A 142,953-nucleotide genomic window follows, 5' to 3' on the forward strand; every position below is an offset into this window, starting at 1 on the left:
GTCAGGTGTTGGCCACTGCACTACTAGTACATTGGTTGTTTTTTCTATATAAATGGAGAATAACCCAGTAGGTGGTCCATCTATTTCTTTCCTGGAACATGATGATCAGACAGTCATCACCAAAGACCCCAGTAAGTCAACACTTGAGTTCTGGGATATCCTTGCTGCCTTTCACAGGAACTCTCGCATCTGCCCTTTGGCTATTAAGAAAAAGCATTCAGCCTCTGCTGATACAAGGCCCTGTCCTTCCCATGAAATCAGGAAGCCCATACAGACAAGGACATGCTAGGGTATTACTGGACCACAAAGGTGAACACTCACAGCATTTCACACAGTGTGGTGGTTTGAAAGAAAATGGCCCCCAAAGAAAGTAGCACTATTAGGAAGTATGACCTTGTTGGAGTAGGTGTCATCTTGTTGGAGGAAGTGTGTCACTGTGGAGGTGGGCTTTGAGGTCTCGTATGTGCTCAAGATACCATCCAGAATCTCAGACCACTTCCTGTTGCCTTCTGATCAAGATGTAGCCAGCACTACGTCTGCCTGAACACTGCCATGCTTCCTGCCATGATGATAATAGACTAAACCTCTGAAACTGTAAGCCTCCACCTCAGTTAAATGTTTTCTTTATAAGAGTAGCTGTGGTCATGGTGTCTCTTCACAGCAATAGAAACCCTAACTAAGATACACAAGTTCTCCCCTCCTTTATATATTCCCCCAGTGCCTCAATTATGTGTCTATCTTCTGGGAATTTTTATGTGCTTTAGTTTGGGGGGTTTATGCATGTCAAACCTATTAAATGTCCCTCCAGTACCTGCCTCCTTGAGTGTTTGAAACTCCTCCTTGAGCTTTTGGAATCCTTCCTCCACATTATGTCATGGGGCACTATAGCATCTCAACTAATGAAATCCAAGCCACCTCCAAGGCCAAGTTTCTGCCAAGCAAACAAGTAGGCTGTCAGAGCCAACTCCGGCCATACAATTAGCACGTTAAATCCCTGACCCACCTCCATGGGTTCAGAATGGCAATGTAACCTCTTCCATCCTTCAGATCACCTCCCACATACGTGCCATACGCAGGGATTATGCCAAGTCTCACCATTAACAAACCTTTGCATCACTGTTGCTGTGTAAACTGTCTGCTCTCCCATCCCAGGGTACACCTGACTCACTGAAGCACATTGAGATTTGGCTTTGTTTATGGATATAATGGTCATCAAGTGCCTTTGTGACTTCTCTTTAAAAGATCTGCCATCCCCTTTCAAGACATCTGCCCCATGTAAAGTCATTACAGAGTTTTCAAACAAAGGAAAATCAGATACACAAAATACACCAAAAAGTCATTTTTGTTGGCAAGGGAGGCTCGTCTGGGTGACTCCAAGACCCAAGAGTCTCCATTCCACTGAATCAAATCAAATGCCCCTATTCCAAGCATGAGGACTGAAGTCTTCCATGAGTCATCCCCAAGTTTCCCCATAAGGCACTTGCCAATGTTGTAAATCTTAATGATGCAACCCACACAATCAAATTTTATGATTCATTTTTCAGCAGTCACATCCCGGTGGCTACATAAAATCAAAGATTCCTTTGCAGAAGACACAGAAACACCATGGCTCTCCAACTATCATCTAAGCTGAGAATTAAAGTGACCTGGCCTTGTCACTTGCTTTCTAGGGAGTGTGCTCCAGTAATTCAAGGATCCATCCCCCACCACATACGTGCCCCACAGTCACCATGACTGAGGTAAGGGCCAAGTGCAGAAGTTACCAGGGCACCCAAGACATGTGCTTCAGTTGGTGTTGAATCAAAGTCCCTCATAGGTGACGGCATAATTACAGTGTCACCATGCTGTAGATTATGAGTCTCCGGTTTCCTGTTGGCAAGGAGCTCAACACTTTGCTCAAGGCCAAGGGCACAATGAAATCAATCAGCCTGTCTCCTGGGACCACCTGCGCCCCAGTCAGTATCAATTAGGACCCAATCAAGAAACAGAGCTCATGTCCATAATAATATAAACATGAACTTGAGGATTTTAATATCAAGAATAATAATCCAGCAAGTGACAATTAATCACTAAAGCAGCCAAAGAATGCTCTAAAGACCCAGAGGCAGCAAATGAGAAAAGCAGTTAAGTCTCTGCAGGGGCAAAGTAAATAAGAAACAGACAGAAGGGCTGATGAGATGGCTTAGCAGATAAAGGTGATTGCTGCCAAGCCTAACAATCTTGGTTCGATCCCTGAGACCCATATGGTAGAAGGAGAGAACTGACTATTGCCAATTGTCCACACACATGCCATGGCAACACACACACAGATAGATAGATAGATAGATAGATAGATAGATAGATAGATAGATAGACAGATAGACAGATAGATAGATGATAGATAGATAAATGAAAATGAACAAATAATAAATGTTTAAAGAATATTATTAATCTATCTATTTATTTATTTATTTGTTTTTAGAGATAGGGTTTCTCTGTTTAAAAGCCCTGACTGTCCTGGAACTCACTCTGTAGACCAGGCTGACCTGGAACTCAGAGATCCTCTGCCTCCCAAGCGCTGTGATTAAAGGTGTGCGCCACCACCGCCTGGCAATGTTTACAGAATTTTAAAGGATGGAGGCTTCAGGAGATTATTTTCCCTCATTCAGCCAATTCAGACTTATACTATGAGGGAGACATGACCACAAGAACATGCAGCCTACAGTGGCTGAGAAATTGGCCAGGTCATGTGGGCTAGCCTGGCTTATACTAACGGCCCTTGGAGTGGGATCCAAGCATATATATTCAGTCTATAAAAGTGACTTCCAAGTACGGACAGGTTAGCCTGGGGGACATCTGGGCTGCCACATGGGTCTCAGAGGAGATGTCTATAAAAATGACTTCCGGGCTGGAGAGATGGCTCAGAGGTTAAGAGCACAGGCTGCTCTTCCAGAGGTCCAGAGTTCAATTCCCAGCAACCACATGATGGCTCACAACCATCTATAATGAGATCTGGTGCCCTCTTCTGGCATGCAGGCATACATGCAAGCAGAACACTCTATATATAATAAATAAATCTTTAAAAAAAAAAATGACTTCCAAGTGCAGACAGGTGAGCCTGGGGGGACATCTGGGCTATCCCTCATGGGTCACAGAGGAGATGGGAACTGGGTCTTTGCCTTTGTGGTAGGAAAACAAAAAGGAAGGAAAGAGAGCCCCACCCTGGAAGGGAAGGACTTTCCCACTGCGAATCACCCTGGTATTGGTCTAGCGCCTCTACTGACTGATTCTAGCATTGCTCCCTCTCACAAAACTGTCAAGGAACCAGCTCCAATATCAAAACAAGGCAAAGAAGGGTGTATTCAGAGCTCAGGGGTGATAAATTAGTAAATGGCACAGGGAGAGAAGCAGATGGGGTTGGTGAGGTGTGGAAGAGGTGGGGAGGGGCAGGGCATGCAGGGTGGGGGAACAGTTATCAAGGAAGAGGCACAGAAATGAGTTCCTAAGCCTTCAGGCAAAGAGGCTTGCCTGGGCTGGGGCCCTAAGGAACCAACACCTTCTCCATCTCGCTTAAAAAAGAAAATGCAGTCACATACCAAACACTGCTCAAGAAAGCCACATTGTTCCACTTTCAAATGAACAGAAAATAAAATTCCTGGACAGATTCCTTCTTCCCACCCCTAGGGATAAGTGGGAAGTGAGTTGAGACGCATTTTATTTTCTTGAAAAGACTCTCCCAGTTCCTTGGCTCCTGCTGAGTCAGGCTGCCCCGCCATCTGCAGATTCTGAGGCCTTCAATCATTCATTCAGCAACATTTTCTACAGGTCCACAGGGAACCAAACACTGAGCCCAGCGCATCTTTGGTTGTGAGCCTCGGTTAAACCTGTTCCCAGCATCTGTGACTTCCACTGAGTATCAAGAAGGCAGGTCCTGCATGAGAGAAATGCCCAGCAACGGATGTGGTTTGGGTCCAAATCCCCAGGAATTTCTGGAACGATTACAAAAGCCATGACCTTGAAGTCATATGACATGGGTTCTAATCCTCCTTAATTCTTTTTATATGTGACCTGAAGCATTCATGTGCATGCACACTCACACACACACACACACACACACACACACACACACACACACACACATATCCTCACACAGGTTTTTTTCAAAAGAAAGTAGTAGTCACTGTTTTATTCACCAGGGCCTCGGCTCCAGACCTCCTGATTTCCACTGTGTTAGACCCCATCATAAATTGAAACTCTCCTAAGTCAAAAGTGCCTTTAACACACCTAACCTACCTAGCATCATAGCAACGCAGTACCCAGAGGTGGCTTGTCCTCTGGTCACATGACCACCATCCAGCACACTAATACATTAAAGGCTGGTGAGATAGCTCATCAGATGAGGATGTTTGCTTCCAAGCCTGACCACTGGAGATTCATTCCTAGGATCCATGTGGTAGAAGAACTGACTCCTGCAAATTGTCCTCTGACCACCACACACATTCTGGGACACACACACACACACACACACACACACACACACACACACACACAAAATCGTTAAGCTGAACTACTATAAACCATTAAGTTGAGCTATTGTAAATCAGGAGCTGCCTATATTGTGATATGAAAGGTCCTTTATCAAAAGACAATTGTGTCAATAGAGAGTGAAGTATACTCAGTCTTTTTTAATATTTTGCCTCATAGCCAATCATGCAAAAGGATACCATTGTACTCATTGTGGGGTGTTTAGGGGACCATGCATGGTCACATCCTGGTGGACTGTGGGGTCAAGAGGCCCATCCTTGGCTTGTTGGTTCTGGAGCAGGCACTCCTCTCAATACCTAGCTGGGCCCCAACTCCTCTGAAAGGCTTGTGAACTCAGGCGAGCAGACCCACACTTCCTCACTTCCTTCCCTCCAAATGCCAGAAATTCTGGAACACCAGCTTCAAGACAAGTCCTTTGCTAGACAATAAATACAGCAAGGTAAACACAGAAGCATTCCCTGTCAAGGAGTTCAACAGTGTGGGGCAAAGAAAAAAAGCAATGTCTACACATACAACGTGCATGCATCAGTAAGCCTTTGGTGCGTAACAAAAGATCCCCATACTTCCTATAAAGAAAGACGTGTTATAATCACTCCAGGTACTAGAGATTAGTCAGGCAGCCTCTTCTAATTAATCATATTTATCCATCAGATCAGCTGGATAAATGATGGCTTCATTAGCAGGCCTGGCAGCTAGTAACTGACTGTTGGGGAGATGCACTGTGTCCCCTCCAGATGCTCTCAATCATCCAGTAGGCGACACAGGCTTCCTTACAGGGCAGAGTTCCAGGACAATGCAAAAATGAGTGCCTAGGTCTGGGATCTGAACTCCACACTTGGCCACTTCCACCACATTCTATTGGTCCAAGCAAGTCAGGGACCAGTCTTGACCAGTCTCTCTGATGCACATTTGAGTCCAGCAGGTAAGGCTTACAGGTCAGTTCAGAATGAGGAAGTGGGGGTCAGTCTATGGGCAAGCCAGGGTGACCCTAACTGCCCAATTTTTTTTTGTTTATGTGTATGCATGTATGTCTGTGCACATGAGTGCAGCTGCCCTCAGAGACAAGAGGTATTGGATCTCCTGAGCTGGAGTGACAGGTTCTCTGCGAGAGCAGTGTATGCCCTTAACTGCTGAGCTATCTCTCCACCACCCCCTAATGAATTTTTAGCTCAGACTAGAGGAAACTGAATTGGGAGTCATTAGAAGAGGCCCTATGTTGACTCACGGCAGGTCAGGCAGTGTGAGAATAGAACCCATGTATCATAAAACCAGTTTTCATGTGAAGGGAGAGATGCAGAGCAGGAAGTGTCTTGTCCAAGGCACACACACAGCAAACTTGTGACAGAGCCTGGGGTGACCTGGGTCCCCATGAAGGAGCCTGAGGCTGGGAGTAGGCTGGCCCAGGGCAGCTGAGCAATCATGTTCATCAGGGCTGTCTCTCCCTGCCCCGTATCTACCATACATTTAGCAAATGAGCCCTTTCAGTCCTTTGAGAAGGCCTCCATCACCATCTCATCACATCCTAACAAGACTGTTCTCATTGACAGATGAGAAACTGTAGCCCGGAGAGGGCAGCTGACCCACATCGGGCCCCCAGATGACTCACCTGAGATCTGTCTGCCCGGTGCCGAAGGCTGAAACTCTCTTATTGTACAACAGAGCTGACCTTGACCTAGGCCCCCCACCCCCACTCCCACCTCCCAGGGATAACAAGCAGCTTGAGACCTCAAGATGAAGCCCATTGCCTGAGGAACAGCTTGAGAAGTCTGGTGGTTAATATGGTCAAGCCTCTAGGCACACCTCCACTGCGGGAGGTACTATTCCGAGAACTGGAGTCATGGGCCAAGCCAAAGGCAGAAAGGGAACTGAGGGCCGGTATCCATCGCTGTCTGCTCCTTTATTTTGTGGCTGGCACGTGCAGAGGCCAGAGGAGGACATCTGGCGACTTCCTCTGTCGCTGACCACATTATTCTCCCCCACTGACCCGCGGCTCGCCATTTTGGCTGGCTGACCAGTGAACTCCCAGGTTCATTTGTCCTCACCCTCCAGTGCTGGGGTTAGAGACATGGGCAGCCATGCCCAACTTCTGTACGGGTGCTGAGCACTCTCACCGTTCAGTCATTTCCTCAGCCCACGTCCTCCGCTTCTTGACTGCAAATGCAACGTAACCAGCTGCGTGGAGCCCCTTCCCCACCGTGACACCTAATCCTGGTCATCAACTTGACACACCTGGGAAAAGGCAGCATCAACTGAAGAATCGCCTCCATCACATGGGCCTGTGGCCACGTGTCTGTGAGGAACTGTTTTTGCTTAATGGTTGATGTGGGAGAGCCCAGCCCACTGTGGGCAGTACCATCCCTAGGCAGGTGGATCTGAGCTATGTAAGAAAGACAGCTAAACACGAGTCTGGAAGCAAGCCAATAAACAGTGTCCCTCCTTGGTTTCTGCCTCAAGTTCCTTCCCTGAGTTCCTGCCTTGGCTTATTTCAATGATAGACAGCGACCCATAAGATGAAATAAACGCTTTTGGCCATGATGTTTATCATAGTAACAGAAGCCAAACTAGAGCACTCACTATGGTGGACTGTAGCCTTGAACTGTAACCCAGAACGACCCCTTCCTCCCTTGAGCTGCTTTGGACAGAAACTGTGTTGCAGAAATGAGGTAAGTACCCAACACTGGGTGAAGGCAACAAGACCAATGTTCCCTGGAACTACCTCTGTGGAGGGACTCTGAGTGATGCCCTGGTCCATATCTCTGTTGTCTGGTGGACAGAAAAACCAAACCAAGCCTAGAATCTAGGCCTCCGACCCATGCTGCACCAGGAGGCTGGGAAGGGAGCAAGTCACACACAGAGCCACTGACTGGCATTCAGAGAGCACGTTTATTTACAAAGCGCTTTACAAACATTACCTTACACCTCCCCACAGCCCCCTGTGAGGTAGGTCAGTAGTCATATCTACAGTTTACAGATGGGGAAATTGAGGCACGAAATGGGGGTGTGGCCTACCCCATTATAAAGAGAACTTCCCACCCTCCCATCAAAAAAGAACGAAATAACAACGAAAAGGTACTGGTCCTCCATCCCACAGCACCCTTCTTCCTCTGAACTCTAGGAACTGTCACCAGCCCTTCTCTACCCTGCCTCAGCCCAGTGACAGCCTCGCCAAGAGCCACAGGGACCTCAACCCCGGGGGCTGTGATTCAGCCTTGTGGATTGTCACAGGCCCAAGCTGACCAGGACTGAGCCATGGAGGCCCGAAGGCTAGGGAAGAGGGAGCCGAGGTGATATTCTGCATATACTGGGCCAGGCAGGGATGGAGCCCAGGAGGGAGGCACAGGTCCTGTTGCAGGAATCTCAGAAGCAGAAGTAGGGAGCACGGTGAGCAGAGCACCCCTGAGTCTGCAGGGGCGGCAGGATGGAGAACAGAGCTGCAGGAAGGTCAACGTGTCCCACTGGCAAGCCAGGGGAGAGTCCCAGCTTCAGGACTCTCGGGGGCTAAGCCAAGTGGGACTCAGCCCCTGCCCAGCCCCAGTGAGCCTCCACTATGGGTAGCAGGGGCCACACTGGGTGCAAACCTTGGACACTCTCTCTGCAGGCCCCCATTCATTTCTTGCCAAGGACTGGAATGGAGTGGAGGGGCCTGGCCTGAGGTCCCACGGTACTGGTTGTTCTGGCCAGTGTCACTGTCCCAGGCTTCTCTGCACAGGCCTGCAGGGCCCTCCAGAGGTGAGGCTGACTACAATCTTGCAAAGCTCCTCTTTGGCCAGCAGCCTGCCCATGGGGGCCACCAAGATAGAGCAGCGTCCACTCCAGTGTTCTCCCTGTGGAATTATGGCTGAGCAAAGTTGGGGGCACAGGCCCTCCTCACCAGTCTGGGATGATGGGCCACGCCCTGGGTGCTCAGTGGGTGCCCCAGCCAGGCGCCTGCTATCTCAACTCGAGAGCCTCCAGGTACTCCAGGGCCACGTCGTAGCAGAAGTGGTATTGATCCTGGGAAAAGAGGGTACCTTGAGCTCTGACCACCCTCTGGAGAAGGGACATGAGGGCGATAGTCTAACAACCCAGGACTAGAACAGAGGTCAAAGTTAGGGGCCAGACGGGAGTGCGTAGGTGCTAAGGAACCTGCTGGGGCTTGGACGGGGAGCCGAAGTGGCTGTGCCTGGGACATGGCTCCTCACCATGGTCTCCACCATATTGGGCTTGTAGTTCCGAAGCGTTTTGGCAGCAAAGAAAACGTCCACCAGGCTGTGACAGCGGATCATCTCCAAGACCGTGGCACAGGCACAGAAGGTGCCACTGCGGCCACCCCCATTTCTAAAGGAAACACAGGAAAGGTTTGGGGCAAGACCTGGGAACCCAAGAGTGAGGTGGAGGAGCGAGGCAATCAAAAGGCAGGGGCAAGGTCAGAGAGGTCAAAGGTAAAGGAAACACTCAAGAGCCACGGAGGGTGGGCTAAGGAGCTGAGGGATGAGAAGTGGGACCCAGAAGGGAGCCCTAGGACCAGAAGGTAAAAGACAGTTCAGGGTTGAGAATGATATCCAAAGCCACGTATCACATCAGAAGATATCCTCAAAAAGGACTGGCCTGTAGACTAGAGAAAAGATCCAGCCACACTTCAAGAGAAAGTGACTGAAAAGGGAAGCCACGGAGGCAAGCAAGCCCCAGAGCAAGATGGGAAGACCACCCAGACCAACAATGCGGGTACCCAAGCCAACACAGGCACCGAGCCCAGCCTGCGGCCACCAGGGATCCTCTCCTCCTCTTGCCCCGTTCCCATGACCCAACATGAGCCTCCTGGGAAATGGGAGACTATCCACCCCCTGGCCTCCAGCTGCAGGACTCTCACTAGAACTAAAGGTAAGTCCTCAGAGGACAGGGCCCGAGCTGGCGCTGGGAGGCTCCCGGAGTGAGAGAAGCCTGAAAAAGAGGTGACCATGCCCAGACATGAGAGAAAACATGCATTTCTGAACAGAGGTGCATATAAAAGAATGAACGAGTGGGATATAAACTACAGAAAGAGAGTGCTGCAGGTGTGCATGCAGAAACACAGACAAGAATCCCACATGCTGGAGAGACCAGGCCACAGCCCCTGGAGGCTGGGCTCCTCTGTGCTCGCCCTGAAGGACTCACCCACCCTCCTACCAGGGAGCACTCACAGACAGTGCACCACGGTGCGCCCGTCCCCACTCTCCGACTGCCACTTGTCCACCTCAGCCAACAGGTGCAGGAAGGCCTTCCTGGAGTCAGGCGTGTCCCGGTAAGCAGACCAGCGCAGGAACTGAAAGTGCCGCACCAGCAGGTGGCCCTCCTGCAGCTGGGGACACAGCAGCCAGGCAGAGAGACGTGAGCGTGAACGAGCCCTTGATGACCTTGAGAGGGTCACCCAAGGCAGCCCTGGCCACCACCCAGATTCTCACCCTTGGGTTCTTCGGGACACTCACCCGAGAAGTGTTCTGCACCCGGAACACTCGGGCCACCAAATCCTCATTTGCTGTGCCAGACACAAACTCCACCTCCATGAGGCCATACTGCTGCCGGCCAGGCTCTGGCCAGTACTGCAGGCAGGGCTGGAGCACAGAGAGAAAGCTGAGTAGAGCAAAGCCAGTCCCCACGGCTGTGGGATGTTCTGTATGTTATAAATGTGTTGCTCTGATTGGTTAATAAATAAAACACTGATTGGCCAGTAGCCAGGCAGGAAGTATAGGCGGGACAAGGAGAGAGGAGAATTCTGGGAAGTGGAAGGCTGAGGCAGAGAGATGCTGCCAGCCGCCGCCATGAGTACCAACATGTAAGATACTGGTAAGCCACGAGCCATGTGGCAAGGTATAGATTTATAGAAATGGGTTAATTTAAGATGTAAGAACTAGATAGATGCCTGAGCCATTAGGCCAAACAGTTTAAATAATACAAAGTGTGCTTATTTTATAAGTGGGCTGTGGGACCGCTGGGGCTTGGCGGGACCTGCAGAGAAACTCTCCAGCTACACCCCACCCCAATGCCAGATCTGGGGATTCCACCATGGCTCAGGACCTGGCTCCAGATTCCCCTGCAGCACACCTATCTCTCCACCACTCACCGATCAGAACACAAGGAAACTGCCCAGTACATCGGCACATTCAGAGTGGTCACAGCAAACTTCACAAAGAGTGCCATGATCCCCACATCTATGTGGATGGAAACCTCCACTCTAACATGCAAACTACATCCCACACACATAGACTCCTGCATCACGTCGCCTTTCTTCCTCTGAGAAGAAGCAGAGATAACCCCACCCACCCCAAACCTTGGAGAAAGCACCTCCTCTCTGGGGGTCTTAATTCTTTTCCCCCTCTGAAGGCTCTCTCTATCCAGAGGCCACTGTCAACTGTAAATGAGACCATTTACAGTGTGCACAACAGTCCTTAGCTTACAGCAGATGCTCACAAAAAAAGGAGCGAGTTGGTTCCGTCTGAAAGGCTTGTTTATAGATTAGGAAACCAAGGTCGTGGGAGGTGGGGAATGTGACTCTTCTAACACCACAGGACAAACTGACAGCAGAGCTGGACTCCTGCTCTTGACTTTGGGGACAATGGCTGTAAGTGCCCAGGCCCCGGCCAGGCTCACCCAGGCAGAGTTGGACTGGTTGAGCTGATTGAGCATGACAATGGAGGTACACCCATAGTCGTAGACCAGCCGCCAGAAGTCCGGTGTGGTACTCTGCAGGGGGTGCAGGGTCACGATGAAGGCTGCGCTCCGTGTGTAGCTCTGCAGGGGGAAACGGCACTCAGTGGGTCCCTCTGATGGCTCTGACCAGAACCGCCAAAAAGCTAACACTTAGACGTAGGTGACCAGAGGCTTTCCTGCAAACTGGACCACCCCAAACAGACTCCAGCCGACCCCTTCCCACAGACGAACCCACTGGCATCTAAGAATCAGTCCTCAGGCTGGGCGGTGGTGGCGCACGCCTTTAATCCCAGCACCCAGGAGGCAGAGGCAGATGGATCTTTGTGAGTTCGAGGCCAGCCTGGGCTACAGCATGAGTTCCAGGAAAGGCTCAAAGCTACACAGAGAAACCCTGCCTCGAAAAAACAAAAACAAAAAAACAAAACAAAACAAAAAAAGAATCAGTCCTCTTGGATGCCAGGCCCACGACACACGGCTGGAATCAGGTATCCGAGGCCTGAGGGGCCAAGGCTGCTCTGCGGCTTCTTCCCCCAGCAGCCCATTCCCACCCATGACCTTCCCTAACTAGACACTCCAGAGCCACCTCTCCAGCCCCCAGGATACAGGTAGCACACCGAGGTGAAGTCGGGGATAGAAGGGAGGTCATGAAACCCTAAGCTTCCCTTCTAAACTATGATGCTCCCTAGGGTCCTTCAGCAGACCTCACATAAGTGAGCTAGTGGGCGCGTGTACATGCACACACATGGATGGGCTAAGTGATGGTGACTGTCAGCCTCTCCCATGTGTCTCACTGCAGGGACAGGGTTTCAGCTCACACCAAGAAGCCCACACGCACCACCAGGAGTCCCCCTCACTGGAGAACATCCACCGCACCTTGTGCTGTCCTGCTGTGGAGGTTCGGAGCCATGAACTAGGCCACAAAAAGCCTACCTCCTTCAGAACGACTTGGGGGGCCTCTCTCCACCCTAGGTGGAGGTCTTCAGTTGTGCTGTGCCTGGCCTGGTTCCTCTCACTTCTTCCTCCCCTGTCATTCACTGTGTTTGACTCTTTATCAATATCTGTTTTCAGTGCCTTGCTCCTCATCCCCCATGACAGTCTGTCCCTGATGTGTCTAGGAGGGTAAGTCAGCCTGGCGGGAGGCCCAAGACACACACAGCTTATGTGGCTATGTAGGTAAAAGCCACATTCTCCCCCTTTTCTAAAACATTTGTTCTCTGCCTGTCGGTCTTCTGTACTTCTCTCTCAACTGGCTTTAAGAGGGGAGAGATACAGAAGTGATACTCATAGACTCTTCCATCTCAGAGGGTATCATCCTCAGTCCCACAAGCCACAGCATCCATGTCCTGTTCTGTTTGTAATGCCCAGTAAAGAGGGTGAAGTCCCTTGGACCAGGGACAAGGGGTAGGTCTGCTAAATGGTTCCTGTACCCTCAGATCACAATTAGATAAGGACCAGGGGTCAAATCACTACCCCAGGACAGGTCCTGGAGCTGGGTACAGACCTATCGCCTCAGAACAGACTCCTCTAGCTCTAAATATCAGGTTATCAAGTCCTGACCTCAAATCCTCAGGGATCCCCAGTCAAAGTCACCCTACCCCAGGCTTTGCTGGGGCTGATCCTGGAGACGACCCTGTCTGAACTCCACCACACAGATCTGCACTAAAGATGACTATACTACCAGAAGGGGGCACTGAATGGCCACAGGAGAAGACTGATGGGGCAACAGGGTCTCCCATGGGCCTGCCTCGTGGAATGGGCATTGAAGGGGGATGTCCCTCTAGGCTCTGCTCCATTGACTCCTGGCCCTCCCAGGACGGGGAGTTCCAGAGCCACTGCAGCCTCAAGCTCTCACGTCGGTCAGGGCCGCGTTGATGTAGTTGTTGGGGTCTCCGTCAGTGGAGATAAGGAAGGGCAGGCAGCGGTCCGGGGGCAGCACATCCATGCTGCGGTTCTTGTCTCTGTTCCTGGGCAGCAGAGCGATGCTGCACTCCTCCACGTCCAGCGGCGGCGTGACCGAGTTCAGCGTCTGCAGAGAGGGAAGTGAGGATAGAGCATAGCCAGGGCTCTCAAGGCCTCCTCACAACTCCACCAAGGTCTTTAGGGTAGATAATTAACTCTGTGTTGTGAATGGAGAAACTGAGGCCCAGAGAGAAAGAAGTTAAGAAGCCAAGCTGCCTATCACCAGGCCACGGAGGGCCTAGACTGAGCTTTGGGACGACTGTCTGTCACCCTGAGCCAGTGTGGCCTTGGATAAGTGACTTATTTTTCTCACTTGTAAAATGGGAATGTGATACACCTTTTTCGCAGAGCATCTAGAGATCTCAAAAATGAGATCATGCCAGGCACTGAGTAGAGCCTGATGGACCCAGGGCTCGGTGTGTAGCAGGCCCGGAAGGATCAGCATTAGCTTGTCAAGCCTGAACCCCACCTCTTCCCTAGAGCTGACCCCAGACATGAGACAGAAGCCGTGGTCACAGCTCTGTCTAGACAGAATGTAATCCTGAGCACCTGGCACAGGTCCTAGCCAGGGCTATGACATCTCTACACCTTCAGGCTTCATGTACCCGAGTCTCAGTTTCTGTCTTATTCTTGGGGATTCCTCCCAGGATCCCAAGTCTGTCATGATCCCCAAAGCTGATACCCCTCTCCAGGAATCACCAGCAACATTTCCCAGGTTACCCTACGCTGGCTCCAGAACACCCCAACTGGCAGGTGCCACATGGCTAAGGGAACATAGTAACGCTGAGTGGAGGGAACCCCTGGGTCTCTGGCACCCAGACATCAGCAGATTCCTCTAGAGAGCAGCCTGCAGCATGGTGAACCTCACCCCACCCAAAACAGACCACCAGAGCCTGGGTCTAGCATGAGGATCCCAGTTCAATCCCAGACCCACATTTAAAAATAATAATAAAAAGAAAGCTAAACATGGTGGCACAAACTTGTCATTCCAGTAAGGGAAGGAAGAGACAGGCAGACCCCCAGACCCCCCAGGACACACTAGCTGGCCAGCCTGGGTTACTTGGCAAGTTACAGACTCTTGAAAGACCTTGTCACAAAAAAAAAAAAAAAAAAAAAAAAAAAAAAAAAAAAAAAAAAAAAAAAAAAAAGGCAGACACTACCTGAGGAACAGCACTTGTCCTCAGCCACCACCCCCTCGGGGCACACCTATAATAATTACAGCACCAGGGAGGTAAAGGCAGAAGAAGTATCAGGAACTCAAGGTCATCCCTGTCTACACCACAAGTTCAGGACCAGGCTGGGCTACATAAGACACTATCTCAGAAACAAAACAAACCAACCAACACAAACAGCTGAACTGAGAGGGGCAGAGACCAAGTGTGGCATCATCATTTGCGTCCCTGGATCCAGCTGTAACTGATGGCGCCTTCACACCTGGCAGTGGCTGCAGCCCCTGAGCTGGTTTCCTCAGGACACCAGGAGATTCCTGACGGCTACACACCTGCAGGGCAATTTCCTTCCTAGGTGCCAAAACGAGAGCTTGGAGAGGTGAGTGGACTTGTCCAGGCTCCTCACAGCTCCTCAAGGCAAGCCAGGATCTGAACCCACATTTATCTGACCCCAAAAGCCTGGGGTCACAACTGCTCTGACTGTGCTTCACTGTCTCAAAGTCCTTTCCAGTCACCCGACTCTGTCCCTTCAGCTGGGTCTCAGGTCAGTCCTTCCTGACTGGCCCTTGATAGCTGTAGAACTGAGGACCTCCCAGTGCACACTCACACACATCACACTACACACACATACCCCACTCCTATATACACACTCACATACCCCACACCTATGTACACCCCACTTCTATGCACACACATCCAACTCCTACACACACATACCCCACTCCTATATACACACTCATACACCCCACACCTATACACAAACACACATACATACTCACATATCACACATCTATACATATATACATTCACACACCCTGCACTTACCCACACACACACCCAAACCCCACTCCTCTACACACGCATACCTAACTCTTCTTCTATACACATTCTCTCCACTCATTCACATGTATATGTATATGTATGTATATATGTATCCATGCCCTGTACACACATACCCAACTTTACACATACACCCTACACCCCACATGTATGCATACACTCACACACCCCACATCTATACACACATTCCCCTACCTGGAATTCTTCCCGAAGCTGGGAAGAATTACTCTGAGGGTCAATTCGGATCATCTCCCTGTAGGTGGCCTTGAACTCATTGACAGGGATGGTGGTCTCCCCACACAGGCAGGCCTCCAGGATTGCATCATGGATGAAGATGTATTGTTCCTGGAACAAGAGATGAGAATGTAAGAATGAGGAGGGGACTGGAAGCTGACCTCTATGGAGAATGAAGAAGAACCAAGGCCATGGCTGAAGCAGGGGTGCTCAGCTGGGTCTAGCTATCACATCAGCTCAACTCTACTGCATCCCAGCAGATCACCTGAGTGATGAGGGACAATCCCAGATCCCAGTGAGGACACAAACCCTGGTACATGTGACTCTGGAGCTCACTGCCATCTGACTCACCTGACACCACACCATGAAGTGAGGTCTGGAAAGAACTATGAGCCCCCTCCCTACCCTCACTCCTCACCCCCACTCCCCACCCCCACTCCCCACTGCCATGTTTGAGATGGTCCTGGGGAAGGAAGGGCCTAGGATGCCCTGAAGACATGTTACTCCAGTTCTAAGCTCCATGATAGAGACCCTGAGACCTAGATGGAGGGGAGAGGTCGGGGACAGGGCTGGTCCTAACCTCAGTCTGGATCATGTTGACCCGCCGGGAACAGAGGGTTTTCACGCAGTTGTAAATGTCCACGACGCCCTCACACTCTGCCATGTCCAGCATCACGTCCAGGACGATGTAGCAGCCTGTGCGGCCAGTGCCTGCACTGAGGGTAAGAGAAACCCAGCGCCACATCAGGGGCCGGGACTGGAGATCAGGGAGAAGGAAGTGGGAGACCAGGGTATCGGCCATAGCTATATAACTTAGGGGCCGGGACTGGAGATCAGGGAGAAGGAAGGAAGTGGGAGACCAGGGTATCGGCCATAGATATATATATATAACTTAGGGGTTGGGACTGGAGATCAGGGAGAAGGAAGGAAGTGGGAGACCAGGGTATCGGCCATAGCTATATAACTTAGGGGCCGGGACTGGAGATCAGGGAGAAGGAAGGAAGTGGGAGACCAGGGTATCGGCCATAGCTATAGATATAACTTAGGGGTTGGGACTCGAGATCAGGGAGAAGGAAGGAAGTGGGAGACCAGGGTATCGGCCATAGATATATATATAACTTAGGGGTTGGGACTCGAGATCAGGGAGAAGGAAGGAAGTGGGAGACCAGGGTATCGGCCATAGCTATAGATATAACTTAGGGGTTGGGACCACTCCAACAAGGAGGGTGGAGCTGGAGTTCCATGTAATGTAGCAGAGGACACAATTGGGAGCATAGAGCAAGGCCTGGGGAAGGAAGGGACAGAAAGAGGGATGAGAGAACATGGAAGTGAGGCTGGCTCAACTTAGCAGCCAAGACTCAGGGAGAGGGATGGAGGTGAAGCTCGAGGTTTAATCCAAGAACACACGTTCCCCTTGGATATCGGAGGCTCCTGCATATCCTTCAAAACCCCACACACTCATACCCATCCACATCCCCAGTGCAGCTTCTAACACTTCCAGACACATGGCTCTCTTCCAAACTCTCAAAGCAATATGGCTAGCTTCTGTTACAACACTTGCTACACAGTCCCTATTTATGTGGCCAGCTGCCTAACTCTACCCGGGGCCCAGTGAGAGCAGGAAAGGATGCCCCAAGATTCCAGCTTTGAGGACGGCATCATCGAAGCATTACCGAGGACTGTACAGCTCAAATCACACAAGCACTTTGGAAGGTCTGGGCAGCATCAACTAGGGCTGAATGTTCACAGACGGTGCTCCACACATGGCCCACAGCAATGTGTGTGCATTTCCTATGAAGAAGCCACGCCTTCTTCAGATATTTATATTACATTCATAAGAGCAGCAAAATTACAGTTATGAAGTAACAATGAAATAATTTGATGGTCAGGGGTCCCCACAACATGAGGAAGTGTATTACAGGGTCGCAGCATTAGGAAGGCTGAGAACCACTGTGTTAGAACGTCCTCCGTGCCGCCATTTTATTTTAGCACCGCTATTGCTGGTGAAAACCAGTGAAATCTAGCAACAGGAGGTGGACAGATACACCGGAGTTTGTTCACCCTGGAGTGTGACGCTGTGTGGACCGACCTCACACACTGAGGTGAGGGAAGAAAACCACACAGCAGGGAGCTCACACTGGGGGACTTAATTCACACAAAGTTCAAACCCACGGAAGGCTTCCCACAGGGGAGAAGTCGGATCGCAATTTCTCTGGGAACAGGGGACATTGCAGAACTTAGCTGTGTGTGTGTGTGTGTGTGTGTGTGTGTGTGTGTGTGTGTGTACAGTGGGAGCCCCACTGGGACCTGGGGCTTGCTGGTTAGGCTGGCTGGCCAGTGAGGGACAGGGGTTTTCCTATCTGTCTCCCAAGGCTGGGATTACAAGCACATGACCCCACATCCAGCTTTTTACGTAGGAGCTGGGGATCAAACTTGGGTCCTCGGGCTTGCATACGTAGCAAACACTTCAGTCAGTCATCTCTCACCCCCACACTCTGTTCCTCAATCTGAGAAGATAGCACTCATGGCTCAGTTAGTGAACCGTCAGTAAACCGTCTGTTAGTAAACCATCAATTAGTGAACCGTCCGTTAGTGAACCACCAGTTAGTAAACCGTCAGTCAGTTAGTAAACCGTCAATTAGTGAACCGTCCGTTAGTGAACCGTCCATTAGTGAACCGTTGGTTAGTAAACCGTCAGTTAGTGAACCGTCAGTAAACTGTCCGTTAGTGAACCATCAGTTAGTAAACCGTCAGTTAGTAAACTGTCAGTTAGTAAACCGTCAGTAAACTGTCGGTTAGTAAACCGTCCATTAGTGAACCATCCGTTAGTGAACCGTCAGATAGTAAACCGTCAGTCAGTTAGTAAACCGTCAATTAGTGAACCGTCCGTTAGTGAACCGTCAGTTGTGGGCACAATCACTGTTCGTGGGCCCACTCACTGTTCGTGATATAAATTATACTTGACAGACTTTCTCTATCAGTTGTAATTCATTTTTGAAGGTGCTATCTTAATGACCTCTGAAGAGAGAGGAAGAGAAAGAGACAGACAGAAAGAAAAAGACAAACAGAGACGAGCCAGGGGGCTGTAGGGCAAGGGACATCAGCCATGTGGCATTTGGTGAGTTGGTAAGAGTTCCGGTAGAGGAGCCAGGATGAACCACAGGGGCTGTAGGCTTGAAGGCTCCAGGACTCCTCCGCTCTGGTGAAGGGGCTCCGTGGGGTGCTCGGGGAGTCATCCTCTCCTATCCTCTGTCTCCAAGCAGGCTGACCTTGAACCTGCCCCACTCCAGCCCAGCTCCCCCAGGCTTGGCCCCTCTCCCTGGGACTCCAGTGCTCCCACCTGCAGTGGATGACAATGGGCCCAGCATCCGGTGGAGTGGAAGCCTTCACACGCCGGATGAAGGCCAGCAGCCCCGTGGCATGGTAAGGGACGCCATGCTCTGGCCACGCTGTGAAGTGGAACTGGCGGACCTCGTGCCGGGTTGAGTAGCCTCTCTGTGGAAACCACAGGGGTGACAGTCAGTTGCCGGCAGCACCTACTGGACACCTGCTGTGTGCCAAGCTCTGCTTACTCCTCATGGGCAAGGTAAGTATCCACATCCACTGTACAGGTGGGGAAATAAGGCCCGGTGCAGACAATCCCCTCTGCCAAGGTTCAACAGGCACACACTCTGTGTTTGGACTGAGTCCACCAGATGCTTAAAGCTCTGCTGTCCCACACCCACCTTGTCCCTGGGCTGTCGTGTAAACAGAAGAGCACTGTGACTCAGGAGTCGTCACACTTGCCTGGCAAGCTCTTTTACCTGACATCTTGCCAGCCCTCTTCCGAGGATTTTACAGAAAAACTAAGTGGGAACCTAGACCCTGATGCATGAGGAAACCCTCTGACCCTCATTTTTCTCATCTGCAAAGCAGGGCTAATGGCAAACATGTCCTCCTAGGGCTAAGGCAATGCGTGTAAGAGTCTCAGCAGCACAGGTTTCCATGAAGCAAGGAACAACACAGAACGGTCATCACATCCTCTTCATATCAGAGGCCTGCTGGAGTCTAGCGGGAACAGCCACCATCCCATCCCTCGGCCACGCTCCCAGCAAGTTAGAAGGGCTTCCTTGCTTCTTCCCCCAGGCTTCCTAGGCTCGGGCATTGTAGGCTCTACATGGAAGAGCTGTAAGGGCGACTCACCCGCTCCAAGGCAAAGGTGCGCACCACATACTCAGCCAGAGTCTCTGTCTTTACCAGCGTGATCTTGATGTCCCCGTACATGTCTGAGTCTTCAGGCCAGTAGCGAGAGCACTTTACCTGCGCCCCCCATAGCACAGGCTTCAGCATGCTCTTAGCACCCATGGGGCCCGCCCTGCCCCCAGCCCATCCCCCAGTCCCGCTTACCCTGCCCACCTCTACCAGCTTGGTGATCATGACGATGCTTGCACACTGTTCCTGCCACACCATGCGCCAGAAATCGTAGATCATCTCAGGCTTCGGCCCTGGGGGCACAGAGGATGCCTGTCCCTGAGCAAGTCCCCCCCCCCACGACCAACACACCATGATGCCCAGTGACACCATCCCTTGCTGGGAGGCTCCCAGGACCCAACCCCAATGGGGACTTTTCACTCACCCCAATATACCCCACCAACCACGGCTCCATGCCTGCAGGGCCCCGGTATGGGCATTAGCAAGGCAGAGCCAGGCTGGAGAGCCTGGTGTGCTGAGCAAGACCTACTGAGCCATGTGGATGGTAGACCCTTGGTCCATGGGGCAAACCTCCAAGAAAGGTGGACAGAGAGGTGGCGGCAGAAAAGAAAGAAGACTAGAGGGGACCCAGGTGGCCAGTTGGACCAAGATGCATGCTCCGTGACAGTGAGTACACCCCCAGCCCTTGCACATGCATCACCAGAGACACACAGCCAGGTTACTGGGCAGGGACCGAGCCTATCAGGAGGCACAGACAGACAGATAAGGACTGAGGTTAGATGCGAGAGATCCCCAGGCAGGTCGTGGGGGCAGGGAGACAGACAGACAGGGAGGCAGACAGGGGGCTGAGCAGATCAGCAGGGAAGGTAGGCAGGCAGCAGACATTCCAGATCACAGGAGGGCACTGCAAGCTGAGGGACCAGGTACCTTGAGTGGCTATGAAGTGATTTGACCTGTGGTATCCCTGGAACAGAAGAGGCTGAGATGAATGCCAAGGGAGCGACCTCTGTTCCCTCACACTGCCCCCCATCACCCTCCTTCCAGGAGCAGCACCCTCCAGAAACTCCCAACTTCATGTTTCTGGATGAGGGTGACCTTGTCCTCCCAGTCCCAAAGCAGAGACAAGGGAAGCTAAGCCACCAAGGTCTTGCTGTGGAACCCTAAGGAGGGTGCTCCTCTCTGAGCCCAGCAAGTCCTCCCCGTCCTCAAAGCAGAAGAGTGATCTCTTAATAACATGGCTGCAGTTTGGAGACAAAGGAAGCCCAGGATGATGCTGCCCTGTTCCCAGAGTCCCAGAAACATAATCCACCCTGGACTCCAGATGTGGAGAACCCGTGGTTGACAGAATCCCCAGTTTCGGCCACAGCATTCAGAATGGAGAATACCCTTCCCAAGGACCTCAGCTACCCAGAGCTTGGGGGGAAAATCTTAAAGAGGGCTTCAAATTGAAAGCAAAGGACCCTTAGATACAATTTTAAAATCTGTTTTTACTGATGATGTGGAACTTTCCAGAGTCATGGTGATGGTCCCCACACTGTCTAAACACTACCATCTATCTTCCATGAAAGAGAAGCCAAGAGCTCCCTCGTCCTCCATCCCTAGAGACCTCAGGCCACGTAGCAAAGAGCTGAGTTTCAAAAGCCGCAGTGGCCCCAAGGTCCCTCACAAGGCTGCATCTTTGTGGGACAAGAGCCAGCCAGGAAGTCTGTGCAGGCACTGTGTAAAATTTCCGAAGCAAAATAGTGGCAGGAGCGAGAGAAAGCCACCAAGCTCTGCCCCTGGCCCTCGCCAAGGCTCCTTGCAATTCCTCTGGACCCCCAGACTTCAGGAACCCAAAGGGCTCTAGTGGCCTGCTGCCAGGGTCAATGCCAGCTGCCTTCAGGCAAACATCCTTTCCCTCTCTAGGCCTCTGTCTTCACGTCTATAAAGTAGATCATGACAAGACTTCCCTCCCAGGGATGTGGGGAACACAAACAATAGTGTAGGTTAAGGGTTTGTCACTGGGCCAAGCACAAAGCAGGGCCAACAACAGCTGTTATTATTAGCCCTGTCTCAAAGGTCTCCAAAGGTCCAAACCGTGTTGATTTCAAGAGCTGCTCAGCTGGGTGTGGTAGCACATGCCTTTAATCCCAGCACTCAGGAGGCAAAAGCAGAGGGGGAAAAAAGTACAGCTGGGATGGGAGGTGACCTCCAGAGCATTGGGGTCTAACAGACCTGGGTCCCTGTTGGCAGGTGCCAGTAAGTGCCAGCACTTATTAGTCAGTATAAATAATGCAGTAATGGAACTCAATTAAAACTGATCAACTGGGCTGAGGATGAGGCTCAGGGGTAGAGCATATGCCTAGCATGTGGGAGACTCTGGATTCTATCCCAGCACACACACACACACACACACACACACACACACACACACACATACACACAACCACAATGATCCCAATGATTGGATGTTATAAAATTCATCTCTGCCACCTCACCAAGAGGACAGAAGTTTGGCATTTTGGGTGCACAGAGACCCTGGGATATCGTCAAAGGCAAACTTGGGCTTAGAGGATGGGGGTGGATCTGGAAATACGTATTTCCAGCCAGTTCCTTGGCCATGCCCACACTGCAGAGTCTCAGACAGTGGAGTAGCCAGCAAGGCTGGACCTTTCCAAGCCTCTGTTGCCCTCTGCAACTGGAAGATGACCGCCAGCCTACAGTTTCCCTGGGAAAAGCCGACCCCCCTTCAAAGTGACTATGAAAAACCTCCTGAGTACGCTGCCCTCGCTACAGCAGTCTCCCCACGCCTTTGGCTCTGCAGCAGGTCAGCGGGACAGCGGAGGTGGAGGATGGGGAGGGCCGTTCCTAGCTGACTCTGCCTAGCAAGTAGTCAAGCTTGGAACAGGCTACCCTGATCGGCTTGTGCTTCTGTACCCGAAAAACCAGTTTGCCTAAGCTCCACCCCAACACAGGTTCATCATCAGATTCAGTCAACTCTACCCCTCCACTCCAGGGCCCAGCTCCATACCAGCATTCAAGCGTTAGTCAGTAAATAACAGAGGGCCTGAACTCAACTAAACAGATTGATTGGGCTTGAGGATACAACTGAATGCTTGCCTGGCATGGGAGAGACCCTGGGATCCAGCCCCAGCATAAAAAGGAAGGAAACCTGATTGATTGTCCAGTGATTAGATGACCTAAAATTCAGTCCTGTTGCCACTGTTTCCAGCCCTTTCCAGGATCCTATTCTTTCATTGTTGGAAAATGACATTTTGGAGAAAGTGTGGCCCAGGGCCATCCAACCTACCTTGTCATGCAGGCCTATTAGTTTTAGTTTAATATTTATTTATAATTTATGCATATGTGCCTGCATGAATTTATGTGCACCATGTGCGTGCAGGAACAGCAGAGGCCAGGGGGCATCAGATTCCCTGGAATTGGAATTACAATTGGTTGTGAGCCGCCTGTGGGTTGTTGGGGGTTGAACTCAGATCCTCTGGGAGAGCAGCCAGTGCTCTTAACCACTGAGCATCTCTCCAAGCTCCGTGCAGCCGTATTTGAAGCAAGTGTACAGGCACACAACTCAAAAGTTCTACATGTTCATTTTTTTAAAAACACTGTGACATTTTTATTTACTTTGTGATTGTAGGGGAGAGTGTACATGGGCAAGTGCCACAGCAGATGTGTGGAGGTCAGACAACAAGCTACAGGAGTCAGTTCTCTCCTTCTCCCACACGGGATCCCAGGGCTCAAACTCTGGTCATCAGGCTGAGCGGCAGGCTTTTACCTGCTGAGCCATTTCACAGGCCTCATTTCTTAAATAAGACATGTTACATATTGTATTATATTATGTTACATATATCATATTATACAAAGAACACAAAGAGGTTTTGCTATGCCTATGTGTGTATGTATGCATATTCATATGTGTGGGTGTACACATGTGCAGGGAGGGGGTGGCACATGAAAGGAGGGTAGGTGTGTGCATGTGTGTAGAAGCTAGGCAACAACAACCTCAAGCACCCTTCTCAGAAGAGCTGTCCACCTCCCTGGAGACAGGGTCTCTCTTTGGCCTGATACCTTGCAATTAGGCTAAGCTGGCCGGCCAGCCCAAAAGATCCACCTGGCTCTCTTTCCCCAGGGCTGGATCACAAACGTGAATCCCCACCTGGGTTCTGGGAATTGAACTGGGGTCCTCACACTCGCAAGGGAAGCATTTACCAACTCGGCCATGCCCAAACCCCCACAAACACAAGTTTTAAATGGTCATATCTTGAAGTAAGGTGAGCAGATCACCTTGCACACTTTCACTTTAGGGAATGGTACTGGAGAGGTCTGGACCTCAGGCCCCAAGCCGGTGCTGAGATCACACATCTGCACCTAGCTGGAGTCTGTATGGATGGTGCCGGGGGACAGTGGGATGATAACGCTGGCTTCTGGCCTTACACAAGTCATTTCATCTTTCTCAGATTCAACATTCTCACCTGTCCAATGATCCTTTGCGTTCTAGGTCTGGTACCTGGCAGGTGCCGTCAGCAACATGATTGTTCACTGGCATTTGAGGTGGCATTAAGCCTAGTGAGACTTCTAAGGGTATTTCTTAAGAGTCTTGACAAGAGGGAACCAAATGGGTGAGATTCAAAGGCAAGTGGGTCACGCACAGGGAACCAGCAAGTCTAAGGCCAGTAAGGACCAATATTCATCACAACCCACAGGGGGCGCTAGGACTCAGCACATCTGCTGTCTTTTGAGAGCCTAATGCGCCTTTTATATTTGAGAATTTTACAAACCAACTGTGTGACTGCTCTCAAAGTAAGGGGCACGGCTGGGATAATTGGCTGTCTCTGCCAAATGTGACTGGGGGAACCTCTCACGTCTTATGTTAGTCTCGCTGTGTTGTCCGGAAGCTGATAATGAACAGAATCCTAGCCACGATAATAAAAAAATGAAATATCTTTTTTTAAGAAGATAAAATGGAAAATGTACCACAAAATAGCAAAGGATACCAGTCATTAAATAGTATGAAATACAATCCTCGCGTTCAGGAGGCTGAGGCAAAAGACTCCTGTGAATTTGAGTCTGGCCTCAGCTACATAGTAAGTTCCAAACCAGCCTAGCTACAGAGTGAGACCCCCCATCTCGAAAAGCCAAAATAAATAATAATAATGATTATAAATACTATGAAAATAACATGCTTTAAAAATCAAATGAAAGGATGGCTACATTAGTTTGGGTTTGTTTTTGGTTTTTGTTTTTCCTCTTTCTTTCTTTCTTTCTTTCTTTCTTTCTTTCTTTCTTTCTTTCTTTCACTTATTTTGAGACAAGTTAGCCTCCAACTTACTATGTAGCTGAGGAGGACCTTGAATTTCTTGGTTTTTTTGTCTTGTCTGTTTTTGAGACAAGGTCTTTCTTCACAACCCTGGCTGTCCTGGAACGCACTCTGTAGCCCAGGCTGGCCTCCAACTCAGAGATCCACCTGCCTCTGCCTCCTGAGTGCTGGGATTAAAGGCGAGTGCCACCACACCCAGTTTTCATTATACTTTTTTTTTTTTTTTTTTTTTTTTTTTTTTTTTTTTTTAAGATTTATTTATTTAGTATGTATACAGTGTTCTGTCTGCATGCATCCCTGCAGGCCAGAAGAGGGCACCAGATCTCATTACAGATGGTTGTGAGCCACCATGTGGTTGCTGGGAATTGAACTCAGAACCTCTGGAAGAACAGTCAGTGCTCTTAACCTCTGAGCCATCTCTCCAGCCCCCAGTTTTCATATGATGCTGGGTCTCCAACCCAGGGCTTCTTGCATGCTTGGCCAGTATTCCACTAACTGAGCTGTCCTCAGCCCCTGTTTTAATTCTCAAAAGAGCAAAAGATACTATAATTTTTAAACTGATATTCAAACTGATTTTTAAAAAAAAAGCACATTTGAATTGAGGCTAAATGGGGGGGGGGGCAAGCTGATGGGAGTTGAGCTTTAAGCAAACTGACCACAGTGGGATTTGAACGCCAAGGAGATGAGTTAAGGAGGACTGGCCCAGGCCTGTGAGGCCTTGGCCTCTCGGTGGTGGAGACAAGGCCTCTCAGGGCAACTCCCCCGCTACACACACCAGAAGCTCTGCAGAAGGGCAGAGCTGGTGAAGCTCACAGGAAATGGCTAGACAGGGGGACGGAGGTGCCAGCAGTGACCAGCACCCCAGCATAGCTGTCCTTGTGGAGAGAGCAGAAGGTGGGAAGGAATGTCTCCCAGTGGGGAGACAGAGTCTTCAGCCGTGGCAGCCCCTGGCAGGCTGCTGGAATGGGTGGCTGGTGTTCAGTGCCAGGAGAGGGGAAGGAGGGAGAGAGAGAAAGAGAGAGACAGACAGCCAGAGCCTGTGAGAGAGCCCAGGACACAGCCAGTCCACCAGACAGGAGGAAGAGGAGGAGGAGAAGGAGGAGGAGGAGGAGAGGGAAGAGATACTTACTTGCCGGTTTATCCGAATCTTAATGATTCCAGTGAGGGAACAGAACAAAGCAAAAGAGACAGATGTTAGGCCAGAGGTGGATGAAGGTGGACGGGGCACAGGAGAGACCAGAAAGGGTGACGTGAGCTGGCAGGCAGAACAGAGACAGGAGTCCAGGGCTTGGGTGGAGAGAGGGATGGGCATGTCCCTGTCAGAGCCCAAGAGAAACCAACCAGGTGGAACCCAGTGAGAAAGGTCCACTGTCTCCAAGCTGCCCAAGCCTGTGAGGCCAGGCTTGGCTCTTACCCAAGGCAAGGAAGAGGATGGGAGGCAGGGAGAAGGAAAGGGTTCTGGGAAACAAGGGTGGTACATTCAGCTCCAGGAGGAAGACGGAAGAGGGAGCGGGGAGTCATCTGTGGAGGTCCTGATGACCTCAGCCCAGGCACACTGTGGCTTCCTCCTGGGCCTTTGCCCCTCCCCTTCCTCCGCGGCCACACTGCTTCCTCCACACGGTCTACACAGCCAGCCCTGGCTCTGCCACTAACTGGCTCTGTGACACCTTTCTTCCCGCCTATGCTTTCCCAGCTAATCTGAAATGAATTTCCTTCGATGTTAATCTCTTTTCCCCCCACTAGAATCTCTGTATCATAAAAACTCTGGTTTCAGGTGCTCAAAATACATTTCCTACACAATTAGAGGCTGCTCTTTCAATCTCAGCTTGCTGCACGGAGTGCAGTCAAGTCCCTGGGCCTTGCCCAGGTCCCATCACCACCCCCCATCCACACCTGGGAAGTCTACCCTCTCTTGGTCCCTCCCTTCCTCCCTCCGTCCAGCCAGATCCAATAGTTGTTAGGACAGTTGAATGGTCAGCATCAGAGGCTGCAGAGACAGCCTCGCTCACTGAGTTCTTTCTTTCCCACTCTAGCTGTGTGTCCTAGAACCAGTGGCTTCACCTCTCTGAGCCCCAGCCTCCTCCCCTGTCACACAGTGTGGGCTCAGTAAACCCGCCTCCCTACATGTGAAGCACGGTAACCAAAGTCAAAACACTTGAACAACTTCCTGATGGTCCTGGGAGATGGCCCAAGGCCTTAGCCTGCCACGCAAGGCCTTAGCCTGCCACGCAAGGCCTTAGCCTGCCACGCAAGGCCTTAGCCTGCCACGCAAGGCCTTAGCCTGCCACGCAAGGCTTTAGCCTGCCACACAAGGCCTTTACCATCTAGCCCTGCATAACTTCTTCAGCTTCACTATGGAAATTGTGAGACTCCCACCTCCAAGCTCTTGGCTCCTTGCTGAGACAGCTCCTTCCTTCCTTCCTTCAGCCTCCCTGTCTGCCCCCCACACCTTGTTCTACCTCCCCATGGGCCAGCACAGCCCTCAGGATGCTTTCCTGAAGGCCTCCACCTATTCTCAGCTCCCCATCTCGGAGTTCCCGGGGAACCAAACACAACCCAACCATTCAGACCCCCATTTATTCTCTGGTAGGTTTCTGCCCTGCATGGACAGCGAGCCTGGACGGGACAGGGCCAGGTAAGCAGAAAGAGCCGGGCCAGGCACTCACGTCTATGTAGTTGGCAGAGATGTAGTCGGCATCCGGGTCTCCCAACATTGGGTGCAGTTTCACTCGGTGACGGTCATCTGCAAACAGAGTGGCAGAGCAGGGCTGTGTCAGGGAGCCTGGGGCTTGGGAGGTGGGGAAGGTCTCCTGGAGGCTAGGGGAAGTGTCCAGGCATGGCTGCCAGGTGACCTTAATAAGGGCTCAGAGCTGACCAGGAAGCTTTGGCACCACGAGGCTGGGCCAAGGGTCTGAGTCTGGGTACGGAGTTAAGGAAGATGAGCGGCAATTAGCTGTGCAACCTTGAGGCAAGGTCTCAACTCCGCAAACCTCTGTTTCCTCATCTTTAAGATAGGATTATCCTGCCTCCACTGTCACAAGGCAGTGACAGAGGCAATGGTGGGACACTGTGCCCTCATATCCAGAGGCCAGAGCCCTTATGTGTCTGAGGACAAGACTCCCCAGAGCATGCTCTGCTCACTCTCCTCCTTCCTCGCTTCCTCCTGTCCTTGTGAGCCCCAACCCCTTCCCTGGACTCACAGGCAGACACTGTCTCCTGCCGGCTGCCCTTGAACTTGTCTCTCTTTTTGGTGGCATCCCAGCCTTCAAAGAAACTCTGCCAATGGGAAAACAGAAGTCAGTGGGGGAGAGAGACCCCAAGACTCTCAGGACCCCTCCCCACATGGGGAATGACAAAGGCCGGGTGGGGGCTGGGCAGGTAAGGGACAGGTTCAAAACACGTGAGTGTGTCTGGAAGGGAAAGCTGAGCCAAAGGGAGGTCAGAGTTCACAGAACCCTGAGTTCGACCCGGGAAGAGAGGAGAGGTTAAATGATAAAGATTAAGAGTAAGGTGGGGCTGGAGAGATGGCTCAGCAGTTAAGAGCACTGACTGCTCTTCCAGAGGGCCCGGGTTCAATTCCCAGCACCCACATGGGAGCTCACGACTGTCTGTAACTCCAAGATCCGACACCCTCACACAGACATACATGCAGGCAAAACACCAATGCACATAAAATAAATTTTAAAAACTTTTTTTAAAAAGAGTGAGATTAAGTATAAATGGGGGTAGTACTGGTGTCCAGATAAGGGTGGCTGGAATCCAATCAGAAGAAGCTTAAGATGAGGGTCAGGGGTCAATATCAGACTAGAGTTAGGTCAAGGTCAGCAATGATGTGGCTCCAACCAGAGACAGGATAAGACTCAGGATCAGGGTGGAGATGAGACGGGACAGCGAGAAACCAGATAGTCTGAGCTTGAAGGAATGCTCGGAGGCAAGGTCAAAGTGTGAGGTTGAGTCGGGGACTGTCGGAGGAAGGGTCCAACAGGGCTGGACGGAGAGCCAAGCGAGGCTCCACGGTGAGGAGACGGGCCGGGCCCACCTCATACTCCTGCTTGAAGCCATAGCCCTCTGCGGTCTTCATCTGGTTGATGTGCTGCAGGAGGTCGGCCACCCGTACTGCGGGGTGCAGCTGTCCTGTGTGATACGGGGATCCCTTCCGGCCACACGGGCGCCGAGGGGAGCCCCCCAGGAGGCTGCTGGCCTCGGTGACCCCACTGCTTCGCTGGTCTCCTGTAGCCAGAGGAAGGGGAAAGGGCTCTCATATATATGCACGCCCAGCCTGGAATCCCCTAGATGGACCCAGGCAGAGTGGAGGCAGAGAGCACAGCCCACACGGAGTCAAGCCTAGCAAGGTTACCCCGCACGAGCTCCTGCAAGCCCTTTCTGTATCTCTGGTTTCCCATCTATAAAATAAGCAGGTCACCTGAAGTGACCCCTTAGGGTCCTCACGGCTGTATCACCCTGTGATCCCGTGACACCTTCACACCACCCTGCCAGGTTTCACTGCTCAACCTGCACAGGCAGCATTAGCAGAGCCCTGGACATGCCCTCCTCTTCCAGGGAACAGTCTGGAACATTGGCAACTCCCAGCAATTACCCCCATTCAAAGACGAGCCGAGCAAAATTAGCTTGCACAGCCGCCCCCTCCACTGACAACGCCAGGCACCTGAATAGAGTGTTTCTCCTGTGCCAGCATTTCCATTGTCAGCCAGTCCAGTGGCCCAGACAAGGGGGCCCCATGGACCCCAGACCCTGCCAGACAGACACACCCCCTCTCCAGCTCTTAGAATCAGCATCCCCTGGACATCCCACCCTGGTTCCAGGGATCAGGTCTGAGACTGGGGAAAGCAGCCATAGTTTTGCCTACCCAGAGCCCTCACTCACTGTCTCCTATCTCCTTTCAGGAAAGGCTGCATGACTGACTGGAGATCTGTTCCTCACATTTCCACTGGTCTGATCTGGCCGGGACTGTGAAGGGATCGCTGGTGGGTGCCTGTTCTTCCCTTCCCTGGGCCTCCCACATACTGTTCCCCCTGCCCCAATACCCTTCCTCCCCATCCTTTATGCCTGGAGAACTCATACCTAGCCTCCAGGTCTCAGGCAAAATGATCCCCTAGAGGCCTTCTCCAGGGCTGGCCTGTGTTCCTCCTTAGTGACTCACAGAGAAGATGAATGCAAGATACCCAGGCCACCTCCCCAGACTCCAGGCAGATCAGAGAGACTGCCCCTTCAGCTTCCCATGCCAAGGTTTGGAAGCTGCCTCTGGGTAGGAACTCAAGGCCACAGCATAGCTTCCTACTTAGCCATTCTCCTCTCAGCAGCCCCAGTCCTCAAGAGTGTCCAGATTAACAGAGAACTGCCTCCTGTGTTTGATTCTGAGTTCTGGTCACTCACAGCTGGAGAACTGGTCAGTTACTAGGTTATCATGTGGTCAGATGCCCCATGCCCTTAACCTTACAGGTGGAGAACTGGTCAGTTACTAGGTTAACATGTGGTCAGATGCCCCATGCCCTTAACCTCACAGCTAGAGAAACTAAGATTCAAAGAGGCAAAAGAGGACTCTGTCATCGTGGTAAGTACAGTAATTGTTCAAGATGGCTGAGTAGGCAAAGTGCTCCCTGTGCAAGCATGAGGCCCTGAGTTCAGATCCCCAGCACCCAAGTAAAAAGCTGGGCACAGTGGCAGACACCTTTAACCCCAATGACATGGAAAGCAGAAGCAGATGTGTCCTGGGGGCTTGCTGGCCAGCCAGTCTAGCTGAATCTGAGGGCTCTGAGTTCAGAGAAACCCTGTCTCACAAGATAAGATGGAGAAGCCACTGAGGAAGACATCCCAAAAACCTCTGGACTCCACATGAGCCTGCAAATATGTGGATATTCGTGTGCATGTACTTGCATATATGAACACTTACACACATGTGTATGCACATATGAGTGATTACACGCGTGTGCATGTACATGTGAACACTTATATATACACGTGCAGGCGCCCATAAACACACACACACAAATTAGATAAAGAGAGGAGGAGATCTGTGTTTAAAGGAGTCTGTGCAATTCTGATGTAAACAAAAATAAGAAGCCAGACTAGTAGAAACACATGAACTGTGGACCAATAGCTGAGAAGCCTTCATGGTACTGGACTAGGCCCTCTGGATAAGCGAGACAGTTGTTTAGCTTGAACTATTTAGGAGGCCTCCAGGCACTGGGATCGGGACCGTCCCTAATGCATGAGCCAGCTTTTTGGAGCCTAGTGCCTATGGTGAGACACTCTGCATGCAGCCTTGGTGCAGGGGGAGGGGCTTGGACCTGCCTCAACTGAATGTATCAGGCTCTGCTGACTCCCCATGGGAGACCTGACCTTGGAGAGGTGGGAATGGAGGGGGGGGGGCTGGGAAGGACAGGGTGGGAGGAGGGAGGATAGGGGAATCTGTGGTTGGTATGTAAAATGAATAGAAAATCTCTTAATTAAAAAAAAAAAAGGAGTCTGTACAATTCTGATGTAAACAAAAATAAGTAGGTTTATTCCCAGTAAGACCTCTCGGGGCTTCCAGCATGTTGGTGTACATCTGAAATATCCAAGAGACAAATGGAAGGAGGGGCTTCACAACGCACCATGAAGGGCTCTTTGTGTTTTATAAAAACATCCTCAGGGGCTGCAGTGCAGTGGAGTGGAGACTGACGTGAGCCTCTGGAGTCAGGCAGATCTGAGATTGAAGCCCAGCTCTGCACATGACCTTGGGATGCTGCTGAGTCCATCTAAACTTCTACTTTTACAGGTCAAATGAAGTAAAAACTGACGCCGCTCAACAGGCAGCTATCAATGTGAAATAATGAGACCAGATTCACCCAGAGAGCCCAGCACCGGGTAGCACCACCCAGGCACTCCCTGGCACTGTGTCCAGGAGAGGGAGTCCCTGAATGCCAGGGCAGCTAACTCACTGAATGCGTGGTCCTTCCATTGTAAGACACTGGTCCAGCCTGAAAAGCCAGTTCCAAGAAGCAGCAAGGACTACACAAGGTGAGGAAATGCAAGACTTTAAGAAGAGTTTCTGGGGCTGGGGAGATGGCTCAGAGGACAGAGCACTTGTTACACAAACCATCTGGACCTGAGTTCAATCCCCAGCGCTCATGTAAAAAGATCCAGGCATGGTGGCTTGGGCTGGTAACCCCAGTGCTGGGAAGGCAGAGACAATAAACAACAACAAAAAAAATCCCTGACAGCTCACTGACTAAACAGTCTAGCCTAGTGTGAACTACAGGGTCAGTGAGAGACCCTGTCTCAGGTGGTGAGGAACTGAAGACACCTGATGTCAACTTCTGGCATCCAAATGCATACATACACACACACACACACACACACACACACACACACACACACACACACACACACGAATACACACATACATGTATACACACAAACACATACAGACACACACGTACATACACACATGCATACACAAAGGATTTCTGCTGGTTCAAAGAACTCAGCTCAGGGGTTTGCTGTGAACACAGAGCCAATGGCTCACAAAGTGAACACCAGGTAGAAAGAGAACCAAACAAGGGTGACAGAAAATTGACCACTTATCCCACAGATCCCGATCAGCCCACGTGACCAGCAGACACAGAGGTACAGTCAGTCTCTGACGAGCAAGAACCAGATTGAAACCAGATGTGAAGCCAAAGCTGAATCCAGGCAGTTTACAGCTGAGCCAAAGAACAAGGCAAGATACTCTACAGATGAGACCACTGGGAAAGGGTGGGGTCATATGCCATGACCTGGTTTCCTGGGCTCAGAGAAGCCAGGCCTCCATTCCCTTAGCTATGGGATCTAAGAAGCACTTTCCACCCCATCCCAAGTTCTGCCCCAAGGACCAACTGTTCACCCACTAGCAGGGTGATTGTTCCCAGGGGCTGGGCAGATGGCTCCATGGGTAAGAGCTTGTCATGAAGGCATGATCCACAGTTGCCCACATAAAAAATCAGGCACAGCAGCATATGCCTGTAACCCCAATGCTGGGAGTGGGACAGGATGAAGACAGGATGGGACCCTGGTGGGTAGGGAAGAGGGAGGAAGCCAGGACAGGCAGTCAACACCTCTGCTTCCTGGTGGCCTGGTGTCAGCAGTTCTACTCTGCTGCCCCCTTCTCACACTAAAACCATTGAAACAGTGAGCCAGAATAATAATAAATAATAGCTTTAGTAATAATAAAATAATAATAAAAATAGCTTCCTTCCTGAAGCTACATTTATCAGGGCACTGAAAAGATCGAATGAATGCAACATGGTTTTCTGTTGTAAACCCAAACTGGGTCCCTGGTATTTGGAAAAGACAAGAAAGGGGAGGTTGAGCCAAGCGGTCATGAGTAGACAAAGCATGAGAGAGATCTAAGACTCAGCTCTAGTCTCCTAGACACATGGTTTTCCAGATACTGTAACCTGGCCTTCACTGTGTCCACCCTCCCCATCCCACCACCAACCAAATCCCCCCTTTTCCAATGGCACCCAGCTGGAAGGCCTATGCCCTCCTTTGGTGGCTTGAATGAAAATGGCCCCCATAGGCCCACAGGGAGTAGCACTATTCAATGTGGCCTTGTTGGAGTAGGTGTGGCCTTGTTGGAGGAAGTGTGTCACTCCCAGTGAGCTTTGAGGATTCAGAAGCTCAAGCCAGGCCCAGAGGCTCACTCGCTCTTCCTGCTGCCTGCCAATCCAGATGTAGAACTCTCAGCTACCTCTCCAGCACCATGTCTGCCTGCATGGCTGCCATGCTCCCCTTCCGTAACAATAGACTAACCTCTGAACTGTAAGCCAGCCCCAACTAAATGTTTTCCTGCTGTGGTCATAGTGTCTCTTCCCAGCCATAGAAACCCTAACTAAGACACCACCCTACCTCAACCCCCACTCTCCCAGTGCCCCCCACGTGTGTCCAGCCCAGTGGGAACGGCCCTGGTCCCTCCTATGCTCACCTCCATGCACTTGCATCTGTTGCTCCTCATCCTACATGTCTGTCCTCCCCACCTCCGACTCCTAAATCCTTCTTGCCCTCAGAGCCAGCCCCATGCAGCACACACAAGCGTTGGCCATTCAGAAAGACGTGTGCCAAATCGCAGCTCTGCCACCTCCGACTATGTGACCTGGACAAGTGATTTCCCCTCTCTGAGCCTCTTTTTCCTCTTTTCTTTTTGCTTAATTGTTTGCTCGTTTATTTGCTTTTGAGATAGGGCTCAGGTAGCCCAGGCTGGCTTCAACATCCTTATGTAACCAAGGATAACTCCCGCCTTCACCACCCAAATGCTGGGGTTATAGGCATGAGTCACCACGCCCTATGAATGTAATGCTTGTGATCTAACCCAGGGCTTCCTTCACATCAAGCAATCATGCCATCCCATGAGGCACATCCCAGCCCTCCTTTTTCCTGTTTGGTTTTTTTGTTTGGGTTTTTTTTTTTTTTGTTTTTTTTTGTTTGTTTTTTTTTTGGTAAAATGAAAGTTGATGACTACCACTAAGTAATGTAAAACTGTGAGAATTCAAGAAGGAAAACTGCAAAAAAGAAGTAAGTGCACATTGAACTTGAAAACGTACATGAAACAGACAAATTCCCTGACAAACGTAATACCCATTGCATCGTTTTCTGATATATGTGTGATATTTTTATAGACATATCAAAAAATCCAAAGTGACTCAAAAACAGAAAGTCTGAAAGCCTGGCTCATTTAAAGACAGTGAGGATAAATTTAAATCTTGGGCTGGGGAAATGGCTCAGTGGGTCGAGGTGCCTGTCACTGACTCTGCCAACCTGAGTTCAATCCTCAAGACCCGCACAGTAAAAGGAGAGAAACAACTCTTATTAGCTGTCCGCTGACCACCCACATACACACACACACAGTGGCACTCATGTACCTATGGACGTACACATATATGCACAGAAAATATGTAAAAAAAAAAATATGTAAATAGCACTAATTGTCTCCAACGCTTACATGGTGGTGGCCCTGGTCTCCTTTTCCCAGGATCACTCTGGACTCCTCAATTAGTCCTTGAGTTCCCTAGGAGAGGAACTACAGTTCATTCATCTCTCATTCTTCCTCCATCCCCCACCCCCATTCCGCCTTTTCCAAGAGCATTCAGCAGCAAGGCCTGTGCCAATCCCAACTCAACACCTTTCTTTAAAGAGCCTTAAGGGTTCTTATTTGTTTACTTTGGGTTTGTTTTTTGTTTTGTTGTTGTTTTTTGAGACAAGGTTTCTTTGTGCAGCCTTGGCTGTCCTGAACTCACTCTATAGACCAGGTTGGCCTCGAACTCAGAGATCTGCCTGCCTCTGCCTCCCAAGTGCTGGGATTAAAGGCGTGCAACACTAGCACCTGGCTATTTTGGTATTTTTTGAGACAGGGTCTCACTACATAGCCCTGGCTATCCTGGAACTCACTATGTAGAGCAGCAGGCTGGCCTCAAATTCATAGAGATCTGCCTGCCTCTGCCTCTGGACTACAGGAATTAAAGGCATGTATCACCATGCCCAGAAAAATGTAATGTTTTTTAAAAGAAATTTTAAATCTTTCCATAAAGAAAACAACAACTGAAAAGATGGTTTTTTGGTGAATCCCACCCAACTTTCCAGAAGTGAATCAGTCTAACCATCCATGATAAAGGAAAAAGAGCAGAAACCCAGTGCATTTTTAAAATTCTGACACCAAAACCAGACAGGAGAAGTACAAAGCAGAACCTTGTCGGAGAAGAGCCTACCCAGAAAGACCTCTTGAAGATCTTGAACAATGGCTATGGTAAGTTTGAAGATGTGTAAGTGTCACTCACTTCATTAACAAATGAAAGGGAAACCGTGGCTATTGCAGTAAATACAGGCGAGAGCGGCTGGTAAGTTTAATGACTGTTTAGTCTAAAACCTACTTAGCAAACTGAAAACTGAAGGGAATTATTAACCCCCAAACCCTCAGCAAACCAGTCTCCATGTTTAAACATTGGAAGTATCTTCTTAAAGCCAATAACTCAAGACAAAGATGCCTACCTGCTATGACACCTCTACTCACTATAATACTACAGGTATGTAGTTAGAGCTTCAATTGCTGAGACCAAACACCAAGACCACAGCAACTCTTACAAAGGAAAACAATTAATGGGGCGGCTTACAGTTCAGAGGTCAGTCCATTACCATCATGGTGGGACATGGTGGCATACTGGTGGACATGGTGCTGGAGAAGGAGCTGAGAGCTTTACATCTTGATCCGTAGGCAACAGGAAGTTAACTGAGACACTGGGCGTGGTTTGAGCATATATGAGACTTCAAAGCCTGCCTCCACAGTGACATACTTCCTCCAACAAAGCCACACCTCCTAATAGTGCCACTACTCTTTGGGGACCATTTTCTTTCAAACCCCCACAAGGCACCCAACAGTGAAGTTCAGAAAACCACGGAAAGAAAAGCCTAGAACAGTGTTTCTCAGCAATGTGGGTCGAGACCCCCTTGGAGGGGGTTCACATATCAGATATCCTGCATATCAGATATTTACGTTATGACTCATAACAGTAGCAAAATTACAGTTATGAAGTAGCAACAAAATAATTTGATGGTTGGGGGTCACCACAACATGAGGAACTGTATTAAAGGGTCGAGGCGTTAGGAAGGTTGAGAACCACTGTCCTAGAAGAAACGGAAGTGCTGGTGTCTGCAGATCCTCTGTGACACTGGAAACCTGAAAGATTCTGCAGATACATTAGATCTAAGAACGTCTATGGAGGAGTATGAACTTAAGGCCAAGCCATGTATCAAAAATCAACTACAAGCTGGGTGTGGTAGCACACACCATTAATCCCATCACTCTGGAGGCAGAGGCAGGAGAATCTCTGTGAGTTTCAGGCCAGCCTGGTCTACAGAGTAAGTTCCTGGACAACCAGAGCTACAGTGAGATCCTGTCTCCAAAAGAGAAAGAGAAAAAAAGAAATGATGGAGAGAGCAAGGGAAGGAGCTGTTTTTAAGTGCACGGCTTGCAATCGAAGTAAAAAATAAGAACCAGTAAAATGGCTCAGCAGGAAAGGGGGCTTGCCACTAAACCTGATGATCTGAGTTCAAATCCTGGGGGACCCACAAAGTAGAAGAAAAGAACTGACTCCTAAAAATTGTCCTCTGACCTACACACACACACACACACACACACACACACACACACACACACACCATAATTTTAAGTTTCTGAGTAGGCAACCTGGAGAAGGTGCAGCTTCATGTAAGACACTGCCCTTAGCGTGCACCAAGCCTGGGTTCAGTCCTCAGCACCAAAGAGTAAAGAGCCTGACGTAGCTCCCAAAGGATGTACAAGAGTTTATGGAGAAAAATGTAGATGTAAGTTAGCAAGGCACCATGTGTCATGTTCATGCACAGCGTCCATGAGAGGAAAGATGTCTTGTAAGACCTTAGTTCTCTTAAAATTGATCCATAGATCTGATATGAAGCCACTTGAAAATAGTTCTAAAATTTGTTGGCAAAGAGATTGAAGACACAAAACACATGAAGAGCAAAGGGGGTGGGTACATCTCAGATACCAAGACAGCTAAGAGCACCCCATGACTTCAGCCCAGGGGCCACAAAACTGGCCCGATAGAAAAGAACCAGAACTCAGTCCACACACCACGGCACTGTGGCAAAATGATGGGGACAGTGAGAGGGCTTAGCAGGTAAAGGTGCCTGCCGCACAAGCCTGGCGACCTGAGTTTGATTCCCTAAACCCACCTAAATGCAGAGGAAGAAGACAGACTCACAAAGTTGTCCTCCAGCCTCTGCATGTCCGCAGTGGCACGAGCCTCCCCAACCCAGGTCAGATACACAGAAAATAAATCAAAGCAGGCTTTTAGGAAAGAAAACGATACAGAAGTTGCTCATTATTCCTGCGGATTAAAGAAAATCCTTAATTCATGCCACTCACAAAAATAGATTCCAGAGAAAGATTTAAATATGAATTGCAAAATATGAAGTTTGAGGGAACTAAGGGTTAAAAATGCTTAATGACGTGTGTGTATGTATGTGTGTATGCATGTGTATGTGTGTGTGCATGTGTGTGCATGTGTATATGTGTGTATGTGTGTGGTATGTGTGTATGGTATGTATGTGTGTGTGTATGCATGTGTATATGTGGGGCGGGGACGTGTGTGTATGGGTGCATGTGCACACTCCTGTGGATGTAGCTGTGGGTGGGTGCCCATGCGTGTGGAAGTCAGAGGCTGACACTTGGGTGCCCTCTACACCTCATTTTTCAGGACAGGTCTCTCCCTGGACCTGGAGCTCACCACTTCGGCTCCACTAGCTGACCAGTAAGCTCCAGGGACCTCGTGTGCCTTGCCCTTAAAGGCTGAACCACCTCTCCAGCCCTTGCTTGGCCTTTGAAAGGTTAGTTCTGGGGCTTGAACTCAGGTCCTCACGCTTGTACGGCAAGTGCTTTACCCACAGAGTCATCTTCCCGGCCCCTGAGAAGAAGTCAAAGAACAACAGAAAGAGGAAGTCACAGAGAAAATAACTGACAAATGTAAGGACATTAAAATAAAGACTTTTCTATTCCTCCAAAGACGCTATAAATAACCTGGAAAGACGAGCTACAAACTGGGGAAAGATATTTGCAATTCATAGGCAGCAAATGATTATTATCCTGAATATATAAAGAACGCCCAAAAACCACTAAGAAAGCAACCAAAAAAACCTAACAGAAAATGAGGTGAAAGATGTGAGCAGGCGTTTCACGCACGGAAGAAGAGACCTGAATGCCAATCATGCCTGGAAAATGTGTTCAACCTCATTAGCGCTCAGAGAAATGCAAATGAAGCCTATAGAAAATCACCCTTCCATACAAACCAGCTCCGCAGAGGGAAGGAGGCTGGCGAATCCTAATCCTGGTGTACAGCAACAAAGTCTTTCACACGAGAAGGGGCGAAGCGAAACTGCTTTGGGAAACATCCTCATCCCGTCTCACGAGGTGGAAGGCGCATGTACTTCATCATCCAGGGAATCGACGTCTAGGATCTCACAGGCAGGAGTGTCTAAAGACCTGTGTAAAGGTTCTCAGAAGCCCCGCCATGCCAACAGGAAACCAGAAGTGATAAATAGTCGCAAAGAGCACAACTGCGACATAACCATACAATAGAAAATGATACACCAGGGAACAGTTCATGAATGACAGCAAAGCCGAATGTCTACATGGGTAAGTATGAGAACATGGCATTGGCTTGAACAACAGCGTGTGGGTTCCTTCTTACAAAGCTAGAACATGAGTAAAATTAGAGTGCTCTTTAGGGAATATGTACGCATGGTATAACTGACCTTAAAAGGCCAGATAATTGGGCAGACAGACTGGAGAGATGGCACAGATGTTAAGGGCTCGTTGCTCTTATGTTGTTTGCTTTCTGTTGTCTTTTTGTGAGGGGTGCTGAGGTTAGAATCCAGGGCCTCCTATGTGCTACATAAGCACTCTGCCACTGTACCACCTCCCAGAACATGCTGCTTTTGCAGGGGACCGGGGTTCAGTCCCCAGTACCCACACCACCTCCAGGGAAACCCAATGCCCTCTACTGTCCTCCTTTGGTACTGCAAGCACATGGTGTACATATAGACATACAGGCAGACACACATAAAAATTAAAAAAAAATCTTTTAAGACAAAGGCAAGATAATTGTGAATAAAAGTTCAGGGAGTATTTATCTGAGAGGGCAGCAGGGGTAGCTGGGAAGCAGTACTCTGCTACAGTTCTGAGCAGCCAGTGGTTCACTGGTATTCAGTATGATTATGGCTTTAGGTACAAACAGTGTCTCAGTGGTGTTCCCTATTTTCTTTTGTATAAATCAACACTAGCCAGGTAGTGATGGTGCAGGCCTTTAATCTCAGCCCTCGGGAGGCAGAGGCAGGTGGATCCCTGTTAGTTCAAGGCTATCCTGGTCTATGGAGTGTGTTCCAGGACAGCCAGGGCTACACAGAGAAACCCTGCCTCAAAATACTAAAACAACAACAAAGTTAAAACATGGAGAACAAAAGAAGTCAGGGCCCAGCACCTAGCAGGTGACTCACTCTGCTCTGGCAACTGGGACACAACACCAAGTAATTCACATATGCTATCTCATTTGGACATCACAGCAGCCCTGTGGAGAACTGGTCTACCAGCAGAGGTGACCTTCTTCCCACTTTATATGTGAAGAAACAGACGTCTAGAGAGTTTAATTAAGCAACTTGCCCTAGGTCACTCAGCCTTATAAAGAAGAGATCTCACAGGCCAGTCCAGGGCTGTGTGACTGCAGACTGGTTGTCTCCACACCCCTAGCTACTGGACCCCAGTGTGGCGAGCAGTAGATGCCCAATAAGAGGTTAAGGTGTGCTCATCACCTCACTGCTGTGCTGGCAGAATTCCTCTAAGCCCCTCCCAGCACAGTGTCAACATACCCCATGTATTCTTTGCATTTCTGGGCTAATATTAGCACACAGAAGGCAGGACTGTGTCCTGTGACCTGTGAGCCTGGGGGTTGGGATGGCCAGTACTTACCCCGAGGACTGTAGCCAGGAGCATCCATGAAGGACAGGCCCAGTCGCTCATCCTCCTGCAGGGTGCTCTGGTCTGTGAAGCTGCGGTCCACAGCACTCATCATGTGAGTCTTCTCCTGGCGGTAGTTGACTGTGGCCTTAGTCATGTTCACTGGCTTCCTGCAGAAGGGGACAGTTGGAGACACTGGAACTGTGAGTGGAGCCAACAGCACCCAGAGATGGGAGGGAAGGCCCAGCTCTCAGAGCCTTGGGATCAGGAGTCAGCAGCATGGCGAATGTATCTCCAGATACAGAAGCCGCATGGCCTATCCTCTTCACTCACCAGCCAATAGCAGCCATGATAGCTGGGACCTTGTTTCCTATGCCTTCTGGCCCCAAGGTCTCAGGAGACAGAGTGCCAGCTCACTCTAGACCTAATTAGGTGTTACTGCAGAGCCACCATCCCACAAACGGGAAGGAGATTAACCCAGATAGCCCCTAACACCCACCTCCCGCAAGCCCCTGCCTGGGAGCTCCCTCCATCCTGCAGGAGAACTAGGGCCTTCTGAGGGCGGGCCAGGGTCTGCTCTGCCAGCTCAAGGGTCTCCCAGGGAGCACCAGCTCCACAGAATCCTATCACCCCCCTGCCTAGCCAGCAAATGAATGTGGCAGGGGGAGGAGAGACTTGGGACACTTGGGTGCTTGGGACACTTCATGGGTGGAGACCTCAGTCTGTGACTCCCATGATATGAAGCAGAAGCACAGCTCTGCGGCTGAAAGGCCAGACACAGAAACGACCTGGGGCCATGTGGAGGCTGAGAAGACCCTGCCAAGCTGGCTGAACAGTGAGACCCAACAGAACCCTTCGGTGAGTGGATACTGGCCTAGAAGGCAGTCTACAGTGATAAACCACAGGCTCTGTTCCCAGCCAGGGGACCTCAGCCTCCTTGGAAAAACCACAAAAACAAACCCATCAGGTCCACAGGAGACAGAGCATGGGGGCTGACGGAGGACACCTGACTCCACCGGCCTCCGGCTGATCCCAGCATGAAGAGGAGGTGGATGGAATTTAATGTACACACTCAAAAGTTCCGAATTTAGGTTCAAAAATTATCTACATGAATTCATGGGGAGGAAAAGCAGCCATGTCAGCAATTCCTTGGAGTGAGGGGAGGAAAAGTGGGGGCTGGTGCTGGGAACCAGCAGGGTGAGGGACAGGTTCAGGAAGCATGGGGGCAGGGGAGGCGGTGAACCTCAGTGGAGAGAGGTCACTGAGCCCCAGGAAGGTGATGTGAGCTGCAGGGTGGCTGGAACGAGTACAGAGCCAGCTGACTGTAGAAGCATTGCTGTGGCAAAGGGTAAAGATGCCGTGAGGGAGGGAGGCCGTGGAAAGGAGCCGGCATTGACAGCCGGAGAGGGAGAGAGAGAGAACGATCAGGAGGGCAGGCCCTGGGGGCCTGGGGTGGTCAGAATTACTCACGGGTAGTAGGAGTAGGCATAGCGATCTCTCCTGGCAGCGTGCGAAGAGAAACAGCAATGTGACCAGGCTTCCCTCCCAGAAGGGAGGGACCACACAGGCCAAGGGGCCATCCTTAGTCTAAAGACTGGCCAGACTCAGTCACTGTGAGCTCAGACTGAAAGCCCTTCCAGAATCTTCCCTCAGTGTGCAGCTGAGGGAGGCAAAGAGTCTGAGGGCTGCCCAGTTTTTGCAGTCACACATACGTGTGCAGAGACAAATGCACGCACACACATGCACACTCACACATAACAGATTCACATGTGCATACACTCATACACAGAAATACACACTGGCATACACATCCACATGTATTCAAACACTCGAAGGCGCCTTCCCCCCTCCACGCCTGCTCTGGTCTTTGCAGATAGCCCCCCACCCTCAGGCTCTCCTCTGCAGCCTCCACAGCCCCCGAGCAGCAGCCCTGCACGTACACCTCAGCCTAGGAAGGAGAGTAGCTAGGGTCAAGGAGAGGCAGGGTGGAGAATCCCCAGCAGGGTGGAGAAGCCCCAGCAGGGTGGAGAGGCCCCAGTAGGGTGGAGAATCCCCAGCAGGGTAGAGAGGCCCCAGCGGAATGCCTAGGCAAACCTAGGGCCCACTCTTCCTGCCTTGACTGACTCTGACTACAGGGCTCATTAAAAAACCAGGCCACCCTCTCGCTGGATACCCAAAGCTTGTGTGAAAAGCCTCACATTGAACTAAGACTGCTAATGATTGGTAGAACACTTGCATGCTCGAGGCTCAGGGCTCAATCTTCAGCGCTGAAAAAAAAAATCCCATTTCACAGATGAGGAAACTAAGTCACAAGTTGTCATGGCAAAGGCCAGAGTCCCCCAGGTCTCAGCATACTTGTCTTTGGACTCGGGCCCAGGAACTCCGGTGCTCCCTCCCAAGGCTCCATCAGGCCCAGGGGTGGATGCTGTACCCCCTACTCAGTCCATTATATTTGCAACACAGGCTGATCTGATACCTGTTCAGACCCCACAATGCAAACTGGGGGAGCCCTGAGGCGTGTACTGGCTCCCCAAGGCCAGGACCAGGGGCACAGTGATGGCCACAGTGGAAATGAATGACTTTTAGAGGAAGTAGCAACATGCAGTGCTGGGAAAGAGAATGGTCTTAGAGGCCTCCAAGATAGCCTGGACAGGTACTGAGATGAGTTAGCGACTGTTTAATGAGGACGGTCTCCAAGTGACACCCTGACTATACACTTATGACCCACCCTGTCCTAGCCAAAGCTCTATTTGCAGGGTATGGGGATGATATTCCACATGGCTGACTCTCTCCCCTCAGGGGAGATTTCTAGGAACTCAAATATACCCCAGCGGTTCCACTTACAGCCTCCTACACCACACTCTACTTAGAGGCCCCTCTCGGGCACAAGCGCAGAGACCCGCCATTGGCAGGGAACCCTACCATGAGGCCTTCACAGCTGCAGTGAAGTTCAGAAGCCTGAGTTCAGAGCAAGCCCCACCACTTTACCTAGAGACGTGGGCAACTCACTTTAATTACAGCTTCTCCGTCAGAGAAAAGGGAGCCAGGCCTGCTATTTGTCAGGATCCAAGAAGGAAATGTTCTCGGATAGACCCCAAGTGCCAGAACCTCGCCTGGCACATTCTGGGTACTCAGTAGCTAACGCTCCTGGCACACAGTCATTCCTCATTAAGTGATCATTAAAAATAGTGTGTCTCGAGACACTGTTCTTCGACTTCAAAAGAAAAAAAAAATCTGAGCCTGAGTCCAGGATAGGCCATCCCCCACACAACCTCCATTCCACTGGCACACCCTATCTCTATTGCTGATGGCCCTAGCCAGCTCTTTGTCCCCTCCCTGGATCCCACTTATCTGCTCCTGGCAGCCCAGAGAGCCAGTGCCAACCAGCCTGTGTGTGCCCAGCCTGGCAGCAAGCAGGGGCTACGGAAGCCAGAGTCCAGATGGGGAAGGAAGAGGCTGGCTCCGCCTCTGGCTCCTAGGGTGACCTTGGGCAGGTCCACTGCCCTCTCTAGGGCTCAATTATGGTACTTGAGCCACCATGTTCTGGAAACGCCTGGTGAGAAGGAGTTAGCGTGTGGCTGCAGGCAGAGGGGTCTGAAGAGGTCCCATCCTGCCTCCAACTCAGCTTCAATCACTGGGCTGCAGGCGGGGAGGTTGTTTTTGTTTTAGCGCTTTGAGCTTTTGTTTTGTTTTTGAAATGGGATCTCATGTAGCCCAGGCAAGTCTTGAACTCAGTACACAGCAGAGATGACAAAGATGGGCCTTTCACTTTTGGTCTCCTGTGTCCATCTCTGGAATGTTAGGATCACACGTGTGTGCCATCATTTCTGGCTTATGCCGGGCTGGGGACCAAACCTAGGGCTCCGTGTATGCAAAGTGAGGGGATCATCAGCTTTGACAGGCTCCGTGGCTTTGGAACCATTCTAAACACTAGACCAAATGTCCTTCAACTCCCTGGCAGCTCTCTCGCACTCTGGGGCTCTGAGCTTGCACAATCCGTCATGGCAGATACCCTGGCTAGAGGGCCGAGTCACCATCAGGTCGCCACTGTGCCGTCCTATTGGGACAGCCCCTGTAGGGCAAAGGAGGGCAGTGCCTGCTTCCAGCGCAGCTCCTTGGCACCAGGCAGAGTACCCATTCCTGGAGAGTGGCTCCTGGCACCAGCCAGACCTGTGCTCCAGCCACAACAGTGCCCTTTGCTGAGTCTGACTCCCGCTGCCCAGCGTGTGTTAATCCACAGGCCCAACGCCCAGGCTGGCAACCCTCCACACACTTTACCACGGAGGGGGGGCGGTGCATGACGGGGTCTGCTCTACCAACCCCAGCCATGGCTCCTCCGTGCCCAGCAGGCCTTCCAGCGGCAGGAAGCCCCTACTCACCCTTTGCGAATGATGACAATGATGGCCCCCAGGAGGAGAATGAGAACGGCGAGGCCACCTGCACAGATGCCCAGGATGAGCCCCATCTCCTCGGATCTCTGGGACACTTCGAGGGGTCGCTTGCTCTCCTTGCAAGCAGCTGGGAAGAAGAAACGAGACAGAGAATCAGAGACCACCTGGCCCTACAGGCCAGGATCCGAGCACCGAGACGCTGAACACGCTGCCCAAACACGCACACACCAAGACCCAGCACTGCACCTAGGCACTGCCCCCCCTTTCAGTCAGAGATCTGTCTCCTCACCCCACCTCTCAGCCAAGAGCCTGCCTTCCATATTCCAGGTCAGTCTCCCTCAGCCTGCTCGCCTCCTCTCAGCCCCCCTAGAGCGCCCCCCCCAGGAACTTCAGACAGAGAACTGGGGACACCTGGGGCCTTCAGGCCTACCCTCTTGCTCTCCTTGGAAGGGGAAAGGTACCTGTGCCACAGATGAGACATCCCAGGATGTAACCAACCACATTCCATGTCTAGAAGAGGGATGGTCCTCACACCACAGCCTCCCTGCCTGGCCCCACCTATCTCTCCCACCATAGGAAAAGGAACATACACAGAACCCAGAACCAGGGACCAGTTACCACCACCCTCAAGACACAAGCACGTTGGCTTTCTCTCTGTAGGCTGGTCCCTATCTCTGTCAGGGGCCCTTCTGTCACTATGGGGAGTGTGAAGGGAGAGGCTGCCTGTTGTCCAGCTTGAAAGAAGGCCCTGAAGTGGGCACCAGGGGGTTGAGACCTTCCTGACCGGGGCCTGCCAACCACAGGCCTAGGCTCTCATAGCCCCGTCTGTCCCAGGTCCCCTGGAGATGTACAGATGAGAGGCCGTGCCTGGGCAGGGCTGAAGACACCCATCCAACTCACCTTTCCTGGCAATTCGGATGCAGTTCAGCCGGGTTTCCTGGAAGTACAGATGAAGGGGCTCAGAGACACAAAAGCCAAACGCACACTCTTACACCTCAGAAACCCTTGTCGGGATCGCTTGTACTTGGCCAAGGCTCACATGCCAGACACAAACTGTTAACTAAGGACACTCCATAGAGCTGTGCCTTGAGACCAATGAGACCAAAGAACACAAAAACAGCATGAGAAAGTGGGATGGGGCCTCAGACATGAGGGCAGGAACTAGATCCAGGGGTCTGCTAAAAAAAAAAAAAAGGAAGAGGCCAGGGCTGGAGTACTGAGGTCCCAGAAGCCCAGAGAAGAGGGAGGAAGGAAAGTCTGGGGTGGAGATGGGGCCTGGGACTCTAGTGGTGGACGTCTTGGGAAGAGGTGTCTGAGAGAAGGCAGGGCCTCAGGAAGTAAGGGAGCCTGGTCAACAGGAGTGTTGGGTCATCTGTGGGAAGAAGCCTGGGATCGGCAGGGTGAGGCTCAAGGAGAGGTTAGGGTATGGGGGAGTCTAGGACCAGGTCTCAGGCCCCAGTGGTAGGTTCCCCCAAAGGCTCCCCACCCTACGGCCCACTACCCCAGTTTACACCACCAGGACCCAACTGGCCCCTCACCCCTTTCAGGTGGCTTGCTGCCTGGAAGTAGATGAGGTAGGCCTTCCTGGGTTCAAGCGGTGGGTTCCAGAAGCCACGATAGGTCTGGTTGTCACCCACAGTGAAGGGCATGGCCTCAAGCAGGCTGCTGGCAGCCAGTTCAGCCCCAAAGTAGTGCACCAGGCCGCGAGCCAGTGCTGTCTCGAAGGTCAGAGGTACGGAGAAGCAGTCCTGACCTCCCGGCTCCCGCCGCGCCCGCCGTGGCCGCTCTTCCTCCACAACCACCTGGTACACGCTGGACGGGGGGGGGAGATGGTGCAAGTGACCCCAGAGGGCCCAGAGAGCCTTCAGGTGGTGAAGGTCAGGGGCCTTAGTTCTGTCTCTTTCTAGCCCAGCAAGTCACAGAAACTCCTAAGCCTCAGTTTCCTGAGAATGCCTCTGCCTTCCCTCCAGTTTCCAAGGCAGAGAGTCAGTTCACGGCCTGTCACAAAACCACTGCAAACACCGGCCCAGATCCCTCTCAACAGCCCCCCACGCTAGGGTCAAGCCTCCCCCAGCTCCAAATGCTCCCAGGAGGTGACAATAATTCACATTAGCCCAAAGCTGAAATGGTGTCTAAGGAAACAGAGCCTCAGAGAGATGAGGGTCTCCCTGTCCACCATGTCCCATCTCCTTATTCCCATCTAGCTTGACCAGTCCCGCTCACAGGATCCCTCAAGAGGACACTGAGGGAGAAGTTTCCCAAGTCCTCCCTGGTGATGCCACACAAGGACCTGGAGACATCAGCAAAGAACATAATACCTACAGGGCCTGAGGGTCAGCCCAAGGCAGGCGGTGGTGGCAAATATGGGGGAGACCCAGCAGGTGAGGAAGAGAAGGTCAAGGACAGGATGAGAAGGTGGAGGGTTACCTAGGACATGTGACCAATCTAACCACCTTCGTGGGACAGCCCCCAGCCCCACTAAAGGAGGAGACCCAAGTGGCAGAGAGGCTCTGTGACTTCCAAAAGTCACACCCACCCTCACATCTCCATGCCAGACACACCACAAGGGCAACCCCGAGCTGACCCTACTCACACACTCCCCATCTTTGCTCCAGCACACACACACACACACACACACACACACACACACACACACACCCCAGAGGTTTTGCAGATCAAGACGGCTGACATAACTGGTAATTTGATTGGATTGAGAAACACCTAGGAGATTGGTAAAGCACACTTCCAGGCGTGTGTGCAAGGACGTGTCTGGAGAGGGTCACCTAAGAGTGGAAGACCTGTCATGACTGTGGGGGTACCATCCATGGGCTGAGGGTACAGATGGAATAAAGTAGGGAAAGGAGAAAGCCAGCCAGCTAGAACCTCTGATTCCCAGTTAACTCAGTTAAATCACCGCCCCCACTAACCCCCCCACATTCTCGCCATCCTGGTGTTCTGCTAAGTGGACAGTGCCACGCAACCATGGACTGAGGTCTCTGAAGCCATGAGCCAAAGCCCTTCCTTCCTCCCGTTGTTCTGCTAGTACATTTAATCATGTGCTCTGCACAGGGTTCCATGAGCTTAAAATGACTTTGTGCACATGAAGTCCCAGGGCACTGCCAGGCTGGCCATGAGTCACACCTGCATGAACACCTGCATGCTCTCAAACACATGCAGACTCATATTGACACCCCCACCACCACCACATGCCTCTCACCCACTCTCACATCTCCACGCCAAACACATCACAAAGGCAAACCTGAGATGACCCCATTCACACACACTCCCCATCTGTACTCCAGCACACACACACACACACACACACACACACACACACACACACACAGCCAGCAGAAGCAGCCATTCTGACATCAGTAATTAATCCCAGAGTCCTCTAGAGAGTAGGGAGCAGAAAAGCTACATGCTAGGCTATCCCCCATGGAGATGGCCTTAACTGGCTGGTTCTCTATCCTTCTAGAAGGCCCATCCCTGTATCTCCAGGAACAGAACTAGTTAGAAAATACAAGGCCCCAAGAGTTTCACTTCTCCTAAGCATCTAATGAACCACCCTGGGGAGGCCTAGTTCCTTCTCCAAACTGGACATTGTCCAGGAAACCCATGACAGTTACCAGCAGAGACCTATGGTCTTGGCTGGAAATGAGTAGCTTTAAGCTTTCCACTGCCCAGAATCATGATGTACCCTCCTCAACCCTGAGCCCAGGCAGGAAATAGGATAACCAGAGAGCTGGCCATATCAGAGGAGAGGCCTGTTGCCTACCCTCTCCGTGCTGGTTTTCCCACCTGATGGGTGCTCCGCGACCCTGGGCCGGCCTCAGCAGCACTGTGATGGTGTTCTCAGACTCACCCAGGGGTGACGGCATGTCAGCATAATCAAAGCTGGGAGCTGAAAAGAGACAGGGACACAAGCATGGTGCCTGGCCACCTCCAACCCCCTTATCATCATGTTCCCCTGATCTAAGCTTCCATGGACCCCGATCTTAAGCACTAACCTCTGACCTCAAGCCTCTGATTCTATCCACCATAGTCTCCTGACCACTCTGATTTAGTCCTGACTCCTGACTTGAAGCCTTTAAATGATTCGTTTATCTCAGCTAGGCCCTCTGTACCCACACTAGGCTGCTCCACCCTTCAATATCCTTGGAACCCTGGAACCCTAAGTCTCCCTCCCAAGGAAGCTCACCTGAGATGTTGGTAGTAATCTCAGTGAGAGCTGCCTGGCCGAAGCCCTTGCTGGTACGGGCACGCACAGAGAAGAGGTAGGTGGTGCCGGGGTGCAGGTTGGAGAAGACGTGGTAAGTCTCATTTCGGAGTTTGGAGATGGTGCGTCGTGGGCCGGGCACGTTCACTGCTGGGTCCGAGGACTCGATGCTTTGGTAGCTGATCTGGGGGCAGAAGAAGCAGGTAGGTGGAACAGGACAAGGATGGCTGCCCTATCCCAGGAACCCCACCCACCATCCACTATAATCCACGGAAACTAGAGATGTACTGGGCTGCCCCGCCCCCAACACTCAGAACTCACAGGGCACAGACTCTGGCCATCACGGAAGTAGCTTTAAGGCCCGTTTCTGTCCTCCCCCAGGTCTCCCTCTGTGCCACAGCACAGGAAGGAACTTTGACCTCCCACCTGGGCCCCTGTTCACCTCATACTGAGTGATGAGGCCATTGGGCTCCTGGGGCTCCTCCCACTTGAGAAAGATCATGTCCTCCAGTGGAGTGAAGGTTAGGGACTCCGCTGCAATCCCACCAGGCACTGGGAGGGAAGGGTGGAGGCAGAGGAAAGTGGGCTTTGGCTCCAAATATCAGAGTTCATGTGTCAGCCTTGCCTCTTCCTAGCTGTTCTGCTTGGGCCATTCTCCCTGAGCCTCAGTTTCTGCATCTATGAAATGGGTATGACGAAGACCCTCTCTCACCAAAAGTAAATAATGTGAGGTATGCAAAGTTCAAAGCTTATGTGGCCCATTCCATAGGGGCCAAGACATTCCTTCCACTTTCAGCAGGTTCCACTCAGGCTCCTGTTTATCTCCAGCTGTAGCGTTCATGAAATACAGATATTTACCAGAGCAAGAAAAACAATTGCAACAGGGGGTCGGGATCATGGGTGGAGATGTTTTCCTGTCTAAAAAGATCATAATTACATAAATGGTCTCAATGAGACTGAAGATAATTAACTGACAATTGATATAACTGACAATTATATCATACACACGTGCTATGAAAATTTCCACATGTGCACTATGAGGTAGGTCAGTTTAGTTTGTGCTGCATTGTACACTCTTAACAAGCATGAAGCGGGCAGCTTCTGAATGGGAAAACACTTTGATCAACTTTTGTGAGGAAGCAGAGGCCATCAGGCAGGGACAGTGGAAGGAAGGGTAAGAACCAGTGAGAGCTGGGCTGAAGAGTCAGCTCGGGTCAAGCATGAGGACCTGAGTCTGGATCCCCAACATCCATGCAAAAGTCAGGACTCTGGTGTGCATCTGCAACCCAGCCCTGGGGGTTGGGGACAGAGGCAGGTGGTTGCTTGGGGCTCACTGGCCATAACTGGCCAGCTGAGCTGAACTAAGGAGATCCAGGCTCGGTGAGACCTTGTCTCGAAAAATAAGTTGGAAAGCAATAAAGGAAAACATCAACCTCTGGCCTACACACACACACACACACACACACACACACACACACACACACACACACAAATAATACAATGAAAGCTAAGCATTCAGTTAAAGCAAGAATTCCCAAGATCATTCTCCACCCACCTAAACAGAAAAAAAAAAAAAAACAGCCCACGGCAATCAACAATTCCAAGTGACATTAAGATCACAGAACCAAGTTTTCATTCACTGCTTAGTGGAGCATAAATTGGCACAATCACCACCAATGGAAAACTGGTTAAATCTACTAAAGATGAACACACACTAGGATGCAACCTAGCCATCCTCTCCTACACACAGCCACATGACATGTGAATATCTACCAAAAATAATCTACACAGACTCTCTTCAAAGCATTGTTCAAAGTAACCAAAATCAGAATCTGCCCAGATACTCACCAACAGTTAACAGAAAGTAAATGTGGCACATTCATTCCTGGAGTGAACCACACAGCAGTGAGAATACATTCATTCACTAGGACCATGCACACCACAGTCTGGTCTCTGGCATAATATTCACCGAAACAAGCGGCACAAAGCAAGCATCTACTGTATGATTCTGCTTACACATAGCCCAGAACTAAGCAAAAATTAATACACAGTGTTATCTGGAGGGATAATGGCTACCCTTGGGAGGCAGTGGACACAGGGAGCATTAGTGGCCTCCTGGGGTGTTGGTGATGTGATTTCCTCATTTGGATGTGAGTTCCCTAAAGTGTTCAGTCTATGGGAATTTATTGGACTGACCACTTAGGATGAGAGGCCTGGACAGAATGAGGTAGCCTGACCATATGACCAAATGACATGCATAGATCATGAGAGTGGAGTAGTCTGGTATTCAGCTACAGACTGTGCAAAGCTTTGGGGCAATCCCAGCCATTGCTTGTTCCTGCTCTGAGACACTCTTCAGTGCAGCCTTTGCACATGCTCAAGGTGATTGGTGTCTGGGGAGAAAGCAATATGGTGGACTGACTTTTATATGGGCTACCACTATTAGGAATAGAAACTGTGCACGGGACAGCAAGAAAACCCACCAGCCAGTCCACTGACAGGTTCTTGGGAGTCTGCGGGAATTGAGGGAAGGCAACGGGCATGTGTTCGCATTAGAGAGCAGCTGTAGACGCGGCAGGTCTGCCAGGTGTGGTGTTGTGGACCTGTAAGCCCAACATGTGGGAAATGGAAGCAGGAGAACTGCCATGCCATACATCCAAGGACAGCCTGCACTCCTGGTGAGGCTGCCACACAAAATCAAAAACAAAAGTAAGTAACTCAGGGCTGGAGTGAGCACGGTGCTGAAGTGTGGCTCAGCATGTGCAAGGTGGTGGGCTCAGTCTCCAGCCTGAAACCAAACAACAACACCAGCATTAGGGCCAGCTTTATAGAGCCCTGCTCTGCCAATCACAGACTTGCTATATGAGGTCATCTGTCATTTCAGGACGAGAGACAGCAGCCTGCCACACAGGGTAGTCATGCGGGCTGAGTGCATGGATACATAGAATCCATCCATACTGGTGTCTAATGTGGAGCATGTGCCTAAGTGCAGACAGTGTGGCCCATATAGAACGCTGCACACAACAGTGGCGGGATGCGATACAGGGGACAGCTACCAAAATTTAACCACTTGCTGGACCACGAAGCAAGGGTCAAGTTTCAAAAGACTAAATTTAGAATTCCTACTCTGACCACAGTGGCTTAGAGGCCAGAAATCAATAATAACAAGAAGATAATTAATTAGAAGTCCTCGTTGGTGGACTAGGGCTGTGTCTCAGTGGTAGAGTACTTGCACAAGGCCCAGGCATCAATATCAATGTCCAGTATGTACATGTACACACACACACACACACACACACACACACACACACACACACACACACAGAGTGTGTTCTAAGTGCTTAAAAATTAAGCAAGTGCCCAGGCAATGGTAGCACACCCCTTTAATCCCAGCACTTGGGAGGCAGAGGCAGGCAGATCTCTGTGAGTTCAAGGCCAACCTGGTCCCAGGACCGTCAGGGCCACACAGAGAAACCCTGTCTCGAAAAAAAGAAGAAGAAGAAGAAGAAGAAGAAGAAGAAGAAGAAGAAGAAGAAGAAGAAGAAGAAGAAGAAAAGAAAAGAAAAGAAAAATAAAGGAAGGAAGGAAAAGAAGGAGGGAAGAAATTCAGCAAGTTCTTCTAAATAACTTTTGAGTTAAAGAGGAAATTATTACAGCAATTAGAAAATATTTTAAACTGAATAGTAATGAAACAGAACATATGAAAACTTATGGGTGGGCTGAAGACAGAGCTCAGTGATGCACAACACCTGTCCATCATGCAAGTCTGAGGTAACGTCTCAGCACTGGACGACAACAGCAAATACTATGGGATGCAGCTAAGGAGAGCATAAAGAAAAGCATGCAGCTCTAAATGCACGCATTAGAAATTAAGCTCAAGAGAGCACGGTGGCACACACCTACAATCCCAGCTCTGGGGAGGCTGAGCAAGAGGTTACAAGTCGAGGCCAGCCTCCGCTACACAGCAAGACCATATCAGAAAAAGGGAGAGGGGGCGGAATAAAGGCTCAAACAGCTGAAACCGGGACGGGAGAGATGGCTCTGTTGGTTAAACACTTGCTATGCGAACAGGGGGGGGTCTAAGTTTGGACCCCTAGTGTCCAAGGAAAAGCGAGGCATGGTAGCGCACATGTGTAACCCCAGTGTTCAGGGAAGCGGGAGACAGAGATGGGTGGAAACCTGGAGCCTGCTGACCAGCCAGTCTGCCTGCGGGTGAGGCCCTGGTTCAGTGAGAGGCCGTCTCAAAAAAATAAGGCGGAAAGTGACTGAATACATTGAAATCTATTTCACAAGTGAAAACTGTTATTAAAAACCTTGCCATGAGGAAAATTCCTGGTCCAAATTCACCACTGAATTCTTCTAAACCCTTAAGGAAGAAATTACACTAACCTAACAACCCACAGTCTCCCCAGGAATGAGTAATGGCCACCACTGCCTTGCCAGAGTTCCCTACATGAATCTGAGCATAGGCCCTGGGTATGGGAGGCAATCAGGGCTCCAGGGATCTGGCCTGCACACTTACCATCTTCATCTGTCTGAAAGGTGACCTCCTTGCCCTCCTTGCGCCCCTCTGGGTTTGTGAGGATCAATCGCACGTGGACATTCCTGAACGGCAGCAGGTTCTTGATGGTGTAGCGGCTGGCACCCCGCTCCATCTTCACGCACTCCCGGATGGTCTGATTGTGGCTGCCTCCCAGGGTGTAGTGATAGCAGAGGGTCACAGCATAGGTGTGGCAACGTGTCACGTTGTAGCCCAGGGGCTCCCACTGCAGGGTCAGCTGACGAGCCTGGATCTCAGCAAACGCCAGGCCTTTGGGGGCTCTCATGGGCTCTGGAGACATAGGAAGCCGGGAGAAGTTTGAGGAAATGGGAAGAGAAAAAGAAGAGGAGGAAGAGAGAATCGATCAACTGCTAGAAACCAGTCTTCCTCTGCCTCTCTGAACTCCGAGCATCCTCAGAACTGAACCGGTTGTAACACTGTATGCTCTGGAGTAAGACAAGACACATCGAATCCTGGTTCTACTACCTGCAGCCGGTAATCATGGCCTGAGTGACTCCACCTCTCTCAGCCTTAGTTTCCTGAACTGCAAAAGGAAATTTGGATCCCCAGCACCCACAGAGAAGCAAAGCTTCCTCGGAGGGTTGCTAGGCTACACTGTGACTGTTACGGTAATACACACGAAACAGGCATGACAAAAGCTAACACACCATAACCCTTCAGAAATATTAACTACGGGGCCAGTGAGATGGCTCAATGGGTAAAGACACTTGGCTGAGCCTATGACCTGAGTTCAATTTCTGAGACCCACGGGATAGAAGAGAAGAACTACCTCCCTGGGGTTACCCTTTCACCTCCACATTCACAGTGTGGCCAGTACGCACACACACACTACAAATAAGTAATGGTAAAACAAGAACCATTAGCTCTTGCCAGCATAGTGGCCCATGCCTATAATCCCAGCACTCAGGGCAGCCTGGGCTACATAGTGAGACCCTGTCTCAAAATAGAAAGGTGTGCTATATAATTAGCTCGATATACTCCCTAGTTCTGAACAATACTGGGCCCCTCAGAATCAACCTGTTGCTATATTTTCTTCGTTTACTAATTCTAAACTTATTGCAAAACCATTTATATCAATATATATATAGAATCACATGATGTATGTGAATCAGGACGATGGGAGCTATGACAGCAAATAGTACACTATGACAGAGCGTGTTTGAAAAGCAGAGACAGAACTCCACACCATTACATCCGAGGTAGGACTCTACGGGTAAGGTGCAGATTCAATGGTGAGTTCCCTGACAGCCAAAGCCACAGGAAATGGCCATTTGTTGTCTAGTGACAATACTGGCGGTTAATATTTAGGGGATTCCGGAAGTGTCCAACATCTTTCTGGAGGCTTTAGAATGTTTTATCTTGTTTAATCTTGGTTGAAACCCAACGAGACAGGGGCTGTCATTGACCTTGTCGTACAAATGAGAAAGCAGAGAACCAGAGGTTAGGTGAGGAGTCCAAAGTCACATGAAGCTAGAATCTAAACTCCATCAGGCTGGCACCAGAACCCACTGCCCTGGTCCCCCGGAGGAATTCACCTTCACAAGCATTCATGCCTTGGAGAGACCCTGCTGCTCCAGCAGGAGGAAGAGGCAGGCTGTGCTGCACCGTCTCTTAATGACTCCATTGGCCCCGTTTTGTAACTAGAGAAACTGGGGCCTGGAGAGATAGCTGGTAGGTAAAAACGCTTGCTTTGCAAGGGTGAGGAACCTGAGTTCAGCCCCGGAGTCCACATAAAAATGAATGTGGCAATGGGAGCTTGTAATCCCAGCACCTAGGAGGCAGAAGTGGACAGATCCCAGGACCCAAGCTTGTCTAGTAAGTTTTAGGCCAGGGCAAGATCCTGTCTCAAAAACTCAAGGTGGGCCTAATGACCTGAGTATGGTCCCCGGGATGCAGACCTCCACACATGTACTATAGTATGTACACACACACACACACACACACACACACACACACACACACACACACAGACAAAATTTCCAGAGAGAGGGTTTAGCCCACGTCTCCATGTCTGCCTTGACCAATCTGTGATTTAATCAAGCCTCCAAGAGGGAGCCACAATACTTCCAAGGATCCTTTATCCCTCACACCTTGATTCTGGGGCATCAAATCCACACCTTGAAAGTTCTGGGAGTGCCTTCCTGAAAAGTGTCCTATCCCTTTTGTTAGGGGCTGAGAAAACACTGCTATTTAGCCCCTTAATGAGATTAAGGAGGACCCTGTGGTCATTGTCCATGACAAATTTACTCAGCAGCCCCCTTATTAAAAAAAAAAAAAAAAAAAAAAAAAAAAAAAAAAAAAGATACATCTGGAAACATCAGTTCACACTCTCCCAACACAGGAGTGAAGGCATGACAATTGTCAGCCTAGTGCTGATCGCAGCAACTTCCTGTTCCCACCCAGCTTTTGTTTCTTTCCTAGCCCAGGCAAGAGGCAAGTCTTCAGTCCCGTATGGGGCCCTCAGAGAGAGATTTCAGATTTCAGCACCTACTAACAAGGTCTATCTCTTGCCCTCTCCCTTCTCCCCAAGTCCCACCTCACATGGGACGTGACAGACTGTGCTGCTGCCACTCACTGCCACCCAAGAAAGGACGCCTGCTGCTGGGCCAGTTGCCACACATGGAACTTCTCACCATTATAGGCCACAGAGAAGCCCCCAGGCGTTCATGAGGGCTTGGTTTGACCCATCATTCTTGTGTGCGTGGGCTGTAACACTGCTCACATGCCATCTTGCTCAGAAGCCTGATTTAATCTCTGTTCCCCAGCTCTGGCCTGTTCTGTGTGCACTGAGCCAGGGTGTCTACAGGAGCCAGTACAACATGGCTTTCTTTTCCCTTGTGAAAGTGGGTCTCAGACCAGCTGTGCCCACACACCACCCTGTGCCTGGAATACCAGCCCACCTTCCTCCCATTCTTCAGGCACTTGCTTTCTTGCCCTCCCGAGAGATTTGGACAAGGGCAGGGCAAGTTCAAGGTATATTGGCTAGATGGAAACTTCAGACTTGAGTGAACAAGCCTGCAGAGGTCCCACTGCCAACAGCAGCATAAGCCTGGCTCCTGGTGAGCAGTCTTCCCATGGAGGACTCCAGGCTCAGAATTTCCAGACCCTCCTAGTTTTCAAAAGAGCTAGAAATTCAGAATTTTTATATGAACTCTCCAGATTCCTAAGCACCAGCAACCTACCCAGGCTACTCAAAAGCACCTCTCAGGACTCAAGACAGCAGCCTCGGCCATGGAGAGTAAACGCCAGCTTGGGTGGGCATCTCCCTCTCGAGCAGCTGGGTGACCCGGGTCCACCTCCACCGGCTGAGGGGCCATGAAAGGAAGACTCAGTTCCCTCTTCTCTTCTTTCCTGGGCAGATCCAGGGGCTCAAACACCATGTTGACTAAGACCAACACACTGGTTGAAGGGTGTGAATCTACAAGTCTCTCTGCCTCCAAAAGCCATCCACCACCAAGGTGCTCCCTTCAGCTGCCAAAGCACACTGGCAAGACAGAGCTCAGGGACCATGAAACTCAGGACGCTCAGAGACCAGAGGGCAGGGGGCACAGGAAAGCAGGAGGCACATGTAACTTCTATTAAATTAACCCAGAATGGGCTGATTTTAAGAGTGCCAACAAGCACTATAATGCCAACTGCCTCTACCTCATGGAAGGAGCTTTAGACAAAGTGCATCTAAGTTCACACCCTGCACCCACTCCTCGCTAGCTCTGCCACTCCAAGAAATTTCCTTAACCCTTCTGAATTACTGATGTCAATGGAGGAAATGATCCCTACTAAAACTGTGAATTATCCCAGCATTGGATGGGTAGGGATCAGAAGTTCTAGGTCATCCTCAACTACCAAGCTAGTTCAAGGCCAGCCTGAGGTACATGAGGTTCTGTCCTAAAAACAAATAAACAACAACAAAACCACCTCCTTTAAAGATCAAATATAAACCAGGCACAGGCCTGTGATCCCGGCACTTAGGAGGTAGAAGCTAGAGGATCAAGACTTCAAGGTTATCCTCGGCTACATAGTGAGTTGAGGGTTAGCTAGGGCTATATGAGATCATGCCTCAAAACAAACAACAAGAAAAGGAAACATAACATCACACGGGACGTGGTAAACCAGAGTGCCCAGCCAATAGGAATCAATAAAGAAATGTGTGCACCAAAGTGAGACTTTCTGTAGCGATTAGTGCGAGCATGCCGCAAAGCAATAACATGTCAGATTCCCTCCCTCTGATCACTCCTGACTGTTTCACTCTAAAGAACACAGCTCAAGAGAATGAAAAGAACTGCAAGCATTTAATTTTTCGATGTAGCATTATAATAATAAGGATATAGAAACAAACAGCCCAGAAATCCAGGGTAGATGTCTGCAGGCAATAACATAATTATAAACAGTGTCGCACACGGACCGGCACCAAGCAAATGAAGCAGGATCCTGAGCATCAGCCCCATCCCAATGACAAGCCTGTGAAAATGTGCGCTGAAGACATATGGGCAGACACTGGAACAAGACAGAAAAATTAAGGCAGCTGTTGAGCTAGAATGGTGTGATTCAGAGGCTTTGGGGTTTGGGTTTTTTTTAAGCCTTTTACTGGTGCAATATTATTGTTTTTACAGTAAATAATAGAGTGGAGAGAATTGTGGGCCTGCAGAGCCTGACAACACAGCTGCCCAAGGGCTAAACAACCCCAGGCCAGGCTATAGGGCTGTGGTATCAACAAAGAGGAGCCTGTGATTAGGAGGGCGGGAGGAGGTCTTGGTGTGGAGTCTACCCACCTGGCCCTTGCCGCATCCCCACCCTGGCTAGCCTAAGGAAAATTGTTTATCTATATCTGACACTAGTGGGCACTGGGCCTGAGGCGGGGACCATGACAGCTGCTGCTGCCATCATCAGTCACTGGAAATCAAGACGTGTCAGCTGCGGTGGTTAATGCTGATGCGCAATCTGACAGGTTCTAGGATCACCTGGGACGTGAGTCTCTGGGCGTGCCTGTGAGGGATTTTCCTGATGAGGTTCATTGAGGTGGGAAGAACCACCTTAACATGCCTGGGTGGCACTATCCCGCGAGTTGGATCCCAGACTGAAGAAAAAAGGAGCGGAGAGGGACCCGCATCCGGGATTCTGTTCTCCTTGACTGTGCCCACAATGTGACCAGCTGCTTCAAGCTCCCGTGGTCTTCACTTCTACACCATGATGGACTGTACACTCAGACTCTGAGCCAAAGTAAACCCATCTTCAAGTTGTCTGTCTCGGGGTATTTTATCACAGAGACAGGAAAGTAACTAAGAAACCAGCTCTGCCTCTGGCTCTGCTGTGACTCACAGTGCAGATTTGGTCAAGTGGCTGAATCTCTAAGCCTTAGTTTATTCACCTGTAAAATGGGAATGATCAAAAGTTATGACTGTTAGGTAATAGCCTCACATCATGAGGATGTGAGGCTATACGGGACAATAGCTCCTAGCCATAAAGAATGGCTTAACCCCAGCCTGACCATTCAGGTCCACCTGCAGAAACTATATGCCCAAGTATCAAAAACAACCCACTCTGCTCCCAGTCAAACCACAAAAAAATAGTTGTAACTTCCTGGTAGCTAGCTATGTGTATGTATATGTATATGTATATGTATATGTATATGTATATGTATATGTATACACACACACACACACACACACACACACACACACACACACACAGAGTCCCCTCCCCAGCTCCTCTAAATGACTCAACCTTCATCCCACAGAAAAGTTGAGGCCCTTTGCCGATCCAATAAAGCAGTCTCAGTCTGTTGAGCCCAAGTCTGTCTGCCTCGCTACATCATTATTCTTACAATGGCCATGCAAACTCTGTGTGTGTGTGTGTGTGTGTGTGTGTGTGTGTGTGTGTGTACATGCCTGAATCTTCTGCCTCCACACACTCCCACACCACACACCTTCTTTGGTTTTTTGAGACAGGGTTTCTCTGTGTAGCCCAGGCTGTCCTGGAACTCTATCTGTAGACCAGACTGGCCTCGAACTCATAGATCCACCTGTCTCTGCCTCCTGAGTGCCGGGGTTAAAGGCGTGCGCCAGTCATCCTTTTTCTGTAGTTAACAGCACGCACTTTATTGACTGGACCGTTTCCCCAGCCCCACAACCTGGGTTCTTGACCCACTGTCTGACTCCAAGCGCGTCCCTTCCCTGTCTGGGTTTCACTATCCCCATCTGCACACTCCGGAGAGTACAGCAGAGATTTCCCTGTGCCTCACGCTCTGATTTCTTCTCTTCTAAGTGGCAAATCAAAAATGCCTTGAAGAACACCATAATGATGACAGCTGTCACTTATGGAGTGCCTGTGGTGTGCCAGGCACAGTACGTCACATGCGTGGAATGCTCTCCCTACAATTGCCCGGATTAACCCCAAATACTGCAGGACCCCAAGGATCAGCTTCACATGTCCATCTCCTCATTTACATTCCCCAAAAACCTAAACGGGGTTTTCAACCTCGACACTATTGACATTTTGGGCGAGATAATTACTTGTCATTCATTGGACACTGTCCCTGCACTGCAAGGAGTTTCGCTGTCCCTGGCTTCTATCTCTTAATGCCAGTAGCACCCACCAGAAGCAGCCAGTATGACAGCAATATGTCTCCAGACACTAGCAAATGTCTCCTAGGAAAGGAAATCACCCCTGTTGAGAACACTAACATGAGAGATGTGATCCCGCCACACCGCTTCAAATGCCACCGACACCATCTCCATAAGGACAACTTTCAGATTCATACCAGCAGCCTGTACCCTTCCCTCGGTCCTTTGCTCATCCATCTGGCTTCCTGGTGGTGAGTGCCACCGGCACGTTTAATGGCGTCTCAAAGTCATTGTGTCTAATGCACAGCTCCTGATCAATGCCACCCCCCAGGTCAGCTCCCCCCACCAACTCTGCTGCTGTGGGCTCCTTTGCAGCAAGTGACAGCTCCATCCGTCCAGTTGCTCGAGCAAAACACCTAGGAGCATCCTGGTGTTTCTCTATTTCTTTCTTCCTCACCCCCCTAGCAGATCTATCAGCAGATGCTATCGACTCCAGAATCAACCACACTGAGCAACTTGTCATCACCGCCATCGTGGTCCCTTCCACTCAGCTTCCGGCTACCACCTCTGGCTGCAATAGCTTCGAGAGCCTCCCCGTGGGTCTCCTTCAGGAGCCTTTGCCCTCTGTCAGAGTTTGGTTCTCTGTTGCTGTGATAAACACCAAGACCAAAAGCAGCTTGGGGAAGAAAACATTTATTTGGCTTACACTTCCACATCATGGTCCATCATTCAGGGAAGCCAGGGCGGGAGCTCAAGGCAGGAACTGAAGCAGAGACCATGGAGGAACACTGCTTGCTGGTGCTCTCTCTCATGGCTTGCTCAGTCTGCTTTCTAATAAAACCTAAGACCACCTGCCTAAGGGTAATGCCACCCACAGTGGGCTGGGCCCTCCCATATCAATCATTAATCAAGAAGATGCCACACGGTCATGCTCACAGGACAATCTGATATAGGCATTCCCTCCACTGAGGACCCCTCTTCCTCAATGTTTGTGTCCAGTTGATAAAAACTAGCCAGCGTCCCCTCCTACAGTCAACTCTCCACGAAATATCCAGAGCAGACCTTCTGGACACCAGTTGCCCGTGTTCACTCCTGCTCCCCAAGCCCTGCCACCACTCCCCCAGCCCTCAGCTCACTCGCCTCTGAATCTGACAGTCTGAGCTCTGCTTAGACATCCTCTCGCAGGTCTCCTCCCTGCTCCTGCCTCCAGGCCTTTGCACTCAGTAGTCTGCCTGACTGGACTGCTCCTTCCCTTGCTGCCTCCCTACAGCACACCACCTAGCTTCCCCTCACCTCCTGCATGACTCTGCTCAAATGCCACCATCTCAGTAAGACAGTCCTTCAGCTTTTTATAAATAACAACCCTCCGCCCCTCCCCATCCCCCGCCCTGATTTATTCCTCCTCACACACTTATCACCATCTGACAGACTATATATTCCACTTGTTTACTTATTTATCATCTGCCTCCTTCTGCCAGGACATGAGCTCCCTGCAGAGTCTTAAGAAGATTCAAACACTGATGGCCTCTGTCTGGGGTGCAGCCATGTATCCCTAGCAACTGTGGCATTACCTGGCACATAATAGACACTCAATAAACATCCATTGCCTCAATCTTCAGGCTACCCCATGTGGTAGAGATTAGTATTGTTTCCACTTACAAAACAAGAAGACTGACTGAAGCTCTCAGTGGGTACATCACCCAATCCAAACCATCAGCTAGAAGGCAATCACCACAGGGACATTGACCCACCACCCAAGTATCTCTCTCCCAAGTCTGGTATTAAACTAGATTTTAGGTGGCCCACAAATCAGCTTTTAATAACACTTAAGAATATGAATTGCAGGCTGTCAAGATGGCTCAGTAGGTAAAAAACACTTGCTGTCAAACTTGAGGACCTGAGTTCTATCCCCAGGACCCACATGGTGGAAGGAGAGATCAAACCCCAATAAGCTATCCTCCAAATTCCACACATACACTGTGGCAAGCACATGCCTACACATACACATAAGTAAATACACATAAGTAAATAAATTTAGAATGCTGGGAAGAGGAAGAGCAGAATCAGGAGTTGCCAGCCAGACACAGAGGAAGCAAGATGAGAATGCTATTCTGAGAAAAGGTACCAAGCCATGTGACTAAACATAGATAAGAATTGTGGGTTAATTTAAGTGTAAGAACTAGTTAGTAATAAGCCTGAGCTACTGGCCGAGCATTTATAATTAAGATAAGCCTCTGTGTGGTAATTTGGGAAGCAGCTGCTGGGTATTTGGGAGTTGCACTTGGTTTACACCAAAAGCACTGGGCAATTTGAGAAATAGGACTTCATCAAAATCTAAAACGTTGGCTCTCAATCTATACAAAGACAATGATCCCTACTGGGAGAAATGCCTACAGATTATACATCCATTAATACATTAATAATGTGTTCTAGATACATCTAGTATCTAGAATGCATAAATAAGTCTCAAAACTCAACAGGGAAAAAAAGTAATTCTATTAAGAAATTAGCAATGATATGAAGAGGCAATCCAGTGAAGAGCACAGGCAGTGGCGGTCATGTGCGGAAAGATGTTCAGCAACACTAGACATTAAGGAAATGCAAATTAAGACCATGACGGGAGGGAGGGGCTGGAGGGAGGGCTCAGCTGCTAAGAGCAATTGCTGCTCTTGCAGAGGTTCTGGGGTTCCATCCACTAGCAACCTGGGATTCATAACCCGGTAACTCCAGCTCCAGGGGGAAACTGACACCCTCTCCTGGCCTCCTTCACACATAAGTACACATACCACACATACACACTTGAAAATAAATAAATATTCTTAAAACTTGTATGAAATATTGTTCCTAACGGTCAAAAAAAACATAAACAACCCAAGTATCTGTCCCCCGGTGAATGGACCAATGAAATCAAGAGTTACACAACACACGAAAAGGAATGCAGTAATCACAACTCGCTATAGAAGGAAAGAGGCCAAATGAAGAAGCCACCCACAAAAGACTACAAACCATCATCCATGGTTCTATAACATAAAATGTCTACAAAGAGTAAATCAAGAGAGAGGGAAAGTAGACTCATGTTTGCTTTAGGATTGGGTGGCTGTGAAATGGTGTGAGGGTCCCACTTAGAGGGATGACACGTTCCAAAATCACTCAAATCAATAGCTGTTCAACTCCAGAGATACTGAAAGCCTCTAAACTGTGTATGTATGAATGCAGATCATATTTCAATAAATCTGTTACCAAAAAAAAAAAAAATCCAAAAAAAGCAATTCCAAAAAGGTTATATACTACATGATGTCATTCTGGAGATTACAAAATTCTAGAAATGAAAGACAGATCTCTGGTTACTAAGTGGGGGGATGGAGGAAGAGAGAAATGGATGCAGTTATAAAACAGCAATGTGAATCGTCTGTAGGGATACTGACTGCTCAGTGTTCCCACTGTAGTGTTGAATACACAAACCTACACAGGTGTTAAATTACACAGAACTTAACACACATACAGAGGCACACAAACACGGGAAACTGGGGGGCTCTGTTATGATATCTGTGGACTCTATGGACATCAATTTTTTTGTTAAACTTTTTTGGGGGGGGGATTCGAGACAGGGTTTCTCTGTGTAGTTTTGGTGCCTGTCCTGGATCTCGCTCTATAGACCAGGCTGCCCTCGAACTCAGAGATCTGCCTGGCTCTGCCTCCCGGGTGCTGGGATTCAAGGCGTGTGCACCACTGCCCAGCTTGTTAAACATTTTTGTTACATTGTGTTTATTTATTTTGCAGGTGCACATGGGGGGCACAAGCACACCACAGCACATATATGAAGGTCAGAGGACATTTTTTTTTTTTTTTTTTTTTTTTTTGGTTTTTCAAGACAGAGTTTCTCTGTGTAACTTTGCACCTTTCCTGGATCTCGCTCTGTAGATCAGGCTAGCCTCGAACTCACAGAGATCCGCTTGGCTCTGCCTCCCAAGTGCTGGGATTCAAGGCGTGCGCCACCACTGCCCAGCATCAGAGGACATCTTATGAGAGTAGGTTCTCTCTTTCCATCATGTGAATCTCCATGTCATCAGGCTTGGCAGCAAGCACCTTTACCTACTGAGCCATCATGCCAGTCCCAGATGTCAACCTTTATTGTAAAACTATAGTTGCACAAAATGTTACTGTTGAGGAAAACGTGATAGAGGACCCCTGTCTTTTCTTACAAGAGCACATGGATCTACACTGACAATTTACATTTGTCACTAAGAAAATTCCAAAAACAACAGCACCCTGACATCACAGAGAACCCAGAGAACCCCGCTCTCCATCCATTTCTCTTCTGATTAGTCTGCTGCAGCAGCTGCAGGTGCATCTTGGGTCCTTAGCAACTACTACTTCACCCTGCTAAACAAGAAGAGCTGACTTCAGGCTTAATGCCAGGCCCAGGGAATCCAGACACAATCCACCACACACAATTTTTAATTGACAGTGTTTAAGAAGACAGAATAGTGCCGGGCAGTGGTGGCGCATGTCTTTAATCCCAGCTCTTGGGAGGCAGAGCCAGCCTGGGCTACAGAGTGAGTGCCAGGAAAGGCTCAAGCCTACAGAGAGAAACCCTGTCTCAAAAAAAACAAAAAACAAAAAAACAAAAGAAGACAGAATAGGAACTCCGGCCCCATCTCTGCCACTAACTAGCTGTGTGTTCTTTGCCCCGTCACCTAACATCTCTGCCTCAGTCACCTCATGTGTGAAATGGGTATGACAACAGCACCTCTGTCGTGTTCTGTTAAGCTTTCTGATTTGTTTCCTCGGTTTGCCTGTTTGTTTTGGTTTCATTTCGGCTTTTCTTTGTTTCGTTTGTTTGTTTTATTTCGAGTTTGGAAACAAGCTATGGAGACGTTGCCTCCAGGCTGAAAGACTAGCCTCCAGAGTCCCTGCCTTGTGGTAAGGTTGAAGTCAATAAATGCGTGTGTATCAGGAGGCTTTGCTACCTCCATGGAACGGGGAACAACCCACCTGCACACTTGGTCCGGCTGAGCAGCGGTGGTCCCGGGCGACCTGTGCCTCCGTCCCCCGGGCGCGTGAGCAGCACGCTGATCTCATACTCGGTGTCTGGGTCAAGATGCCACAGCTTGTAGGTCTGCAGGTTGACCGCGTGCACCTCAGCCCACGGGCCCCGTGCCATGCGGTACTCGATCTCCTTGCGCACGATCGGCCCATCGCCAATGATGGAGTTGGTGTTGAGCTGGATGATGAGGTAGGTGGGGCCTGCACGCAGCAGCTGTGGGGGCGCGATGGGGGTGGGAGGCTCTGCGAGGACATGCAGAAGAGGAGGAGCCTACTGATGCCACCACCTGGCCCCAGAAATCCCATAGCTCAGCCACACCGACTCGACTCCGAACTCCCAAGCCCAGACCTGGGGGACCCCAGCACACTCGCGGGGTTATCATCTGAAAAGCGCAACTAGACAGAGCCTCATTCCTTGTGCCCTCCTCCCACAAGACCAGCCCCTCCCTCAGTGACGCTGTTCCCTTCACAGGTCCATCCGTTCAAGTCACAGCCAGAGCCTAACTCTACACCCCATTCTGCTCCCATCACGAGACCCTCCAGGTCCTCTCAGGCCACTCAAACTGCTACCAAACCCTCAACTAAACCTGTTCTGGGACCCCAACCTCTAAGGAGCTAGTAGCTTCAGGCACTACCCTGCGGATTTCACCCTATCCTGTCCTACCCCTGCAGCTCCAGCCTTCTTCAAGGCCATTCCACTGACCTTTGACGATGAGCTCTGCGAAGTTGGAGACACCAGCCCCGCGTGGGGCTTGGGACACACAGCGGTACAGATCCTGCTCTGCTCGACCTACGGAGGCCAGCGGGAAAGTGGCCAGGAAGCGGCGGTGGCTGATATGCCGTACCCCGGCCGCAGGCACCAGCACCCCACTCTGCCGCTGAAGGGAAAAAGGGATGGAAGAGTCAGGGAGCATTCCAGCCTGGCAGCATATATGAGTCCCTACTAACCCGGGGGCTTTTGAGGATCCAGGAACTGCCCTCCACCCTGGGGTGAAGGGGAATCCAAACTGGCAGAAGCGCAGCCTGGCAAGACACAGTGTATAGATGTTGGGGCATGACTCAGAACCCCAAAGGGGAACCAAGCCTAGGAGAAATGCCCTGCCCTCTGCCACCTTCCTGGGCCAAGTCTACCCGGGACGCCCTCACCTGCAGGAGGAAGCGCTCTGCCTCTGCAGCTCTGCCCGCTGCCATGCATTGGAAGGATGCATTCTGGCCCGCATTGACCTCCACGTCTCCAAGGCGGGAGAAGTGAGGGGCCTTCGCTGTGGGAAAACAGGCAAGAGCCCCAGCATGAGCTGGGCCTGCATGCCCTGCAGGCAGGAGCCAAGGCTACCCTCATCCTTGTGTCCGAGTGGACTGGGACTCACCGCAGGGGTAGCTGAAGAGCAAGATGTCATCTAAGCCTATGTAGCCCTTGTGGTCTGGGGAGATGAGGGCCTCAAACAGCACCTGAGGGAAGTAGGAAGCCAATTGTCAGAGTGACAGACCTCCAGCCCAGCTTGGGCCCCAACGCCACCCTCCTCTCCATCAACAGATGCCAACCCGGCTCACACAGACCCTCACTACCAAGCCAGCTGGTTCAGGGGTGTGGGCAGAGATAGCAAAGGCAAGGTCAAGGCTAGAAGATCATTCCAACTCAGACAATCCCGCAAAGCAGTAGAATCCTTCTGGTCAGAATTTCCAGTTGGGTACTGTTCCAACTCACCTGCAATGCCAACTACCCTATTAACAATGACCTCGGAAACTCTACCCACACTGACCCCAGACTAACTCCAAACACAGAACCCTGGATTGACTCCTGATGCTGGTCAGGTATTCATTCCGACCTAGTCTGACCTCAGGATGACCTGCCCCTGCGCTTACGTCCAAACCCAAACTGACCATTGACTAAAAATCCAGCCCACCTGATACTCATTGGGCCAGAAGGTGCTGACGGCCAGCTCGGCCTGGTGCCACTGACGGCCGTGGGATCCAGTCATATTCCATACAGCACTGCCCAGGGGGCCCCCATTCACACGCACATAGACACCTAGGGTGCCTGGGCTGTGCCCATCCCGGCTATACAGGAAGTAGCTGAACTGCACACAGTGGGTGTCATTCTCACTCAGGGTCTGGAAGACGATATGAGCCCTCTGGCCCGGAGCATGCTGGGAAGCATTGACCATCAAGTAGGCACCTGGAGAGAGAAAAGGAAGAGGCAAGGAGACCTTAGGGGAGGCCAAGATCACACTGAGAAGGGACAGAAATGAAGGACCCACCAGGAATCGAGGGTTTGGGATCGGAGTTTTGAGTTCTGATCGGAGCTTTGGTCACATGGGGTAGATCTCTTCCCTCCCCAGGGTCTGCTTCCCAAAGGAGAGGGCTAAGACAGTAGAAAATACAACCTCAACCTTGTCAAAGCCCATACGGCCCCTCACCATCCACAGGCCACCAGTGTCCCCAGCTCGGTGCTGTCCTGGGAGGTGAGGATTAGGTCATGCTTCTCGGGAGTCTAGAGCCTGGCAGAGGGCGGGTCCCTTGAGGTCAATGCTTCCAAAGCCTCAGACACTTCCCTGTGCTGGGTACCTCCCTCTGGCTCTGATCACTCGTAAAGTCTGAGACAATCTTGCTACCAGCCTGTCGTGCCTCAGGCCTTTGCTATGTCCTCAGACAGGCTCTGAACCCAAGCTTGATGAATATGTAGGACAGACTGAATGGAAGGATTAACTTCCTTTCCCGCCCCTCCCCAGATTCCAACACAAACACCCCACGTTCCAACCTGAAGATCCTCGATGATATGTTATGGAGGTGGTGGGGAGCGCCTCAGGACCTGGCTGGGGATTGTGGCTTCCCTTGAGGTATTGGGAGGAGGGTGCAGCTGCCAAGGAGAGACCCAAAGCCAACCTTGCACAGCACGGCCTCCTCTCCCAGGCTTGGCTGACAGCACATTCTGAGCCTGCTCAGGAGTGCTCCTGGGGAACTCAGCTAGAGGGATCTCATTCATCTCTGTGAGCCTGGAGCCCTGTGAAGGCAGCGGCTGCCTAGGTCCTGCAGGTAGGGAATGAACTTCCAGGTCCCTATCTCCACTGGAACCCTAGAAGGGGCACATCCTAGCCAGACACTTCTTAGCCAGCTCCTGTGGAGTCTCCTCCTCTAAGGTAGCTTCCTCTTCTAATGTGACCCCTTCTTGCCTCCTCTTCCTCTGTTCCCAGCAGCTGCCACCCCCTCCACCCCCCACCCCACCCCACCCCACCCCCGTCATGCACTCCTCCATCCCCATGGCTCTCTTTTCTCCCTCCTGCTCTCCTCTGGAAATAATTTCCCTTGTTTCATCTCCATCCACCTGTACTTCCCCTAGACTGACTTATCTACCAAGCTCACCCTTCTCCCAGACCTAGATCACCAAGGAAGACCGAGAGACAAAGTGGATAAGTCCAGAAAATATGAATCTAAGCCAGAACTCCTTTTGGGGGCAGGGAGGGGGAGAGGGGTGATTTAAAGACAGGGTTTCTCTGTGTAACCACTCTAGCTGTCCTGGAATTTGCTTTTTAGATCAAGTTGGCCTCGAACTCACAGAGATCCACCTGCCTCTGCCTCCTGAGTGCTGGGATTAAAGGCATGCACCACTACTGCCCGGCCTTAGGTTAAAACTTTTATATCTACTTATACCTGAGTGCCTATTAAAACCTAGGTTGAATGGCTGGCTGGGTCTAGGGGTGCACCTCTGGGAAAATTATTCCCAGAGGAGAGCAGGAGGGAGAAAAGAGAGCCATGAGGATAGAGGAGTGCATGATGGGGGGTGGGGGGAGGGAGGGTGGGGGGGAGGTGGAGGGCTGCTGGGATCAGAGGAAGAGGAGGTCATACAGAGCCCCTGCAGGGTGGGTACCTTTATATGTGTCTCTCAAACAAGCTAAACAGTGATACCTCTAGAACAGACATATACAAGGACCAAAGAGCCTGAAGAGACAGATTTAGCATACCCAGAATGACACAGATGGGCAGTGACCAGACTGGTAGGGAGGGCCATGATAGAAGCAGAGTCCACTTCCAGAGCCCAGCCAGCCAACCAGCCAGGCCCTGAGAGACCTCTCACCTAAGGCCGCCAGTCCACCTACCACTAAGCAGCCACTTCCCTGACCTACTCTTGCCAGCAGACGCCATCTTGGTCATGCTGTGAGCTAAACAGCCAAGGCCCTGGGCCACCTCTACAACAGGACACAGGGGAGGGAGAGTCTGGCTGGCTGTCCTAAGGTTCCCTCACAGTCTGTCCTGCCACACAGGCTCATCAGTAACAAAGTGGCTCGTTTGGCCTCTGTCTCTCTAACCCTTTTCTTTTTCCTTTTAAAAAGATTTACCTGCCTCTGCCTCCCAAGTGCTGGGATTAAAGAGTGTGCCACCATGCCCAGCTAAAAGGATTTTTTTTTTTTTTAAATTTTATGTGTCTGGGTGTTTGCCTACATGTCTGTAGACCTGAAGAGGTCATCAGAAGGCATTGGATCCCCTGGAACTGGAGCTGGTGGTGCTGGGAATTGAACTCAGGTCCTCTGAAAGAGCAGTCGGTGCTCTTAACCACTGAGCCATCTCTTGAACCCCCTTTTCTTCCAGTTTTATTTTGAGGGCAGTATCTCACCGAGGAGCCCAGGCTGACCTCAAACTTTTGACCCTCCTGCCCTAGCTTCGTGTTTACTCTTAATTCTCAGTTGATTCTGCACCCAGTGAGGATGGCTGCTAACTGCCAGGCACTCTCCAAGAGCCTCAACAGTAGCAACTATACAACTGACCCGCTGGGTGCCACCTCTGTGCCCTGTGATATGGGCTACTGTCCTCCCATGTCCCAGATAAGACAATAAAGGCTCAGAGCTGGCTGGATGATGGGGCCGGGATTTGAACCCATGTCTATATGATTCTGGAATGAATGTTCTCAAGGCTATCATCTGATTAGGATACCAGAATCTACATCTAGCCTCCTGACTCCCAACCTAGTAATCAAGTTACCCAGAACGCCTGGTGCGGAAGTAGGGACAGAGTAAGGCTGAAGTTGGGAAGGGTCCAGGGCTCCCAATTAGAGGACCCCATTCACTTCTCCTCAGTGTCTTCAAGTCCTAGAAAGAGCAGGAGACCCTGAGGGGAAACTAGGGAAGGCCTGGAAGGAGAAAAATACCAGTGATGGAGAGCAGGCTCACCATGGGGCAGGTCTGCAGGGGCCCGGGTGCCAGGGTGGATCCGCACTTGTTCCCACTGGAAGTCATCGTACTGAGCCTGGCTGTACTCGCAGGGCACGACGGGGTCACTCGGCTCCTCGAAGGTGCAGCCAGCTGTGAGGGCAGGGCCTGGTTAGCTGAGCCCAGGCAAGGCCATTGACCAGGAGGACGCCAACGCAGCCCTTCAGGTTCCCCCCCACTGTCCCCCCCTCCTGTGCAGGCCACGCTCTCCCCTCCTTCTCATGGCTCCCTCCAACTAACAAAGTTCTCCCTCCTCCACCCCAACACCCTCCCCTCACCGTCCCTTTCCAACACCAAGACTTTCCACTGCCCATTCCCCCACCTCATCCCAGGATCCCCAACAGCTCAATCATCCAACAAGACCCTCCTTAATAAAACCAGCCATCATTATCATTGTACAAATCAACCTACAAGAGCAGCACCAGACTCATCCTGTTTTACTGGCTGGGAGATGGAGCCCAGCATAGCAGGATGCTAAGCACCAGATGCAGAATGCCATCTCCTGTGTCAGGTGACAGCCTGATAGACACTAAGGGGATTCGGTCACTGCCCAAAGTCAATCAACTTAGATCTCTGTCCCCAGGATTATGACAGCATATGGTCCTATGTGGACTGAACACATATGTGACTGTGTTAATTCTGGTGACCGGAGACCAAGATTAATAATCCGGATGACGGAGAAGTGAAGGAGGGACCTGAGATGTGTGTGAATCCCTCAGTTGGTAGTGAGGTCCATTGCACCTCAGCTGGTTCATCAGCGCCTGGATTTATTTGTTGGTACCAAATAAACCCAAGGCGCCTGGTTCAGGAAGGGATTTGAGCTGGGCCTTGCACCCCCTCCCCAGCATAGCGTCTGCAGCCCCAGCAAACTGAACAGTGTGCAGAGAACTGGCAGGAAATCAGGCCAGGCCTGTCCTGTTTGCCTGTCAGACCCATCTGACAGATGAGGTGACCAAGGCTCTGAGAAGCAAAGATATTTGCCCATAGTACAGTACAGTAGCTCAGTGGTGGACGATGGGGACTTGGGACAGACTTGAGATTGAATCTTGACTTTGCCATTTGCCATCCCTAGCAACTTTGGGCAAGTTGCTTCCTCTTTTTGAGCCTCAGTTTCCCCATCCACACATGGGATGGCTGAAGATTCACAAAAATCAATGCATGTGAGCACCCAGGAAACACCAGCTTAGGCATGCCATTGGTTCCTGTATGAGGAAAAGAAACCGGATTTGAATCCATGCCCATCCAAAGCCCACACTCCCCAGACACATGAGGAGGAGCAGAATGAGTTTCTTCTAGGTCTCAGGAAAGGAGGATGGGACAGACAAGAAGCCAGCAGGTGAGTGGCACAGACAGGGCAGGCAATGACTGGCCTCCCTCTGTGTCTCATCCATTTGCATGTTTCCACCGGCCCTGTAAGTCGGCACATGAAAACACACAGGCAGAGCCAGGCATGACTGGGCTTGTCACTTTGGGGGGGGGTCTCTCATCTCCTTGAACCCCACCAGAGAATGAGAAAGAATGAGATGTACGAGAGCCTACACCAAGCAGATGGGTGCAGGGAAATCTGTGCAGGAAACTCGTGGTGCTTTTCTGTCCCTTTGTTTGAAAAACTCCAGTCAGCGCTGTGCCCTGAGGCATGAGGTGAGTTTTAATGTCATCTATGTTGGAAGGGCCCCAGCTTCCCCCTTGAAAAGGGCCCACCGTGCATGCAGCACAAAAAGAAAGGGTGGCCAGTGAGTGTTCTTCCTGGAGGAGGGGAGCACTTACTTCCTGTCCTTGAGGGTCCCAGCCAACCACTGGGGCAGACTGTAGGAAAAAGCATGACTTAGATCCCAGACTGGAGTCAGGCCCTTCTGATTCCTATACAAAGGCAAAGTGTCTGCCCCAGGCATCTCCCCCCCCCCCCGCCCCCCACCTCCGTGCCCTGGCAGGCCTGAGGTAGCCAGCCCTGCGGTTTCTTTCCATCAGTCCTGAGCCAGGCACATGACCAGACAGCGTTCCCACCCCACCCAGAGCTTACTGACCTCAGACTACCAGTCAGACTGGGGTCTCTACTCAGACCACAATTACATGGTTCTGCCAGGTGACTGACCCTCCCAGGCCCACCTTAGCCAGAGTGGCTCCCTGTTGACTGTGCCTGGCCAGAGTGGCCCCAGTCTTATCCATATGACACTCCCTTTTAATGTCAATCAAATAGCCACCAGGTTCGCTGACTCCTGCCCTCTCTATGTAACCACGGTCAGGGTGACTGACACCATCCAGGGTGACCTCTTAGCCAGGGTGACCAATCTCACAAATCTCTAGTCAGTCCCAGCCCTGGATCTCTAAGCCAGGCCCTGTTCAACTCCATCTCTCTCTCACAGAACAGGTCTCACCTCCTCCCCAGCTCTCTCAGGGATAGGAACAGCCAGTTAGTTCCTCCGGCCAGGGCTTCAGCACCACCACAAGGGGGCGCCAATTACCACCATGACCAATGCGCATGAGGAACTCATATTTAGAAAGTAGCGTTGTTGTTATTCTTATCTTACAGACGGCTCGTGTGAGACGAGCAGGGGCCACACAGAAGCAATGTGCAGAAGACACAAATTAAACCTCCTGTCTCTATCCAAGGAGAGTAGACACAGACAAAATAAGACCCCGATCTGGTTTCACACACAAGACATGTCTCCCGAGACAATGCGGTGCAGGATGACCAGTGATGGCCACTAGGAGAGACTTAAGAATGATTAAGGGCAGGGGGTGGACTTCAGTGATAGAGGAGCTTTGCCTAGCATATGTGAGGCCCTAGGTTTGATCCCCAACATGGGGAGGGGGGCTGGGAAGGAAAAGGAATTCTATCTTGCTCTGGGGGGGGGGTGGTTCCCACCTAAGCAAAGGTGAAGAAATAAAAGCTAAGAAGGGCCAAGGTTATGAGGTGGGGAAAGGACACAAAGAAAAGAAAAGGGGTGTCGGCACATGGAAGCTACATCTGAGCTGAGCCTAGACCCACAGGCGTGAAGGGGGGAAGGAAGGTCGCTGGGTTTGTCCCCCGCACAGGGAGGAGCTCAGGCTGGCTGACATGATGGGAAACTGGAGGCTGAGGCCAGTTCTTAAAAAGCCTTGGACGCCAGGGTAAGGAGTGGAACCTCATTTTTATCGGGGGAGCCACAGGTGGTGTTGGAGCAAGGAATGCCTGGATTCTGATGGTCCGAGCAGGTGTCTTTTCCAGAGCGCAACAGGGTCAGGCAGAAACTAGAGACCAAGCTACCAAATGGTCTGGAGCCTGGTGTCAGATTGGCAAGAAAGGAGACCAGAAGTCTCATCCTGGATACAAACAGCACACACTCCAGTCAAGAGAATGTGTACACGCATGTGCATGGGCACAAACACACACACACACACACACACACACACACACACACGCACACGCACACGCACACGCACATTCTCTTTCCCTAACTCAAGTCCCTAAGGCACAGTCTAAGTTAGACTGCGGACAGGGAGCGGACTAGATCCCTCTTTGGGTACCTCATCTCTGTAGAGAGCTCTCAGAGAGGATGGGCTGAATCAATGCAGGACCCCAGTGCTCCCCCAGCCTCAGCTCCAACTGGCCCAGCAACATTCCTTTGCTAATCTCCCCAATCTGGCCAGGCGGTTGCCTAAGCAACCGTCAACCACAATTTGGGAAGAAGGGGGATGGCTTATCCACATCCGGCAGGCATGCTCTGGGCCTGATGATGTCAGGGACTAGCAACCTCTGAAGGGGCCTGGGAGGGGTCCCCCCAGGGCTCTCCCTCTCCCTCTCCCTGTCTCTCTCTCTACCCCCTTTGTGTGTGTGTGTGTGTGTACCTAGCTGTGGGCCTGACAGGACCACTGATACAAAAACACTCAACTGCAGAAGAGGGAATCTGCATCTTAGTCCTGCTGTGTCCCGGGGTCCCTTCATGACTTGGGGCATGTGACTTGCCTTCTCTGACTACAGTCAGGAGGAAACTATTCCAACCAGGGTGACCTCTTAGACAGCATGACCCCTTCTCACTGATCTCTGGCCAGCCCCAGCCCTGGGTCTCTAGGCCAGGCCCAGTTCAGCTCCTCAACTATAAAATAGAAGCAGGGGTTACGACTCTGATTTCATTTGTGTGAGTTTACAAATGCCAAGTGTGGTAGTGCACTCCTCCGATGCCAGTACTTGAGAGATGGAAGAACAGGCATGAGGATTGGGGGTTTGGGGTCATCCTCAGGTACATAAACGAGTTTCTAGGCCAGCCTGGGCTACATGAGACCCTATCTCAAATAAACCAATAGTAATAGTAATAACAATAACAACAATAACTGTAGGTGTCCTCAGGGAAAGGTGTGCATATGAGGGCACGGGTGTCTACCAGCCTGGGCTCTCAGAAATACTGTAAAGTTGGTTCATGGAACATACCTACGAGCAGAAATACACAGACACATTCTACAGTGGGCATGAGCTTAGGGGAGGTGCGTCTTTGTACAGGGCAGAAAGAGGTGTGTGTGTGTGTGTGTGTGTGTGTGTGTGTGTGTGTGTGTGTGTGTGTGTGTGTGTGATGCACCAGCCCTTCCTCCTCTAGCCAGGGCAGACAAGGCACGTGCTCTGGGCTTACTGCACCTGCAGCCCTGTGTTTTCTGAAGACCCTGCTTAAACAGAGCTTGTTTGCAATGAGATTCTCATTCTCTCTGTTTTGTCAACAAAACGTCCAGTTCCCAAGGGTAGCCCCAGAAGAAACAAAACTTCTCTAGACACATGGTAAATTCAGTCTGGGACCTCACACTGCCAGGCCCAACCCAACCATAGCCTAGGGACCCCATAGACAACCCCAGCAACAACATCAGCCTGGTCACCATCCCTCCCTCTTCTAAGCTATTGAACTCAACCCTGGACATCCTAGCCCTACTCAGCCCTGCTTAGCTCTCACCTCCTCCCTTCCTGAAGTCAGGGGCTAGCTCTGATGCCTTTGAACCCCATCCCCAAGCCTTGTATATAGCAGATGGTCAACTGTGCCCAGACTTATTAACACCAACATCCTAGCTGGTCTAACCTCGACCAGCTGCACCAAGTCAATGATGTGACTACAGCCTAGCCCTAGGCTAACATATCCAAGATGAGGCAGGTATCCCAGACCTGACTACCAGAGCCCTGAGTAACTGATAAGAAACACATTAGGGTTGGCAGTAAAATACCCATCTAACCACACAGAGTTCAGCAACCAGGGAGACCACCCAGGGCTGGCCACAGGCTGAGAAAGCTGGAACCACCTAAGGAGCCAACAGAGAGCCTAGCAATGCCAACATCCTGCTATCTCCACCGAGTATGAGAGGAAGCCAGCTGCAGCTGAGGAACTCACAGCAGACCCTTTCCCATCTCTATGGCCAACACTGACTATGAATTCTAGAGTCGACGAGAGGGCTGCTATATTGGCACTCCAGGGCTGAATACCATATATCCATTAAAAAAAAATGAAGTGGGGTCTCACTGTACAGAAGTACAGCAGGCAGAACACATAGATCCTCTGCAGGGCACATGCCCTGCACCACAGCCTGATAAAGACAGTGCAGGCTAGAGCAGTGCAGGTGTGCACAGGCTCCGGGGAGAGGGAGGGCTGTGTGCTGCCACGATGGGGTGTGCTGAAGACAGAGCACAACGGACAGACTCCCACAATACTGGGCAAGGCTGCAGAGCACACAGCACTGACATCCGCTAGGCACGGAAGAGCCGGTCAGGGCTGTGCAGCGTGGAACCACAATCATCTTGGGTATATGTCACCAGATTGGGGGGGGGGGGTGGCAGAGTGCAAGGTGGGAGGCTCCAGCCTTTCTTCTGCTCCAGACACCAGCATAGGACCTGGTACAGAACACGGGCCTCCTCACAGAAAGGGTCTGCCGTAGCACGAATCCTAACTGGTCTTAAATAAAAACCCAGAGCCAGATATCAGGGGTAAAAGTTGAAAATCAGAGAGACGAAAGAACAAACCACAGCCACCTCTCACCTCACCAACTCCTCAGCCTTAAAGGACTGAGCTCCTGTCTCCTCCTGCCTCACATTCCTTTTCTCCACCCAGCCACATCATTTCCTGCCTCAACCTCCCTAGTACTGGAATTAAAGGTGTGTGTGCCTCCCAAGTACTGGGAGCAAAGGCGTGTGATCCCTTATTAAAGGTGTGTGGCACCACTGCCTAGCCCCTATGGCTAACTAGCAGCTGGCTTTGCCCTCTGATCTTCAGGCAAGCTTTATTTGTTAGATCATACCCAAAACATCACCACAGTCTGCCTAGCCCAGGCATAAGGGATGTTACAGAGGATGATGCAGGAAGGAAAGGAAGGAACACCATACAGAACTAAGCACCAGGGATGGCAACCTAACCCTGAACAGAAACTAAATGTAGTCCTCAGGAGTAGGGTATGTGCAGACTCCAGGGATGGGTGTGAGGTGGCACAAAACAGAAGCACCATGATGATGCCCCATGGAACGATGGATTTGGTTCCAAGGGTTCTGGGTCTGGAAGCTCAGCGGAGTGCTCGCAACTTGGCAGGAAGCCATTTCCTCTCAATGGAAACACCTCCTTTTGGAGGGAGAAGAGAGGAGACAGTCACACAACTTAGCGGGCTCCAGAAGCTTGGGAAGTTACAGGATTCCCGAGACCCGCTCCGAGGTTATATAAGCAGTCACAGCTCCTGGAGAGAGAAGACTCTCTGCAAGCTACCAGGGATGAGGCTTTCAGGAGAAATTCCTCATGCTGGGGTGGGCTTTTCCTCAATGCAGCTGCCTTCGAGGTACCAGTATTTCTGCAAGGAACCCCATTAAACTCCTCCACGCACCAAGCTAGACATGGGTGGAATTGTTTCTTTGGTCTGTGGAGTGAATACGCGTTTGCTCGCATCTCCCCAGGAAAAGTCTCGCGACACAACCCTACAGAGAACAGATGCATAACAAGGTTGACTCTCTGGGTGGCAGTCCTGTGTGGCTCAGAGGCAACGCAAAACTCAAGCTGCCCCCAAGTCCAGCAAAAAGCACCCAAGTTATGCGCAATATGAAGCAGAGAGGCATTGCACTGAGGACGCACAGAGATGTGACCCTCCCACCGCTCGCCACAGAAAGCTATCCACAGCCGGATACCCGGACACCTCCACTGTAATACACGCAGGGAAATGCTGAGAGGCCACAGAGGCAGCTTCAGGGCAGCTGTGGTGAGTGCAGTGTGGAGGCTGGGCTGTTAGACACATAGCCAGAGAGGGACAGTGGAGAAGGTGGGACAACGAGGCAATGTAGACTGTGTTCCTGAAACGTGATGCCAGCACGCAGAGGAGCTGTCCTTTGAAACAGCAGGGTCCACATGACCGAGGCAGTGCAGATGCCCACTGCAAAAATGCTGTGCACCGGGTGCCAACATACAGTGTAATGGCAGTAGGCCGTGAGTTGGCAGTGAGCAGCCATGTGAGGTGCTGTGCCCAAAGTCCAGGTGTGTCTACACGTCTGATGCAACAGACTGCTGTACAGTGTAAACATGCAGAGTGGCTATAGAAAGCCGTGCACTGATCTCGGGTGTCATGCTGTGTGACGGTAAGAGCCACCCTCCCCGTGTAACCCTGGTATCCAGCAGAGCAGCAAGTGCCACACCATGGAAGAGAGCCACAGGAAAGTGCAGGGCAGGACAGCTGCAGGATGGAGGCTGTGATCAGGACGCTGCAAAAATGGAGTACACAGAGACTCTGGAAAAGCCCCACATCACCGTAGCCCAGCATTCGTGCAGTCGAACAGCACAGGCTGAGTCATAGGGCAGTACAGGACACCAGGTCCGGAAACCCAGGCTGCACTCCTGCCAGAAGGCCAGGGCTGAGATACAGTGCCTCTGTCTATTGTGAGGCAGACGTAGGTACATCGCGAAGGTGCTGTGGGGAGCACTGTAGAAGTCTCTTGAGGCTACCCTGGTGGGGAGTCACTCAGCCTCCCGGAAAACCCAGTACCTCCAGTTCTGCCAGGCTGGACTGCTGTCAGATGGAGACTGAGCCTGCCTCGATTGCTCTGTGGGCTTCTGTCCACCATTACTCTCGCCCTCCAACATCTTCCAGTGACTCTCCAAGGGCACAGGATGAAGGCACCGCCACCCATAGGGCAGGCGGTGCCAAACTCAGCACACTATCCAGGTATTCTATCTGACCAGGACCTTGGAGTACTGGCAGGCAAACAATGGATTTGGATTCTACTGAAAATCTTTTGGACGATTATAGTGCATCCCCTGGCCCCTGGCCCAGGGTAGGGCAGGACAGGAGAGACAGAGGGAGGGAGGAGCCTGGCATGGGATGTGGGATGAACAGGAGGCAGAGAGAGGAGAAGAGCCTGCCCCAACAAGCCTGGATCCTCACTCCCCCATCCACCACCAACATCGCCTCTCCCCAGGCCTGGACTTCATCAGGAGCCAAGAACAAACTTTTCTGAGCACATGGAAGGCCTGCAAACACACACACACACACACACACACACACACACACACACACACACACACACATTTAAGAATAATTCACACTTACAGGGTGCTCACTATGTACCAGGATGTGTTCTAGACTAAACATGTCCAAATATAAAAGACATCACATCATCCTGGGCACTGTATAACATCTCCATCCTCATTTCCCAAGTGGAATCACTCCAAGGCCCAGAAAGGTCATTACCCACCCAGATGTCACACAGTGAGAAACAGTGGAAACTAGAATGAGAATTCAGATGGTGTGGTCTCAGAGCCCACGTTCCGATCTATGACATTCTAGGCACAAACACACATTTACACACAAGCACAACATGACAAGAAGGATACACACTCGTGTTGTGAAATAATCTTTTTATATACTGTGAAGATGTATCACTCCAATTGGTTTAAATGAATTAGCTAGGCAATAGTTAGGCAGGATTTCCAGGCGCAGAGGATGCTGGGAAAAAGAAAGGTGGAGATGCCAGGAGACGCAGAGCAAGCAGCACGGGCATTACAAAGTAAAGGTAACTGAGCCACATAAAAGAACATAGATTAAAAGAGATGGGTTAATTTAAGCTAATTTAAACCAGTCAGAAACAAGCCTAAGCTATCGGCCAAGCTTTCATAATTAATGATAACTCTCCGTGTCGTGATTTGAGAGCTGCCTGGTGGGACAAGGACTAGCTACACACTGGCATAAACATGCACACTTGCTCATGCTAAACAACATGCATCCCATTCTCTCAGTTGAGACTCGCCCATCTCCAGATAGGCTTCTGTCACCTCTCAGTCGTCACCACATATCCCCCAGCTGTCCCTCATCTGCCTATCTGCATCCCCCAGCCACCCCTCAGCCTAGTCATTCCTCCACCACCACCAGCCTCACTGCCAGCTGTCCCGTTCTCACATACATCGCCATCACCAGCTACCTCCCCCCAGCTGCACTCTCAGCCCCAGACTTGTCCCTCTAGCCTTGACTGAGGCTGTGTCCACTATTCCATCTCAATTCTTTCTCTAGCTTCTGCCTTCAACTCTCGGCAACTGTGCCCCAACCCGCCCCCACCTCAATTGCCTTTCTCTTGTCCCCTTTGGGTCCAATTCTAAGTCCTGGGATTTGTGTGGTGGGAATCTATTCAAGACTCACCCACCCCACCCCCAGAGCCACACAGGCACAGCTTCTTCAGACTTGGCACCACAGGGGTGCCCCACACTTACCATGCTGCAGGCCACTTAAGGAAGCTTATCAGCCTCCCACTGACAGCCCTCCGCACCCCAGGACCTCCCTTCAACACCACCACCCACCACCCCCCAACCCCCAACCCCCCACCACCCCGCTAAGCCTTCCCAGTAACATCCAAGGGTTCAAACCAATACAAACACTCCATGAGCACCCACCATACACCACTAAGGGAACCAGAGATGGCAAACACCCTGCTCCGCCCTCAGAGGGCTCCCAGCTGAAGAAGGGCAGCCTGTGATCATGCAAGCCTTACAAGTCCACCCCAACTGTCCGGTGGGGGCAGGGCAGCTTTACTGTGACAGTGACAGCCAACGGAGCTAGAATGGAGGGAGAAGAGTCTTAGCAAAAGGCACAGAGTGGGCAAAGGTAGAGACCTGTCAAAGGCGCGGTGGACGCTAGGGGTCTGGATTATTAAGCAGATGGCTAGGGACACAGAGGAGGCTCTTTCCTAAAGAAAGAGCTGGTCAGGCGTGGCCTGGCCTGCCATGTTAGGGTTGCGGTTTAGCCTTGGGAGCTGAGGAGGCAAAGGAGTGGCAGCAACACTCACAAAGGGCACTTTGGTGACAGGGCAGAGGAGAAGCTACGGTGACAGGCAAGATGTAATGGAGGTTGTGGCAGGGAGGGGGAGAGTATGGGGCTGTTTCACCGTCCACACCAGCTCCACTCTCTGCAGAGCCCAGGCCACACTAAAGCTCTGCCAGCTTATCCTTTTAGAGCAGAGGTTCTCGGTCTTCCTAATGCCGCAACCCTTTAATACAATTCCTCGTGCTGTGGTGACCTCAAAGCATAAAATCACTTTGTTGCTACTTCATAATTTGTAATTTTGCTACTGTTACGAATTGTAATGTCACTATCTGATATGCAGGATATCTGATCTGCCACACCCAAAGGGGTCTCAACTCATGGGTTGAGAACCACTGTTTTAGACAAACACAGTCCACAGAACATTCTACAAGTGCAGGGAGGTCCTCTTCTTGTCAATATGCTGATAACTATTAGCAGTGTGTAACAGTTGAGGGCTTGAGACTTGGCTAGTACAACTGATGAACTAAATTAGTATTTTAATTAATTGCACCTAATTTAAATTGAATGGCCACATGTGAGTAAGAAGCCACCCCTGCAAGGAAAGAGCATGGCCATCACTATGGAAGCTTCTATTGGATAAGGCGATCTGGACCGATGCCCATGGGCCCAGAGAACCTGGAGGCACCAGCCTGCAGATCAGAGCCATTGTACAATCCTCTGTACACCCCAATATTCTCACACCCTGGGATAGGTGCACCCACTCTGAGGCACCCAGAAACTCTGTACCATTCCAGGAATGAGAAACTGGGGGCTCCTCGGGTGTCACAGCAGCTGTTTCTTCCCAACTCCAAACTCAGATCTAGCCACAGCAAGGTGACCAGAAGGCTTGGCACCCTGACAGGCCATGCATGTGCCTTGTGCACCTGGCCCCTCCATGTCACACACATGCATAAACACACATGCCCCACTCTGGCTGCCCAAGCGACAGAATCACACCTGTATACATCTGTCTGCCTTCCCCCAACCCCTACAATGCTGGCCTCTCTTCTCTCCAGCTCAGAGACAGTCCCTCAGGATCCAGGAGGAAGGCTGTGGCCTCCTCTACCCAGGCCACGGTCCATCTGTGACTGAGGACTGAAGGCATGTCTGCCTCACATGGGCCCTCCTCCCTCCTCCCTCCTCCCTCCTTTCTCCTCCCTCCTCCCCACGTTCAGACTGACGGTTGAGACTCGCTCGCTCGATGCCTCACCAACGGTCGGTCGTCCTGATCACAAAAGGCTGGGACTCCCTGAACTGGACAAGCTGAGCCAGCAGCTAGGGGTGGAGCCAGGGGAGGGGAGAGGAGGCAGCACCAGGCGTCTGGGGGAGGGGCCCTCCTTCAAGAGCTCTCTCCCTTCAGCCTCTGCCAGGGACTCAACCTCTTTAACTCATAGCTCCCAGATGACACTTTCTGGACATGGCCTTTTCACAACGTAACACCATCCACCAGCAGAATTTTCCAGAGTCTTACCAGAGCAAAAAAACTCAGCCTTCAAGTCTACATTCAGTGGAGCCACTGCGCCCCCATCTGGGCATCTCCAGTTCTGAATTTGACCCACTTGACTTCATTCATTCTTTTCTGCCTTTTTTTTTTTTTTTTTTTTTTTTTTTTTTTTTTTTTAACTACAATGTCGGTTGCCCTAGCTAGCATGGGCAACTCACTGTTGCAACTCAGGCTGACCTCAAAACTTGCAATCCATCCTCCTGCCTCAGCGTCCCCAGTACTTGGATTACAGGACTGAACCATATCACCCAGCTTCATTCACACTCTTGGATATCACATCCATTTATTCAGACGAGGAGGCTCAGGCCTCGTGCCTGGCACCAAGTATTCAGGTCCACAGTGACTTTCCTTACAGACTTCCTGGTCTCGTAAGGGTGACGGGACTAAGAGATGGTAATTCCAATATCATATAAAAACCCAGTCAACTCCTACCTTCTCTTTCCTAGGCTAGAACAGAGGAAAACCAAGAAAGGCTTCCAAGGGGGAAGTGATACCTCAGCGGAGAGACAAACTGGAGACTCACATTGGAAGGTGTGGAATCAGAGAGTCCTGGCGGGAAAGAAGGGTCTGTACATGGTGAGAGACGAGACGGTGGGCGGTGGGCACCTAGGCACTACTGGTAAATAAGGCTATCCAGAACATCTGATCCCAACACAAGATGGGGTGGGCCAGGTAGGCAGGGGCCAGAGCACTGACGGAGCCAAGGGAAAGACTTAACTCTGAAGCTACTGAGGAGCTCTGAGGAGGATCTGAGGAGAGGTTTAAACCGTGCATTTTAGGAAGAACTCTGGCACAGTGGAAGGAAGAGGCTGCAGCCTTCCTGCGGGCGGAAGATGGCTGAGGAGGGAGAGAAGGGAGAGGTGGCGGAAGCATAGGATAGGACACGTCAGGACACAAAGGGAAGCCCCCAAGCACCTCCTGCCACTCTGGTTGACCTGGCTGGGTGTGGAGGCCACCCTCCAAGCCCAGCTGGGGACAGCATGGAAGATAACAGCGTGCCCCCAGAAAACAGGGCATGGCCATGGACCTCCCCTGCCACCAGATACAGGCAGGAGGCAGCCCGGAGGTGTGGCATAGGATCCAGGCCACCCTCCTGGCTTCCTGCCTAGCCCCCCTTTCAGCCCCAGAGAGAAATCTGGGCTGTCCTGACAAGCCCTCTGGAGACTTCTCCCTCATTCCTGCTGTCCACAGCTCCAGTGACCAAAAAGACAGATTGAGCCAGAGCACCATAGGATAAATTACTGTGCCAGGTTCGCACAGCTGAGAGACACCCTACACAGACCCCCACCTGGTGACTAGGGAGGTAGGCAGGGGACTAGATTCACTGCCTAGACTGCAGACAGGGGGGCTGCCACCCCCCTTCTTCCCCGGGCTTCTATAGTAGTAAAAGCTACAAAGGTGCCAGGAACTTCAGAAGTAAAGTGACTTACCCAAGGTCACACACACACACAGCAAAAAGCAGAGGCAAAATTTGAACCCATGTTCCCCTTGACTTCAAATCAGCCTCTCGGGCTTTGCCACACCCCTCCAACCCATCTTCAGGTCTTCCCAACTAGGGGACTTTACATTCTACCAAGTATCACATGCGATCATTATTAACACCACGAAGCAGATGGGGAAACTGAGGCTCAGGAATGAGAATAACCTGCAGTAGGTCTCCCAAACCTTAATCCTGACAGTCCACTGTCATGGCGACTGAGACCCAGGTGTGTTCTCAAATCAAGGTGAAGGGGGTGGGATGGGAGAGTACAGGGGCTCGATCTCAAAATGGGGGAAGGTTAGAAGGTTTGAGAATGGTCTAAGAGGCAGGTTGCCTGGATCACCCTCTCCGGTACCAGGAGGTCAAAACTGAAGCTGAGTAGCAAGGTCCCAGAGCTGCAGGGCAAGGCCAGGACAGCTCCCGGGAGCTACCCCTCCCCCGGAGTGGGGGGGCGGGGCCGTGATCTAGATCCCCGGAGGCCAGCTGTCTGGGGCAGGCGGCCTGGAGTCTGTCCCCCGCCAGAGGCGGCAACGCATGTCACGGCCCTGCTTCCACCCGAGGCGGCTCCCCGCTACCCCACGCCGGGTGGCTGGAGCCAGGGGAAGAGAAAGCCCTGGAAGAAGCACGCCCGCTGGAGGGGCCGAGGCCTGGGGGTCCAGGCCTCAGGAAGGGGCTATGGGCCACGCACATGCACAAGCACACCGACACACCTTCCACACAGCACACGATGCGATGCGCTCCCGAACGCACAGACACGGGCGCTGGACATACATATTCAGACAGGCGAATGCACACACACACACACACACACACACACACACACACACACACACGAGCGCGCGCCCACACACACACACACACACACACACACACACACCCTCCAAAGGACGCCAGACTCCAAAGCACACACAAGTGTGCGATCACACCACAGGTCAAGCGGGAGCCCCACGCACACATTCACACACGTCCGCACGCGCGGACCCGGCTGGCCGGGAGGCCGCACAAAGTTGCAAAGCAGGCGTAGGCAGCGTCCCCGGGGACCGCGGCGTTCCCGGCGCCTCTGGCGAGCCACGATGGGGAGGCCGTCCCGCGGCCTCCAGCCAGGCCCTGAGGGGGCCCCGACGCCGCAGCCCCGCCCGCACCGGGTGCGCCCCGCGGTCCTCCCCACCCGGGCGCCCCGCGGCCCTGGCGCCGCCTCGGATCAGCAGCCAGCCAGCGCCGCGCGGAACTTGCGAAACAACAAACGGCCCGAAATGTCGGAGTCGGAGGCCACGGCCGCGTCTCTACCCACTCCTTCCCTGGCCAGCCGCAGGGCCGCCCCAGCCTCCGAGGGACGCTGCCGCGACAACTTGTTCCGGCCGGGTGCGCCACGCACGCGCGCGCGCGCGATCATACACACACTCACACATGCACACACACCCTCGGCTCGCGGCCACACTCGACCACGGCCCAGGAGCGCCCCACGCTCGCAGTATTCCTAGCCACGCAGCCAGCGGGCACCGACACACTCACATCTACTCCAGACAAGCTCCCCCACACGCATTCTCCTGACCCACACAGCACCGCACACCCCAAACGCTCCCACAGGGACACTCGTGGACACAGCGCACAGACACACAGGTTCAGATCCGTTCCCACGCCTGTACACACATACACATACCACACACGCACTCCCGGGGCCCACACTCGAGCAAGATCCACAGAACCCTCGCAGCACACGCATAAAACAAACACGCGGGTTCTCGAACGCACCAGCAACAGCACTCCCGCCTGGGGAATACAAAAAAGCCAACAAATGCAACACAGTGTCAGACGCAACTCCAGCCAAGCTACGGAAACTCAAATATACAACCCACTTGGCAGCACCGACAGACACCGGCAGACACGAGCTGGAGCACACCCGGTGCCCCACGCAGGCAACACGCACGCCAGCACACTCGCAGCCTCAGCTTGCACACAAACTACGGACACCGCGGTCACAGACCCTCGGAGCATACGACCGAGCATCCCGCACTCCGACACGCGCGACGAGCCATCCCCGGCCCCTGGTGCTCGCGGGATGAGCTCGGAGGGACCCCGCGCGCTTACCTGCGGGAGTCTCGGTCTCCGGCGCGCAGAACTGGAAGGTGAGCGCCAGGACCAGAGCCTGAGCACGGGCCATGGCTGGGGCGCCGCCGCCTCGGTCCTAGGGACCCGCTGCTAGGAAGGCGACGCCACCGGAGCCGAGCCCGAGCCCAAGGCGAGCGGGAGCCCGTAGCGGAGCAGCGCCGCGCGGAGCGGGACTGGCGCCGAGTCCAGAGCGGGAGCCCGAGCGAGCGGGGCGCTGACGTCAGGCCCCCGGGCACGAGTTCCGCGGTCTCGAGGCGTCCCCTGCTGGCGGTGGCGCGCGCTGCGGCCCGGGTCCCTGGGCCCGCTGGCCCCGGCGCGCCCTTCCCCCACTCCTGCACCCCGTCGAGAAGACCCATTGGCGGTGCCAGAATTCACATGAGCATTCTCAGACAGCACATTTGTTGCCCACGGCTGAAACTGTGATCCAAGGATACTTGGCTCCTCTGTCCCCTCCACTGTTTAACTTCTTTCTACCTTGGCCCTTCCGAATACACATTCCCATCTCTCTCCAGTGACAGAGCACTCCTCAACCTACCAAAAAACGTTGTTGGGCCTTTAGAATTCTGGCTTTTACTTTCACTAACACGAAATTCACCTCTCTCATTAACTCCCATGTCTCCTACAATAGCCTCTGGCTACTCCGGGTAAATAAATTTGGAACTCTGCCCAGAACAACTACCAGCAAACTAGTTTTCAGTGGCTAGGTAAAACCAGGCGCCATGTACGTGCCTCTCCCGCTGGGACTCTGTTAATCTTCACCATTGCCCTAAGAGACACAGACCACTGTAATCCCGTTACACAGTTGAGAAAATTGAGATTATAGAGAGTGGCTTTTCCATGATTATGCATCAGTATGAGGCAACACCAAGATCAGAATCAAAGTTGTCTGGCTTGAACAGTGCAAGAAACAGCCTCACATCGGGAAACTCATTCTTTCTCAAATACTGACCAGATACAGGGTCACTGGTTCAATGATTGTTGTAGGTCACGGAGGAGACATAAAACAGACACAAAAAAAAAAAAAAAATCTGGGAGCTGGAGAGATGTTTCAGTGGTTAGGAGCACATACTGCTCTTGCAGAGGACCCAAGATGGATTCCCAGCACCTTGTCCAGTGGTTCAGCTGCCTGTAACTGCAGCTCCGGGGTATCTGATCACTTTTGGCCTTGTAGGGCACTGCACTCTTGTGCACATAGACACCCATATAATTTAAAATTAAAACATAAATTTTTAAAAAGCTCTCCACCCTCATGAAGCTTACATTCAGGGAGGAATCAGGAAGAGAGGAAGGGGGGGTGACGGTAAGTGAACTAACAGTGGGGGAAGAGGATGCTACAGTTCTAAACAGACCACCTGCTATTTGATGGATTTGGTATTTATCACCATCTTTAGAAGCACTGTCCCTCGGGGCCTGGTATCTGGCATGCTCAATAAGCAATGAATGAGTGGGTAACTGATAAATGGTTCTAGACATGGTCCTTGCTTTCATGAAGACTTCATGAAACTTCTGTTCCAGCAGGGGGGCGGTGCAACAAATATAAATAGATGTAACTGCAATCTGAGACAGGCACCCTCGAGGAAATGAAGCTCTGCAGCAAGGGACACTAGGGAAGGGGGTCCTGCTTTAGATAATGTGATCCAAGGGGCCTTGCTGAGGAAGTGGCATGATACCATAGGATCTGAGACCTCAAGCAGACCAATGGGAAGGAACACTTCAGCCAGAGGAGCTAGCCTGGGCAAAAATAGACTGGTGGGTCGATGGAGATTAGAGAGGCTGGAATGGAATGGTAGGTAGGGCAGAGGCAGGTGCAGCTGGAGAAGTTGCCAGGGCCTGCAGACCATACAGGAAGCAGAAGGAAGAAGTTATAGGTTAAACCCTAGGAAAATGATAAGCCACTGATGTGAAACGTGGAAGAGTCTTGAGTTCTGATTTTTTATTATTTTTATTTCCCCAACAACTAAAGACAAGGACATTGAAGGAATGTATTTAAGTGCACATCCTGACGTATGTAAACCCTCCCTGTTCCCTGCCTCTTCCCCCAGCTGGCTCACACTGTGGCTGGCACACTGAGACTCTGCCCTGAGGCTAGAAAGGGAAGAACTGAGTGTTCCTGGGCTCCTGGGCACCACTCTTATAACTGCTGCTTGACTCCAGGCTGAGACAGGGAAGGGGACAAAGACCCAAAGCTGGCCAGGACCAGAGCATTAAATTGAGAGTCACGGGGAGACAGAGGTAGGAGGGGGAAAAGTGAAAGCAAGACAGAAATACATGCTGAAAAAGAAGAGGGATCGGGCAACCAGACTGCAGGAGGAATAGAACGGAATTTTTTTTTTTTAATCTCAAGTTTTGAGGTATGGAAACTGAGACTCAGAGAGCACAAGGTATTTGCCCAAGGTCACACAGTCAGTCCATGAAGGTGTCAGGACTTGAACCCCAATTTGATAGATTCCACATTTCCTTGTTCCTTGGTCAGGGGACAGCATCGGAAACTATGGTTAATGGAGAGTGCCAGAGCTAGCAACAGGTGGGCGGATGAAGAGAACATTCCCCTTTGCTTTGAAAAAGGACCACAAACTTCAAAAATGCTTGAGAGATGAAGAAAGACCCTGGCTTGGAGTGACTGCCCCAAATCTAAGGAGACGGATAGGGTACCACAGTCTGTGCCAGGTCAAGAAGAAATTCAATTACCTACAACTCATGGAATATTTATGATGCCTATCCTGTGCTAGGCCCCCTGTTGAGTGCTCGTGTCATGGAGATGAACCAAACAAGGCCCTACTCTTAGTGGAAGGGGAAGCGGGCATATAAGTAACTATGGGATAGTATCCTAAAGGCCATAGCATTAGCCCAGAGAAAAGACAAAGGCATTGGGGTTAATTAAATAAAATAATATCTGAACCTGGAATTCTCCTGGCAGTTTAGACAGGAAAATTCATGTCAGGCAGTTGCAACCTGAATAAAAGTGTAAGACAAGGAGGAGCTGGCAAAGTAGGGGCCAGGTGGAGTTGGGTCACAGGCTATGTACAATCTAAGAGAAGAAAATAAAGCAGGAATGATAGCTGGGCATCAAAGCACATATTGTCTTGAATGCAAAGTTATGGGCACAGGCTTGAACCCCTTCATCAGGGGTTCTCAATCTGTGCCCCTGGGTAAACCCAGATGGCCTAGACCAAAAGTGAAGGTTTATAAGGATGTCCAGAGAGATAAAGTCCAGCCTCAAGGAGGAAGACTTGCTTCTGATTCTCCAGGCTTCTCTAGTTGGCTGACCCGGGATTGGGGGTGGGGCGGGGTAATAAAAACAGCTCAATGTCACTTAGAGGGTCCTACAGCAGAGAGAGCTTATGAACTTCCTGGCAGAAGTACACCTACCTGTCACTGTGAAAACGGGTAAGCAGGAATGGGTGTTGTGTTCACGTGTGTGCACGTGCACAGACGTAACTGTGGGACCAGGCTATTCTCCCACCGGTAGACATGAGCTTTCTCTAATAAAGTGCGGACAGTTATTGAGCATGTACTTGAGCCAAGCCTTAGTGTTTTATATGTGATTGTTCTCACTTTATCTGCAACACATAACCCTGTAATAGTTTTTGAATGTTCCCATGTGCTAAACAATGTGCTAGGTGCTTCAGGCGGCATTATCTCCTTCGATGTTCAAGACAACCTTGAGACTATTAGCCTCTCATTTGTTGTTGTTGTTTCTTTGCCTTGCTAGAGATCAAACCCAGGACCTCACCCATGCTAAGTGTGTGCTCTACCACTGAGCTACGCCCCTAGCTCTGTCCCTTAGTTTTAACCATGAGGGAAACAGAGACACAGAGAAGCCAAATCAAACATCCGGGACTCAAAGCTAGATTTGCTTGAATCCAGTTCCCAAAGCCTTGATCTCCATCCTTTGTTGGGCTCTCTTCCTCAGAGAAAAGGCTTTTATTCCATGGCAAGCTTTGGGTCAGCCATTTTTGTCCTTCAAAGCCCTGGTTCTCTAACACTTATCTTCTGGGTTACCTCATCACCATACTCTGGGAAGCTTGTAAAGACATATACTTTTGGGTCATGTACCTGTTCCAAGATTCTACCTCAGTAGGCCTAAAATAGGCTTTCTTTTAGGCCACCAACCAGCTCCCAAATCATGACATGGAGACTTAATATTAGTTATGAATGCTCAGCCTAGCTTAGATTCATTTCTGGCTAGCTCTTTTAACTTAATGTAACCTGTTTCACTTTATCTACATTTTTGCCTCAGGGCTTTTTATCTTTCTTTCTGTATGTCTGACTTTCCTGCTTCCTCCAATGTCTGAGGGCATGCCCAGCTTCTGGCCCCAGTGCGTCTTTCTCTTTCTCCCTCATTCTCTTCTCCTTCTTTTCTCTTCTCTCCTCAGCCGAGATCCCTCCTCCTCCTTATTCTCTCTGCCTGCCAGCCCCACCTATCTTTTCTCTGCTTAGCTATTGGCTGTTTGGCTCTTTATTAGACCAATCAGGTGCCTTAGGCAGGCAAGGTGAAACACATGCAACACATCTTTACATAATTAAACAAATGCAGCACAAACAAATGTAACACATATTTGCCTAGTTAAAGTAATGTTCCACAACAACCTCATCTGACTTCCGCGCACCCAGATTTGGAGTCAAGGGGCTGGTTCCAAAGGCATCTCCCTCAAAAGGCCCAGCCTGCCTCCATCACAGAGTGCTCCTTTTCTTCAAACTGCAATAGTGCACACGCGCATGCACAATAAGGTTCAACTGGAGGTTTATTTATGCTTATGTCCTCCCTCCACCAAAAATAAGACCCTGCATCTTTACAGGTCTATACCTTTTTAGAAAGCATTCCCATTTCCCTACTCAATCTCTATGATATGAGCATTTTAAAAGATGCCTTCCTCCTTACGATTCCTCTCATATCTGAACAACTTGACGTTTTTACAGTGTGTAATCCTGTCCACCATAACGTTCTTCTGACATTTCATCCAATCCTCACAACCATCTGAAATGAAGTGTATCATTTTCATGGCACTGGTGAGAAGCAGGCTCGGAGTTGCGCTCACTTGCTAAAGCTGGGAAAGAGCAGGGCTAGGATGTGAGCCTGGTACTCCTGCTTCCATGTCAGCTTTAGTCCCAGCACTCAGGAGGCAGAGACAGGCCAATCTCTGAGTTCGAGGCCAGCCTGGTTTACAGAGCGAGAGTTCCAGGACAGCCAGGGCTACACAGAGAAATCCTATCTCAATAAAATAACGATGATGATGATGATGATGATGATGATGATGATGGTGGTGGTGGTGGTGATGGTGATGATGATGATAAAGTCCAGTGTTGTTCTGGGGAATTGGAGATGAAAGGAAATGATACCTTAAAGAGCCTGGCACGGCGACAGTTCAATAGAGGGTGGGAAGGGGAAACTGAGGCCAGAATGTAAATGACTTCCCCCAAATGAAACACCACACTGCAAGCAGTATTCGCAGCTTTAAGTCAGTCCCAGACTCTGTTCGTTGGGAAGGCTGCTTTGGTTGGCTCTACAACTTCTTCTCCAGGTCCCTGCTTTTCCTATGCCACCCTAATCGAGTTCCCCACGGCTGGCGGGGAGCCGTTTCTCTGAACACTACAAAGGAGGAGTGGAGAGGAGAGGAGGGTGGCGTGGCGCCTCCTTTAAGGGGCGGGGGCGTGGCCACGGGCGGGGCGGGGCGCAGGCCTGCGGTCGCGGGCGGATGACGTGACCCAGCGCGCCGGCTTCTGCCAGCGCTGGAAGTGGCATGTTGGTCTGCGGGCGACTGACAGGGGCGCGAGCCCCGGCGCCTCTGCATGCGGGTCTCCTAGAGACTTGGCGCCGCCGCGGCCGGACCGCCTCCTCCTACTCCGCTTCCTCGGAGCCGTCCAAGGTGCGGGCGCTGATCTATGGCAACCACGGGGATCCGGCCAAGGTCATCCAGTAAGAGTCGGCGCCGACGCCGGGCAAGGAGCTGGGGTCCCTGGAGGGTTTGTAGGCGGGCGGCGGACGGCGAGGAGAGGACAGGGTCCGAGGAAGCGGACGCCGCCGTCCGACCGACGCCGAAGCCCAAGGCGCGCTTGCTAACTCGTCTCCGGTGCTTCCCGGCGGGGGGAGACCCGCGAAGCACAGGTGCAGGAGTGAAGGGCGAAGTTGATTGACCGGTTATTGATCGAGGATGATGGCAGGCACTCCTTTGTCTTAAGTGGATGCTTTCGATTGCTTGTCAAGGCACCGTTCGTCGGGGAGGAGGGTAGTTTTTGGATGTGTTCCCATTTGGCAGATGAGAAAACTGAGGCATAAGAAAGTTAAACCTACTTGCCCAAAGTCACCCAGCCAGTGAGAATTGGAATGTGAAAATATGGTCTGACAGCCTACCTAAGTTCTACTCTTTTGTTTATATTTTTCAGAGGAAGCTATCAGAATACTTTTACATCTATTTGGATCTTCATTTCTCAGTTAAATAGGTGGTAGGTTATTGTTTCCATTTCACAGAGGTGGAAGGACGTGTCCGAAGTGATACAGCTAATTAGTGATTGGAATAGGGGCTTGAATTCACCGCTGGCCCCTTTCTCATGTGAGTTTCCTTCCACTACACCATGCATGCGTCTTAGACTAGTTAAGAGTTGTTTAAACTCGGTTTGGTGGCCCCGTCTTTAATCCCAGCACTCCAGAGGCAGAGGCAGGTGGATCTCTTGAGTTCAGGGCCAGCCTGGTCTACATAGTCCAGGACAGCCAGAGCTATATAGAGAGAGTTGTTTTTATAATCCCAGCATGCTGAGGGAAGAGGGTTGTAAGTTTGAGACCAGCATGGGCTACATAATGAGCCTTTGTCTCAAAACACAGAGAGTAAAATACATAAAATTTTTAAAAAAACAAATACAATTTAGAGACTGCACATGATGGTGTGCCTGTAACCCAGCACTTGCTGAGGCAGGAAGATTGTGAATTTGAGGCCAGTCTGGACTACATATTGAAACCCTGCCTCAAAAAAAAATTAATAATAAATAAAAGACAAAAATTTGGGTTTACCAACATGTGTCTTATTATTTTCTCTTCCCTTCTTAAAGTTTCTCCGTATATTCCTGGCTAGCCTGGAACTTGCCGAGTAGATTTGGCTGACCGGGAATGTATACTGATCCTCCTTCCTCTGCCCACTCCCACCCCCCAGCACTGGAACCAAAGGTACCTGCTTCTAATTCAATTTTTTTTTGGGGGGGGGGTGCTGGAGGTGCACTCCTTTTGTTGTTGATTTGTTTGTTTTTTGAGACAGGATCTTTCTTTGTAGCCCTGGCTAGCCTGTCTCTGCCTCCCAAATGCTGGGGTTAAAGGTGTGCAACTCCAAGCCTGCTCCCACCCCATTATTTTAAAAGAGAGGCTGGCCTCTAACTCCCAAGGGCTGGGATTACAAGGGTGTTCTCCACGACTCCTGCTCCTCTTCCGTTCTCTCCCTCCTCAGACAAGGTGTCCCTGTATTGCCCAGGCTGGCCTGGAACTTGTGGCCCTCCTGCCTCAGCTTCTCAAGGAGTTGGAATTACTGGTTGATGTTCTTTGAAATTGCTCTAAAGGTGGGTGTGGTCAGATGAGTTGTGGCCTTGAGTTTCTCTGAGGCTCCTGCCTGCCAAAGCACCTAGCCTGTACTTAAACCATTACAACTGTGTGTTTGCTGTGAATCGAGGAGTTATAAACGCACCGCAGGGGAGTCTGCAGGTGCTCTTGGGTGGAGGGCATTAGCTCATTCTTAGCTCGTTAGCCCTGTGTGTGGGGTTTGTGAGGTGGCCCGGAGAACCACGTGAACTTGCCAGACACACAGCTCAGCCCAGTTAGGGCAAAGAGCTGCCTCCAAGGCCCCTAATTCCCGCTTGGTGCTTTCACTTGCGCCCTACTCCAGGCAGCCTTCACAGCTCCCTAGACGGACAGGTTATGTGTAGATTATTTGTTGGTAATTCAGATGCAAAAATTATGAGGGCTGAGAGGCTGACTAACTTGTCTAAGAGCAAACATCTTATATTTGTGTAGATCAGAGGACAGCTCTCAGAGGTCAGTTCTCGTCTGCCATCTTTGGGGACCTGGTGATCGAACCCGGGTCGTCATATCTGTGACTTGCGCCTCTGCCAGCTGAGCCATCACACCAGCCTCCAAGCTACATTTTGCTCCGAGGCAATGAACCATGTCAGGGAAGACATTTCCCTGAAGATTTTTGCTTCGGTGAGCTGATAAAGCCTTTCTGAGCAGAACTCCATTTCAGAAATGGACCCAAAAGGAGTGCTCCCAAGGCTTGTCATTTGTCTGTGTGTCTCTCTCACAGCTGCTCCTGTCATGTTAGCTCCGAAGCTCATTTCATTAAGAAGGGCACCTTTTATTGAGTTCTCCCAAGGTGATGAGGAAGGCCTGCGTGGTTAAACAGCTGTGTGCTGTTAGAGAGCCAGGGGAGCTGGAACAGACCTGTCGGCAGATGCCACCAGGAAAAAAAAGATAGCTGCTTTTGTCTTCTGTCATGTCCCCCGAGCTCAGACACGACACTTGTACCGGCATTCTCTTCAGCCTTGGCTTCACAGCTCAGTCAGTCACCTGTGCTACATTTGGAAGTGATTTCTGGGCTCCCCTCTGAAGTGCTTAATAGGACTGGGGTGTTTGTTTTTTTAAGTTTCACAGGCCTTCAGGTGACTGCTGTCCAGCCAGTGTTGAGAAGCAATGTCTGTGGATAGATGACCAGGCAGTAGGAATTGTCCCTGGTCTGGAATGACATTCCCTTCTGACCCAGATTCAGGCAGCTTTGTTTGTGTGGAGGCTGAGGCCCGTGACCAAAATTCCCTTTGTAGTCCTGTGTGCGGTTTACATGACCACAGCCACGGAAGAATCAAGTGTTCTTTTCACATCCCAATGACTGGGCATCTCTGGATCAGGTGACTAGTAGGGTCATGAAACTACCCAAAATCCAAACAAGAGTTCCCAGACAGGTGTGTTTTATATTGTGGCCCAGTGCTCTCAGAGCTGGGAAGACACTAGGAAAAGGTATGAAGTCAGAATGCAGAATTTTACAGTAGTCTGGAAATTTCAGAGGTGGCCATAGCCATTCTGTACCACAGAGGCTCTGGAAACCGTGGTGTCCTTTTCTTTCCTCCTCTGCTATCCTCCCCATCCCCCACTCTAGAGAGGGTCCCCTCAGATTTTTGCTGATGTGGAAATAACTCATTTATTGTATACCCATGAAGTAGCAAGTGTCAAGCTAAGTTTTCTGCATAGACTGTGGTATTCAAATGGGACTGACCCATACTGTAGCTCAGTGTAGTGTCTTTGCCTCGCATGCACAAGGCCCAGAGTTCAGTCCTAGGCATCACAAATCAACATCATCCAGTTGGGTTCACTCTTCCCACTTTAACAGATAAGGAAACTGAGTCTCAAGAAGATCGAAAGGCTCATGCCCAAAAGACAAGAATGTTCCTGCTTAAAAGTACTTCATGAAGCTGGGCAGTGGTGGCGCACACCTTTAATCCCAGCACTCCGGAGGCGGAGGCAGGCGGATCTCTGTGAGTTGGAGTCCAGCCTGGTCTACAGAGCGAGATCCAGGACAGGCACCAAAGCTACACAGAGAAATCCTGTCTCAAAAAAAAAAAAAAAAAAAAAAAAAAAAGTGCTTCATGGGGATGGGAGTCCCCAGTGGAGACAAAGGCTGAAAGAAGCAGTTACCATTATCTGGAAGGACTTTTCAGGATGAGATGGAGTGTAAAATTAGGATTATGATAGTTTAGAAGAGGAAGTGAACTTACAGGTCATTCAGTGGCCGAGTTTTCTGTTCTGCCCCGGGATGAGGCGGGTACCAGTCTTTGCCCTCCTCTCCTGTTCCTGCATCTAGCTTGTGTGATTGCCCACACCTGTAACCTCAGCACTCGAAGTAGAGGCAGGAGCATCAAGAGTTTGAAGCCATTCTTGGCTACGTAGTTTGAAACTAGCCTGGGCAACATGAGATGCAGTCTCAAAACACCAAAAGAAACCCCCAGCACCCTAAGTGGCTTCTCACCTGCCGGCTGCAGGATGAACCCACGCTGGGACACCTTTGGTTCCAATGCCCTTTCTGATTTAGGACAGATGGAATATAGGGGGCCCGGGTTATGTTGGTACTACATTCTCATCATAGGGTGCTTTATAGTCTGAGTTCTTTCTACACTTGATGTCAGTGTTTAAAACTAAAACTCTGCAGGTAACTTTGTTTGTTTTGCTTTGTTTTGTTTTTTCGAGACAGGGTTTCTCTGTATAGCTTTGTGCCTTTCCTGGAACTCACTCTGTAGTCTAGGCTGGCCTCAAACTCACAGAGATCCACCTGCCTCTGCCTCCACCGCCCAGCTGTAACTTAATTTTTAAACTGGAATTATAGTATTTTTTATAGTATTTTTTTAATTGACATTTTGGTTTGGTGCTCTGTTGAGGACTTTTTCATAGTCAAAGATGAAGGAAGTGGACATAGTGTTGTTCATCGAGACCAGTGATTTATACCTTTGCTCCCCAGGAAAGCCCAGGCTAGTCCAGGAGTCGGGCCACTATAGCCCAGTGGGGCAGGTGCTATGATATGTTCAGAATGTAATAAGTACCCAGAAGAGGGGTGCCTAATCCCCTTCTCTTGCCCTTGGGGAGTCAGACTAGCAAGAAGTCTAAGCCCCATGGGAGATGGGGTAATGCCATATGAGAGGAATGTCCTAAGCAAGAAGCTTCAGGTACAGAAGCTCTGAGGGCTTGGATACCTAATGCTGCCTGGGAGAGATCTGTGTAGTAACTGACCCAGAGGAGATTAAGCTGAGGTTGTGGGATTCACACTCACACTACACTGTGGAGTTCATGCCATGCCCCGCTGTCCTGGTTTCCTCCTAGTTGCCTCAGAGGTGAAATGTGGCAAGCACATTGAATCCCACAGTCGGTTAGAAGTTTTCCCTCCATCCTGAGCCTCTGAGAGATGCTGTCACTCTGCAGCTTCAAGTCACATTCCTGTCTGTCCTATCAAATGCTCCCTGGACTTTCCCACTCAGGGTGAGTTCGGAGGGGCCCTTGTTTTAGAAGCAGATGAAAAGATTACAAAATCATACCAGCTTGAGAGGTTTTGTTGGGACCACATGCAGCATCAGTACAAGAGCAGTGGTCCACTTTCCAATCCTTCCTCTGCCACTGATCATTGAAGTGTAGAAATCACGTGGCCAAGTCAGCAGTGGTGATATCCATGCTCTCCCCCAGCTCCTGGGTCAATAACAGATGCTCACAGCTCCCTCTTGTGTGTACCTAAGTCTACAGGCCTTTAGAGCCCATTCTCCCCAAACAGCACTCTTTCCCACTGAGGCAGGATGAGACCTTGTGTTAAGGAGCTTTCTGTCTCTACACATGCATGAGACTGCTTAGAAAATGCTTAGACTACATTTGGAGATTGGAGTCTACGAGTCGTGCCTTGTTTCTGGATAGGGGCATGCACAAAAACCATGCACCTTTACATGAGCCAGTGAGGAAAAACTAGGTACGCCAATGACCTGAAGACCTACCCCTGGGTTCCATCTCTTACTCACAGTGCCCCGGCCGCCAGACCTCTAACACAGAAACGTTTATGGGCTGAACTATAGCAGATCCCTCTCGGCACAGCACTGCAGCCATTGAAACTGAGGACCAACTTTATTTTTCTAGTCATCCTGACAGTTCTATGGAAGTCAAGCAGCCGCTGGACTACATGCTCCAGCTACTTGGGATGCGGAGGCAGGAGACTTGCTTGAGCCCAGGAGTTAAAGGTTAGGCTGGGCAATATAGTGAGGCCTACACACACAAAGAAGGTCGGAGTAGAGGGAATTGTGCTTGGCGGACCAAAAGATGAGTCCCAAGTGGAAGGTTGGCAGGATCACCTTGGGGCGGGAAAGCCAGAAGAGGCCCAACAAGGCTGGCGAGTGATAGAGGAGAGCTCTGGTCCCTAAGAGTCCAGGACTCCTTTAGATCTCCACCAGCTGAGGCCACTCATAGTCCCTCCTAGGGGTCACAAGCCAGGAGCTGAGGAACCATCTCCTTCCCACTTGGGACATGTGTCCTGCTTGTTAATTAGTAAAATCCCAGCACCCCAGGCACTCCACTGAGTCACAGAAGGCAGTGTGTTGATCATGAGGACCACATACAGACCTGAGGAAAGCCACATGAGGTGTCCGTTCCCTTTGCCCGGTGCTGTATGAGGCACACATTCCTGGCTCACGTGCTGAGCAGATGGGAAGTTGCTGGTTGGTGACACACGCTCTCGGTCGGGTCTGCCTGAAATTATTTGCAGTGATGGAGTGAAAGATGAAAGATAAGGACAATGGTGGCTAATTAAACATGGAAGGCAGGAAGGAGTGTTCAGCGCTGCTGGCTGGTGTCTACCTTACCCCGCAGATAGAACTGAGCCAGCCCCAGGGGACTGTGCACTCTTTCCCTGTCTCAAAAGGCTCTTTCTTCTGCCTGCTTTTGTTTCCCTTGTACTTCATATGGTATCACAGGTGTACAGCCTCGGCCTCAAAGGAGCCATTGTGACCTTATCCAGCCTGGGATCTGTCAGTTGAGACAGTGGCAGCCCTCGGAGTTGCCTGGCGCCATCATCAGACTCACAGGGGAAAGATATGAACAGTACTGGGGCGGTGACTTGCAATCCAGCCAGGTTGTGTTTGGGTGCCTCATTTGAGCTCTGCAACACAGCCATCATTCCCTTTGGTACACTTAAAAAACCAGAAACAGGACAAGAATTGCCATCATTGCACTGGAGGGCCAGCTCCTGGAATTCAGGCCCAGCCCTCTATTCCTTCTTGTCTCAGCAGCGGTATCCTTGACGACGCTGTTAGAGCTGTCTGCAGGAACAGCCGTGTCTGTGGTATTGATGGCATTCCGTGGGGGCAGGCTGGGGCTGGTCTCCCTGATGAGATGCAGCTGGACCAACACGGCTCACCCCAGGCGGGTAGCAAGTATCAGGCCTGCCTCCACCACCCCCCACTGGTGTGTGCAGTTTCCACTTCCCAGACTCTAATTTCTGTTCTGCCTGCCCCTACCCACCGTTCTGCCCTTCTCTGAATCTCAGCTGGACTTCCCAGGAGCCAAATGGAACAAGGAACCGTGTGTAGCCAATGACCGCCTGCTCTCTGGAGGTAGGCTGGTCTGTGAAAGTCATGCTCCAGTCAGGGTAGCTGGTCCAAGCCAGCTGGGGTCCTCTACGGCAGGACTTCTCAGAGCCTTTATGGTGCCAACATGCAGACTCTTAGGGGATTAGCAGGCAGTGTTTCTCACATGCACTGAATCCCAGGGAAGGCTAATGGCTCCTAGGAGAGTCCCTCCAACATGAGACCAGATGTAGGCAGTGCTCAGCCTGAGGTTGGAGTCTGGCTTAAGAACAGACTTGCTACTTTGGGTTTTTTTGTTTTGTTTTGTTTTTCTTTTTCCTTTTTTAAAGCCAGTTAACTTCATTTCTCAGCTTTCTCCCTTTTTTAAATCAGCATGATGATGCCAGAAGCATAAGCATTGGGAAGACCAAGCAACCTGTAGGTGCGGATTGATGAGCTTGAGAGACTTTTGTTGTCCAGCCTGGTGGCCAGAGTTCAGTTTTAATCCACAGACTCCTCCACACACACTGGGCTGGTAGCTCTTTATGTCTAGCCAGAGCATCATCTGCTGTCCATCCTGCAAGTTGCCTGCGTCAGACTTCAAATACAACACCTTTGTGCCCACTGTGAGCTCCCTCATCCTTCCTCTCCATTTGCCTAGCCAGGAATCCAGACTAAGTCTGGGAATCATCACAGACTTTTCCTTCCCTTGACTTCCTAAGTGGCTGGCACTCTTTTTTTAAAAAAAATTATTATATTTTATGTGCATTGGCATGGGGTTATCAGATCCCCCTGGATCTGGAGTTACAGACAGTTGTCAGGGCCATGTGGGTGCTGGGAATTGAACCTGGGTCCTCTAGAAGAACATCCGGTGCTCTTAACTGCTGAGCCATCTCTCCAACCCAGGTGACTGAGGTGACTGGCACTTTTATGCCATAGTCTCTCACTGGAGATGACAGTTTGGTCCTAGATACTTGTTAATCACTAGGTAGAAACTAAGCCCCTCTCTCTCTCTCTCTCTCTCTCTCTCTCTCTCTCTCTCTCTCTCTCTCTCTCTCTCTCTCCCCCTCCCACCTTCTCTTCTCTTCTCTTCTCTTCTCTTCTCTTCTCTTCTCTTCTCTTCTCTTCTCTTCCCTCCTTTCCTCCCTCCATGTGATAAGTAAAAAGGGTTCTGGGCTTCAGGTCTGAAGGATCCAGACCCAAACTCCTTTCCACAGTTGCAGGAAGCTCTGAAAACTGACCGTTTGGAGGGAAACCAGCTTGCCACTGTCTGTTCATCTGGTGTGAATACCCACACCTCTTGCTTCAGGAGCATCTGGCCACAAGGGGCTGCCCAGCCCCTGGGGGTGCAGATAACTCATGATTCTGAACTCCAGAGGACATCAGACCCCAAGAACTCCAGAAGAGATCAGAACCTATGTCTTGATGGATTAAAAACCACTCATGGGAAGACTTCATAAGCTAAGACACATTAACCTCCCATAAGATGATCTGAAGTGGCGTGGTCACCTCTGCTATGGAACAGAGAGCTAAGAAAGTGACCACTGCCATTTCCAGGAAGAGGGTCAGCAGATATTTTAGGGGAGGTAAAATTTGAGCTGGGTCTTGAAGGGTGAGTTGAATTTGTATTTCACAGAGAAGCTGTGGAAATGAAATTCTTGGCTGAAGGAGGAGTGTGCAGAAAAAAATGTGCAGAAAAAGAGAAAAGCTGTGTCTAGGCAGCTGGAGCTCCTGGGCTTTGTCTTCTTACAGGAAAGGTCTGATTGTCTGTCTGTCAGAATGCAGGAGAAGCAGTAGATAACACGAATCGGCAGCTAGTCCAAAAACCGATTTGCTCAGGGCTGGCTTTTTCTTTGGGATGCAGACCTAATACACAGTCCCAGAGAAATACCACTGATGGACTCCCTGAGAGGTCTAGGGGAGGCCGTGGCACTGCCTCCCTTCCTTCCCCTCAGACTGGAGCAGCAGAGTCAGCCTCCAGGCCAGGTCAGGCCAGGGCGCATTTCACTGCATGCTGCTTGGCTTGGAGTCCAGCGCTTACCGGGTGGCTTCTGTTAACATCTGCCTGCCACGTTAAGATCAGATCAACCACCGACCACTGTCAGCAGCCCTGAGCAAGTTATTTACCTCTTCTGTGCCTTTGTTCCTGGCTACAAAGGCTGAACAATAGTCTGCAGGCTATTGACGAGGGTGGAAGCCGGCCTCTAATGCACTTGGCAGGGAGCCTGCTGGTGAACACTCAGTAAGTAGCAGTTGTTATTGTAGGGAGGACCCCTCCCTCCTCCTTGGTCCTACCTTCCTTTTTCAAAGCCTTTTCTTCTGTCCCTATCCCTGGTCTCCCATTCTTCCTAGTTAACCATTTTCTGTGGAGAGTTTATTAGTTGAGTTTCTTAGCTGATTCTTTTTGTTGTGGTTTTCAAGACAGGGTTTCTCTGTAACAGTCCTGGCTGTCCTGGAACTCACTCTGTAGACCAGGCTGGCCTTGAACTCAGAGATCCTCCTGGCTATGTCTCCCAAATGCTAGGATTAAAGGTATGTGCCGCCATCCCCAGCTGATACTTTTTTTTTTATTTACTTTGTATACAGCATGTATGACCAGAAGAGGGCACCAGATCTCATTACAGATGGTTGTGAGCCACCATGTGGTTGCTGGGAATTGAACTCAGGACCTCTGGAAGAGCAGTCAGTGCTCTTAACCTCTGAGCCATCTCTCCAGCCCCCCCAGCTGATTCTTAATCATGGTGAGACCTGGTTTTCCTTTATGGGATCATAACAGTCCACGGGTTTGTAGCTTGCTTGTGTTCCCCAGATTCTCAGAGGTTCTTGTAGGCTGTCAGGATCACCAAACTCAGTTCTGGGTGTTGGTGTACAGCCGTGTACATCAGTGTCAGCTTGAACTAGTCACTTTACACTTCATAATCTCAAGGAGCTGTGTTCCTACTAGACATGGACTGTTTATCCATCCCTCACAGAAGCGTTACATCTTAAAGCTCTCAGCACAGAGCCTAGTAGAGAGAAGCTCAGGAGAACCTGCCTCTGTTGTTACTATTAGTATAAAACTTTACTTGAAAAATCATACTTTTAGCCCAAGATCATGCCGGATCTAATTAAGAAAATAAGATTTCTGTAGGAAGTGGGTGGACTACCTCAGCTTGGTGTGTGTGTGTGTGTGTGTGTGTGTGTGTGTGTGTGTGAGTGTGTGTGAGTGAGTGTGGAGGGGTAGCTGGGGCACCATGCTGGGAGCCTCTGACTGGCAGTTATATATGTTTCTACTAAGTAAAACTGAGGAAAATTAGCCTTTGTAGATCTGTTTGGGCCGAGAAGTATTGCAGGCCTGAAGCATTGAGTTTCGGGAAAGCAAAGGCATCTGCAGTCATTGAACAGTTATGGGGATTCACTGGTGTAACGCAGTGATCAGTGCTGTCTAGTCAGCAGGTGTACTGGCTAGTTAGGGTCAAGTTGACACAAATTATAGTCGTCTGAGAGGCCATAACCTCAGTGGAGAAATTGCTTCCAGAAGCTCAAGCTATAGACAGTCAGGCCTGTAGAACATTTTCTTAATTAGTGATCAATGTGGGAGGGCCCAGCACATTATGGGTGGTGGTTCTGGGTGCTCTAAGAAAGCAAGCTGATGGGCTAGAGAGATGGCTCAGTGGTTAAGAGAACTGACTGCTCTTCCAAAGGACCCGGATTCTGTTCCCAGCACCCACATGGTGCTCACAGCTGTCTATAACTGCAGTTCCAGGGCATGTGACACCCTCTCAAAGACACACAGGCAGGAGAGATGCCAATGCACATTAAAAAATAATAATAAATCTTGAATAAGATTTAAAAAAGAGGGCTGGAGAGATGGCTCAGAGGTTAAGAGCACTGCTTGTTCTTCCAAAGGTCCAGAGTTCAATTCCCAGCAACCACATGGTGACTCACAACCATCTGTAATGAGATCTGGTGCCCTCTTCTGGCCTGCAGGGATATATGCAGACAGAACACTGTTTACATAATAAATAAATAAATCTTTTTTTTTTTTAAAAAAGAATATTTTTTAAAAAAGAAATGTAGCCGGGCGGTAGTGGCGCACGCCTTTAATCCCAGCACTCGGGAGGCAGAGCCAGGCGGATCTCTGTGAGTTCGAGGCCAGCCTGGGCTACCAAGTGAGTTCCAGGAGAGGCGCAAAGCTACACAGAGAAACCCTGTCTCGAAAAACAAAAACAAAAAAATAAAAAAATAAAAATAAAAAAAGGAATGTGCCACTGCCACCCGGCATAAATAAATATTTTTTAAAAAAAGATTTTAAAAAGAGGGGGGGCGGGGGGGGAGAACAAGAGAATCCATGGCTGATATGTAAAATTAAATTAAATTATAAAATTTTTAAAAAAAGATTTAAAAAAGAAAGCCGAGCAAGCCAGGAAGCACTCCTCCATGGCCTCTGCAGAGGTGATGGCTCTGCAGCTAAGTACTGACTGCACTCACTCTCACAGGACCCAGGTTTGCGTCCAGCAGCGCACACCTGTCTGTAGCTCGAGCTCCAGGGGATCTAACACCTCAGGCTTCTGCAGTCACCTGTGCGGAGGTGCGCAGACAAACGTACACACAGTTTTAAGAAGAAAACAATAAAGAACATTCAGCCTGGGCCTGGCAATCTGACTCAGCAGGCAAGAGCACGGCTTGCTCTTGCAGAAGACCCACATGGTGACTTGCAAGTCTGTAACTAGTTTGAGAGGAACCAGCGCCCTCTTCTGGCTCCATAGGCAGGCACACATGTGCTACACATACATACACTCATACACATTAAAAATTTTAGAATAAGGGGCGGTAGTGGCGCACGCCTTTAATCCCAGCACTCGGGAGGCAGAGGCAGGCGGATCTCTGTGAGTTCGAGGCCAGCCTGGGCTACCAAGTGAGTCCCAGGAAAGGCGCAAAGCTACACAGAGAAACTCTGCCTCGAAAAACCAAAAAAAAAAAAAAAAATTTTAGAATAAGGCCGGGTGGTAGTGGTGCATGCCTTTAATCCCAGCAATCGGGAGGCAGAGGTAGGCAGATCTACAGAGCGAGTTCCAGGACAGCCAGGGCTACACAGAGAAACTGTCTCGAAAAAAACAAAGCAAAATTTTAGAATAAAAACCACTTCTATTTTTTTGAGACAAGGTCTCACTATGTAGTCCAGGCTGGCCTTGAACTCACCATTCTCTTGCCTCAGCCTCCCAAGGGCTGGAATAGGGGTATACCACCATACCCATCCAGAAAACTTTATAACAAAAGCTCCCTCCAAGCCCTCTGGCATGTATGGGGTCTCCATGTGTGTGGGTGAGCTAACCCAGGCTGGCATGTGTAGAAGCCAGTGGTTGACATTGGGGCGTCTTCCTCGGTTGTTCCTTCATCTTTGAGACGAGGCCCCTCACTGAACTTGGCGCTCACATTTTCACTAGACGAACTGATGGCGAGCAGCCCCAGGATCTGCTTTGGGCTACCGTGCCTACCTTTTCTGTGAGAGCTGAAATCAGGTCCTCATGCTTGAACAGAAAACCTTGAAAGCTGTGAGAGGGGATATATACAGTTTAAACCTTCATCGCAAAGCCTAGCACAGAGAAGAAATTTGCTTGTGGTGCCCAGTCACCTTGTGGCAGAGCTTGGCACCATGGTCTTCACCCCAGCATCCTTTCTAGGATCCCAGCCCAGAAGGGCCATCTCCCTGGGGTGTGAGTCACGGCAGCAGAGACTTCACAGATACAGGGATGCTCTATCACCTCACTTTCTGCACTAAAGGAAATGTCACCTCTGCCTATGTGTGTTGGAGCCAACAAAACAACACACGGGTAGAGGACAGGTCTGACCCAGAGTTTCCCAGATGTGCCTGTTTGGAAGAACAACTTGGGGTACCCTCACCACATGATGCTGGTTCACGCATCAGCAGTGGCTGTATTAACAATGAGTGTGCTGCATGATTCTTAGAACCAAGCAGGCTCAGGGGAACCTAAGGCCAGGCCAGCAGAGACTCACTAATGTTTCTGTCCCCAGCTGAGCAGTGGCGCTAAGAGGCCACCAAGAATTGATCCACTGCAGGTGATGTGAGCCCACACTCTGTGCTGATCCCCGAAGCACCTCTTTTCCATCAGAACCAGATTCCTGGGCACACGTGGCAATTGAGATATGTTGCCGACCTACTTTGGGGAGGCAGTTTGAACAGAAGACACTTAGTCTTGGCTGGTGACAATGTTTTTCTGTGGCTTTGTGCTTAGACTGAAGAACCTGGAGCTCACTGCCGTGGAAGGATCTGACGTCCACGTGAGGATGCTGGCAGCCCCTATCAATCCAGCTGACATAAATATGATCCAAGGTAACCTTGGTCTCTGGAGCTTATGTTAATTGAGTCAGCAGCTGCCTCCTTCCCACTGCTCCTCAGGTAGGGTATGCAAGTCTCAGGATTAGCAGTGGCTGTCCCTTAGAGGAGCTGTCTGCACACAGTATCGGCTCTCTCTGGCTAACCTCTGAGCATGAGGCTCTGTGAGTTGGGAGGCTTGCCGTTGTGGTAGACCCACCCCTCTAAAGAGCCTGTGACATTCTGGATTCCTTTCTTACTTGAGCTTACCCTTGTGTTAACTGTGTACCTAGAGAGTATTAGCTCCCTGCAAAGACAAGGAAGCAGAAGGCCAGAGTTTGGTTAGGTGCACAGCTGGTGAGTGCAGGGCCCTGGGGGGCTCGGATGTGACTGACCCCAAAGTCTAGGCCCTCCAGAGTCTCAGCCAACCTGGCAGCGTGACTGTATTACCATGATAAAACACCATAACCAAGGTACCTTGGTTTGTTTGGGCATACGGTTCTGGAGGGTTAGAGTCTGTAACAGCAGGGCACAGGCAGCAGGCATGGTGGTGGGAACAGGAAGCTGAGGACTCACATCTTAAACCCAAAACATAAAGCAAGCACTAGATTTGGCACATGGCTTTGAAGACTGATCCCACCCTCTGTGACATACTTCCTCAGCAGAACCAGACCTCCCCATAGCGGTGCCACCAGCTCAGGACCAAGTGTCCAAATACATGAGTCTGTGGGTGACGCTTTTGTTCAAACCACACTGACCCTCTGGATTCTTCTCTCCCAGGGAACTACGGCCTCCTTCCCAAGCTGCCTGCTGTTGGAGGGAACGAAGGCGTTGGACAGGTGGTGGCAGTGGGCAGCAGTGTGTCTGGACTGAAGCCGGGAGATTGGGTGATCCCAGCAAATCCCGGTTTAGGTGAGTGTCCCCAGGTGTGAGCAGCCATCTCTTTCTTCCAGATCCTGACTCATCTCCTCTGGAGATGCACACCCACTGGCTGGGTGTAATGAGGCAGTGCAGGGTTCATCGTTAAGTTCATAGGCCTGCCTCCAGGAGCATGGAGTTGAGCCAAGAGAGCAGACTCCTGTTTGCTGTGCTCTGGAGAGACATGCCTGTGTGCACGTCTCCTTGGCTCCATGTTGGGTGGAGCTGTGAGTACCTCACTCCTTACATCCTTGAGTCAGTGCTGTAGGGTGTGATGTAGGTTACAGCTATGGCTGGCCCTGCCTTCCAGAAGGCTCAGATCTGACTAAAGTGTCCGGAAGGCAGTACCTCAATAAAGAGAGTACCCCAAGGCAACAGGAAGCAGAAGGCTGCTCTGCGTGCATGTGTGTGAGGAAAATTCAAACAAAAGTGTGGAAGAAAGTCTGTTAGAACAGGTTGGGGGTGGAAGAAGTTGTCGAGTAGAGATGAGCTGAAAGGCATTTCCTGTGGAAGGAGTAAACTCAGCAGACATCAGAGTGAGTTTGGGAAATGGAAAATCCAGTGTAGCCCCAGCCGAGGACTTGCCTGTGGGAGAGGTTACATAATGAGAAGGCGGCTCCAGAGGTGGAGTGGGGCCACATGGGGGAAGGCCCTGCAGAGCCGAGCTGAGGCTGGCATTTCATTTATGTACGGAAAAGTGCCATTAGAGTGTTCTGCTTTTCAGTCCTTACGTTTTCAAGGCACAGCCATTTCCTAATGGATCTTCATGGGAGCCACAAGAGGGTAGTGTTCCCCGAGACGGGTGAGGTGGCCTCAGGTTAGGGACACCTCCCCCAGAGGATGAAATAGAGACCAGAGGAAAGGACAAGCGAGCTCTAATAAAGTGGAGGTAGAAGAGAGTGGGCCCAGCACACCGGAGAAGACAGAATCGGCACCTCTCAGCTTTGTGTGCTGAGCCCTTTATTAAGGTCCATGGGAGAAGTGCTTTCTGCCCAGGATGACATGAGCTTGGGGCGTGAAAACAGCTCTGTTTTCTCGGGCAAGCTGAAGAAATAATTAACCCACATTTTGTTTCTGTTGGCTTTTTTTTTTTTTTTTTCTGAGACAGGGTAGACCAAGCTGGCCTCAGATTGAATCCACCTGCCTCTAGCTCCCAAGTGCTGAGATTAAAGGTGTGTGCCACCACACCATGCCTTTTAAAAGATTTTTAAAGTTTTATTTAGTGTGTGTGGGTATTTTATGTGTGCCAAAAGCATGCAATGCCCTTGGAGGCCAGAAGAGGGCATCTGATCCCCTGGAACTGGAGTTGTGAGCCATCCAGTCTGTGCTGGGAATTGAACCCAGGTCATCTTGAAGAACACCAGTGCTTTCAGCCACGGAGCCATCTTTCTAGTCCTTGTCTCTGTTGGCTCTTAACTTTAGGGCGGTGAAAGGCTGTTCTGTGTGGCCCCAAACAGTAGATGTTGGAGAGAGCAGATAGCTAACTGAATTGACTACCTCAGGTTTACCATTGAGCTTTTTCTCCCCCTAACTTTTGGCCAGGAACGGACACCTAACTGCGCTTACTGTCATTATTTACTCTTTAGTTTTAGAACCAGTTGGAGGCCCCAATCTGCTTTGTTCATTTTTCAAAGTAATGACAAGCAGTTGAAGATTACATATGGAAATTTAGTGTTTGAATCTTGGGTTGACCTTTTTTTTTTTTTTTAGTTTACCTCCCCCAATTCCCTAAGGCCTTGCCCAGTAGGATGGCAGACAATATCTACCCAGACCAGTGTATGAGGAGCTGAAGCTTGGGAAGAAAGATTTGCTCAGACTTGAACACAAAAGGAGGGAGAGCCCAGTGGAGTCTGGTCTCCCGTGTCCCCCACACCCTCTATCAGGTCTCTTTGGGCTGTGACTTACGAAGCCTAACTTAAACTGGCTTTATTATTTTACATTGCTGTGCAGGTAACTTCTGCTCGAACACCAGCAGCTTTTTGTGTTACTCGGAATATTCTACCCTCGATGCCCTTATACCACGGAGGGTGGCCTGGGTGGTGTGTGTAAAGGCTCCTCCCTCACAGTCCTGCCTCATCCTGCCGCAGGAACCTGGCGGACTGAGGCCGTGTTCAGTGAGGAAGAGCTGATCGGCATCCCTAAGGACATCCCACTCCAGAGTGCTGCCACCCTCAGTGTCAACCCCTGCACAGCCTACAGGATGCTGCTGGACTTCGAACGGCTCCAGCCAGGTAGGCACCTATAAGTTGAAGCAAGCCCGGGTCTCCCCACTGGGATGCAACCTAAATCCTGGCCCAAAGGACTTGGGAACTCGCTGGCCCACGTGGCAGAGGGAGAGTCCCTAGGGGCAGTGACAAGCTCTAACCTGACCAAGTCTACTGCTTTAAGTAAAAAGACGTTCCATGGGTTCCTAGAAAACATTCAGAGGACACACTGTGAGAAGTGCTGGTCACAGAGCTGGGGCTGGAATGCTGTCACCCAGCAAAAATGTGTTGAGCTATGGTAGGCTTTGGGGACACAAAGCCAAGGGAGGCAGACAGTGTGACTGTTTTCAATAAAATGCTGAACTCTGCTCAGCTGAACTCTGCTCAGCACTTCCTAGCACTTCCACGCGCATGAGCGCCTCTGCAGGCACCACCCTGTGGGGTGCATCTCAGCGGCAGAGCGGTGCGGAAGGGTTCCTGTGAAGGGACTAGGAACTCGAGCCCCAGGCAGACAACCAGGGTCCGAACCCAGGCGTCCCCCCGACCCCAGGCAGACAACCAGGGTCCGAACCCAGGTGTCCCCTCCACCCCAGGCAGACAACCAGGGTCCGAACTCAAGCGTCCCCTCCACCCCAGGCAGACAACCAGGGTCCGAACCCAGGCGTCCCCTCCACCAGCTGTGTGAGCTCACCACTCACATCACTGCTCACCCATAAGACGGAGAGTAAAGGGTGCCAGAGACTCGTGGGTCACTATAGTGTGATGTTAAGTCTTCCTTTATCACTGAGGGAATGATGATCGGAGAGGTGAGCTGTTATATGAAGTCACTGAGCAAGTAAACAGCCAGAATTGTCACTGAGTTCCTCTGAAAGCAGAAACCAGGCAGGGTTTGGGGCAGACAGTTGATCTGGGAAGTCGTCCCTAGAAGCAGGATTAAGGGAAATGGGACAGTTTGACAGGACAGAGGCAGGCCCGTCCAGGCCAGTTACTGCCGTGATCCCGTAGTCCCCTGTGGATCCTCGTAAGACACACTGCAGGATTAACCCCCAAAAGACAGAAGACGGGCCAGTTTGGTTTTGTTGCTTTGGGGGTTTTGTTTCCAGTCCTAGGACTAGAATCTGGGGCCTGGAACATGCCAAGCGACTACTCTACCACTCCTCTGTGTCCTTCCCCACTGGGTAAAGGCTCTCTCTGTCTCTGCAGCCTGCACAGCTGGGAGCCCAGCAGGGCTGTGGAAATCACCTACCCTTCTCCTCTCGTACCAGGAAGGAAACTGAGGCCAAGAGCTGTTGGGCTATGATAAAATTAGCTAGCCACTGACTAGGGCAGTCAGATATGATCGGTGGGGGGGTGGGGTGTGTGTGGGGGGGGGGGTGTCTTTAGTGGAGAAAGCCAGGTGTGATGAGGGACTTTAGAGTCCTGGTAAAGCCGACACTGGGTGCCTCAGCTCATGCCGTGGCCGAGGTCACCCCTGATTAGGGCAGCCCTGTGCTGGACAGAGCCAAGCATTCTGATGCCACCCACTATAAGTGCCTGCAGCCCACATCTCTATTTTGCTGCCTCAGGGCTGCTGAGGCCAAACAAATTCATGACCTGACCCAAAGTAAGAATAAATGTCACACTGTTCACTAGAACATATGCAAAAATGACCGCAGATAATGGAGAGCAGAGCGTGGCCGCCCAGCATTTGCCTTCGCTCTCTTTGTTCTGTGCTCCCGTGCTCCTCAGCTCCGACTGAAACAGATCAGTGCTGCCGGCAGCCTGCACAGCTGCTTGAGGATGTGCCCCTCGACCCCGGCGTCTGCCACTGGCCATACCATTCTGCACTGACTCTCGCTGACTCTCAAAACCAGGTAGCGTCTCCCAGTCGGCAGAGCATCTTCCTGCTCATTTGGCTTCAGTCACAGATGCTCTGATAGGCGCTCTCAGGCCTCCTGTTTTCTAGGGAAGACAAACTGAAGTTTGAAGAGGACATGATATGGCCTGTCTGTTTAGTTACAGTCGTTAAAGTTACATTCATTCCTTGAAGCAGGATGCACACCCAACTCCATTGTGTTACAGAGCCCATGCTTCCCTAGTGCACCACGCTGCCTCTCCCACTGGTGAACTGCAAAACTAAGCCTGGGCTTGGACCACAGTCATTCTGTACAGTGAGGGTGTAGCTCAGTGGTGGAGTACTTGCCCGGCATGCTCAAGGCCATAGATTCCATCCCTAGCAACACAAAGCAAAAGCAAATATTCTGTAGGGCCCTGGAGCTTCCCGTTTCTCTAATGTGGCTCTCATCCATTTCAAGTGCACCTTTACTAAATAATACAGAGGGGAATAAGGTATAGGCCTCCCCCAGGACTGCAGGTGATTGATAGATAGGGACCTAGGTACAGCGGTATATAGAACACAGTTACAGCCCCAGAATTGACGAGATACCAAAAAGTCCTTTAGGAGAATACTGGAAGGAACCCGGGAGGGCTTCATGAAGGAAGCCACAGTCGAGCTGAACTTAAAAAGAACCAGAAAACCATTGCAAACCAGAGACATGACCTCAGCATGGGCCAGTGAGATGACTCAGCAAAGATGCTTGCCACTGAGACCGACAACTTGAGTTTGCCCCCTGAACCTACATGTAGAAAAACACCTGTGCACCTGCAAGCTGTTCTCCAACCTACACATGCACATGTGCATGCACATGCAAAGAAATGCAACTTAAAAATAAATGGCGCAAGCAGAGAACAGAGGACAAAAATTAGGAAGAGGCCGGGTGGTGGTGGTACACGCCTTTAATCCCAGCACTTGGGAGGCAGAGGCAGGTGGGCCTCTGAGTTCAAGGCCAGCCTGGTCTACAGAGCGAGATCCAGAACAGCCAGGGCTACACAGAGAAACAAAACAACAACCAAAAAACAAAACAAAATCCCTGGGAAGATGATCAAGTCAGTCACACAGCAGGGTCTGAAACATGGACAGAGTGGCCAAGTCTTGAGAAGCATTTTGGGTGTGGTAGAATGTGGGAGTGTGGAGATAACGGGGAGTGACAGACAGTTCAAGGTCTGTGAAGGCTCCACTGCCCAGTCCTAGATCTGCCCTAGGATCCCAGGCTGGGAGCCCTCAACCTGTTCCAGTTTGCAGGGCTTGACCTGGATCTCTTCCACAGGGGACTCTGTCATCCAGAATGCGTCCAACAGTGGAGTGGGGCAAGCAGTCATCCAGATCGCCTCAGCCCTTCGCCTAAAGACCATCAATGTGGTCCGAGACAGGTATGTGGGGAAAGTGGGCCTTCCCACCTCACGTCCCCGTGAGTCCCCACATTTCCACCAGATGGCGCGCTTGCGTAAGCGGAGTGTCTGGCTGCGGAAGCACGTGAGTTCACCAGGGCAGAGAAGTCCTTGTGAAAGTCTGAGACAGACGTCAGGAGGAGGTAGAGCTGGTCCTTACCCAACAGTCAAGAGTGTTGAAGAGTTAGCTTAGGATAGCCCTGACTTTCAAAACCACAGTTCCCATTTGGGAAGGTCTTGAGGTGTCCTGTTCTGTGAACGCTCTAGCCCATGGTCCCCGTCCACTTGCATCTGTGCACTGAACAGAGCCGTGAAGGAGGTGGGGCAGGCTTGTGATCTCTTTCACAGATGAGGGAGCTGAAGTTTCCGACAAAGCCGCTTGCTCAGGAAGACACAGCAAGTCCGTAACAGACCTACCGTCTCTCCATTGTCCCCTCGGGTCTCTTTAAGCTCCACTGTGCTCCAGTGTGGCCGAGTCACTTGTGGAGTCCGTTCTGACTACTGGTACTTACTTCAGTCCCTGGCTCTGCAGCGCTCATGCTAAAGAGATTCTGTGTGCCTGGGCCAGAGTCCCAGGCCACTCTGCACTAGAGTGTTTGCATGATGCCCTGAAGTGCCTTGGAGAACAGGAGGGAAGACAGTGGTGTCTGGCTAGCACTAGGAAGCAGAGCGGCTCCTGCCTGGGCACAGGCCATTCTAGCATGTGTGCGCGGACAGGGTTTTCAGATTTTCTCCCAGCCTGGCTCTGTGCAAAGAGGGATGGCCAGTGGGGAAACGAGGCAAGAGCTGGGGGAGCGTGAGTAAATTATGTGGCTGGCCCTGCTTGAGGTCTGGCTTAACCTCAATCCCAGGTCTCAAAACAAAAACACGTGTTCTTGAAGCTGTGGCAGAAGGGCCCCAGGAGCTTGAAGGAAGGAAGTAATCCAGTGTGACCAAGGCCCCTGACTGTGTTTGGCTTCCAGACCTGATATCCAGAAGCTAACTGACAGACTGAAGAATCTGGGAGCTGACTATGTCCTCACAGAGGAGCAGCTAAGGATGCCCGAGACAAAAACCATCTTCAAGGTACCCGGCCAAGGGCTGGGGAGGTGCTTGAGCAGTTAAGAGCACTGTTGTCCTTACAGACGATCTGGGTTCGAGTCCAGCACCCACATGCTAGCTCACAACCATCTATAACTCTAGTTCCAAGGGATCAGATGCCCCTTGCCCTCTTCTGATCTCCATGGGCACCAGGCACACACATGGCACACAGACAAGCATGCAGGTAAAACATTCACATCCACACGCACAAAAGAAAATGTCTTTAAAAATTTAAAAATAAAAACAAGGTCCCCAGCTAAAGAACGCTGCCCCTCTGCCCCATGCCACCCCCTGTAATTGGGAAGTCTGGGGCGGGCTCCTTGCTCTGCTCTGAAAACCACCTTCTCTTCTGGAAAGGACAAGGCCTGCCCTGCTCTCAGCCTGGAGACAGCACGCTGTAAGTGCCCAGACACTGGGAAGGAGGCAGAAAGAGACAGACTTTAGGATAGCTGGGGTTTTAAACATGTGTGGGGTGATCCATCAACCCCATGGCAGCTGTGAGTCAGAGCTAGGTGAAGGCATGGAGAGAAAAGTTCCTGAGCCTCTGCCTCACATTTATTTGGCCATCTTCAGAAAAGGTAGATTCTGCATAAATGAGGAGAACCACATCATCACAAAGTGGTGAGGCTGGTCCCCATTACTTTGAACTCAAAGCCCATACCTTTCCAGGGTATCCACCCCAGCAGACCCAGCAAGTGAGCAGGCCCGGCCTGAGTCCTTTTGCGCTAAGCCACATGGAAGGACCAAATAGCTGCTGTTGAGAACATTTGACCTGGAGATCACTGCTGAAGTGGAGGTCGTACATCATCACGGGTAGACTTCCTTGACACTGAACAGAGATGCTCCTTGTCAGTACCTCCCAGAGTCCTAGGATAGGCAACAGGATGAAGCTTCTAAAGCCCTTTCCGACAGATAACATGTCCAAAAGTCATCCACACCCCATTTCCTTCCCTCCCTCCCTGGCACAGCATTTGCTGCTTGGAACAGCTTCAGACCCCACTTGCAGCAGGTCGCGCCCTCACTGTAGGCTCCTTACTTTCTAGGACCTGCCCCTGCCCCGCCTGGCTCTCAATTGTGTTGGTGGGAAGAGTTCCACAGAACTGCTACGACATCTAGCGTAAGTCCCTCAACCACAGGTCTCTATCGGGAGGGCTGTCTGATGGCAAGTGTGACCCAAGGCCAGAGTAGCAGGATGCTGAGTAGCAGCACAGCAGGACATTTTGCTCTCTCTGGCCTGCACTCCTGAGCCTCGTCCTCTGTGGATGAGAAGCCTGGCCAGCTTCCTCCACCCGTAAGGACCCAGGAGTCATCACCTAGGAGCCTCTTAAAAAGTCACTCAGTCTTGTCGGGCGGTGGTGCACACCTTTAGTCCCAGCACTCGGGAGGCAGCACAATACAGGAGGCAGACGCAGGTGGATATCTGTGTTTGAGGCCAGCCTGGTCTACAGAGCGAGTTCCAGGACAGCCGGGACTGTTACACAGAGAAACCCTGTCTCTAAAACAGTCACTCATTGTGAACTAAGTGGCTTTGAAATAGCCTTATTGTCTTTAAAACTAGAATTCATGTGAAGGAAGCATTACACTTATTACAAAACATGTTGAAAGCATATAAAGTACTGAGGGGAAAGGAGAGGTGGGCACTCCGTCAGCTCCCACCCACTGGGGGAAGCTCCATTCACTATGGTCTAGTCTCCATCTGAAGGACGCCTGGGAAACACTTCCCAGCTGGAGCTGGGCCCTCCACTGTGACCTACCAGCTGTGGAGGTGACAGGGCATAGCCTGGGACAGGGGAGCCACACGGCTGGGCTGAGAGTCAGCCCCTGCAGTGACTTGCGCTGTCCTGCAGCCCTAGGCAGGCGCTGCTATTCCAAATTCCTGTTTGGCTTTTCCTTTTGGTGCTGGGGATTGAACCAGGGCCTCGGGCATGCTAAGCATGTGTTTCATCACTGGGCTGTGTCCCTGGCCACCATCTCCATTCTGTACTTTAAGAAATGAAGCCCAGAGAAGGTGATCACCTCATTCAAGGTGTAGTTGGCAAGAGAGCAAGGCTTGAGCCCAAGTTTTCATAACTACAGGACACCTCTGCTCAGCCCATGAGCAGTTTTGGGAGGCTGACTGCATCCTCCATGTGATTGTCAAAGGAAGTGGTCACAAGTATGGACACTGACGTTAGAAGCACCGCATTCAAACTCCAGTTCTGCTACTTACTAGTTGTGAACCTGTGAAAAGTTAGGCAAAACATGAAAGAGACCAAGCCTCAGTCTCCTCATCTCTAAACAGGAGCAAGAGATAGGGCCTGCCTCTATGGCTAGTGTGAGACACTGAGGTGATGTAGAAAGATGGGCTTCAGCTCTCTCCTACAGAACAGACACCGGTGTCCTCTGATGTTACTCGGATAATTCATGGAGACGGTGCAGATAACATGCTTAGAGCTGTACTTGGTACAGGGGAGAGCTTGCTTCTCCTAGACCAGTGCTTCTCAACCTTCCTAATGCTGGGACCCTTTAATATAGTTCCTCATGTTGTGGTGACCCCAACCATAAAGTTATCTCATTGCTACTTCATAACTGTCATTTTGCTAATTATGGATCATAATGTAACTATCTGTTTTCTGATGGTCTTAGGTGACCCCTGTGAAAGACCCAAATGGGTCATGACCCAATTGAGAACCACTGTCCTAGAAGCGTCTTTCTTGAATGAGAACCATTTGAGGAGAACTTTAAGGCAAAGTTAAGCTAGGCTTGTGGGGTACCCCTGTAGCACTTGGGAGGCTAAGGAAAAAAACTGCCATGAGTTCAAGGCCAAGTTTGAGGCAACCGTAGGCTACATAGACATAGTCAAACACACTTACACATACACAGAGGGAGACAGCGGCACAGAGAGAACAAGTTAGGAGCCTGAGGATGGCTTAGAGCATGTGCTTAACCAGTGAAGACTGAGGCACCACCCCAGCACTGTGACTGACAGGTCGGTAGGTGGATACAGCACTTACTTCCATTATGTCCTTCCCAGTTTTCTTCAGTTGCTCCAAAATATGCCTCGGATCATCTGGTCAACCAGCTCGTAAAAGATTCAAGGAGCAGGGAAGGCGGCAGAGGTTCAGTCTAGCGTATGATCCCTCACCTAGTCATTGTAAGAAATTCCATTAGAGCTGGGCTGGAATCTCAGCTGAGGCAGGAGGATTACAAGTTAGATACCAGCTTGGGCTGCATGACCCTGCCTCAGAACAAAAGACTGCATTTGTGTCGTGCCTGTTTAACTGTTGAGATGGCTGTCAGACTGCAGGTTCCAACAAAGCCTCTTCCAGAGGGGGCACTCATCATCGTTGTCCCCTTCACGGTCCACGTCACTCCTTCGCTGGAGAGCCACATGGCACAGATCTCTAGAGTGAGCATTTACAGATGAAGAGGCAAGGCCAGAACCCTCTTCATTACAACACTCAAGACCACACTTTTGTAGCAAGTGGAGCCCAGCCTGAACCTGGCCTTGACATCTTCTGTCTAGATGATTCAGCGGCAGCACAGAACCACAGCCTACCTGTGTGGGGTGAAGAAGTGTTTCCTAGCCCTGAATCCTCATCTTGATTGTCGGGAGCATAAGAATGTGTGTCCCTATATTTGGTTTTGAGACAGGGTGTGTCTTTGTAGCTAAAGCTGGCCTTGAAGTTAACTTAATCCTCCTGCCTCTGCCTCCCAACTGCTGAGACTTTTGGCTTGTACCTCTGCACCTAGTTATGTTTGCTTGCTTTGTTGAAGACAGTCTCACTGAACCCTGGAAGGCCTGGAACTTGCTGTGTGGACCAGGCTTGTCTCAAATTCACAGATTAGTCTGCTTCTGCCTCTTGAGGGCTGGGATTAAAGGCCTGTGCCACCATGCCCAACATGAGTGTTATTTTTAATATAAGTCCCTGCCTCCTAATTCTTTAAGTCAGAAATTTAAACTGGGAAGCCGTATTTTTTTTTTTTAACCTCCCCAGGGATTCTGAGACCAGAGTTGTTTCCTATAAAAGCCTTGCAGGTTCCTTTATGGTAGGTTCTGTCTCTGCCTACACCCACTCTTCTCTCTGGACTCTGCAGGCCTGGAGGAACCATGGTGACCTATGGGGGAATGGCCAAGCAGCCTGTAACGGCCTCTGTGGTAAGCTGGGGATACCTACAGACCAGGGCTGGGATGCCTCTCTCCTTGCACTGCAGCTGTCTAAACTCAAAGGATCTATACCTGAAGCAATGCTTTAAGTTCTAGCACTCGGGCTGGGCGGTGGTGGCGCACGCCTTTAATCCCAGCACTCGGGAGGCAGAGGCAGGCGGATCTCTGTGAGTTCGAGGCCAGCCTGGTCTACAGAGTGAGTTCCACCAGGAAAGGCACAAAGCTACACAGAGAAACCTTGTCTTGAAAAACATAAAAAAAAAAAAAAAAAAAACCTAAGAAAAACAAAAAGCTTTTTAAAAGAAAAAAAAAGTTCTAGCACTCGGTGCCCCAGCAAATCCTCCTGTGTCCACAGAGCCTGCTCATTTTTAAGGACCTCAAACTCCGGGGCTTCTGGTTGTCCCAGTGGAAGAAGAACCACAGTCCAGGTGAGTGGCTGATGGCCTGATACCAAGGGTCACAGGGCAGTAGAGCCTAGTATAGCTACAAAGTGACCAGCTACTCTAAACCCTGCAGAGTGACTGAGTCTCCAGCCTCACAACAGGATAAAGGACAGTGTTTACCACAGTCACACTCAGCAAATCACTTCTAGATTGGCCACAGAGTCCAGTAAGATGGAGCAGCCTTTGTTCTGAGGAGCTGATTGGGGTGCTGGGGAAGACTGCCTAGTAAAGAGAGGTGGCTTGGTGGAATGGAATACTTAATGTAATCCCAGTTCTCGGGACTTAGGTGGGAGGATTGTGAGGTCAGGGCCATCCTTGGCTATACAGATAGATGCCATTTCAAAAAAAGAAGGAAAAACAAAATCAATCAAACAAACAAACCATTCACGTGGTACTTCCAGCATCACCAGATCTAGGTCGTCCTGGCCTAACTGGGGAACTGTGGGTAAGTCAATGAATTTGCCTTTGTTTAAGCATTGTGGATGTAAACTCTTTTGAGCCATTTGACAGAGGAGAAAACTGAGGTTCATAGCCACTAAGTCAATTACCCTAAGTTATCCCATCTCAGGAATGGGGCTGCCAGAGTGAGCAGATGGGCCCTCTGACTGCTAGGGCCTAGCTCCCCAGATTCTCAGCCAAGGCTGAGAATGAAGAAGGACATGGAGTTGATCCAAGTGGGGGAAGTGGTGGCATGCATAGGTGTTTTGGGTAGAAAACTGGTATGCGCAAAAGCTCATCAAGAGTGAATGGAAGGGCTGGGAGCTAACTTAGTTGGTAAAGTGCTTGTCAAGCAAGTTTAGAACCTGAGTTCAGATTCCCAGCATCTGTGTCAAAAGCCTGTACCCCAGGATTACAGGGAGAGGTGAAAGAGGTGGAGATAGGCAGATCCCTGGAGCTCATTGGCCAGACAGCCTAGCTAAATCAAAGAGCTTGAGGTTCAGTCAGAGACAGTCTCCAAAAATAAAGGTGTCCTGAGAATGAGAGTACACAACTTTAATCCCAGCACTTGAGAGGCAGAGGTGGGCAGATCTCCATGGTCTACATAGAGTTCCAGACCAATCAGGACTACACAGTGAGACCTTGTCTGTAAATAAGAAACATTATTGAGGGAGACACCTCAATGTATGGTGTGTCTTACCTACACACATATACACTTAGAAGTACATAACACTACACCCAATGTCACCCTTTTTTGTTGTTGTTTTGGTTTTTGTTTGTTTGTTTGTTTGTTTGTTGTTTTTGGAGACAGGGCTTCTCTATATAGCCTTGGCTGTCCTGGAACTTGATCTGTAGACCTCAAACTCACAGAGATCCTCCTGCCTCTGTCTCCCAAGCACTGGGATTAAAGGCCTGCACCACCACCACCACCACCACCCAGCTCCCAATGTAAAATTTAAGAAGAGGGAGAACACCCCACACAGGGCAGGTTCTGACACCTGGACACTTGGACTGAGAAATTGGAGGGCATGTTTTGACCAGATAAGGAAAGGCTTAAGCTTTTTTTTTTTTTTTTTTTTTTTTTAAATGTGTAGCCCAGGCTGGCCTCAAACTCATGATTCTCCTGCCTCTGCCTCCTTCAGCAAATCCTACCGGCGTGCGCCACCACAAGGCTTAAGCTTTTTTTAAAGTTCATTCTCTTGCCTTGAAGATAATTGGGAAGCCAACATAGTGTTTTTGTTTGTTTTGGGTTTTTTTTGTTTTTTTTAAGACGAGGTCTGACTATGTAGCTCTAGCTATCCTGGAACTCACTATGTAGACCAGGCTAGCCTGGAACTCAGAGCTCCACCTGCCTCTGCCTCCCAAGAGCCGGGATTAAAAGCGTGAGACACGACGACCACCAGAGTAGTGTTTTAATCAGGAAGTAGGATTGGATTAGATTTGAAGATTGAGTTTATTTCTGTCTATGAAAAGCACTTCTCAGCCAAAGCTTTCATTTTGCTTCCCGCACTGTATTTGGCCCTCAGGAGGAGGCAGGCACAGGAAGGGATAGCAGTTGCCTCAGCTGAGGAGTCTAGTGGAGGCCCAGGGCTGTCAAGGGGAGCTGTTCCTCATCTGGTCTGTTGCCATCAAGCAGTGTGCCTGGTACACTGCCTTTCTGGCCTTCTCTGGCTTCCCCACTTTAGTCCTGCTGCCCCGTCCACCATTCAGGGACAGCTTCACCAGTCCTGTCCTGTGGAGCTGAGCCACCTTAGCCGTCTCTGAAGGGTAGTCAAGGCCCACCCTACAGTCCCTAGGCCCTCTCTTCCTGTCTCCCTGCCTCATGTTCGCCCTCAAACGTCAGACGGTGGTGGGGACAAGCCAGGGCTCTGAGGCTTCTTTGGCTCAGGGCCATCTCACTGAAACCCACCTGTTGTGTCTTGTCTGACTTTTCTCCACCTCCTGCAGATGAGTTCAAGGAGCTGATTCTCACTCTCTGTAACCTCATCCACCAAGGCCGGCTCTCGGCCCCGACCTGTTCTGAGGTTCCACTACAGGACTACCAGAAGGCCTTGGAAGCCTCCATGAGGCCCTTTGTGTCTTCCAAGCAGATTCTCACCATGTGATTATCCCAGAGGACCAGGGGGAAAGCAGGAGAGCAGACCAGTAAGACTGGCTGGCTGCCGGCCCCCCATGAGGACCCCAGTCTTCCCCAGACTGCCTTCTGCTCACTGCCTCTTCCCATGAGGAGGGTGAGGAGCCAGCCCTGGAGCCCTAATAAAGGCCAAGCTTTCTGAAGAAAGGATGACGAGTAGAGGTTATCCCTGTGGAGGAATGCTGTGCAGCTGCTGCCTCCCACACTGAGAAGCCCCTGCCCCGCCTCACCACCTGTTGTCACAGTCATTGCCTGCCTGAGCACCCTGAAGCTGAGCAACTGCTGCCCGGTGCAGAAGTCACTCTCTGCCCTCAGCAGTGTGAGCCCTAGAGTCTGGCAGAAGGGGAAGGGTGGTTAACTTCTCCCGGGGTGTGTGGCTCTGTCCAGGGCAAGGGGATCTGCTGCCAAGGTGAGTGCCAGGCTGAGATGATTAAAGCTTAAGAGACTGAGGACACAGGATCTCAGGTGTCCGGGCCACCTTCAGGGAACCTCCTTTGTAACTGAGGGAATAAACATTACACCTGTGGTTCTCAGCCAGGGGCCATTTTTAACCCCAGAGGGACACTTGGCTACCACAGCTTGGGGAGGGAGTTGTTATATGCCTCAACTGTGCAGAGATCAGTACTGTTGAATATTTTACAGCCAGGTAAGGTAATACACACCTGTAATCCCAGCAACCGGCAGGCTTGAGTCAGGTGGATTGCCACAAGTTGGAACCTAGCTTGGGCTATGTAACAAGACTGTGTCTCAATTTTTTTTCTTACAAAGGGGGCTGAGAGTATAGCTTGGTGATAGAGTGCTTATCTAGCATGCACCAGGCCTTGGTTCCATCCCCATAACTGTCAAAAGAACAGATACATCACACAGGACCACCCCCACAAAGAATCCTCCTGCCCAAAAGGTTCCTAGTGCTGCTATTGAGAACGCCTGCATTAAGCCCCCAAGCAGACTCCTGGCGCTCTGCAGAAGGCATGCAGGGCTGTAGACACCTGGGGTCTGGGCAAGGCTTGCTCGAGGTGCTTGGTGACAGACCGGCTGAAAAATAAGTTGGTTTCATCCAAGAAGAGTCTGACTTTCTGGTGTTTGCTTCACGATCATTTTGCCCAAAGCAAAGCACAACCTGGGGTTGTCTCCTTTGTCAGCTGACCCCCTTCACCTCAGAGCCTCACTCAGGGAGCATTTATTCAATGTCCAAAGCTAGCAATGAAGATGGTTTAGTATGGCCTGGTGTGAGGCCATTACAATATAAAGGGCAAAGCTGGGAGACAGAGGTCCAGCTCAGTCAAGGGAGGCTTCCTGGAGGCAGTGTTGTCTGCAGAATTCTGAAGTCCAAGTAGGAAACTGTGGACCAAGCAAAGCCAGCAGCTAGTTAGAGCTTGAATGTGAGGTCTTGGGCCTTGGGAAATTGTAACCAGAAGCGTGAAGCTACTGCCTAAGGGACTGCAACTTCAGCAGAGGTGAGTGTGTGAGTGTGCTCTGTGTGTGTGTGTGTGTGTGTGTGAAAGAGAGAGAGAGAGAGAGAGAGAGAGAGAGAGAGATCATAGCACTGTCTGGGAGGTGAGACTGCATGGTGGTGTGGAGAGAGAGAGAGAGAGAGAGAGAGAGAGAGAGAGAGAGAGAGAGAGAGAGAGATCATAGCACTGTCTGGGAGGTGTGACTGCATGGTGGTGTGTACACAGGCTTCCAGCTTACTCAGTTTGCCTCTGGGAGCATCTGTGCTCTCTAGAGGAAAGAACTGCTTCAGCCCGAGGCTGGGCAGCTCAGCAGATACCTCCTGGAGAAAATCTGCTACCTTGTGCACCTGGACTCAAGATCAACTTCCCCCTGTTCCTGTCTGTCCTCTGGGTTGCTGGGATAGGTGTTTTGTACCAAGGGTCCATGAGGACAAGTGAGAAAGCCTAAGAGTAGAGGAAGGCAGCCCAGAGGCAGCAGGAGTAAAAGGTAGGATATGAGTCTTTGTGGGAGTCACAAAGTTGGGGATTAGAGCCTGCAGCCACACTAAGGAAGGCCCTGTTCCAATTCAGGATGGCAGGTGCACAGGAGGGTTCCTGCACAAGCATAGGAATCACCCCAGGAAGAACAGTGAAGGGAGCTGCATTGTGCCTTTAGAGGTGTGAGGCTTGGTCTTCAGTAATCTACTCAGGAAGGGAAAGCAAACTGCAGGACTCAGCCCAGGTGTGCATGAAGAGTGATCCTAACTGGTCTTAACAATAAAAACCCAGAGTCAGATATCAGGGTGAAACCTGCAAGATCAGAGAAGCAGAGCAGCAGCCACTAGAAACTTCTTACTTCTATGAATACTCAGACCGAATGGGGGCCAAGATCCTGTCTCCATCCGCCTTATATTCCTGTCTCCATCTCCCTAGTGCTGGGATTAAAGGTGTGCACCACCACCGACCAGCTCTGTTTCTCTTTTAGACTGGTTCAGACTACAGTTTAGACTATAGCCCAGGGTGACCTTGAACTCCGAATCTTCCTGCTTTCTCCACTCAAGTACTGGGATTAAAGTTGTGTGCCACTACTGCCTGGCCTCTATGGTTAACTAGTGGCTAGCTTCGACCTCTGATCTTGAAGCAAGCTTTTTTGTCAGAACACAAAATATCATACAACATAAACAGTTGGAGTCCGGGCACTTATAGCTGAACCTCGATTTCCCCAAACATCAGTTTTGTTAAAACCTGCAACCTGTAGGGGTGCACATGTCAATGTCCTTCCCAGTCTCCCTTGCAACTAACAAGGTTGACCAGTGTGATACGACAGGTAGTATAGATGTCAGTGTCTTAGAACCTTGTTATGCACTCTCTTTCTCTCCTACTTTCCCACTGGATTTCAAACATGATTCCTGGAGTGTACACAGCCATGTTTGACCTTGGTAAGAAAGACACAAAGTCAGAGACGCCTAGGACCCACACACACCCCAAGCCCCAGCTGCCACCTCAGAATCTCAGCTTATTTCAGCCCCAAGTGTTGGCATTTCACTGAGCCTGATCTTAAGTGATGACACCCAGTGATTTACCCGTAACTAAGCCAAGCTGCAGCAAAGGATGGTGGTGTAGCAGGTCAAGATTCTTAGTCAAGAGACTTGAAGGGACGAAAGACAGTTCAGCAGAGGCACAAGCTCTGGAAAGATCCTCTGGCAGTGCAAGGACAGAAAGTAAACCCCCTCCACCCACTCCACGGCCAAATTTTGAAGACCAACACTTCAGAGGCTAGTAGGGAAAACAGATGAAAAGAATGTAACTTTCTATGCCTTATCCCTTCTCTACAAAGGCAGGACACAGCTGTGGAACTTGGGCCACCCTTCTGGCCCACTAAGTAAACACCCTTTGTAAGTTCTAGGTTCCCAAATAGCCATGACCTCCTAAGACAAAGCTGGAGCACACCTGCAGCCTTAATGGGGCCTGGCTCTGTCTCCACGTCTTCTGGGAGCATCCACAGCTCCATGGCCTCTGTCACAATACCGATGAGTGCCTGTGTCCTCAGGGAAGGTGCTTGCACAAACTTGTGTTCAGTCATCACTGTCCTTTTGTCTGGAAGGGCTTAGCAATACCCACAATGCTTCCTGACAGCAGCTGCAAATGGTGCTGAGGATGGGGAGGCGGGGGAGGGGGGGTGTGGAACATAGTAGGTAGGTACTTGACCTCTGAGCTACTTCCCAATGATAAACTGATGCTGTACAAAGCTAACAAGTATAAAGAGGGTGAGCTGGCTCAGCACTTAAGAGCATATACTGTTCTTGAAGACCAGAATTGTGTTTCCAAGCGCCTATATCAGTCAGGTGGCTCAAACCACCTGTAATTCCAGCTCCAAGAGACGTGACACCTGGCCTCTGTACTCATATGCACACACACAAAGATGCACAACTAAAAATTTTTTTAAATCTTTTTTTTTTTTTTTTTTTTTTTTTGGTTTTTCGAGACAGGGTTTCTCTGTGTAGCTTTGCACCTTTCCTGGAACTGGCTTTGGAGACCAGGCTGGCCTCGAACTCACAGAGATCCACCTGCCTCTGCCTCCCGAGTGCTGGGATTAAAGGCGTGCGCCACCACCGCCCGGCAATTTTTTTTAAATCTTAAAACCTCAAACCAAGCGTGGTGGCTCAGACCTGTACCTCCAGCATTTGGAGAAGCAGGAGGATGAGTTTAAGACCAGTCTCAGCCTAGAACATAGCAAGTTCTAGGCCAGCCTGAACTATGTGTGACCCTACCTACAGACAGCACCAAAAGAAAAATAAGAACTCAGAGTGAGAAAGCCTTTGAACTATAACATAAAACTGGGGGTGAGGTAATCCCATAAATTTATTTTTTTTATATGACAAAACACAATAGGGCCAGTAAGAAGGTTCAACAGGTTTTTTTTTTTTAAAAAGTGTCACACAGATCTGAGGACCTGAGTTCAATTACTGGATCTGAGGACCTGAGTTCAATTACTGGATGACACCATGAAAGGTAGAAGAGAAGCATTTCCGTAAAGTCCTCTGACCTCTGTGCATGCGTTCACACAAAACAAAAAAACATGGCAATGCTAAAAACACTGGTGAAATATTTGCAATTCATTTAGCAAACTGCTGACTTTCCTAGTCTATAGTGAGCTATGAATCAAGTGAAATGGGCAAAGGATAAAACACAAAGGAAAACGTGTCAAGGTGTGTAGGCCAAGTGTGTGCAGACACTCTCAGAGGCTAGAAGAGGGCATGAGGGGCATGAAGAAAGGCTCACTCCCTCAAAAGACGATTGTAAATCAAATGGCCTGGAAGATACCACTTTCGATGAATTTGATAACACGTTGAGTATTTGAGACACAACAGCTACCAAGTTACACATGCTAAGTCAGGCATGGTGACACATGCCTGCATTCTCAGCACTCAAGAAGCTGAGGCAGGAGGACTGCTGTGAGTTCAAGGCCAGCTTGGGATACTAAGTGAGACTGTGTCCCAAAATAAAATGCTCATGCCCTTTAACCTAATTTCCCTACTTCCAAATTTGGGGGAGGGGGTGGGTGGGCTGAGGAGCAGACCTAGGCTAGACAAGTGTTCTGCCAGAGATATGTCCCTAATGATATGTCCTATTTCCAGGAACAGATCCTACATGAATATACATGGTCACTGATTGTGGCAGCTCTAAAATCCAAAGGTTGGACCCCGTGGTGACTATGTAAGTTACTGTGTATAAAATGGTGTGTTATGAGATAAAACGGTCCTGAGTGCCTTTCATACGCTTCTGGAATTATATTCAAAATTGCCAGAAATTAGGTGTGGCGACAACTGACATACCAGTTCTTAGAAGGCTACAACAGGAGGTTTCTGGAATCCAAGGCCATTGGATATAGAAAGTTCTTGTCTAAAAAGAAAAGCCAAGAACTGTATAGTAAGTTAACTTCTAAAAGAATGTTTAAGAACCTGCCTCTGGGAAGGAGAAAGCAGAAGAGAAAAAGGGAAAACTTTACACTGCACATGAGTTGAATTGAGAACGCAGTATAGAAACAAAACCCTCAGTGACTGGGTAAAGCTGAAAGGGAGCCAATCAAAACTGAGCTCCCACATGCCCCGAACAAGCGCTTCCATACCATTGGATTATTCTGGCAGTACACTGGACACCTATATGTTACAATCTTAAAGGCTAGGAAATTTCTCTGTCATGCCTAATCTAACTGCAAGGACGTAGTAGTGCACATCTTTAACCCCAGCACTCGGGAGGTAGAAGCAGGCAAATTTCTGTGAGTTCCAGACCAGAATGTATGCCTGGTCTACATAGTGAATTCTATCTAGGACAGCCAGGGCAATAGAGCTTGTATCCAAAAAAAGAAAAGAAAGAAAAAAAAAAAAAAAACCCTGAGATGTAACTCAGAGGTAGAGCACTTGCTAACATCCGTGGGCCCTGAGTTCGATCCACAGCACCGCAAAATAGGACTGAATTTTTTTATTTGAACACTGTTTTACGTACCTAGTATCATAATTGTCAAAGATAACTCTACAAGGAAGATAAAGGAGGCTCAGAGACCCGAGAGAAAAGGAAATGGGCTCAAGGTCACGGATCCGCAAACTTCCCTTCGGAACGTTGAGACGCAAACCGCTCCGAAGCAGAAACAGTCCCGGAGAAAAGGACAAAGACCAGAACACCCGCTCGGCGCGCACCCGCGCAAGCACTTCCGGGGGAAGTGCCGACGCCACGCCGAGCTCGCGAGAAGACGTGCTTCAGCTGTCGCTCACCCGGCCAGGCCCCGCCCCGCGCCGGCGCGCCTCCAGAAAGGCCCTCCCCCCTCCCTCCCCCCCAGCCCTGGCCGGGCGGGAAGCGGGCGCGCGCTCCCTCCCGTTCCCCTCCGCCCGGGGGGAGGGGGAGGGCGCGGGCCGCGGGGGCGCGCGTTCTCGAGCTGCGTGCTCGCGTACGTCGCCGGGCTTCGGCTGCGTCCGTCCCGCCGCCCGCCCGTTACCGCCGCCGCCGCCGCGCTTTTCCTTCGCCGGCCGCCGCCTGAGGGGGGCCGGGGCCAGCCGCCGCCGCCGCCGCCGGGATGCCGCGGGTGTACATCGGCCGCCTGAGCTACCAGGCCCGGGAGCGCGATGTGGAGCGCTTCTTTAAGGGCTACGGGAAGATCCTGGAGGTGGATCTGAAGAACGGGTGAGGAGGGCGGCGGAGGGGCCGGCCGGGGGGCTGACAGGGCCGCGGCGGTGGCTGGGAGGCCGCGGGGACGCGAGCGCGGCGCTCTCCGGGCGCTAAGCCGCAGCCGGCCTCCTCTGCTCCGCCATGGCGGCGGCGCCTCGGGGGCGCGGGTAGGCCCGGCTCCCACTGCGCCTGCGCGGGCGGGGGTGGTGGCGGGATAATGGGGACGGCGGCCCGCGTTGGGCCGGGGCTCGGGGCGCCGGGGAGGCCTGGGTTTCTCTCGCTGGGCCGCGGGACCGAAGCCTGGTTCGTCTCCGGAGAGAGGCGGGCCTTTCCCGCTCTGGGGCTGCTGGGAGCAGACGAGGTTTCCGGCTCCCTTCTCCCTGGTCCCCAGCCTGACGGACCAGAGGGTTCCCGGCGCGTGTTTCTTGGGGACGGGAGCTCTGGCTTTTCTGTGTGCAACACTTTTTTTGGGCGGGAGACTCTAGTTTGAGGAGTGTAGTGACAGTTTCGAAAGTATCTTCTTGCCGCGCTGAAAGCCTTGCCCCGCTCCCTTTACGAGAGTAAATTAAAGTCCTAGCTCGTTATCTTGGGGGAGTCCGTACAGAGTTTCCACGTTGTGGTTTCGGTTCTCCAGCTTGCCAGAAAATGACTGCTGTTGTAGGATTTGTTGAGTGGGTAGTGGCCACCCTGGCTAGGTCTGCGTCGACTCCTGGTGCAGGTAGAGACACATCTCGAAATTGCCTACTTAACAGCTTTCCCCGTACGGCCGGACTTGTATTCCTAATCTGCTTTGGCAAAACTAGGGCTAGCAGAGGCTACCAGGTGCAGGGGAAACGGATGAGCTGTCAGGCCTGGAGAAGATACGAGCATATTTTGCTTGGGAGCTGAGAAATATCAGGTAGGACTTGAAAGACGTTAAGCAGCGGAACGGCATTGGAGGCACTAAACCTTGGGTGTTTGAGGAGTCCTTGGTTTTGTTGTCTGTTGTTTGTTTTGTTTCTAAGACTCTGCCGTTGGTCCAATGAGACCAGTAGTAACTGACATTTGAGAAGAAATAAACCTTAGTATGTATGAGTTGCACATGAGCCAACACGTTCTCAGACTGTCGGGATTTCGAATTGATACCTAGAAGAATCTCCGTGCTGAGAAGACTTCGATGAAATGTTTAGAGTACTAGATTCGCATAAAGGGTTTAGACAGTTTCTCATTTTGTTAGTGACCTTACAGTTCTTACAGAAAGTATTAGACAGCATGAGAAGTTTGCTTTTTTGTGGTACTTACCTTACATGTGAGAGATTAACCCCCTCCTCTTCCCCCTACAGCCCAAGTAAGTTGACAGAATAACTTTGGTGGGGAAACATGGGTTTTGGAAGCCAGATCGGTAAGAGTCAAATCCTGGGTACTCAGTTTAAGTTTCTTTGAGCAAGTGACTTAGTTTCTCTGAACCTGTTTTCTCATTCACTTGGTAGAGGAAGATCAGGCAGAATACTTTTGCTGTACACTGTAGTGAAGTCATCATTAGGAAGTATCTCAGCTCTTAAGTGTTTGATAACAGTATATTTGGTGATGGCTCTTTTCTCGGGGTGTGGATGAGAGTTGGAATAAGTCGATCAGATGTATTACTAAACCCCCCACAACAGGATGCACACATGTGCTCCTTGAGTCGAGGAAGGCGACAACTTCTGTTCCTGACTAAACTGGTAACAATTGACGTGCATTTGGAATCAAGGAATGCTGGTTCTCAGTTAAAACTCAGACAAGTAAAATGTGGAATGGTTTACTAAAATTGATTGTCTTTTTTTAACTGTTTATTTTATGTGCATTGATGTTTTGCCTGCATGTATGTCTGTGTGAAGGTGTCAGATCCCCTGGAACTGGAGTTACAGAGAGTTGTGAGCAGCCATGTGGTTGTTGGGAATTGAACCCAGGTCCTCTGGAAGAGCAGCTAGTGCTCTTAACTGCTGAGCCATCTCTCCAGCCCAGAATAAATTTTTCTTAAAATGAGCTTTGAAGTCTGGATTTACTAGGGCTTGAAATGAAGAAAGAGAAGTGTCCAGAAACATGTTTTAATTCATGAAGAGGTGGTCCACTGAGGACCAATTGTAAGATATCTTCTAGCTTGGGTCAAACCTCATGAAGGATCTAGAAATTTACCAGACTGGAAACTACTATTAAGAGTTTTTACAGCCGGGCGGTGGTGGTGCACGCCTTTAATTTAATCCCAGCACTCGGGAGGTAGAGGCAGGCGGATCTCTGTGAGTTCAAGGCCAGCCTTGTCTACAGGGTGAGATCCAGGACAGGCACCAAAACTACGCAGAGAAACCCTGCCTCAAGAAAACCAAAAAAGAGTTTTACACTGGGGGGCTGGTTAGGAGCACTGGCTGTTTTCCCAGAGGGCCTGGATTCAATTCTCAGCATCCACATGGCACTCACAACTAGCAATCCAGTTCATGGGAACTTGACACATTCTGGCCTCCTTGAGCACCAGGCAGGCATGTGGTGCACAGACATACATGCAGCAAACCATCCATACACATAAAAGTAAATTTAAAATAATAAATATAAAAGGTAAATAAAAAAGTTTTTTAAAAGAGTTTGACACTAAATTTTAAATCCTGAATAGAAGCAATCCAGGGGAGTGCTAAGAGGACAGACACACTTGGGACCCTCACTGCCTGAGTCTTTTAGAAACTCTGATTCTTAGATTGCCAAATGATGGATGATGTGCATGAAATCTATCATGATAGATCAAGGTTGGATTAAGGAATGGAAAGTATTTCTGAGATTTAAAGATAGGTGTGACAGGCATCTTAATTTCATACAATATGACATAGCATCATTCAGTAGCTGTGGGTGTAAGTTCATAGTCTTCATCCTGGGGTGATGGTGGACTTCCTTACAGGGAAGTAAGTGTCTGAATACTTCTGGATTGAAACTCTAGAATAGATTTTTAATTAATGGGGTTTTAAAGAATTGCTAGAGAGTTCACATTTGTTAAGGTGAGATATCTTGTAGGTGTTGGCAGATGGGTTGTGGATAAAGTTGAGAATTAATTAGGTCAGGGGTAACATACCTTATACTCGCAGAATAGAGTTTAAATCTCCAGGAAAGGATTTTGTGGCCTCTTGGAAGGAGGCACGCGTTTCCCTGCTTGCCACTTTATTATGCCAGGCAACCTGCCTCTGGTTTAGAGAACTTGGAAACAGATGGTTCTTCCAGGGACTACAGGTGTGATGCAAATCTCTCTGGGGCCATATTGACCATACATTTCTACCTGCCTCATAGTCCACCTGGTGCCACAGTGGGCAAGAGTGGACCAGATGGAATTCTGGGGGTTTCTCAAGGAAACAAAACCACTAGTGTTTTTTCCTGTCCCTTCAGCTTTATGGTGGCTTTTGTTGGCTTTGATTACATATAGAGTATATAGGTTTTCTTTTTTATTAATCACTTTGTTGTAAAATTTTCTCTCTTGCCACAAACATCTTAAAATTTCAGTCGCAGATCTTTTAATTTTTTGTGTAAAACTTACTGCATCCTTAGGTGATTGATTTACTTGCTTAGGAGCTAGAAGAATAAGTTCCCAAATCATTGAGGTTTTCTTTCGTTAGCCAGCTAAAGTCACACGTTAAAGTATTCAAGGAAAAGTGAGCTGTAAATGCCAGAGCTTGTATTTGACGTGATAGTGAAATGGTAGATGGCTAGTGTTTCAATAGAAAACTTTAAATTGGTGGTTGGTTTTTGTTTTGTTTGTTTTGTTTTTCATTTCCAGTATTACTTGGTAGGTTTTGTCTTTACCTTTGTTTAAAACTAGAGTGGTATGAAGCTCATGGTCTGTGTGTTTTAAAACTCTTGCGGTGAGTTAGGTCCCTGTTGTGTTTCCCCATCGTAATCAACACCACTGGACCTTACTTGCTGAGAGGAATGCCTGCCACCCTCAAAACCTACACAGGCGTTTTCTCAGTGGACTGAAGCCTTCTCAGGAGCTTGCTCTTTAGAGGGAGAATGAAGGAAGTCTAATTAAGCTAATGTTACAGGTTAGGGGTTTCTGGTGAGTTGAGCCACTGCCAAATAGCAGGTGAATGCTTCACCGTTCAGTGATGACGCAAGGCTATGCTTTTCCCTTAACAAAGCCCCACTACGCCACTACCTTAAGATCCTCTTCCAGCCTTAAAAGTAGTGTGCCACTTGAACTGTGTCTTTTAAGCTTTTGAATCTGGTCAGGAATTAATCATATTTTACTTTATCTTCAAAATACAATATATTTTTCATTATGACAGTTTTACATGATTCACTTTTTTCTAACATAGAGGAAAGGGGACAAAATGTCATGTGGAGATGATCCTGCCTGCATTTGGGGCACGTGACCTTTTGTCACATCTACATCTTTCACACATATATTTCTTTCTTCCTTTCATTTTTGGTTTTTTTGAGACAAGGTCTCACTGTGTAGATCTGATTGGTGTCAAACTCAAAAAGAGATCTGCTACCATGCCCAGCTATACATACATGCGTGTGTGTGTGTGTATATATATATATTTCTTTTCCCTCTCCCCACCCCTTTTTTTTCTTTCTTTTTTCAACCAACTTGGGGTCATGTGACACATTATTGCCTGTTTGCTTAAAAGCCTGACTGTCCGTTTTTGTGAATATTCTCTAACTCCAACAACCTGCCTTGTATGGTGTGTTGTATTATGCTAGGGATCCAGCCCCAGGCTCCATGCATCATAGACAAGTCACTCTATACTGAGCCATACCTACAACCCCTGCAATATGACTTTATAATGAAGCTATAGAATTGCTACAATATGAATTCTATTTAGGGTATATAATTAAAGTTAGGTTAGACATTTGGATTGTTTATTGGTTTTCACTATTTTATACATATGTGGCACTGGAAAATATGCTTTATGTAAAACTTTTTACACATTTTTAGGATTGGGGCATAAAAATATAAATGCGTTTTTATGTTTTCTGATGGCCCTTGATTTCCAAGCCAATCGGTTTTGTTTTGTTTAATTTTATGTATACCAGTGTTTTCCCTATATATATGTCTGTACAGCGTGAGTGTCTGGTGCCAAAAAAGGCTGTCAGATCTCCTGGAAATGGTGTTACAGACAGTTGTGAGCCACCATATGTATGCTGGGAACGGAAGCTAGGTCCTCCAGGAAGACAGCCAAAATGTTAGTAACCACTGAACCATCTCGCCAGCCCCAAATATTTTTTACTTCCCTTGTTTAAGAACTCTTTGTTTTCTGAATTTTCAACTAAGCTGTATTATACTGTTTTGAGCATTGTGATTATTTTTTTTTCCATTTAGCCTACCAAGTTAAGAACTTTACAAAGTAACTTTTGACTTAGAGATTATGTGCAGCTTGTAGGTAATTCAGACAATGTAAAAACTAGAGAGGAAGCTGGGTGGTGGTGGCACATACCTTTAATCCCAGCACTCAGGAGGCAGATCTCTGTAAGTTCAAGAGATTTGGATAAGTTCCAGGACAGCCAGAGCTGTTACACAGAGAAACCCTGTCTCGAAAAACAAACCAAAAAAACAAACAGACAAACAAACAAACAAAAACAGAAAGGAGATGTTAAAGGTCTTTTGAGGCTTTAGGGTAATCCTAACATTTAGGGGGTGAGGCAAAATGATTGTGTGTTCAAGGCCAATCTGGACTACATATTGCAGGTAGACCCTGTCTCTTGTTGCCAAGGCTGGCCTTAAACCCACTGTAATAGCCTTCTGATGTCCCTGCCCTTTCCCTCCCAAGTGCTGGGATTCTGGATATGGGCCACCTTATCTATTTGATGCCGGGGTCAAAATCAGAGTTTCATGAATGCTAAGCAAACACTCCCAGCTAGTACATCCCCATGTGCTGTGTGCCAATTTGTCTTTGTCTTGTGTAATTTTCTTGTTATATTGAAATCTTCACTGTTGGTTGCCTAAAATTCCTTGTCTAGCTGAGTTGTGCTTTGTCTAAGCTATTCCCCTAGGTTGTCCCCTAATTCTAGCTGTTATAAATAAACCTTTGTTGGATATCCTGCATGAAAACCTTTTTTTTGGCATTTTGTCTTAAGACATATTTCATGGAATAAAATTCATTAGTCCCAGCGGAAATGAACACACAAAGGTCTTAATGCATGGTGGTGCAGACTTTTAATCCCAACAGGCAGAGGCAAGCAAATCTCTGTGAGTTCCAGGCCAGACAGGACAACATAGTAAGATTCTATCTCAAAAACAAAAAGAACCATACCAGTTACAAGAACACCAGCAGAAGCTAAGAATGCACACATGGCCACCTCACCGGCATTGAGTCATGGTACTGTTTAACATCTTTGCTGCTTGAAGCTGGATGTGGTGGTGGATAGATAGTCCCGGCTATAATCAGGTGAAGGCCAGTCTGGGCAATGAAATGAGTCCTTGTCTCAGAAAGAAAGAAAAGGCAGGGGGTGGGGGGGTGTAAATCTAGTCTCAAAAACAAAAATCTAGCCAGGTGTGGTGGCATGTGCTTGTAATCCCAGCACTTGGGAGGCAGAAGCAGCAGAATCAGGAGTACAGCAAAATGTCTGTGACTCCTCAGGGAGTTTGAGGGCAGCCCAGGCCTGTGAGACTCTCTCCTTAAAAAAGGAAAGGACAGGACAGGACCCAGATGAAGTAGTGTTCTGTCATTGTTTTGGTAGTCATGTAACTATTACAGATGCAGTGGATCTTCTTATGTTACTTCTTCCCCAAAACATGAGAGATTTAAACTCTTCTGAGAAATCAATATCAAGAAACAAGACTATACTTTAAATTATATCTAAACATTGCTAACATAAATTACCCTGGCTCCAGTTCTCTCTTCTTGGGTGCCAGACTCCTGGTTTGTGTTATGAATAAACATTACATGTAATTATTTGGTCAAGACATTTTAAAACTCCAGTCTTGGTGTCTCATTCCTCTTTTTCTCATTAAGATGACAACACAGATGTGAGGGCTGGGAGAAGATCTCTTCTCAGCACATAGTGTAGACTGGATATCGTGTGTGGTTTGGGCTCCTGGAGTTTTGGGAATGCTTCCAGGTAACCTAAACAGAAAAAGTGCTCCACGGATCTGAGAGAATGTCGGGAATGGCAATTATCATGTGTGAGCTAACGCTGAACTCGAAAAACAGTGGAAAACATTAACAGCTTGCATTTGTATGGTGTCTCTCTCTTTTTAAATCCATTTATGGGGGTGGGGCGTGCCACAGCACGTGTGGAGATCACAGGAAGACTTTTGGGAGTCAGTTCTCTCCTTCCACCTTGCCGTTTCCCAGGATTCAACTCAAGTTGTCAGGCTTGGTGGAAGACGCCTTTGCCCACTGTCCCATCTCACCAGCTGTATAGTTTCTATTTCAACTGACTGTATCAGAGCACTTTGTAAACGAGTGGTATCCCTAGTTTGTGCTAATATGGAAACTGAGGCATGGGATTGACAAACCAAAATTACAGAATGAATTTTTGAAAGCTCTGGAAACTGCAGGTCATTTTTTGTTCACATGCCAGCTATAGCATTGCTGTGACAGTCAGGCTCTCTGCTGTTGTTCCTTTCCTGCCTGAAGAGGCAAATCTGGGTTCCCTGTAGTCTTCTAGAGGCTTCTACTAAACCACTGAACCTAAAGTGACACAGGCTATGCTTATAATATTGGCCTTGGGTAGAGAATGGATGGGGAGTCCTAGGTTAATGCTCCTCAGGCTTCTCTGTCATGGCCACCTGGGCTAGGATATGTCTGTGTCAGCACATAGTTCAGTGTTTTCCCTACAGCCTCTGATCTTAGAATAGCCTTCGAGTGAAGGGCCGGATTGTGCTCTGGATTTACATAGCCATATTTTAAAGCAAGGCCGGGTAACTTTTCTGGGCTGAGGTGAAAGTCCCAGGCTAGAGGTGATAGCTAATGCCAGGCATGAGAGCTAATGGTAGAAGAGCCCTCCAAGAACTAGAGAGAAGAGGGGACTGAGGAGAGCTTTGAAAGCAGCCTGGCCAGATGGTCAAGACTCGACAGGCATCATGTGGTCCAGTGAGGCAGTAGATCTAAAAGAACTTGAAATTTTTGTTTAAATAATAAAATGGCCAGTTTGGGGAAAATGTATCTCCAAGAAATAGCATTGGCATCTAACAATTGTAATGAAAAAGAATAGACAGCTACCCAGGGGCAGTTAAGATGGACTTGTAAACAGCCAAGGTGGTCCCAGAGGCGTAAGCTTTGCGAGCTTAACACCTTACAACCTGCTCCCTGTGTTGTTTAGAGGATGAACCGGCTTTGTGTGTGGTTTTAGCGTGGATTTGGGTAGCACTGTTTGTTAAGTGTATCCTTGTGGTGAGTGGACATAATGGACATAAGTGGTGCATGTTATTTTGTGTCCCAAGAGATGTGTTCTAAACTGGTAATAATGAGGTCAGTAAACTTGCATTTAGTTTGTGGTTTGAGCTTCATAAACTTTAGTGTGAGACTTTTTAAGTGTCAGAAAATTGAAAAAGAGACACAGGTGTAATTTTGGGCCCCCACTGCTTCATATTCCTTTAAGGAAAGCAGCTTTTTACTCTAAAACAACTATTTAGTAATGACAGAGAGGTTATGGTTAGTATAATTTGATCTACAAATTATTTACTTACAAATGTGTTGCTTTCTAGGCATCCCATTCCTAGGCTAAGAATATGGTAAGGGCCCAGGGAAGCAGTTTAGCACACTCGGCTCTTTTAACCGTGCTGCTTCAAGGGAGGTGGCACATGACTTTAATCCTGGCACTCAGGAGGCAGAGGCAGGTGGATCTCTGCATTCAAAGACAGCCTGAACTACAGAGTGAGTTCCAGGACAGCCAGGGCTACACAATCCCTTGTACCATTGAGCCAAACCACCACCAGCCTGCTGTATTTATTTTTTTAAACAGTTTAGGATGATGGAAGCAACTTGGCAGATAGCCCATCAGAACAATTACAAAGTAATACTTTAAAAATCTACTTACTCTGGAGTAAGTTTTACTTAGTTTTTTTTATAGTGTTTCTATTTTTCTCACCTCAGTATGTGAATATTCCTTGAGGTGGTCTGGTATCTGCATGCACTGTGGCTTAAGACCCAAACTTGGGTTGGGGATTTAACTCAGTGGTGGAGTATTTGCCTAGCAAGCCTAAGTCCCTGAGTTCAGTCTCCAGCCAAAAGTCAAAACAAACCCGGAGACTTGAATTTACCTATTTCTTTGTCATTTTTTTTTCATCAAATAGTCTACTCCATGTTAGTCATTTTTCATTGTTGTAACTACATACCCAAGCAAATGAACTTAAAAGAAGAAAGACATGTTTTAATTTGCCATTTTAGAGGTTTCAGTCCATGCTCAGCTGGTTCCTTGGCTGTGGACGTTTGTTAAGGAGAATGTCTTGTCAATTGGAACCTGTGATGATAGAGACTGCTCACCTTTGATGACCAAAAGGCAGAGAAACAAGGGGAAAAATCCTCCAAATACATACTTCTGATCTATGTCCTCCAAAGTTTCCACTACTTCCTAATAATTTCATCAGATTATGAGTTGAATTAATCCATTGATGAGGTCAGAGCCCTTCAAACTGTTGAAATTCTTGTAGTTATTTTTATTTCCACTAGTAACTTAGTAGAAAATATTTACAACTTAATAGAATTCACACACTCCAGTTACAGATTGGCATCTCTGCCTTTACTGTGCTCATAGCTGTGGTCAGCATATGGGCATTTGTCCTCTCATGCCTGTGCTCCTGGAGCCCCTATTTTTCCAGATGCTCCTGTTAAGGACTACTTTCTGTTGGTCTGAGAGGTGGCAGAACCTGATGGGGTGTACACTTTAGGTTAGGATCGGAGTTTGAAGAATCTCAGAATTTTGAGTAGCCTTGGCCAGACCCAGCAGCAGCTCCAGATCTTAATTGTCTGTCTAGGAGATGGCAATAGACCTCAAGAGTTGGGAAGACAGAGTAACGCAATGAGTGCTTCCTGTAATGCTTGACACATTGCAAGTCATAGAAAAATAGGAGTTGGCTAATGAAAGGAATTTGAAGAACGAGTCCTAGTGGGGTGGACTAGCTTGGAATTAACATTAAATCAGGTCTTAGATGTTGTATCATCCATTGCTGCTGACGTTGTTGTTGTATTTGGAAGTCTGTAAACCTAGTATTTGACTTCTGGCCCATTTTTTCTCCTCATATTCATGCATAAATACAAATATTTTGGTCCCAATTACCATTCCTTTGCAAAACTAATTAAATGTATCCTTAAGAAATATCTTTGGTGACCACTCATGTCACCACAACTAGATCCAAATATCTTTAGCCTTATCTAATTTTTGCTGATCCTTAGAAGCAAAGACAGACTGCAGGGGTTGATGCGGGACCTCCAGAATGGAGATTGCACAGAATAATCTTATTTTTCCTCTATTCTTCTAGTCTGTTATGTTCTGAACCCACACATGTTTTCGGAAGGACCAGATGGCTGACACTGGCTAATGGGAACCAAAAGACAAGAGTGAAAGTAACCTGGTTGTCTCATGCCCCAGCTTAGAGTGCTTCACCCTACCCCAAGACCAATGTCCTTTTTCTCTGGAGACTTCACCCTGCTGTGCCAAAAAACTGCTACCACCTGGCTTATCTGAGGTTAGATTATGGTTAAGTCAAGCAGCAGTACTTATTAAATAGAAAAGATTCTCTTCGGGACTGTGGGGAACAAGAGAAGCCTTTCAAAGGCTTTGGGATCTGTGGCTTAAAGCTGGGATTCAAGAGACCTGGGCCTGGGTTCACCTCTAGCTCCACCACTTAAATGCTCCCTGACCATGAACAAGCTGCCTGGCCTCTCCATGCCTTAGTTATCTCATCATGAGTGAAAATAATAATTCACTCTTCGAATTTATTATGAATAACAAATGAAATGTTACAGATAAAGTACTTCTTTACTATGAGCCAAGCACTATGCTAGATACCCAATAGGTGCTATTCTTTATTATGTGAAAGCCCCATAGTTGATAAGTACAAACAAAAAGAAACAAGGCTTGAAAAGAAGAATATTGCCTTGTAAGACATAAAACTGATGGAAGCTCTAGAGAAATGGCTGGATGAGCATCAGGCACGCAAGGTTCTGAGGCTTCCTGAAGGAGGTGCTTCTCGGCCATAAGTAAGAAGGTTGAAAGTATTCAGCTTGTATAGTCTTAAGTGTTGAGAAGTACATAAAAATATTAGGAGGCATAGATTTCTAAGCAACAGAGTAATTTTGCTGCTGGCTTTCGCCACTACAACACAAGAGACAAGTTGCCTGAGTGTAAATAGCTGTAGTCTGGAATTGTGATCAGACAGAAACAGTCCCAAGGACCCAGCACAATGAGAAAACTAGCAAACTTGGCAGTAGACGCGGTGGAAGCAGAGGAGAATAGTCAGAAATGATTGCAAGGTTGTTGGGAGTGAGTCAGGTGATCGGGGCTCTGGAAGAGAGAAATCATGAGGTAGGTTTTCTTCTTTGAAGGTGGGGAAAGATCAAGTGCAGACTGAGCTGTGCCAACCGTTTGCAGACCAGGAATCCACACTAGCTCTAATCAGAGAGCTCTTGGTGTGCGGGAACTGCCAGTTTGCCGACGTGAAAGAGCCCCAGGCTGGGTAATGGTGAGCCCTGAAGTCGCACCCCAGCTCTGCCACTGAGTGAGCACGGGTAAGTCTTCCACCTTCTCCGGTGGCCTTGATGGCCCTCCCTCCTCTGAGACTAAAGAAAGGGAGGGCAGAAAGCCAAGAGCAGCCTCCTTCCTGTCTCAGAATAGGAAAGGGTCTCAGGAACCTGCTCCTGGAGCAGCAGTTGCCACTGTGGGTTGTAAACTCCCACAGTCACTGCGGAAGTCACCTCACACCCATGTCCACTGATGCTAAGCAGTAAATATGACACTGGTTAATGTGCTGTGAGGGTCTGGCTGCTGGTGCCCTGGAATGCTGCACACTTGTGGAATCAGGGCAGTTACACTGTTCTCATTCACACGCTTCTCTAAGTTGGCCTCACCTGAGCACGAGAGTTGGCTGTAGAACTGTCTTTGTTCTACGGGTTTCTGTGCACTTGATGCAGCTACCGAGAATTACTCTGTACTGTCCTGTCAATGTACCCTTTAAGCACCTCTTAAGACCCAAGTTGGCTGAAGCCTAGGATCTACTGAGTGCTTTGAAAGAAAGCTGTTTGATTCCTGTTCACTGAATACCATTTCTTTCAGGGCAGATTTAAGGGCTCTGCCCTCAAAATACAGTGCTACTGACTCTAGATTGAGGGTTCAAGCCACCCTGTGGGTTAACTTCAACAGATGAAAATTTTTCCTTGGCTACAGCAACATCCCTAATCCTGACCAGCCATGGAGAGGTTCGGTTCTTACAAGGAAAATGAGTGAATGTGGGAATGGCTCACCACATTGGGAAAGCAAAACTCACATCCTGCTGATGGTTGGCTGAGGACTGTCATGTCCACATACAAAGAAAAGCATGTGGCACAGTTTTAGGACAAAGGTGAGCAGAGATCCACTGTGGAAAGGGGAACATTTTCCTTACTGAGAGACCGCCCGAGGCATGCTCCTCGGTAAGCAGTGTTGGTGGGTGTCTGCAGTCGCATGGAGGCTTGCTTTCCCTGCTCCTTGTATCCACTCCCCAGCAGCACCCCCTAGTCACACCTGCTCAATTAGTCATGGAGTAGCTCATCTCCAGACCAGCCATGCTTATCATTTCTCCCTAGGCCTGTTCTCCAGTCTCTGATGAGCGAGGGTGTTTGGAAGACACAACCCTAAACTATTCTGAGGAGGGTGAGATAAGTGGCATCCTCTTCATTAGAACATAAAGGAAAATGCAAACCTGGTGGTGGTCAGGACCTTTGATATTTAAAGTACTGGGGTCAGAGAAAGCCTGTTTGGCGGCAGTGTGAACTTGGGTGATAACTCTTGCAAGAAATGTAATGAGCATTTCTAAAATGGACATCTTAAGAGACCTTGTATTGAAATCAATATGTCATTCCAGTTGTCCTTTCTCAGTTTGACCAATAACCTGAGCAGTACATCAGCTGTGCATGAGGAAGACTAGAGCATTGCACAGGAGTAAGAATGGACCAAAATCTGAGCAGCCATGGGTGTGACATGGCTTTGCTTTATGCTGTCCAGGTACCCCACTGGACTTGTTTCAGAGTCGTAAAGCTCCACAAAGGAGAAGGGGTACCAGCCCCCCGCCCCCATTCTTTTGACTATTTGTCAGGATACACCCAGACCACGGGAAAACCCTTTGGGAAGAGGCAGTAGAGAAAGACTGAAGGAAGATGTTTGGTTAATCGAAGTGGTGTGTGTGTGCGATAGTGCTTACACATAGCATAAGGGCCAGCATGAAGGACTGCCACCCTGGAGGAAGTTGAGGTGTAGGTTTTTAAGCAGTCTCTGCTAGATGGGGCCTGCACCTAAGTTCCTTCCCCCCAATTCCTCACACTCATCAGTCTCACACTAGAGTCTCTTTAACCATGTTCTTAATACAGCAGTGGCAGGTTAGAGTTAGAGAAATGTAGCTGTCCAAGTCGTGTTTGTGAGGCTCACAGCTCCCACAGGTGCTTTGTAATGTGATTAAAGTCACATGTATGCCTCAGATCCCTCCCAACCTGCACAGGAAATTCCAAAGAAGAGTTTTGTTGTTGTTTTTTGGGTTTTTGAGAATTGTCATGTTACTTGCTGTAAAGTACAAAGCGGGTGGTGTTCAAGTTAATATTTAATTTTAGAAATACATTTATTAGCTGTGCAGTGGTGATAATCCCAGCACTCGGGAGGCAGAAGCAGGTGGATGTCTGAGTTCGAGGCCAGCCTGGTCTACAGAATGACTTCCAGGACAGCTAAGGCTACACACACACAGAAACCCTGTCTCAAAAAAAACAAACAACAAAATTAAAGAAGAGGGGTGCAGGTTGGTTTTTTAAAAATCTGATACTAGAAAGATTTGCTTTTCAAAGGTAGGAAAGTTCAGCTGAAGGACTGCTAAGGTATTTAAAACTAATTTGGGACCCACAGTTTTAAAAAATACCTTAGACAATAAAATGTTAAATTTATTCACTCATTTATCGTACTCTTGATGTTGAGACAAACCTTAGTTGTATGTAGTATATACTCTTATTTGACAATTAGGCACAAACAAGTAAAATCAATTTGCTGTGGAGTTCATTCTATACAGAACCAGGCCTATAGCCAGACTGGGGCTTGCTGACCATCTTAATATAGTTGTGAGTCAGAGCTCTGCACACCAGCCCTGCTGAGTTTTTCATGAGAGTTCTTTAACTTTTGTGCCTCAGTTTCTCATTTGTGAAACAGGGTTTCTGGTACCTGGCTCTTGAGTGCTATGAATAAGGTCACATTGTTTAGAATAGTGGCCTTATTAGAATGACTAGTAGGTGACATTTTATTACTTACCCAGGATGCTGCCTATTCAGGGGCCCATTCACTGGACCTGCTCACAGAAAGCAAAGATGAGTGAACATACATTTTAGTAGAAACACACTGACCTAGTGTTTGTTCTGTCCTCAGAACCAGAATTCCCCACCATTTCTGCTTTTTCTCTGGATTTTTTTGTGATTTCAACTCCATCCAGTATGCCAGTGGCAGAGAGAAGTGACAATCTGATGATGTCTGATTCTCTCCAAAGAGGTTTTTAAGCTTTCCACAGAGGAATCACCAAGTTTTCCTGTGAAATTAAATGCACCAAAGTCAGCTATTTGAATAAGTACCCCCCATACTAAATGACCCCCGTGGAGTTTTTAGAAATAAATATTAGGAAAGATTACAGGGGCCATTTTCCTCTGGCATCATAAATTGTCCCTACATCCTGCTTCAGCCTCAGTGGTAGAGACTGGTCTGTCTGAGCACTGATTTATGTTTAAGTGACTGTGCCTCCCCTAAATAGGTGTCACTGCTTTCCCTGAACAGTCACGTGACTCTGCATGTAAGCCATAGAATGGGGTGGTCTCTGCGGAGAGCTGCATCACACAAGGGTCTAGGCTGAAGCTTCACTGAGCCCACAGCAGCTGGGCTCCTGGTTCATTTGCCCTGCAGAGCTTAGGGTCTTGGATTTTGTGATTCTGTGATTTGTAATTATAAAGCTTAAGTGTTTGGGGAATTTTTTTTTTTTTTTTGATTTTCCTGTAATTTGTTTAGTCTTTAGGAGTCGGTGCTGTTGTGACCTCACACTAAGTCATATCCGATCATTGACGGGTACTGAGCCATTGGGTACCGTTGAGAGAGAGAAAGCCATCTCATGCTCATGACAAGTGTTCTTGCCCATCCTTCTACTTGGTGTCTGCTTCTCACCTGGTGCCAAGGGCAGTGATTAGCATGAGCAGAGGAGAGCAGAGCAGGTCCAGGACTGCTCTGCACAGTTGCAGACAGGACCATACTTTGTTCTTTTTGATATTTTATAATCTTTCTAAATAGATCCTAAACCAAGACGAAGTAAAGTAGTGTTGGATTAGTTGGGTTTTTTTGTTTGTTTGTTTGTTTGTTTTTTAATCTGCTTTTTGAAAAACTTTACCTTGCTAGGTATGGTGGCATATGCCTTTACATGGGAGGCAGAGGCAGGTGGATCTCTGAGTTCAAGGCCAGCTAGGGCTATAGTGAGACCTTGTCTCAAAGAAACAAATTATCACTGTTAAATAATCATTTCCCTGGTGACCCATTTTACCTAGGAAGAGGAAAGGCAGCTGCAATATAGTGTCTGTTAAGGGTTTTTAGTGACAGGCCATTTTGAACATGAGTGGTTAGGAAGGCTTTATTTATTTATTTATTTATTTATTTATTTATTTATTTTAAGATTTATTTATTTATTATGTATACAGTGTTCTGCCTGCATGCCAGAAGAGGGCGCCAGATCTCATTATAGATGGTTGTGAGCCACCATGTGGTTGCTGGGAATTGAACTCAGGACCTCCGGAAGAACAGCCAGTGCTCTTAACCACTGAGCCATCTCTCCAGCCCAGAAGGCTTTATTTTATTTGCCTTGACAAATGGAACAGCATGCTTCCTTAAGACCATTCTTACTAATCTCCTGATTCCAGCCTGTGGAAGCCTGTTTAAAGGACTCCACAGAGCTACATAGGCAGGTGTTCGGAAAACACTTCCTGTTAAGTAACTAGGTGTGTCTTACTTTGTTTCACTTTTTTTTTTAATGGAGATTTTTTCCTAAAAGTTTGAATGCCACTTAGACATTTTAGCATAAAGAACCCTCTAAAATAAAAGGGGGACCTCCAAGATGGCGCAGTGGATAAAGGCACTTTCTGCCAAGGCTAACTACCTGAGTTCAATCCTTGGGACCCATGTAGTAGAAGAAGAAAACCAACTCCTCTCACAAGTTGTCCTCTGACCTCCACATAAGAGCCATGATGCACACATTTAAAAAACTAACAAACTGTGATTTAAAAAATTAACTCTCCAAAGCTTGACCTGGACCTTGTCACCTTGAGAGATTTGTTTGGAAAGAACTCTTTAGTAAAGGTGAATTTCAGCAATTTTGTATTCTCATTTGACATTTTAACTAGTACATTACAAACTCAAGAAACTAGACTAGGTCTACACAGTGATATACACCTGTAATCCCCACAGA

The 142,953-nt window shown here is 49.9% G+C and overlaps 3 protein-coding genes across 6 annotated transcripts in view; 2 read left to right on the top strand and 1 right to left on the bottom strand.

Annotated features, from left to right (window-relative positions):
• Positions 1–7,388: 7,388 nt before the first annotated feature.
• Ptpru (protein tyrosine phosphatase receptor type U) lies at positions 7,389–85,849 on the bottom strand. Its single transcript, XM_059255075.1, has 30 exons — positions 85,731–85,849; positions 70,351–70,482; positions 67,093–67,364; positions 66,556–66,637; positions 66,335–66,450; positions 65,892–66,066; positions 65,138–65,431; positions 53,544–53,852; positions 49,464–49,573; positions 49,004–49,205; positions 48,604–48,706; positions 46,341–46,614; positions 45,703–45,739; positions 44,791–44,929; positions 40,424–40,581; positions 28,934–29,124; positions 28,095–28,170; positions 27,561–27,637; positions 20,511–20,547; positions 19,788–19,876; positions 19,575–19,691; positions 18,733–18,887; positions 15,973–16,108; positions 15,354–15,503; positions 13,043–13,216; positions 11,131–11,271; positions 9,969–10,094; positions 9,684–9,841; positions 8,706–8,841; positions 7,389–8,517 (listed from the first exon to the last, which is right to left on the bottom strand). The coding sequence occupies exons 1-30, from the start codon at positions 85,801–85,803 to the stop codon at positions 8,455–8,457; spliced, it is 4,302 nt and encodes a 1,433-aa protein (XP_059111058.1). The 5' UTR covers positions 85,804–85,849; the 3' UTR covers positions 7,389–8,454.
• Positions 85,850–91,470: 5,621 nt separating this feature from the next.
• Mecr (mitochondrial trans-2-enoyl-CoA reductase) lies at positions 91,471–119,902 on the top strand. 4 transcript variants are annotated; one of them, XM_059255076.1, is made up of 10 exons: positions 91,471–91,668; positions 105,044–105,141; positions 105,904–106,035; positions 108,129–108,272; positions 111,392–111,494; positions 112,475–112,577; positions 113,636–113,709; positions 116,670–116,730; positions 117,095–117,167; positions 119,568–119,902. In XM_059255076.1, exons 1-10 carry the CDS (start codon positions 91,493–91,495, stop codon positions 119,723–119,725), a joined length of 1,122 nt encoding a protein of 373 aa, XP_059111059.1. In that variant the 5' UTR covers positions 91,471–91,492; the 3' UTR covers positions 119,726–119,902. The 4 variants fall into 4 exon arrangements, with proteins under 4 accessions (XP_059111059.1, XP_059111060.1, XP_059111061.1 ...); XM_059255078.1 differs by having other exon boundaries at positions 91,505–91,618; XM_059255079.1 differs by lacking the exon at positions 91,471–91,668 and adding an exon at positions 92,161–92,302.
• Positions 119,903–126,183: 6,281 nt separating this feature from the next.
• The window catches only part of Srsf4 (serine and arginine rich splicing factor 4), a 27,031-nt gene continuing 10,261 nt past the window's right edge, over positions 126,184–142,953 (top strand). Inside the window, exon 1 of the mRNA XM_059255080.1 lies at positions 126,184–126,365. Within this exon, the coding sequence (XP_059111063.1) occupies positions 126,259–126,365 (107 nt within the window). The 5' untranslated portion in view covers positions 126,184–126,258. The remainder of the gene's footprint in view (positions 126,366–142,953) is intronic.

The sequence above is a fragment of the Peromyscus eremicus genome, chromosome 2, assembly GCF_949786415.1.
Source record: "Peromyscus eremicus chromosome 2, PerEre_H2_v1, whole genome shotgun sequence".
NCBI classification, from domain to species: domain Eukaryota; kingdom Metazoa; phylum Chordata; class Mammalia; order Rodentia; family Cricetidae; genus Peromyscus; species Peromyscus eremicus.

What these genes read in the sequence shown, in the direction of transcription:
- Ptpru (XM_059255075.1), bottom strand. Translation starts at nt 85,803, where the DNA reads ATGGCCCGTGCTCAGGCTCTGGTCCTGGCGCTCACCTTCCAGTTCTGC. An exon ending in GGAGACCGAGACTCCCGCAG is followed by an intron (nt 70,483 to 85,730) that starts GTAAGCGCGCGG and finishes CTGCCCTCACAG; the next exon opens with CTGGCTGCACCTTCGAGGAG. An exon ending in GATTACTACCAACATCTCAG is followed by an intron (nt 48,707 to 49,003) that starts GTGAGCTTCCTT and finishes GTCTCTTTTCAG; the next exon opens with CTCCCAGCTTTGATTATGCT.
- Mecr (XM_059255076.1), top strand. Translation starts at nt 91,493, where the DNA reads ATGTTGGTCTGCGGGCGACTGACAGGGGCGCGAGCCCCGGCGCCTCTG. An exon ending in ATCAATGTGGTCCGAGACAG is followed by an intron (nt 111,495 to 112,474) that starts GTATGTGGGGAA and finishes TTTGGCTTCCAG; the next exon opens with ACCTGATATCCAGAAGCTAA. An exon ending in AGACAAAAACCATCTTCAAG is followed by an intron (nt 112,578 to 113,635) that starts GTACCCGGCCAA and finishes CTTACTTTCTAG; the next exon opens with GACCTGCCCCTGCCCCGCCT.